The sequence below is a fragment of the Toxotes jaculatrix genome, chromosome 8 (genome assembly GCF_017976425.1).
Source record: "Toxotes jaculatrix isolate fToxJac2 chromosome 8, fToxJac2.pri, whole genome shotgun sequence".
NCBI lineage: Eukaryota > Metazoa > Chordata > Actinopteri > Toxotidae > Toxotes > Toxotes jaculatrix.
Genome location: NC_054401.1, coordinates 28428119 through 28572297, shown reverse-complemented (window position 1 = coordinate 28572297; position 144179 = coordinate 28428119). Strand labels below are relative to the sequence as shown.

Below are 144179 nucleotides of genomic sequence, written 5' to 3'. Positions count from 1 at the left end.
TAGTATTTACGCAGTTTTTACCTACAGTTTAATTTTGGCTGAAGTGGATGAAATTTGGCCGCAGCCCAAATTCTTTCCGTTTTCTTGTGCATCAGCAGATGTTTCTGAAATACCCAGCCATGGTTATCTTTGGGCTTACACTTCATTCACCAAATGCTCCAGCTCATGCAACACCTTCCTCTTAGGAGAATGGAATGTGCAGCGGGGGAACGGCTCTGACCATGTGTGCACTCCCATGGCAGCCACATGGAGCACGGATTTTTGTGCTCCGAAGTAATTACTTTCAGAGCAGTGATGTGGTGTACGGGCTTCATTCTGTTCACAGAGATCAGGAACGTAAAGCGCTGCCTTTTTTGTTCCTTTGCCAAAGGAAAAGAAAATATCAAGTCGGTTCACTCACAACAAAACTTCTTAACAAAGCTTTCTCATTTCAAGGTGAGATTGGTTCGGCACTCTGAGCAGAAAGAGAGATTGTGTGGCTGCCTGTGGTACATATTGTGTTATGAGGTAGCCTCTGGAAAATGGAAAACAGTCAAGGGCAATGGAAAATGATTCAGATGGGTTTTTATTTTGTTCAGGAAGACTTGTTTTGAAATAATTAAGAAATGTTCCCCCAAAGAAATAAAGCAGCAGGACATGACTTAAATGAGTCTACACATAAATCCACAGAAGACAGGGTTGGTTTGGGTGTGTCTGTGTTTTAGTAAAGGTCAGAAAGATTTAATAGCTGCCTGCACTGGTTATTACAGTGCAGCTGATTTGCCTTAATAGAACAGAACTGAATAGAATAGAATAGAATAGAAAAGAATAGAATATATGTTATTATATATCTCCTCATTGTATGGAAACATTATTCCCATTGTTTGTCCCATGGTGTGGAGTGTGACGGTGTTTTCTCTGGGGTAGAAGAGTCTTTAAAGCCTGTAGCACCTTCAATATGGCAGCAGGGAGGGGAGAACTCTGAAGGAGTCTTCAGTGAGGACAGGGGGACTCTCTGGAGAGCTTGTCTGGCCTCCTGTTGTTGTTGTACTGTAATGTAGAATGTCAGCACACTCTCTATCGAGCAGTGGTTGAAGGACACAAAGCAGCTTCACAGACAGCTTGGTTTTCCTAAGTGTCCTTAGAAAGCAGAGCCAGAAAAGAGGTGGTGCACCGGTGCTGAAGGCCAGGCTCGGCCGAGTCTGACAGTCTGTGAGGTGGTTGGATAGGAAATACCTGAGCCACACGCACAGGGAGTCACTGAGACCAGCCTTCAGGGGACAGTAGTGTTGAATGTCACCTTCTGTTCCAGGTGGGTCAGTGCAGTGTGGAGAGTGTGGCATTATCTATGGATCTACTTGTTCTTTAGGTGTACTGGTGCTGGTCCAGAGTTTAGGCAGGGTGCATTTGAGGTTTGCTGTGATGAGTGTGAGTGTCATTGGTTTTTAGTCATTCAGCTGGTGTTGGTCTGTCAGGGCACAGGTAGGATTATGGCTGATTTCAGACAGGTAGCTGCAGTAGCCTGGGAGAGGGACAGGCTGAAGATGTTACTAAACACCTCTGCAGGTTGATCAGTCACTTTGACAAACATGTTGCAAGCAACGTGTGGCGTGGATTCGCCCTGAAGAGGCCGATGTTGTGTCATGATAGTTAGATTAATGCCAGGATGTGAACTCTTGTGAAGACCTTTTGAGGGCTGTGATCCTCAAGGGAAGGAAGAGACAAGATAAAGTTCTCATGGAGGAGAGGCTGATGTTTTATTCAACAACCTGAAATATATTTTACAAAGGAAAGTCATCACTAATTAAACACATAATGATCTGCAAGTCTCTCTCTCTCCTTTGGTTTTACACTCATAAAAGACTGTAGTTTATTATATTGTTTATAACATTAATTCCGGTTCATCCATTTAGCAGAATGAAATAATGAAATTCATCCTGTCAGTAAATCAGGCCTGTATATCACTCTTGATGTGTTGCATTGTGATTAAACCTCAGTTGAATTAATCTTCTAGGCCCCTGTATACTATGTCATGACCAGCACCTAAGGGGGCTTAGTTCTGTTAGTAGTTCCTGTTTTGTTAAGTCGAGTTGTTCTTGTTTTTTCAGTTTTGGTTGTATATTTCCTGTTTTATTGTGATGTCCCTAGTGTATCTGGTCTTGTTCTACTTCCTTGTCTTTGTCTGGTTTCCCTCCTTTTGTGATTGTCTGCCCCCGCCCTAATTGGTGTCACCTGTTGCCCCATTGCCTTGTGTATATAAGTCTTGTTGCTTCCTTATGTCCACTCCCCCGTGTTTGTTCCTGTACCTGTGCTTTGTGTCTCACCCAGGATAACTTTATTCCACCCCTCTGTGTGTGAAGAACACCCTGCTTGTTACCATGAAAGCTGAACTAATAAAAGTTGGAGGAAAGGGAAAACATGAGCGATGGTACAGTCCTCTCCTGGTCTCAGTGTCCCAGCAGGACAGGTTTCACCTTAAGCTTTCTCATTATCAGGGTACAAACGAACCACAAGGTAATGGAGCTTCATTTCAGTAGCCTTGTTGTAAAGGGGCTACTGGCTGATTGTTCTAATGAGGCTCAGTGTTACTCAGCTCTGTCTACTATGAGAAAATAATCCCTGATGATGTCATTAGGGTTCATTTAGTCTGCAGACCATGATTTTATTTTATTTTTATTTTTTTTTTTACAAACCAGGGGCATTGAGTTTGAAAAACAGAGGTGTGTACCAGGTCTGGACGGTCTAATGAGAGACACCATGGAGCTGCATTAGGGGAAGTTGTAGGATCCAGCATTTTCAGAGCTTGAAACCATATTAGGGAATGAAAGGGAGAAAATATTGTGCTCTGCTGCTGTGAGTTTGGCCACTCTTTTTTTTCAGCCACTCCTTCTGGGGATGATAATGTCTGTGTGTAAGTCAGTTTGTTGTTGGTCCAGAAATCTCAACAACCATTAAATGCATTTCCATGAAATGTGGCACAGACTTTTCCTTCAGCCCCAGCAGCAGGTTAAACTTTTCACTTATCCAGTGAAAATGCCAACATCTATGAGATGAAGCACAAACATTAAATCTGATAAACATCTGCATGTTATCATTTTCATTGTGAGCATGTTAGCAATTAGCTCATAGCGCTGCATTGCCTAAGTACAGCCTCACAGATTTGCTAGCGTGGCTGTAAACCTGTATACTTCTGGCTCTTTCAAGTCCCCATGCAACACTGAATTTCTAGAGTACCCTATAAAATAATGTGGGCACCTGTGATTACAGTATGGTTATGGCTGTGATGAAACACCCCCAACGGACTACACCTGACCTAAAGAATGGTCTTAGGTTTGATGAGGTCTTGGAGCACAGTGGGGAAACTGGTGGGCAAAAAAAAAAAAGAGCTGAGTCAGCTGAGGTGAAGTGGTGTGTAACCAGTGATTAACAGCCCTGAAACGGGGAGTTCATTAATTGGCTGTTTGGATGTTCCTGCTGGGAATAAAGTCCACAGCTTCTGTGAAAGAAAGTTCAGTGGATTTAAAGTTGGGGGGTCCACTGATATGGATTTTTCTTTGGCCGATGCAGATATTTCGAGAGCAGGGTGGACGATACAAGTCCATGTAGTCATGTATGATTCCATTGTAAACTAATATACATAGTTATATTGCCTAGTAATATTTTGTTAAATACACTGTTTTTTTGCAGAACACTAGTCACTGAAGGTTTTAGATTAAATTAGCTGTCTTTTAGGTTGAGAGAAAGATTTTAACATTTAGAAAAGATGATGGTGACTGTGACATTTCCACACTAATAGACCAAAATCAATATGATTATACAGACACTGAACACTATGTATGTTATTAAAAATGGCCAATTAAATACATTTAGCTTTGAAAGTTAGGGATTTAAGTCTCACTGTTTTCTCTCAGGTAAAATTACATCCAGCATGGGTGAGTTTCCCTCTGTCCACAGCACCCACCGACTCAAAGTTCAAACTATCTTTATTGCCAAATGGCCAAATTGACACATGTGTGACAAGTGTTGTGCTAACATCGTTCCACAGCAGCCACACTGAGAAAGCTGCCTGCAGACATTTTTTGTTAGTCGGCCTTGTAAGTGCAGATGTCGGTCGATGCCGACTTTCTCAAAGTGCCAGAGGGTCTTCAACCCTCAAGTAAATACTGCAGTGAGTAATTATGCTGTTTCAAAATTTGACTTCTTGTAGAACATATATCCCTTTCTCCTCTTTCCATTAGAAACATCTCACTTTCCAAACAGATTTATTCTGTCTCAGATTTCAGCTGTGTCATTTGATCCAACGGATGCTCTCAGAGGAGAAAGTAGCTGTCAGGAGAGCAGGACAGAGGGCCACTCACATTTCACTTGCAGGAAGAGCAGGGTCAGTTTTCTTCTTTAGAAAAGATTTCTGAGGAAGTCATTAGACATATACGAATTCACAGGATCCACAGGCTGCTGAAATACATGAATCAGTGTGAACACACAGGCTGGAGTTCAAACTGTGTGTTGCTGCACACCTGCCAATGCATTTACCTGCCCGTATGTGTAAATTTCTACATGCATCATTCCCAGCTGTATGAACATTCAGTCCCTGTGTGTGTGTGTGTGTACCTGTATGTGTATTTTATTGGATCATATTATTGCAGCAGTTCAACAACTCACCGGTGTATTAATCTGCCTCATTCATGTTTGCCCTTGGGCTATTACACTACATAGAGCAACATCATTGCTTCCTTACTTTCCCCACATAGCCTTTCATTCATGTACTCTCTGTATTGTATACATTGTATATTGTGTGTATTGTGGCTGCAACAGAGTAGTTCTGAAGTGTCTTTGGGGTCAGACGGAGTGCAGTGTATCTTTTAGGACTGTGTGCGTCTATGTGTGATGCAAAACTGCATGAAAAGGTGCAACAAATGGCAACAAATGATCCAGCACAAGGCACGCTGATGGTATTTTGGTGAAAATTGGGTTTTTGATCTTGTGTTCATGAATAGATGTCCAAGGACTAAGTGAATTTTCAGTGTAAAGTGTCACTGTATACTTCTATGATTCCATTAGTAAAGTGAAACTAAATATGGCACCTGATGGAGATTCACAGTAACTGTAGAATAATACAGAAACATTTAATTCTGCTCTTGATAACTAGTAATTCTATTTAGACTCACATTAGAAATACAGACTTAATGCTGCTGCTCAGTGGAGCTAATGCTGAAACCTTTAAAGGGCTAGTTCAACATTTAGTGTGGTGAGAAGATTGATGACAATTTCATGTCTTTGCATTAAGTAAGGAGATGGAGTCAGGACTTGGTTAGCTTAGCTTCATGGGTGTAAATGCCATTGAAATGACTGTATTATTTATGTACTAATCCTACTTAATATGATAGACTGTACTGTATTAGCAATTTTAGCTTCTCTTTAGGAGAATATTATAATTATGACATGATGTAAATCAAATTATAGATTAAATAATTATCTCTCTGAAGAATGTGCAGAGAAGCGGCAGTTTTTTTAGCCCATTTTCCTCTCAGGCATTGTAGCCAACGACCAAAGCATTAGTGCAGCTTCTATGTTGCCTGACAGGCGAAACACGGGAAATAAGTCCACATAGGACTAGCTCCTGCTGGTAAAGCTTACTGCTGTGAGTGTATGGTGATCACAGAAGCTGACCTAGATGTGCATTAACCTGTTTATCAACTCTGAGCTTCTTTCATGTGCAAACGGTGTTGAAATTCATACTGCACACGATGCACGTATTTTTAGATCCAGTGTGACACTTCCAAGAATATCGTTATCTCTGATGCCGATTGCAAATAAACAGAAAAAATAAAACAGAAATCAGCTTAGAAAGAAGACGCTCAATGTAACTCCACAACTTAAATCATGTCATCTTTAAGTTTTCTTCAGTGTCACACTGATGAAAGTCTTCTGTACATGCACAGGTACACTGCAAACAGGAACCTGCCGATAGCTAATAGCTAAGACTTCCATAGCTTGGTAACTGACTCCATGGCAACACTATACTTCCTGTTTACATCCCTCAAAGCCTCTCAAGATTATAGGAACTGTAGTTTTAATTATTATTATATGATTATACCCCAACTGTAAGTAAGGCCAAGAATAATATTTATAACAGTTATAAACCCACTGTTGGGCTGGGGGGCGGAGGGGGAGGAGGAGGGGTGAAGCATCTGAAAACCCCTGATTTAAAAAGCTTTGGTTTTTCAGTATTTCTCACATTTTAATTGAATGATAAATCAACTGATCAAAGAAATAGATTTTTCCTGATCTTTTGTAGCAGTGCTGATATGTATGAATGGGTGATTATTACCTTTATGTGTCATCCACACTGTTTAAATCCTACACCCACTGGACTAATGCCTTTTCCCTCTATACTGCAAAACCTAAATAGAAAACACAGACATTTTACAAGAAAGAAAGAAAGACAGGATCTTTCTTCTTCACCTCCTCTTCCTTTGGCTGCTGTGCTTTTGTTATCGCCTGTGTAGAAACACTGAATGGCATCCGGCTGTGATCTTTGTGGATAGCTCAGCTCATTTACTTTTCATCTTTCATGTGTTGTCATCATCCTCAGACTCAAAAGACTTCAGAAAATGAATTGAGCTCTGGCTGAATGCATTCTGCGTCCTGCTACATCAGTTTGCTTTTGTTGCATTGCTTTTGCATTTCTTTTATCTTGCTTACATCCGTTCTCCTGGGCTGCTCTGTGTTCGTGTATGTGTGTGTGTGTGAGAGAGAGAGAGAGAGAGAGAGAGAGAGAGAGAGAGAGAGAGAGAGAGAGAGAGAGAGAGAGAGGATCTGACTGGTTTCATTAACGACTGCTCCCAACTGACAAGGCTACTGTTGACAGCTAAGGGACACACACACACACTCCATCTCTCCCACTGAACCTTTCTTCAGTCTCTTTGTCTTATCTTCCACAGTCATATTAGTTTTCTTCTTGATTGGCAGAGGGTATTCATATAATTCCCATCATATGCTGGACTCTAGTTCTCTCTCTCTCCTCAGAAATCAGTACTGTCAAGACATTTCACCGTTGGTCAATGCCGTGAACTGAACACCAAAGTTGAACTGAATACATTCACATCATCTCTCCAAACAAATCTACTGATTCCAGTGAAATGAAATGATTTCAGACCAAAATGTGTCTGTAATAGATTCTGGTGTATTGTGGCTCTAACTGTGAACTGTGTGGTTTGTCTCTTTCTCCGTCTCCATTACACACACACACACACACACACACACACACACACGCACACAAACACACACGCCTGTTAGTGAATGGATGATGCCCATTAACACATGCAATCTCGGGGGATTGAGTGTCTCTCAGACTGAATTAAGCCAAACTGTGTTAACTGATTATTCTCTGAGTCTGTGAATCCTCTTTGATCCAGTTGGAGAGATATTCTTTGCTTGAGCAGGGATTGTGCGCGTGTGTCTCCGTGTGTCTGTGTTTGTGAGTCGATGTTATATGTGTGTACTTGTGTGTGTTTGCTTGCTGTTAATTGAAACCAGTGCAGACAGAGACCTCCTGACCTCATATTTTTCAAACATAATTCCAGCTTTGATGGCTCTGTTAAATCAATTTTGACTGCGGGCTCATTCTCACTACAGTGTGTAACATCAGCTCACAGCTCACTGATACCCTGATATCAACGTCTTATCATTCATATGGTGTTAAAGCTTCTTTTCCCTCTAATATGTATTTACTCATTGGGAAATAACATTATATCTTTGCTTCTTTCTGTTTCTGCCTCTTAGATGGACGTTGCAGATTGAATTTTAAAACACTTGTAGTTTGAAGTTCTGTTCAAATTAATATATTACTTCTGTTCTTCGATACATTTAAATGAAAGTGTGGCACAATTTTACAATTTGAGTTTGACCTTGAACAGGTAGAGTTGGAACAGAACTTGGATGGCCTTAATGACAAATGATATCCAAACATCATTTAACTTAAACAGTTTATGATCCTAATGTGTTAAAAAGTCAGGGACAAGTATCATCTCATTCAAAGCAGAAGCATAAACTGAAAACTGCCTCTGTAAAATCCTGACCTGCTGCCTCATTGATCAGCACCGTCCTGCGCACTCAGAGATCTCATGTGACCATGACAGAAAATGAAGGACTATTGGACTTACTGTAGCAATCATGACTGAATGATTCAAATTTTGTCTCTACATGGACTATTTTTTGTCAGCTCACCACTTAAAGTATCATTAACACATCACATAGCACAGATAGAGATGAAATGTAATTTTGTACAAATGTTCATGGTGCCCAGAGGATGAATCCCAGTAGTGATGCATCAGGTAATCCCCTGAGTTTTCCTCTAGAACAGGGGTCTTCAATGTTTTTCAGGCCAAGGACCCCGAAACTGATGGAGAGATGGAGCAGGGTAAACCCCCCCCCCAAATATGTTCAATTCATGTCAACGTGTTTTTAAAGACATTTAAATTTAAATTTCACGACCCCGCCTGCAGTACCTCCGCGGACCCCCTAGGGTTCACAGACCCCCTGTTGAAGACCTCTGCTCTAGAACCATCATCAGACAAACAAACTGTTAATTCAGCACTTTGATTTGTGACCTGCAGAACGAATGTCGTTCCCACCAGCCTCAGCTGTACTTTGTGTGTGATGCCAATTAGCAGATGTTAGCATGCCGATGTTACATTGATGCAATGTCAGCAGAATGACAGTGAAATGAAAAACACGTTGCACTCATAGCCATTCCAACTTGGGAGTGTTCACACATTCTTCTGAAGTGTTAACCCAAGTGCTAACCCTGTAGTCACACCAGATAAATAGTCTAAATTAGCTTATGTTGTGTTATGTATGTGTAGTGGTTACGAAGCTAACCCAGATACAAATAAGCCTCACCTCATCTTTTTTTTCCAGCTTTGATAGAAATGCACTGAGTCTCTATCTTGTTAGTAGATTGTTAAGTATCTTTGTTCTAATTGAGTAACAGCACAGATGGTTTGCTAATGCACTCCAAACCTGATGGCCAGTTTCCAGTTCTTGATGTGCAGACCTCCATCTGCTTTGTTTTAGCGCCTTAAAGTTCTCTATTACAGCACTGTTGGAGTGATTTTCTGTCAGAGTTGAACACAGTTTGGAACCGAGCATGTTCACTTCATAATGGTATTCCTTCTACCATTGTTTGTCCTGCCTGTTTGAACACTCTGATAATAGGTCTCACAGATGAAATGGTGTAATGAGACAGGTTTCTGCCTCCAGAGGCTGGCTGGCTGCAGCACCTGTTGCGTGTCTCGACCTAATGCTGCATACCTCCCCTGCAGCCCTCAGCTTGGCGAGAGGAAAAGGAGGGATATTAAAAAGAAAGGAAAGAAAAAAAAGAAGAAGAGGTAGGGAGCTGTCAGATAGTCAGACACCTGGCCTGTGGGGGTGGGTGGAAGGTTATTAAGGAAAGATGTGTACATGTAGAAAATATCTTTTGCTTGCCAGTAGTACTTTTTGTTTCTGAAAGAAAAGAGAAAATGCTACAGAAACTTGTGTAAGCCCATGTACTTAAAGGAAATGTTCTTATCTAAAAAAAAAAAAAGCTGTGTGTGTTCACCCACAGATCCACTCCAGGTGTTTATGTGAAGTGGTTTCACACTGTTTTCTTTCAAAGTATTTATTCTAAAGGTCAGCGTGCATGGCAGCGTAGTCGAAACACATGAAACTTAAAGTACGCCCAACCGCATCACATGAAACATACAGTACACTGTGTTTCTCTGTGTGTCTCCAGCTGCGCTGATGTCTCCCTCTGTTGATCTTTTTCATGGCCTTGGTTGTGTGTGTTTGCTGTAGAGAGACATTGAAGGCAACAGAGTATCAACAACACACACTCATGTTGACACATTCACACTAAGCTACACTAAGCTCTACATGCCTGGAAGCTAATTAGCAGTGCTCAGCCAAACAAGCGCTAACACAGGGGAGGATGTAGGATGAAAGAAGAGATGGCACACCGCTGGGGAAACAAGAGTGAAGCGCTTACACATTAATATTTAGTGATTCATGTATTTGTTTTTGTGATAATAGCAGTGGTTCTAATGTCAGGACCAGAGGTGGAAGAAGCATTCAGATCCTTTACTTCAGTAAAAGTCCCAGGACAGCAAAGCATAAATACTCTGTTACACGTATAAGTCCTGCATGAAAAATCCTACTGAAGTAAAAGTACAGAGGTATGATCAGCAGATGTAGTTGAAGTATTACAGTACTACACATGAGAGGATTAACACTGAAGCATCAGTGTGTCAGCAGCATGTTACTGCTGTAGCTGCTGGAGGTGAAGCCACTTTGAACCACTTTATATACAGTTAAATATTAACAGAGACACCAGTGTTGCGGTTAGAGCTTGTTCTGCTGCCAAAGGCCAAAAAAATATTAAATAAATCAATAAATGTAGGTTTGAAATTTCGAGTCTTTCTCCTTTGGCAACATCTGTGGTGAATGTTGTCAAAGGGCAGAGTTTTTTCCTGATGACTGGTCCACCGACAGTATTTATTAACTCGTTTATTTCCTTTATTCTCTATTTTCTTTTCACTAGTTTCATTCCCCTCTTTAAAAGGTCTTCAGCAGTGCATACATACATTTCTGTACTTGGGCAGATGTGCTGGGAATGATATGTAATAATATGTAAGGTATTTAATTCCACTCTATATGCAGACACTGCAGGCCTGTGTTTATACAGCTGCTTTCTGTTGTGCACGCCCACATGTGAACAGGGTTGTTTCTTTTTGTCCAGAAAAAAAAAATATAAGAGATAATAGCAGTTAAAAATATGGCAGCTGATACAATGAAAACAAAGGGGGAAAAAAGTGATCAAAATGATTAATAGAACATTGTTGATTGGCTTATTGTTTCAACTCTCATGTGATTACAGTAAAGGTAAAAAAAAAAAAAAAAAAAAATGCAAGTAAGTATCTCATGGCTCATTCCACTGGAGTGAGGCAGAGGCAGGCAATCCTGCAGATCTGCTGTGAAATCCAACCCAGTGGTGTGAAATACAAAGAGCCACTAAGAGGTCAGCAGAGGCTGCCGCTCCTCTCAGCAATGATCACATTTATTTAGTGGGATTTACAAAAGACTCAGACTAAATGCAGTAATTCAGTGACATTAACTGGCTGTCGCACCTTTGATCGATGGCCGGTGGACTGATCAGTATTCATTGTGTAGCCTCTATAACGCACCGTAGATTCCATAGTAGAAGTCCAGCAGCATAAAAAATGAGCTCCTGCAATGGTTAAATATGTTTTTGAGTCTGACTGATAGGCTAAGTCTCATGTTTGGGCCCTGCTGTTTATGTTTAAGTGTGTATAATGTATCAGGCTCTCTCAGGACTTGAGCTGCCAGCACAGGGAACCAGGTTCAGGGCATTCCAGTACAGGGGAAGAATAATGGGATCCTTTCACAGGTGGAGGGATCTGGGAATGTTGTTAACGGCTCTAAGATGGGGAAGACGTCTCAAGGGTCTGAAACATTCCTTCGTTCCGCCTTCACCTCAATGAAGGAAAAGAGAGGCGGACAGGAAAGGAGGGAGAGAGAGAGAGAGAGAGAGAGAGAGAGAGAGAGAGAGAGAGAGAGAGTGTGTAGTCAGGGGCAGAGAGGAGAGGCTGCAGGTTTCTGGGTCATTCTGTCTAGAAATGAAAACTGCAGCCTTTCACCTATGGCTTTACTTATAGGTCAGGATTAAAAAGTGGGGCATTCAGACAGAGCTTAAACTGCGTGGCTCATGTTTCAGCTGCTCATGTCGACTGGGCATGATTCCAGTTTTTGGGAATGAAAGGAAGCCTCATTATTGGGAAATGCTTCCTCTATTACTGTTTATCTTTCCACTGGTGGGCCACCCTGTCTGTGGAGGACATGCAGAAATAAATGGACAATTTTTATTTGTAGATCCTGTTCAGATTGTTTCAGACACATAGATTGAGTGTCGGTACGGAGGCTTCTTCCAACACAAACCCTGAAATGCTCCGCAATAAATCTCTCGAAGGCTTTAATGTTGGTTTTATTATTTGAGTGTCACTTTCATCGAGCTCCAGTTTTGTTGCCTCTACTTCAAGGCATCAAATGGAAAGAAGGCACGGGACGTCAGGTAGTACACAGCCTGACTCCACAGTACATAAAGAGCCGGGACTTTGAATTCCTACAGCCGAATTACTTTTATAATAGTGTACAGTAAGAGGTATTGGGGCAGTGACAGGATATTGTGTGAAATATGGCTTTTCCCCTTGCTGTGCATTTTGTGCAGAGTGCAGCGCTGACTTATGGCCATGCCACAATTGTACTGGTCTCAGCTGGATAAACCTAATTCTGCTGTAAGCTACTGGAAACACACAAACCAGCTGACACCAGCTTTATATTCTGCTGCTTATGTATTCAGATCTGTGCAGCACAAACAGGGTGTTTCAGCTACTCTCCCTCTTTGTCACCAAATTCCTGCTTTTCTCTCTCATTTCCATTTTGGGTAATAAGTGCTCAAATGTCACACATCACTATTTGTGATATCACAGAACAGAGCAGAATAATGTGCCAAAGAAGCACTGTTTGTTTCTTTTACTCCCTTTCCCATTGCAGAGTGTGAATCATGAACACATTTGCTTTCCACATGCCTGGAGCCAAGAGATCTCAGCACAGCCTTTGGTTAACCCCGCAGGAATCTGAGCACTCCTTTCTTTAAAAACCAATTTTAACACTTCATTATCACTGTTCTGTTGGTCTCCCTCTAACTCGTCTGCCTTTCTTTTCCTTTTGGTTCTTTGCAGGCCTGGAGAGGGTGGTCAAAACTCTGCTGTGGTCAACAATGGCTGCTCCTGCTGTACTCCCTCTTCCTCCTCCTCTTCACAATCTCAGTGATGACTATCACTCTACCCCTCCCTTCGCCGCCCGCTGACGTTAACCGGCAGCCGTCTCGGGCCCTGCGCTTCGCTGGGGAGTTCAGATCCAGGCCCAGGGTCAGGGAGCCTCCTCTAGCTGATACCTTTCAGCAGCCACTCGCTCACATCCACAGTGAGGCCTGGAAAGCCAGCTCTGGAAAAGAGACACCTAAACTGTCAATGCTACCCATACCTTTTGGGGACACAGTGGACAATGACATGAATAGCATCAAGAGAGAGCGAGAGAAACATCTCGCAGACTTACTCAGAAATAAACACAAAGGCAAAGGCTTTGCTTCGAAAAGTAAAGAAGTGGCAGGCGCCATCCAGCACCCAACCACTCATAACCATCCCAGTCTCCCAGAGTTTATAGTCAACAACACAGGACCAAAGCATAGAATTAAGCCAAGCTACCACAGTGCTGTGGTAAAGCACACTGCACAGACATATACTCATCATGAAAGGAGTAAATCCACCACAGCTCACATCCCTGCCCCAGCAGATGCTCTAATAAGTGACAGACGAGCTGCAGACAGACAGGCAGGCAGATGGGGGGATAGACATACACATAGGAAGGCTGACACCCAAATACATGGCAGCCATACAAGTGCAAAGCTAGCTGAACATCACCAGGCTCTGGATAAACACAGACAAGCAACAAAGCACTCTGGGAAATCTGATGAAGTCAGTAAGGAGCAGCAGGTTGTGAAGAAGCCCTCCAGGAATCTCAAAAAACACCAGAAGCTCTCAGAGGATCCCTCTGAAAAGAATCCCGGGTCGTTGGACCGTGGAAAGGCTTGGTCCAGATCCGAGGCAGCGACAAAGAAAGATGACAGCAGCTGGTGTCAGACATTTACAGATCAGGACTTCCCAGACACTGACCACAGGAGGGTCAGGATTAGTCCAGATCTCTGGCCTCTTCCCTGGCTCAGCGAGGATGACATCCAGAAGATGGAGCTCCTCTCTGGGGGTGAGGTGGTCAGCAAGGCCCGGGTGCCTGGACATGGACAGGTGCTGCAAGTGGCACTGGAACCTCCAGCACACCAGCAGGTACACTATTTGACTATTTTTAATCATAGGTTGAGGAGATCATTTGAAATTTCACATTACGTAAATGAGTGTATCTTTTCATAAAGGACTGCTCCTTTAAGACAGAAAGGCAGGAAATAGATGTCCTGTATTTCCTGATGTATTTTATAAAATGTAAAAATGTCTTAAGCTTGTGTTAACCACAGACCTGTTCTCAACAAAACCCATTTCAAAAAAAAGAAAAAAAGAAAAGGACTCATTCCTGCAGCACTCAATTCCTCTGTGCCACAGAGCTCCATTAAAAATCCATCAGTGAGCCACACTGTTGTGTGTAGTTTATTTTGACTTTGTCCCACATACATCATCCAGCTGCTGCAAATATTCACTAAAGCACCTAAATGTGGATTAATCCACACCTGAATAATCCTCAGCAAATGCAGTGTTACCTTCAGTTTGAGCAGTGTTTGATAAAGACTGCTGAACTCAGCGGTTTGAGGAAATCACTTAGCCTTTGTCATTTATGTTACGACCCAGGCTGTTAGGGAAGAGGGAAGCAGAGGGAAGGAGCTTAAATAAGTGACACAAACAACCACGAGGCAAACTGCAAGAGGTCTGATTTTACTTAAAGAAATAAAAAAATAAAATCAGTCAGAACTGTAATGGCTCAGGGAAGGGTGGACCCAGATGCAGACTCCAAGAGAGGCTGGTACGGTGAAGGTATTTTAATAACAAGAGCAGGCTTACACGTCGCTGAGTAGACAAGTGATGACTGGCAGGAACAGTGATAGATGAACACACACACACACACGCACTGGAAGGAGGAACACCAGGAAAAACCCACTGAAGCAGACCAGGAGGAAAAACCAAAACATGAACAGGAACGAAGAAGCATGAGGAAACTGAACAGACGAACTGACGAGGAGTGAAGGGAGTGAGGTGGCGGGGTAACTAGGAACAGGTGAAACACATCAGGGCGGGGTAGACTATGACAGAAGCAAGAAACACGCAAGGGCAGGAAATGAAACAACAGACACAAGGTAATTTCAAAATGAAATAGGAAATAATAATCTCAAAGAAACCAAACAACAGAGAGTCCAAACAAAAACAGCTCCCCTGCTCCCAGTGTGAGCAGTCAGTAACTGAAACTATATCTGGTCCAGTACCCTGATAGTTGGCGAGCACCTCAGTACTAGTTTCACAGTGTTAACACAATAATTAACATCTTAATATCCCAGCTGCCCCAACTGTAAAGCTGGATCTGGATTAGGCTGTACTGGATTTACACTTGGATTAAAATAAGATATTATGACTGTGTGTGCTTTTCAAACTTGCTTACTCACAGTTAAGGGACGATATGTACAGCCTGAAGTCAGAGCTCAGAAAAACAGATAAGCTGATGACACCTTTGTCTCCTTAGCTGCTGCTCAGGCAAAGCATATTTTGTAAATGACTGACCCCGACACTGTTAGATGATCCAGGGGTTCACACCAAAAATATGCTCAAGGCCCTGAGGAACCCCATGGACCCAGCTAACCTGGACAGAGGTGGTACGCCGCGGCTGCAAGATGGATTCGCTTTGGCTTTCTGCACAACCTCTCTTAATTCTCTCTAGCTGCTGCAAGATGCTCCAGTCCATCCTGCTGATGATCCCTCAGATCCTCTGCAGCTGACCTCGTACTCATCCCAAGGATTTCAACAAAAACACACAGAGTCGAGCTTTAGCTACTGTGTCTCTGGAGCAGCCTGGACATTGTGGACATATCTTTTTAGCCTGGCTTTTAATAAACATACCTTACCGTATTATTGGCCTAGGTTTAAGTCCTATTCATTGGTTTCCATACTTTTTCATGTATACCTTGTTACTTTATTTATTTCACTTTTATTTATTTGTAACATTTTATTGTTTCAATTTTTAAGTCTTTCAAAATTCTGTTTCTTATTTCTGTCTGGTTTTGTTATGACCCTTTTGTCTATGTTGTTTCCTTTTCCACTTCCTCTGTGAAACACTTGAACTTGAAACTATATTTTGAATAATCAATATCTAATAAAAATGTTTTCCATGTCAGCAGCCATACCCAGTGAGAGATTCACCTCAGCATAGACAAAGACATCCAGAAACCCATAATGAACGCTGCCAGCGGGGGAGCTGCTCCCTGATCAAACGCACTGATGACTGGTTCGAGGTGTTCGCCTTCCACCTGGACAGAGTCCTGGGACTCAACAGAAGTCTCCCTGCAGTGCTGAGGACTTTCCACAGTGACATTCTACCGTATCGGTACATCAGCGGCACCCCCAGGCCTGTACTGTGGTGGGACCCAGATATTCAGCACCTCGCTGATAGAGACAATGACCAGAACTCAGTACCACTCAGCTGGGTTCAGTACCAGAAGCTGCTGCAGGTCCACTGTGGGAGTGATGCGGACCTGAGGTCAGTGCCCTGTGTGGGAGTCCACCACTCAGAGTGGGGGAGACTGGCTCTCTTTGACTTCTTATTACAGGTAAGAAAAGTTTATTTTTTTTCTCTGTTCTGTGCTCACATGTCTCACTCACCATGGTGACATAAGACTGAAATGGAGGTCGTCAAGAAAAAGCTCAAACCGACCTGGGTTTGGAGCCATGCTGCTTCATCATTCTTTCAAGTAGAAAACATGGTTGAAAAATGTAATGGGTCACAAGTCCTCAGACTACATTGGGTTAAATCAGTATTTTGACACCTGGCGTGGTTTTTGTGGAGTCGCGGTTTTCGTTTTAAGGCTTCAGAAGGTTTCAGATTTTATAACGGGTGTGCATTGCACTGAATGTGAAGCTAACTCAGAGTGAGTGACATCACCCACTCTCTGCCATTTCAGTTCCCACCATTACCAACCTTCAGATCAGAACATAGAGAAATGTGTCCTCTCTCACTCAGTCTTACTCTCATCGTAACGTGACTTACAGTTTTTAAATAAATCCCCTCCAAGCACAGAGAGAGAGCTGGTCTAAACTCCCACAGACCGCCATGTTAAACTGAGCTCTTAGCTTCTTGTGAAGAACAGAGATGATTGGAGTGTTAAATCTGTGACAGCTCCTATACTGTAAACAGCAGGGACGTGTATAATACATCAGTGTCATCACTGAAGCCATGTCCAGAATGTCTGCTGCTAGTCCATTCCTATGGATTGTACCTGAGTGTAGGAAACCTGTACACCTATGTTTAAACTGGGCTTGTGCCATTCAGTCATTTGTAGAGGATATTTGACTTAACTATTGGGTTAGTGTAGAAGGTGTGATTGATAAGACAGGTTAGCATGCTAACTCACTAACACCTTCATCATGACAGCATTGTCCTTGTGAGCATGTTAGCATGTAGCTCACATGTAGCTTTCTTGCTTGCCTTACTGAGCACGGCTGTAGACTCTTAACAGAAGCTACATGATTATTGCTTTTAAGGGATTGAGAACTGCCACTATGAAAAACTGTAAATTGGTGCTTGTTCCATGAAGTATATAACAATTTAAACCTTTGTCTGTGTCTCCTCACAGCCTCATGCCCTTTTTGGCGCACTTCTTTACTGTAACTGGTCCTGGACTTGTCCTGAGATTGACTTTGGTGCCTTTGACTAGAGCTGTGGTTTGATGGGGGTCTAAACATATATTATGTAATGTAAGGAGAGCAGCTGAGTGACAAACACACAGAGAGACAAACACACAGTCAGTCACATTCACACCTGCAGTAGTAGCTCATTAAAGTGTCACACTGTACCGCGAGAATGGCGTTGTTGTAACGCATCTGTGAACACGGCCTGGCCTGTGTTACAGTGTATCGTCAGTTGGGGGCGCTCAGCTTACATACAGCTTTGCACAGATAGACAGATGTGGTTTGGGATGTGATGTCACATCACGCTGATTGTACATTACATTGTTGGCAGCACCATGTGATCTTGGTTTAATGTGGTTATGTGCTTTTGCATCACCAGTCAAAAAAAACCATGCTGTACTGTTTGCAGTATGAGGGGAGGCAGAGACAGTCAGCAGTGGCAGACAGTGTTACTATATTTAACTATGCTGTTGCACACACTTTGCTTCAGACTTAGACTGACTTAGTTTTAAATGTTGGGGAGACTGTAAGTACCTGTCAGCACCATCAGAGAAGAAGAGACATGCATTCACACCTGTAGCCTGTCTGCTCAATTCAGTTCAATTCAATTTTATTTATATAGCTCCTTCCATAATCAAAATTGTCTCAAAGCGCTTTACAGAGGCCCAGAGCCTGACCCCAGAGCAAGCACTTAAGGCGACAGTGGCAAGGAAAAACTCCCTTTTAACAGGAAGAAACCTTGAGCAGAACCTGGCTTATATGGGGGGCCCTTCTGCTATACTGAAGTGTATAGTAATCCCTCAGCATGTTAACCTTTTTTATTGTTTTTGGATTCTCTGTGGGATCTCTACCCTTAATTATACTCTTTACTATACTGTATATGTAGGGCTGAAGAAGCTTAAAAGCAGACTTTATTCCACACTTCCTGTCTCTTTGCAAGTTTTTATACCGATTTTTGTTTCTTATAGTAATTAAGACATCCTGTGTAGTAAACACACACATTTGTATATGACCAAAGCTGTAAATGTCATGGTGATTGTTTAACTGCGGGAGAACAGATGAAGTGTTTGACTTCCAATCAGTGTTCAAATTAATTACATTAATTGCATTTTATTACAGTTAATGCATGTTAATGCGAGTTATTCCTGGTCAGATCAGTCTTTCAGAGGCCATGCACACAGCTCTTAGAAAAAGCTGTCAGCACCCTGGACAGCTTTGAGAGAGAGTGAGAGACTTTATTGAGCTCTCACTGCCTCAAATACCAAATTTTACAAGGCAAAATGAAATGCTTCTTCATCCATTCTATTCTGAGGTCTTGTTTTTGTGGCTGAGATAAAGAAGAAACCTGCTTCACAAAGGTGTGTGACTGGGAAGAGCAGCTAAGTCTTCACAGCATGCTGTTAGACAGAGGGGACACTCAGCTTTAATGCACAGCAGACATGATGGAAGAGATGAAAACACGGCGCACTACAGAACAAGCTATTCTGCAGCACCGACCGCCGAATCCACGCCCAGTAATTATACATATCAAAACAACACATGCAAGCAGCTCATGAGCCATGATACAAAAAACACCCTGCACGTCATTAATCACGTCACACACACATTACTGCCTGAATATAAAAGTCAGACGCACAGACCAGGGCAGTCTGAATTTTATTTAGTGTATTTTTTTTAAACCCTCCCAAACTCAAAATTCTGTTGCTTGTGTTGGCGGAGCTAAGCCCCTCCCATGCAGTCCTGGTTTCTTTTGCAGCGTCGGTATGATCTGAAATACTGTTCATATCATGCATACAACTCACACGCTGCTTTAGGCCGCCTCACTGCATCCACATACAGTAGTAAAGGGAGTTGTACTTCAGGAAGTAAGAACAACTTATTCCCTCAGTACAACAGTAAAGAGAGCTAACTGCACTCTTGATTGAAAGACTGCGGTGCAGACGAAAGCCTGACTTCTCTTCTTTCCTGAGTGTAATTAGATATCAGATAATTACTTTTTGACTGATGAAAAGGTACAGAGGTTACAGCAGGACAAAACTCCCAGGCTCATTTCTACATAATGGTTCAATTTAATGAGCAATACCTACATTCTAGATGTGTGTGTGTGTGTGTGTGTGTGTGTGTGTGTGTATTTCCATGTGTGCGTAGGAGTGTGTGTCTGGGGCATTGGTGTGTCAGAGTCTGTGGGTTTGGATGCGGTGCTGTCAGTTCAATTAAAAATCCAATACAGCTCTCGGTCTGGATATTGGTGTGTGTCTTTGTCTCTCGGAGTGTGCGTACGTGTAAAAGTGTGCACGCACGTCTTTGGATTTACATTTTGAGCGGAGCTCGTTTATAAGGTGTCAGCTGCTAATGATTCTTCTAGAGCTGTTGTTTCTGAGCTAAACAACAGGCGGGTGAGGATGCAGAGAATTATGCAGAGACTTTACACTATAGATGGATAGATATGGGGCGGTTGTCGTGGTGATAATGAAGTTATGGATAATCTGACATTGTAAAGTCTGAGAGGTGTAAAAAAAATGTCAGTGTGTTTAAAGCATTTCTTCATGTTTCCTCCATTACTGTGTATGTGGTGCATGGAGCAGGTGTGTGCCAAGGTACTATATTTACCCAAACGACAAGCCAGGAAGTGGGCACATCAACATTAGTCTTACTCCCATCAATCCTTTAAATGGGCTTTGCAGTAATAACATGCATTTGCAGTGTGTTTCTTCTCCAGTGATGCTTCAGAGCAAACCTTCTGAGTCTGCAGAGTCCAGCAGAGCCAGAGATTCACAACTTTTAAATGAAAATCAGGAGCTGTTTAATGTCATTAAGAAGCTCTGAGGACAGATTAAAGCGAGGCCCGTAAACGTGTCTTGGAAGAAGTTTGGGACTAATTGTTTGTGAGAGAAGATATCCTGCTGAGTGATTATATCCAAGTGATTTCAGCGAGGTTGCGTGGCTGACTTTGTAATTGTACATCATGGCAAACCCCCCCCCCACTTTCACTGTGATTTAGCACCTCTCTGCTGCACAGGCACAGCTCCATGGCAGCAATACAGGAAACCCTGCCCCTTCCCTGCGCCCCGTGACACACTCATGGCTGGAGAACAAATATGAATTCAGCTCTTTTCAGTGAACACAAACCAAATGAGAATTTTCACTGCTTTAGTCTCACTGTACTAAAAACAGTGCTATCTTCTGGCTATAAATACAGTACATTTTTAAATTATGTTTGTTTAATGATGGTGAAATTCTTAGTTGAATCATTTATTCCCTCTGTTACCACCATGTGCCTTTGATCACTCTGCTCCTGTACCTGTTCGGATTCACGTAGCTGAGGAATGTAGCGACGTCATGTAAGGTGTATTCAGGTGTTCTGTGTTTTTCATATCAAGACGGCCTCGCCCTGGATTTCCTGTGCCTGTTGTTCAGTGGATGTGTGGATATGCGTGAACAGCTCGTGGGTTGTGGAAGTGGGGCAGGAAGCTCAGGTGATAACAAATGGAAAGCAGGTGAGCAAGGGTACCAGGAACAAAAGTCTGGGGACATCTGGTGAGCAGAAGGAGAAAGACAGGTCTGGGACTGGAGACAGGGCTGAGGGGAACAGGGGAAGTAGACCGTGACACTGAGACCACAGAGCTGTACTTTCAGATCCAGATTAGTTTCCTCACACACTTTGCACATCACTGCATTATTGTGGTTGGTTAACCAACTGCTTAATTGATACTAACTGGTGGTTAGCTAAACAGGAAACTTCAGAGCAAAATGCTGCTGTATTTCTATGTACACTATGCCTGCTGACACATTACTGAAGAACTGTTACTGTCCCATCCATCCTTCCTGTGTTACTGACAGCATCATGTATGTTCAGCATGTCTGCTGCGATACGAGCTTGTGCTGATACACTGAAACCTACACAGCAGAAGCTGCACCCCGTCGCTGATTTTACAACCTCCAGCAGTAATTTTGTCCTGCTTTGTTCTGTCTGCACACTGATATAGAATGTGTATCTAACACCCATCTACAGCATGTGTGGGGCTGAATATGAATAACCCATGAGGCAGCTCTCTCTCCCCCTCGCTGCCAGAAGTCAATCCCTGTAACAGGGCCAAGCTCTAATAGCCTCCTATTGATCCGCTGAGAGCCGATGAGCGTGCCTCTGAACACTTGTTCCTACCTGCTCCCTTAACACCTCCCCGGGCTCTGATAGCAGGGAACCAAACACCAAAGGCACAGGGAGAGCAGTGTGAAGGACACACACACTCACTCATTCAGACAAACACACAGTGGCAGTGGAGGACACCCTGGGGAGGACAGAGGAACCGAGGATAAGGTGACCATGTGAGTGCAGGTTTTAAAAATGAAAGGTACACTGCTGCAGACTGCTACACAGCAGTTCCTGGTTGAACCTTGAAACATTGTGTGTGCAGACATGAGGATTTTAGCTGTGTATGCTGCTGAAGGAATTGTAAAAAACAGTGGTTGATGTGTGTGTTGTGGAGTAAAAGGAGGAAAAAGCAAAGCTGTTGTTACTAACACTGTGTCTCCAGCAGTGGAAAACAGCCTGACTGCTGCAGTGTCAGTGCTGTGGAATATCATGGTTATCCAGACTGCTGGAGGGGTGCATGTCTTTAGACATGAAACTGTGGATGGAGTTATTTTTCTTCACATCCAGAGCTGGTTGAAGTTTTATAAAGTGATGTTTTATATAGAGCAACAAAGACAGCACAGGGAGGAGGCCAGGGTAGACTGATGGGCCAACAAATGGGTCTTCAAAGGTGCATAATATCACCAGTTTTCATTCGTTTTTCGTTGTGGTTTCATTTAAACAAGCCAAATTTTAAAAAAAATGTGCAGTTTAAATGTGTCATTGTGATTTCACCATGGCTGTAAGGAGAATAAAAAAAGCAGCTTCTACAGAAAGTCTAAACTCATTTGCAGAAAACCTGTGAAAAAAGAACACACTGCCCACACTGAGGCACCGACTGGTGAACAGCTAAAGAGCAGTGGAGAAACACTGTGTGTGTGTGTGTGTGTGTGTGTGTGTGTGTGTGTGTGTGTGTGTGTGTGTGTGTGTGTGTGTGTGTGTGTGTGTGTGTGTGTGTGTGTGTGTGTGTGGAGACACTGGGAAATGAGGACTGAGCGAGCTGAGAGAACCGTGTTAACTGACCTCTGTAACATCAGATCACACAGTGTGTGCAGAGTATGGAGACACACACACACACACTTTGCAGTTTGTCCCACTTTAATTTGGTGTTGACTCTGACCACAGCAGAGCGCCACATCTCGTCTTTCCCCGAGGCTGGCTGGCGTTCGGTGGCAGTGTAAGTCAATATTGGCTCAGTCTCCACAAGACTGCTGGACCAAACCCAAAATCAGTGTGCTCCCAGTGTGGGAGTGAAAAGTGGCAGCAGGGTGAGAAGTCTCCTAAAAGCACCGCACAAGTGAGAAGAAACAATGGAGGTGGAGCTTTACTGCACAACAAAACACACGAACACGAACACACACACACACACACCACTGACCTGAGGGCACCGGGGGCTGTTTGAGTCACACAGTCATGCACGAGTGAACCGATATATACACAAAACTCACATCCAGCAGATACACACAGAGAGCAAACACACATGACCTCACAAACAGCCAAACCCTGCAGTCGACCTGAGGGCAGATCTCATCAAGGTTGCGTCTGTTTTCTTCTCGGTGTGTAAGTCTCTCACTTCGACCTCGGGGTGTAAATCACATGACTCTCGCATGGACGAGCTTCAGCTGTCGTATACTGTTCGTCGATTTCATCAGCTGCAGACTGGGAGGAACTCGCTGCAGCTTGGGATTCTCCTCACATCCAGCAGGACCTGCCACATTTCTACTCACCCTGCAACTGCTCTTTTTTTTTTTTAGGGTTAGCTACTGTATTGTATAAGGTTGCTGTCACCAAAAGATTTAAAGGAAAATTCCTTTAAATTTCAACTTGGGTCTTGTTTTCATACTTTTGGTCATCAGTCCTTAGTTTTTTCTTCTCCCGAAACTTTATTCTTATATTTCCGGCAGTGTTCATAGAGTGTGCTGCGTAGGCCTTCGCCTCTGATGAGTCCACTTTATCCCTCATCAGTAAAACTATTCTCATATGTTTCACTTGCCTCCACATGAATTCACTAGGTTTCAGTGTAGGGGGTTCATCTGTTTCCACACTGAGGACTGCATCATCTGTCAGACACAGAGCCAGAGGAAGATCACTGACTGGGACCATGAGCCAACACTGGCTGCTTGTTGAAAACATGATTTACAGTGGAAGTCAGCAGAGGTGTGGACTCGAGTCACATGACTTGGACTCGAGTCAGACTCGAGTCATTAATTTGATGACTTTAGACTCGACTTGACAAAATGTAAAGAGACTTGCAACTCGACTTGGACTTTAACATCAATGACTTGTGACTTCACTTGGACTTGAGCCTTTTGACTCGACAAGACTTGCTACTTTCCTCAAAAACCCAAAGATTAAAAAGGATGTTATTAAGGAACGCTCTGTATCTTTCTTTGTATGTGTGCGTCTGTGTGTGTATGTGCTGTTGGCACAACATCCAATCAAATTAGATCAACGTTGTTTTGATCCGACAGCATCCATCCAATCAAATTGCAGGACAACCAATGAAGACGGACTGTCAAACAGCGCGCTAGCTGGAAAAAATGATACCAAAGATAGTTTCGTTCGGGTATAAAAACTACGAGGTGGTCAATAAAAAACGAATTGCAGTATGCAAAACGTGGCTCGAAGATTACAGATGGAGACGCAACAACTTCGAACTTCGTTCGACATCTGAAGTTGCACAAAGAAAGGTAAGTTCTGAATGAAAGCTTACATTTATTGGCTAAGTAGCTAATTTTTCTTTGCTGTGTAGCTAAATCATTGCAAACACGGTAATTCGTTGCGTCTACTGCGAGTTCACTCCCTTATTCATACCTTTGTTAAGTATTTTTTTAACAGGGCTATGGTTGAGGTACTTATACATAACATTAGTCAAGGTATCACACAGTAGACGGCGGTTAGCAGCAACGCATATTTTAGCCACCTACAAAGAGGCAAACCTAATAAAATCAAGGTCACTTTAAATGTGCGCTATATTAAGAATATGTGTACCGTTTTAGCTTGCTGTCAGACGGATTTTTCTGACAGGAAAACAAAGTTATACTGCTCGTTGCTCTTACTCTCTAGCAGTCCATTGACGAAAAAACAAGTTAGCTTGCACACGTGAGTTGCTGGTCTACGTGCTGCAACGTAACACACTAAAATACAAAATATATTATCACACAATGTTAAGATTGATATTAATAATATGAGTAATTAAGAGTAGTTTCAATACAGTTCATGTGTTGCTATAAGGGATGTTCTGACATCTGTTTAATATGCTTACCTCTTACATAATATATTATTGCTGTGTGGTTAAAAGGACTCGAAAGGACTTGAAACTCAAAGTGTAGGACTTTGGACTTGACTTGAGACTTGTCAATCTTGACTTTGGACTTGACTCGGGACTTGCCTGTCTTGACTTGGGACTTGACTCGGGACTTGAGGGCCAAGACTTGAGACTTACTTGGGACTTGCAAAACAATGACTTGGTCCCACCTCTGGAAGTCAGTGCAGACTAATTGAAAACTGAAGGTTCATTGTGTGTTGGCAATAACAGGGAGTAGGTGTGGTTTGAGAAGTGGGATCGCTCACAGTGAAATCATGGGTTGTTAAAACAACCAAATAATGAGTCTGTTGTCTCTACTTAAAACCACTTTTTGTTGTCCTCAAATGAGTGTCCCTTGTCCTTCAGATGTAAGAGGACTGCTGAGTCCTGACTCGAGGAGCTGGCTCTCCTGCTCTGCTGATTATGTACGTTCACTCAATGCTCTGCTTAGAAGAGAGCCAGTTCCTCAGGTCCAGACTCAGAGGTCCACCTACACAGGATAAATCAAGAAGCTTTTAGGACGAGAGGTGAACCTCAAGCAAGTCCAGCTGCCTTCATATGACACCATGACCTGGAAGACTGGGAATCTTCACAAACCTTTTGTTTGACTGGTAGAAAATGTGTTTGCATCTTTACCATCAAGTCCTTAACTCCTTTATCTTTGAGTGATGTTAAATTCCAGTGTCTTTTCTGGAGAATGTTAAATATAAATAAAAATATAGATGAAATGATCCATGCAGGGAGTATACAACCCAAACAGCTTCCACCCAGAGGAGGTTACAGTGCAGCCTTTATGCAGCTAATTACTTTGTATGTGTTCTTTGTGTGTTGGTGCAGGTAAACGACCGTCTGGACAGGTACTGCTGTGGTTTCACACCTGATCCAACAGAAGTCTGTGTGGAGAACCTGCTGCACGCCAAGTGTGACAACACCAAGGACCTGCTGCTGGTTCACATCCTGGTACGTATCACAGACAGGACTAATGTCACTTCAACTCCACAGACAGTAAACACAGAGTTTTTCTCTCTGTGCCGGTATCTAAATGCTATAAGGCCCAAAGAATAATGTAAAATTAAAGGACAAATTTACTGATCTGTGCTCTGACTAATGTGTTGGTAAAAAGAAAAAAGAAAGTGCTTTTTTTTCCCCCTGCCAAGCCAAATTGTTGTTTAATTTCAAAGCTTTAAATGTCACTGTTTTCTGTGATTTTCAAATCATTATTCATTGTAACAGTGGGAATGAAGAAAATGAAATCCACCTCGGCTCCGCTGTTTGTTTTTCTCTGCAAAACATTTTGTTGCTGCCATTCTTCCATGGCAACACAGGAGAATAGATCTATATTTAAATGGTACAACAAGAAGCATCAGCAGTGCTGATGTATGTGTCTTTCAAAGCTCACAAATGAGCTCTCAGGCTGGCAAATGTTTCTGAGGAGGAGCTGATTATGTTACTGTGCATATGATTTGTGTTCTTAGCTACAGTATGTAAAACTAGATAAAAAAGGTATTTGTATGAGAATCATTCTGCTGTTGAGCTGAAGGTCATCCAGAATCACTTACCTGCTGAAACCTCAGTGAAAATATTGTTTACGGCTGATTTTTGTCACAGGGTGTGAGGATGATATTCTCATAATCCGAATCTGAATTAAATGTTCAAACTATGGCACAGCAGCATGTCACAACAGGTGTTTCAGTCTCAGGATTGTATTGCTCATAATAACTCACTGTCACACACAAAACCCTTGTTAATGTTATTAGGAACACCTGTGATCCTCCTGCTCTTGTAAGTCAAAATGTCAAGAAATATGCATAAAGAGCTTATGAGTTACATAACCAGCCTTTTTCATCCAACTGAATTTTTGTTGCAGCGTCTCTGTTTGTAATTAAGGACTCAGCCAGTGATTGTGGGAAAAAAAAAAAAAAAAAAACCCCCCAAACAAATAAATCTTGCTCTCAAATGAATTATTATTCCACACAAATGACTACATTTGTGCTTTTAGATTATACTTTGTGTACATGAATGAACAGAACATAGCATGAAACCTCATGTTGACATTTTTAAATGTTTTAGAATGTCAAAAAAGACATTTGTTTAATGTGGTGTTAATGTTTTTTTTTGGGGGGGGGGCAGTGGAACTAGCTGTAAATGTGTTAGCAAACAGTTGCTAGCATTGCAAACAGCTCCACATAGCATGTTAGCAGCAAGCTAGCAGCTAATGAGGTGACTCTAAATTCTTTCTTTCATATTAAAGCACCTAGTTTATAACATTCATCACATTTGTCCCCTCCACTCTCTTTTTTTTTCTTTTTGCTGTGATTAGATGTTGTTTCAGCAATGCTGCCATTTTGGCTGCTATCAGTCACTGTGACTGTACATGTGCCTCTGTGTGTCTGAGGCAGCACAAAACACACGGGAAAAGATGGAAAATGGAAAATCTCATGAGCCACTTGGACTGAATGCAGCACACAGTGTTCCTTTTGATTCCCCTTAAAACAGTGTGTGTTACAGTTTGATCTGTTGTATTACAAAATGCTCAAATTATTAATTCAGAAGCACAAATTACTCATTTGTGCATACATTACTTTGAAAGCACGATTTATTAATTCATGCACAGACTTTTTTTTTCTCCTTGACTAAAGAAAAGGATGATATTAAAATGTTTTAAATCATTTGCATGTATTCCTCTTAATTATATTTAAAACATATTCTATTCAGTTCATATCAGAATGGGAAAAAAGATTTAAAAAAAAGATTAAAATTGAATTAATTCAGTGAAAATAAACAGAACAAGACACATTTATAAAAGAAAAAAAAAACAAGAACAAAAGGATGACAAACAGCAAAAACTCATACTCAAACCAAATTTCTGAGCAGTGCTCATGTGTCACCTGTGTTTCCTCTGAACAATGTGTGTGTGTGTGTGTGTGTGTTTCAGGTGAGGAAGGCAGATCCCTCCACACTGGTGTTCATAGACAACGCTGGCAGACCACAGCAGTCCATTGACAACCTCAACTTCAGGCTGGTTGAAGGCATTGACGAGTGAGTACAAAGCACTGTTTTAAAGCAGGAGGAGGCAGGTTTGAGATATATCTAGGCCTCTGAGTCAGCAGCAGCCATGGCCAGAGGCTTTAGGTTTTCAGGTTGTCCACCTATCCCTCCATACACATATACACACAGTCCATTTCCTGGAGGGAATTTCATTACGTCCAGCACTAATGTCCACTTGGACTCAGGGATGAACTGATTAGACTTTGCTGGTCAAAGGTCAAGGTGGCCATAACTCAACACTTCATGTGCTAATTATGGTAAAACACACTTCAAAGTCTTCGCTGCATATTTGAAATGAGTCTGGACAGACATGAATGGACCCTGCAACTGCACTGGTTGGCAGAGACAGACAGTCGCGAGGCGGTGACTCTAGCTTGCTTTCGTTCTGGCGCCCAGTCTCAATAAATTTCAGCATGCAGTGTCAGAAACACCTTTTTGGCTCACAGCACACAGAAACACTAATGTAGGGAAATGTTTCAGGAGAAAATAAAAAAACATCTAACAACACATTTCCCTGGTGAACAGCTTTCAAATCAGCAGCACAGAAACGTCCACTGGAAACTTGTTAGGGTTTTGTTACAGCGTGTGTCTGATTAGATTAGTGTGCATTCAATCAGTGTGTTGTTCAATGTGCTGAATGAATCAAGTCTGATAGAAACTCCCCTTTGTCTGTCACTTAGGATTACGAAGTCACCCCTTCAGATGCTCTTCCATATCTTAAGCCTGGATGCGAAACTGAACTGAAAGAGCATGTTAAAGTATTTCTCATCACTGAATGAGCTGGAGCAAAATAAAAGGAAAACTGGTTATTTTTCAGAGAATAACTAATGTGCATGAACTTTGTTCAAGAGCTTTTAACAGCCTGAATATCAACAAACTGCTTGTTCCTTGAAGTTACTAGCTGCAAGAGTTCAGAGGTATCCGGGATTCTGCATGTGAACTAACATTTTCTGCACAGACAACGTCAGGTTACTGCAAATTGGAGCACTTCCAAGGGTTGGATGTAGTCTCAACAGACAGAAGAATAGGTCAAAGCCTAGTATTTTGCTGGACCAAATTGAGGACAACAACTACCTTCAATGGGCTGTAGCTAAAGCTCGAAAAGTTGCTAAATGTCACTAGATGTAACATAGTAATTCGAATTTTCAGGACATCATTGCATCATAGCTTCATTCTGTCTACTTTCTCCTCCTCTCTGTGCTCACAGTCATTTCATTCAATAAAGTTGTTCTCGTTGACAAGTATGAAACTGACAGAATTTTCACGGCAGAAATCTGTGGTATATAAATATCGGTGACCTCTCCTGACCTTTCTGCAAACAGGATTATTCAACATTAAACATTTCTGCTTGCCCTGCAACCTTGAGCCATAACAAGATATCTCAGACAGTTACAGCTGGATTGACATTTGCTCTGGATGTTAATGGTCGTCAGAGGATGAGTTCTCATGTTTCCTTGGAAAATTTACACTTGTACTCCAATTAAAAAAAAAATAAAAATCTGATATGACCATTTCCTTGAAATTAGCTAAATGCATTAATTACCTCCCAGAGGATGGAACCCATTGCCCTCTGTAGCGCCTCTCTCAGGGTAAACATTGCCTCTGTAATTATAAAGTTTTTTATGTGTTATTCATATAAACCAAATTAGTATTATTTTTAGCCCCACGTCTTGTAGTAAGGAGAACAAAACGGACAGTGGTCACTTCTCTTAGACTGTGTTTTGTAATGACTTACAGCCCCTGGAGTCTGTTAAAGAGGCTTTACTTTATAGTCATCTTTTTTTTTCCAGAATAAACCCAGATACTGAGACTAAAACACGTCAAACCTAATGCTGTTTGTCTTGTCAGGTTTCCACAGAAAGCAGTGTCAGTGCTCCAGTCCGGCTGTTTAGAGAGTCTTCTTCTACGCTCACTTTACACAGACCGGGAATTCTGGGACAGCCGAGGCGGGGTCAGCGGTCTCAGGCCTCTCATCCTCATGGTGGAGCAGAGAGGGAAGATTCTCCTCCAGCACATCAGGGACAGAAAGCTCCAGCTCAAGAGGGACCTGTGAGTCTGTGAGTGACCTGACCCAACCAGAGTGGAGTAGAACTGAAACACAGCCTTCAGGATGATAAGCTAAAGATGACATTTCTGCAGAGTGATCAGATAGAGATCACTCTGCAGCAAAAGACGCCCTCAAGAAATTCAGTGACTCAACTAAATACACTGAGCACTCAAAATACGGCCCAGAGCGAGCTGACATGCAGGGTTACCAGGGTTACAGTTAACACAGGATGCACAGGTGACTACATCTAGTTTTCAAAATAAGGTGTTAACACAAAGTATAGACCAAAATACATATATGGAACTAAGATTGATTGGATTATATCCACGGGAAGTATAAAACATTACCTCTGGCCTTTATAGCTTAAAGGAACTAAAGAAATCTAAAGTCAGAGTAAATGACTTTATTCTCTGATTTTCGGTTTTGGTTTGCTGGAACAACATTAAATAAATTATTCCTGACCATGACTGATATATTTGAGTTTGGAGCAATAAAGCTAAATATACACAGGCTCTAATGTCTAAAGCATCACACATTCATACTAATCCTTGGTCATCTGCACCAAATGAAACGCCCCTGTAGCTCTGTCTGTTGATATGGGATGCCTGTCACTCCAAACATATTCATGTTTTTAATTCAGCCTTCCATCTGGACTCAGTAACATCTCTCCAAATGTCCCCTCACAGAAGGGAAATGTGAGACAAATTGTTCCCCCACAGCCAGTGCTGATGCTTCCAAGCCATTTAGAGGGAAGAAACATCTTTTTTTTAATTATTATTATTATTTTTATTTTAAAAATTTTCTGAGAGCTAGCAGCGGACTGAGTGATTGATTTGGATGTCTGTTTTATGAGATAAGCTTTTCTGCTTTTAATCGGGGGATTAAAAATGGCTGTCGGCAAATAGCTTCTGGACTGGATCCTTGGAAGCCTTTCAATACAATTGGACACACACTTGTATGTGTTCATATTTATATATAAATTTTATATTTTATATATTTTTTCTTTTCTTTTTTTTTGGCAGTGTCTTCCTTCCTTGTACGTTGTTGAAATGATGCAAAATATGAAAGAAAAGCAGAGGAGAGCTGGACGAAAATCAAATGTCATTAGGGAGGAAACAGAGCCCAGGCTTTTCTGTTTGAGTGACACATTTCTAAAGCTGGACTGTCACTAAACAGTCTTTGGTATTTGGGTCTTGTGAGAAGCGCAGATGATATGACTTGAAGCTGTTTTAGGCCTCACCGGCTCGGAATTAACATTCCACTCATATTGGTGGTTCACGGATTAATGACATTTTGCATGGCTCCCTCTTTCATCACCGAATAAATGGCTCTAATGAGAAATAGTTCAAATGTGTGATCCTCTCTTTATCCCCACTTGATCTCTTTTACATTAAATATTTTTCTTTTTTTTCTTTTTTTTTTTCATGTGTCAAACCGCTGAATGTGCGCCGGCCACCACTGGTTTTTAGATTGCATACATTTCTCGGGCCTGTGTTTCAACCCATTTCCGGTTCTGCTCATTAAACTCCATCTGAAGAATTCATACATACATTATAAAGCCTTGCATACTGCAGCACCACGGGAGACTGGTTCAAAATAGCATGACTTTTTGTGTTGAAACACAACATCAAGATGGGCAGGGTGGGTGGGGGGCGGGGGAGGGGGGGGGGGTGCAGGGGGGTAGAATTCTGATACCAGTACAGTCAGCATCTGCATAGTCTTCCCCTGGTGTGTTTTGTGTGGTTGCCATGGCCACACAACAAACCAGAGTGGCAATTGAAGTTCAACCATTAACTCAGATTGCAGCAGCAAATGACTGTGAATTCATGACTGCAGCAGTGTCAGACAGCACACACACACACACACACACACACTACATTATGTCTGATGTATGGCACTGTGTGTACCTCTGCAAGAACACATAAGCCTTGTTCATGTTTGCAGCTATTTCCATTAAATGAATGTGTCTCCAATGCATGCTTAAAAAACTAATGTGTGAGGGCATTTTTTTTTTTTTTATGTGTGTGTGTGTGTCTCAGAGAGGGAAAGAGAACGTGGAGCAGACAGAGAGATAGAGAGAGATAGAGAGATAGATGGCAAACATAAACGGCTAGTCACCCATGACTCATCCATAACAGCTATCATCATGGAGCAGTATGGTGAAGGTCATTATCTGGTGCAGAGCAAAGAGAATAGATTATGAGAAGAGGCAGAGGACAGCCACAGGTCTGCGGCTGCTGCTACCTGGAGGCTGTGATGTGAACATGTGAATCGCAGGCCTGCTCTCTGAAAAAAAAAGGAGGCAGGATGATATCACATTTTATAGCAGCTTCATTTTCACTGTTATTACGGTGGGGGACATTTGTCCAAAGTCACTGCCGGGTTCATGAGTACACACACACACCTGTTTACATCATAGTCTGAACAAGTTCTTATTTGGATTTCATCGTTGCCATCTGATCCCAGCTAGTTTAATAAACCCAATGGAAACCAGCCCTGAATGAGGGCTGTCTCACAGTACAGTACTATGAGAAGCTGTCTGGTGGAACCAGGACATTTCAGTCTCTCAGGTATGGAAAGGGAAACAATATTAAAATGTTTGTTCATCAGATTTCAGGAAATCTTCGCAGATTTTAAGGTGAGGAATAAAAATCCTGATTAACTTAAGGCCACAGACATTTTTCTATTTGGTGGCATTGTGCCATACATACATTTATACTTTGGACATTCACATCAACACTATCAAACAGAGCGTGATTACAGACCATGCATGTATTAAAAGAGATGGATACTGGACTCCAAGACTGGTCCACATTCATGGAAATTCATATTGTGCATCCAGAGCATGAGTCCAGGTGAGGTGCCACACACATCACACACACACACACCACACACACACACACACACACACACACACACACACGTAGTAAGTAGATAGTTGTGTGGCACCTCTTTAATAAATGAAGTGAATCTGTGTCAAAGCCAGTCTGGTCCAGAGAATACAGCTCCACTCCGCCTCTTCATCTCTCTCCACGATCACTGCTCCATTCATACATCACACTTTACTGTGGTGATGACTGCTGCTGCCCGCCTGCGATTAGAAAAATATTTACACACTTTATGCTCGTGCCCATCAGCTAGTAATGATGTTTTCACAGCAGCAGACAGTGAGCCGTGAATAAAAAGGCTGCAGCACAGACCTTTTCGGTTTCAGTTTCTCTCCAGCTTCTAACCACGGAGCAGGAAAAGTGGATCAGAGACAGTCAAAGCCTCAAGTCTCGGCTCTTTTCCTTTTAAACACCGATTCTGGTTTCCTTTCTCCCCTCTTATCTCTTCTCCTCTCAGCCTGTCTGAGCTCTACGTTTTGAGCACTAAATCCTGGTTTTGAATTCGGCAGCTCTTCAGGCAGATTGGGAGTATTTGAGACTGTAATTGGCCACACGCTAACAAGTTTTTATTAACAGGATTTGAGCAGGAGACGTTCTTATCTTGCTGTTACAGTCCTATCTGTGATGGAGTAAATGCCTGTGAGACAAATAATACAGCTGATGGAGCACACTGGGACACTGACTGTTGATCAGATATTGGCTGTGGTCAAAAGTCTGTTTTTGCTTAGGAAGTTTCTAAGTAAGTGAAATGACCCAGAAGTATCTCAGAGGCAGCCTCGATGAGAGCTGGGTGAATTCTCTAAATGTGAAGGAAAGGTGCTTCAGTGCCTCCTTTCTTATCTCCTTTAGCACCATCCTTTACCAAAGGGAAGGAGATAATGCCATCCCACAGTTCCCAGCAGAATCAGACCCTCTGCCCTCAACTACAGGCAGACCATGCAGCGGCCTCCTGGGCAGAACAGAACCACATGGAAGACGAGAAGCAGCAGCAATTCATCTCCAGGATCTCCGCCTGCGACCCCCAGTTCCTGCAATCATAGTGAATTGCTCTGAAGAAAGGAGGTCATTTTTACTTGTAGGCTATACAAAGCCACAAATAGCAACATCTTCATTCAGTATTCATTTTCCTGATAACAGCAACGTATTAAAAACAGCATCAGTGCTTGGGAACCACTGAGCAGAATAAACAGGCAGGATGTGGATGCACAGCATGGCACAAAATGTTGTTTATGACTGCCCACACTCCTCTCACTACTCACTCATTATCCCTCAGTGTGGAAAGTATTAACTAACTGCGGTGAAGTTGCAGGCGGCAAGCCAGACAAATATGTTGGGCTGATAGAGACCAGTTGGATATATTGACTGTTTTCCTGTTGCAAAATTAGCTGCCACCAAAGAGCTTTGCCTGTATAAACTGAGTGCAACATGGTCACTAGACAAGAGCAGACAACCTGACAAAGACTGGGAACAAAAGGCTGGAATAAGACGAATGAGGAACAGGTGTGTGGATGGGCAGGGCAGACAGGTGAATGAGCCAGAGGAGGAAGGTCTGAGGATATGTGGTGGAGGAGCGGAAGCTGGAGTTTTGGGCGGGAAAAACATTATTGTGGTTTTTATTACGTATATATTTAAAGCAATACACACTCACGAACTTAAAATGTGGCTTCCATTCACTCAGTAAAAGCTTTTGCTCCTCACTCAAACACTGCAGTGTGGATTATGTGCTCCAACATTCATGTGAGCACGCCGTGTGGTCCTTTGATATAACACTGCTGCGGTGAAGCTTCGTGTGGAGGTGATGGCTGCTCCCTGTGCAGAGCTCTGTCAGTTCTTTACAGGTGAGCGATATGACAGGAGCCAACACCATTAGCCCCCTGCCTGCCACATATTAACCACATGCCAACCTGCAGGGTGGACAACAGGTGCAGACCTACAGCCTGGATATCAACACTACAGCAACTGTTTATGATAGTTTTCATTACACTGTATTCATGTGTGTCTCTACCTAAGTGATTCTTTCTAGAAACCAAGTAATATTATAATCAAGTATACATTTTTTTTTGTTTTTTTTTAAACATCTTTTTAATTCTTTGTTGTGTGCCCCAACAGCTCTTTGTGTGTCTGTTCCTAATTCACTTCCTGTCTTTGTCTCATTTCCCACCTTTGTTGATTGCCTGCCCACTGTAATGTGAATCACCTGTTGACAATTTACCCCAGTGTATATATGTCTTGTTGCTCCCCCTCTTTGTTAGTTTGTCTGTTCTCTTCCCTGAGTATGTCCCTGTCCCTGGTTGGACCTGTTACCCTAGCTGCCTTTGTACCTGTCATCCTGTGTTTGCCTCCTGGTTTTGTGTCCTGTGTGTGAACCTTGTGTTTCCCTATGGGCTTACCTCCGTAGCCTGGTTGACTCTCTTTGGTGGACGATTATTGGTTTTCTACTGAGTTTTTGTTTCCTGGCTATCTGGACTTTATGCCAGTGATTTTTTTATTTAGATTTTTTAATTAAAAAAACAGCATTAAATCCACTCCCTTAAAACAGAGGGCTGGCCAATTCACTGATTCAGTTTCATAAAATGCACTCACCATCAAATTGGAACTCTGATCAATAATTAACTTAACTCCAAAAATGATCATATCAACAGTAGTAAAGGTTAAAGGTTTGGATTCTGCAGAGCAGAGATTCTCGTGTAACATTTAATAGACCAGCAGACAAATGCCAAAGCATTTATTTCACAGACAAAAAACTAACAAAACTGAAAATACGCATTAGGCACTTGTGTGTTTGCGTGGATGTGTGTGTGTGAAAACAGACGAAACAAAATGGCAGCTGGGACTGCAAGGGGTGTGTTTCCTCATGCAGAAAGGATCAGTTAGTGCAGGGGTAAAGGTGGCAGGTTAAGAAAGAGGTTAGTTGGTTGCATGCAAAACCAAATCAAACAAAAAGATCAATCAACATACAGAGACTGGGGTCAAAAAGTCCATTCCCTTGAATGGCAAATGGTCTGTGTCACCTTATGGAGTAAGCTACTCAATGCTAACTCTGCTTCATGGCTACTGAAGAAAACTGGGCTTGACCTGGTGACATCATGGGTCACAGGCCACACAGCGACCAATGGAAGCTGGTTGGTGGGTCCATGGGTGGAGCTCAGGTAACAGGGGTGAGACCTGAGGGATTCAGTTCATCTGTGAAGTCCCATGAGGCTGTACAGCACACTGACTTCACGTGACCCCCCTCTGACATTACTCAGCCATTCGATCCTTTCTTAATATGAAAAATATTGATTAGTGCAGCTTTAAAGAGTCATGAAGCTCTGCCTTTGAGCCTGTCTCCACCTTTTACACGCATTTGTAAATCAGAGGCTCTGTACAAGGCTAGCTTTGCAGCTCCACCAGCCCATTCAAACTATATACACAGTCACATTAACCGTTTGCCACATGTGATGTCACAGTCTTCATGTGTGTTACTAATAAAGTGAGCAATCAATAAAAGACTGCAAACGGTGTATGAGACCAACGCTGCATAGTTCCATCATATAAAATTATACAAACCTCAGTGATGACGCACCACTGGAATAATGACTGCTCTATTTCTACACTGCACAAAGAGAAAACTTTGCCAAGACTGGTGCTAGTGGTGCAAAACTTATACTGTTGCTGGACTTCAGGCATATGTTAATGTGTTAACGGCTCAAAAACATACACTCCTCCAGAAATAGTTTCAGTATCAAATAACCAGCTGAAAAGTGTGTAACGTGTTCCTTTATGATGATAGAGATGATACCTGCAGTCTATCAATCAGCCTGTTTGGCTGCAGATTTCTTCTTCTCTGACAGCAGCTTCTTTCCTTCCCACAATAGTTCATAAGGTTCATCATGTGACTGAAGTCCACAGTGTTAGCAAAACCTACTCAAACAACCACATCTCTTTGGTGTCCTGATGAGGCAGACGTCCTGAGTCCTGAGTGGTATGAATAATGAAAATCAGCCATGTCTTCCTGTGGAAAGCAGACTGCTGAGTGACATGAAATCAGCCTGGCCTGTCAGCTTTGGTCTCAGAGTCCTGGCTATTGTTACTTGAAGAGCTGCCAGCAGCTGGCACAGCTTGACGCTCCTGACTCCTGCACTGATCCCCCCGTCTCTGCCGTGGCAACCTGTCAACCACTGACTTCACTCTTTCCTTCAAGCTGGTAAACAGCTTAAAGCTTATTATTTCAGTTCTACGTTCAGTACAACGAAATATTCCAAACACTGATCAGATAGTATTGTACACGTTTATTTCCATGGTAAGTTCAGTTAGGTTAACCTCTCATGGGATTTAGCAGGTTTAAAAGTATGGATTCATTAATATAATATTAAAATCAACCTTTACATATAAAACCAAGACCTGGCACTTGAGATTTCAAAGTCACACTCACAGGTATAATCCCATTTTAGGCTGAAGAAGTCACACCTTGAAGTGTGGCATCTGAAACTATTCTACCATCTGCTGCCACCTGAGTAACTCTGCCTTCATAATGTGTGCTTGCGTGTATGTGTATGTGTGTAAGAACAGAGAGAACGTGTGATATTAATTACTTGTACTTTTCTATTTCTATTAGTTTTTGTCACATGAGACAACAGGACCTTCTTCAAGAAAACTTATGATGTGTTTTTTTTTTTTTCTTAGGTTGCTTTAATACTGAACCTGTTTGTTTCGGTTAAATTAAATTCTGGATTTGCCGCTTCGAAAACTAATGGACGAACCACAGGATTTTGTGATAGCAGATATGATTTTAGCTTTATTCCTGCTCTTAGATTCATCTGTAGAAGAAACCTGTGAAGTTATCTACGACTTTGATTATACTCACAATACTAGTAATACTTCTTTATAATCATTTTATTCTCTGTGGGCTCTTTGTGACATGAAGGAACAGAAATATACACGAGAAGTGCAACATGACCTGCAGTCATCTCCCTGTGGGGATTCATGTAGCATTGATAATTATGGATCGTCATTACAACTGTCCAATAAAGGAGTCACCTGTCGGACCTGTCAGTCTGTATAGTTTCACACCCACAGCTCTTGGTTTGTCTGTAAAAAGACAGTGTGAACAGAACTAAAAGGTGACAGCCATTTTATCCCTTGGTGTGGACCAAAGGAACTGAATGACCTGTGACTAGCACAATGAGAGTTTCCTCATCTTTGCCACTAACATAAAGCTGCAGCTGGAGAGGAAACAGGCCACAGCTGTCTCACTCCCTCAGAGCTGTCAGGTGTCATGGTGGACTCCACCATCTCTTCATTTCTTGATTGATCTTACTCCTGATTCAGAGTCAACAAGCTAAATAAATTATCATTAAATATTTGAAATGAGCTATTTAGTTTTTACTTTTTAACAATTTTAATCTTACTTCAGATGAAGAAATTAGCCAACCATTTTGTATTTTCTTTCTTAATGGACATCGTCAGCTATATGCAATAGATACTAATTCAACACTGGTTTCTCCCCTAATCCCACCTCCATCTAATACAAGTAAATGGATGTAAAAAGCCAATAAAACCTATAAAACAAAGGGATTATTGAGTCATTGTTTGCCTGCCTAGACTTTTCCATCCTTTTTTGTTTTACACTGTTTTCTTGTTCATCTGCCTCCTGATGCTCCTTTTCTGAGAACCGTGGTGCTTGCAATTGATTCTGACCTGGGTCTAAACTTTGAGAAGAGCCCACTTATCAGATAATTTACCGGATAAGTGAAAATAGCAACACTGCCTAGAACCATGCCGTGAGCGTGGCTGAAGCTGGACAGACCTCCATGAAATTTACTGAGCACATTCATATTCCCCAGAGAACGAACCCTTTCCATTTTGAGCACTCTGTAACATTTTCACTTGTACCACCCTCAAGCCAAAGTGTCAGCTTTGCACACAGTGATCTAGTGTGCAGATTGCCATGAAATCCTTTAATCACATTCATGTTCCCAGTAGGATAAACCACGCTGATTTTAATAAACCCATGACTTAATAAACTCTCAAGACTGGCAAGAAATTTCAATACTAAAAGAATCATGAAAACTCCAAGGCAGGAACAGACGTGGATCATTTGTGTACATCTTTAACAGACCACAGTCCTCTAAGCTATAAGCCACAGGAACATCCTTCCCCTCACATGATCTCTGACATTTACTTTCCAGTCAACCAAGTGATTTTATGCATCGAATAAGCTGAGGTAATAACTCCAGCCACCCAGGGGTGTAATTAGCAGTGTGATTTCTCCCCTTTTAATTCCCTTCTGACAATCTACTGAGAAAAGTGAAATACTGACCATCTTTCAAAGCCCCATTGTGACGTTTGAGGAAGATCTTCAATCTTGTGAAAAATTCGGAGAAATTTAACAGAGCGAGGTTGTTTTCCATATGGTAAAATATTCAAGCAGAACAGGTCATACTCATCCAGAGATGCTTTTAATAAGGTGAAATATTCATGGCAGCCTGACAGCTGGCCTAACTGTAGGCTGTCGTACATCCTATATTTATTTTAATATTCATGAATCAGACCACTGTCTGTCCTATCAGTTTTTAATTTGGGACTAATTTCTGTGTTATTACAGAAATGATTCTGTTAATTCTCAGTCATCTCAACTGTTTTTCTTTTTTTTGGTTCCTTGCATCTTCCTCCTTCAAGAAGAACATGAACATCCTCCATGGGGAACAGTTTGCCCTCCACTCCCCTTCCTCTGATGGAAGAATATGGGAATGTCAAGGGTGGGTGTGTGTGTGTGTGTGTGTGTGTGTGTGTGTGTGTGTGTGTGTGTGTGTGTGTGTGTGTGTGTGTGTGTGTGTGTGCGGTAATGGTACACTACCTCATACCTTATTTATACTGATGTCTCTGTACTGGCTTTCCTGGCTCAGAGGGTAAAATCTAGAGATGGATGGAGACTGTTCAGAATGGATGGATGGATAGGAAAAAAGAGTAGAAACAAGAAGAGAAAAGAATGACATGACATAAAAATGGAGTGAGGACAAACCATAAGAATCCAGCAGACAAAGAAGCAGAACGACGGGAAAAACAGGGGAGGAAAAGGTGGAGAGCAGCTTCCTCTACAGCCATCCATCCCTGTGAAGAGGTGATGCCAGCGCTCTTTGGAAGCTGTCTCATTAACCACACTGAACACACAGATCGTCCCCCAGGTGAAATTGCTATAACAATGATGAGCAGTGTATCACCATAAAAACTCTCTCTCTTTCTCCCCCTCCCCCTTTCTCTCTCTCTCTCTCTCCCTCTCTTTCTCGATGCTCGCACTGGACTCAGCAGAAATTGTGTTGTGTCTGAAAGGGCCATTCTCTGGAAGGGGAGGGACTCAGCTGATGTTTTCAAAGACATGTCCACCTATCACATCTAAAGTTTCTGATTTGTGAAAATCTTGATTTGTTCACTTTTGCTACAAAATATCTGAAACCATTCAAATGTCGTTTTGACAGTAATAGTTCTAGTTCAACTGTTTAACTGACCTGAACTGAAGCTGTACTTGAACCTGAACTTAAAGCACCTGAATCCAGGGGGCCTGTATATGAGTGCACAAAGTGCTGGAGCTGAGTTGTGGATCTCAGACTGCAGTGCACCAGCAGCTCACTGTTTAGGTCCTTACTGCCATGGCCTGGGTTTGAATCTGTCCCGGGCCTTTGCTGCATGTCATCCCCTCCTTAATGAAAGGGTTCGTTCTCTATGCTAATCGAGTGAAAACATTTATTATCCAGCCTGTGGCACAGACAGCAACATGAACTTTACACACACCCTGCCCCGCACAATCCCCCAAAGTCACCTTAACCTCTTAACACAGATCATAGCGGGGCACAGAAAAAAATACAGAGACACCATCAAAGCACTGACATAATGTGTGTGTGTGTGTCTGTGTCTGTGTGTGTGCAAAAGAGAGGGAGAAAGTGATGAGAGAAGAGAGAGGGAGAGTCAATGAAGCACAGCCCTGACTTCAAACACTTACAGATTAACCTTACACCCTCCTCGCAGCAGCACGTTGTTTCTGTGAAAAGCCAGAAGCCCATTAGTGAATCCGAACTCCCGTGTGGAGGATTGTGACGAGGGGGGGGGGATACAGTAACACTGTCTGAATACAAAGCATACAGAAAAAAAAAATCCACCTGAAAACTCAGTTCACATACAGTAGGTCACTGTTGCCGGTTTAAAGGGTTCAGGCCTGATTTATGATGAAGTGCACATTTGCAGTGATGATATGAACAAAGAAAAAAAAAAAAAAAGAAGCAGAAGCAAGATCATTCGTGTCTTCGAGAGGTAAATGCACGAGCTGCTTGTTGTTAGTGAGAGGTTAACTGATCCACAGTCGGATCTTGATCTCAGGGATAAAAACCCCTTCTTTTAAGCTTGGATCTTTCATGGTAGTTACTAAGATAAAAACAACAGTGCATGAACGTTTGACCTTTGACATGTGGGTTGAACTCATGGCAGAAAGGAAAGTCTCCGAAACTCATCACAGTAGAAGTCTTCCATCAGAGGTCATAACTGAGGTACCACAGCCTCCTACATCGTCCGCTGATATTCCATCTGCCACCTCCCAGTATCCAGTTGCAGTGCAGCCACTAGATCCGTTTGACTGACCACCTGTCCTGTCTGCATCTGTCAGGGCAGGACAGGACAGGCAGAGGACCGTAGTAGATTGATCCAGCATTCACCTTTCCCAGAGCGTAGGGTGTTAGATGTCCTTTCAGTAACTGCAAAGGGCAGTCATACAATAATGGTGCCAACATGAAGGGCAAAAACCAAAGATTGCAGGCAAGGCTTTTGGCAAAGACTTCCCAACCTTAACCCCCAACAGTTTGACTGCGTTTGAACTGCTGGACTTTGTCCACAAAAAGGAACTGATAAGGTTGTAATCAAGTCTTTGTATATCCCTGAGGATTATCTGTCCCCTGCCCCTGAGGCAGACGTCTTAGAAATAAAATCATTGACAATTTTGCTTTAAGAAAATCAAGGAGGCCCAAGGAGGAGTGTCCTTGAGCAAGACACTAAACCCCTAACTACTGACACTGCACCATCAGTGTGTGGGTGTGCGTGTGAGAAAGGATGAATGTGACTTACATTGGAAAGCACTGTCGATATATAAATGCAAATGATTTACCATTGGTTTCTTAACTTCATGAACTAATATACTTTTAATATACATTGTATCTAATTAAAGTAAGAGATTTGTTGTTAATTCATTTGTCTATCTTGTGTGTCTGTGTTCATTCAGTTCTGAGCAGTGTGTGTGTGATTTGGTGGTTGCACAGGGAGTGTTTTGGGGCCACAAACAAAATCTTGTTTGGGGCCTCCAAAATCCAGCCTCTGCTCCTCTCTCTGGGATTACCTCTGCACTGGCCTCCTCTGTTGGGCCTTGGCCCGTTTCTCCTGGTTCTAACAACAACTCACCCTTATCCCCAAAAATCTCTCTCTCTCTCATATAGCTTATCTGTCTCTTTGATCTCCTCCTCCTCTTTTTTCTTTCCCTTCTGCTTTGATTCTCCTCACAGTTCCCAGATATGCACACACACACTTAATAAATTTACTCACTGTATCTTATACCTCTGTCACTGTCTTATTAGTCTTAGCATCATGCTGTAGTGACATATCATTTGTCTCATTAAGACACATTGTCAGTGTGTTCTGTCCAAAGTCTCTGTCCAAAGTTCGAAAATGCACTCAGCAGCACCTCTGCAGCTTCTTAATGAACACTGTATCTGTGTTCAATCTATGCAATCCAATCAGAAACGTAAACACAACACTTTAGGGAAAGTTTTGTGCTGCAACTGTTGCTGGGAGAACAGCAACCAGGACCACTGACTTCCTGTGCTAATGTAATCACAGTGAGGTTAGCAGGTTAGGTACCATTATGTCTGTACATAACATGAGCATATATCTCAGTTTATATGTTTACATATACAGATATATCTATGTGTAAGATATAAATACTGTATACATACAGTGCATACATACATATACACCATCTTATATCTTATTGTATAGTTAGCATTGCAGTTTTGTAAGTGGGTATTGCTGGGACTGTTCTGAAACGCACAGGGCAAGTTTCAGAATTCGGACCATTAGGACACTCATCATGCTACATCTTACAACGAGAAAGAGGGTCAGCTTCCCATTATCATTACTTTCAAATTAAAAGGAACATATTCCAAACACTGTGTCTGTGATGTTTTTCATTTTCCAGCGACGTGATTCTCTGTTTGTCTTTTTTCCTCCTTCTGTATCTGCTGGCAGCCCGCAGGAAGCCTGCAGGGTCAGGTGTCTGATGTAATCTGAGAGGAAAGCCGTTCATGCTCCATAAATGCCAGATAAAAAGTGGATTAGTTTTGAACGGCTGTGTGCGCAGCCAGGCTGCATTATCTTTAGACAAAAGTGAGAAGAATGTCTCCTTTGCCTTCTTCCACGTAAATGGGCAGAGGAGACTGACGGAAACCTTTTTAGAGGACTAATGATGTTCACAGATTTAAACAGTGGAAACAACTGACCCTTCTTATTTTATCTAAACATGTCTGTGTGAATTAGACACATACAGACAGAACTGTACATCCAGACTAAAGTAAAAATATGATCCTTTGATGTTTCCCACAGCGTGTGCTGTCTGAAGCTTCTGCACTGCATGTTCAGTATATATTATTTCTCCAATTGCCTCTGTGTTTTTTTTCGTGTAGTGTAATATATGAGAACTTAAAATACAAACAAGCCAAATAATTCACAGCTTGTCACAGTTCCTCCTATTTCTCTCCTCGGTGTTAAAGCTAATAAAACACTGATGGAGGGTGGAGGAGGAAAAACATACTTGGAAGGCCGACTTCATGTAATTTCATCCCTAATGATGATAAATCTACTCTGGGGAGTTATTCAAATATTCATTCTAGCAAAGGGAATGAAAAAAAATCTTCTTTCCCTTGGCTCGTGAAAACACAGCATTGTTCTTGTCAGGTGGAAAAACAGGTCTGCAGTTCCTCTAAGGTCCAGATCATGCTCATTCTTACACTGCTCACCACGGTTAATGTCAGTCAGATGACCTCAATTTACCTCCACACCCACCACGTGTAATTATGCTTTTTTATGTCCATCATCACACATACATACACACACACACATTCACACACAGTCCATTACACAACAGTCCCTCTCTCAGCACTGCTGTGGGCTCCCCCACCATCTCCCGCTCCAGGGAGGGCCACTGTCACTTAGCCCGGCGCTATCCATCTGCACCTGTCAGGCGGCATCTTGTCTCTGCGGTTAAGCTGGCAGAAAATAGCCCTGGGAACAGAGAGCACTATGAGAACAGAAGAGCTGAGCTGGGCTGAGTCTGAGTTCTGATTGGGAAAATCGGTCCATCGCAATGAAGACCCGATGTTTTACTGTGCTGCTGTGCGGCTTCCTCAGCTCCAGCTGCCTGTTAGCATGTTGCTTAGGGCAGTGTGACAAAACACTGCTCCATAAAATATCATGATAGGAGCACACAGTTAATTTAACACAATGAGAGAGAGGACAGGTGACACACATCTGCAAAATGTTAAGTAACACAAGTGTCAGCACCGTATATGCATATATAGATATGTATGTATATACGTGTGCGTGCATACATACAACAGCAGCAGCGTTTTTTGAAAATCTATTCAAACCATTCTACATGACTTTCTACAACCTGACTGTATATGAACACATCAACTAATGTTGTGTTAAACTGAAAACTGTATAAAATGCATCCTCACTCATATCCAATTTGTTGTGTGCACGCACACCCACACAACAGCAGAGTGGCCTGTTGTTCACTATCTCTCAGGTGATGAAAACATTGTTTGTCTCATCAACTGACTGCAGCCATTTCTGAATCCTCCACAGTGACGAATAACTCCTCTCAGAAACGACAGGCAGAGCCAGCTGTTGCATCTTCCACAGATTTGGAGACCTCTCCTTTAAAAACAGTCTTTTGAAGACTCTCCTGTGAAACAGGTGCAACAGCAGAGGTTTTTAACAAGCTCCATCTCTGCTCCAATGAGGAGAGGGTGAATGTTCAGCGGCCGTGCGTATTTTTGGATGACGGTTGCAATCCCATTTTTGTCACATCCGATCACTGCTGCACAGGGAGACACAGGTGCTGCTGAAATCCAGGTGTCTCACTCTGCAGCAGTTTCTCTATGACCCAGAGTAGTTGTGGTCTCGGATGGTGCGAGGGGGGCGTGGAGTCTGACCCTCCCGGGTACAAACACGTTGCAGAACAGTTTCACTGGATTTTGATAAATCGATGATGGTGAAAACAAATACTACTACGGTTAACAGTACAACGCTCATGCATCAGCTTTAGTGTGTGTACCATGCAGTGTATGTACGATGTGTATGGGCGGTTCTATTTGACCCACACATCGGGAACGTGACTGGGGGTTTGCATAAGTTTAATCCTGTATTCGTCCCTCAAGCTGGGAAAATGTATTCTCTGCATTTTACCCACACAAAATGAACGAAACATACACACGAGCATGCACATGCACTGGAGACGCTGTGGCAGGGGGCTTCCCTGGGAGGAGCCCGGGGAGCTGAGGTAGATCGGTGCCTTGCTCAGGGGCACCACGGCCATGGTCACACAAGCGGGGGGTCGCGTCTCCTTTACCACCACCCATATTCATTGTGCGTATCCATTGTGCTTGGTCGAGGAATCGAACCAGCGGTCCAAAGTCCAAAGCCGCACGGTTACCTTGCTGCGCCACGGCCGCCACCAAAAGGTGTTTACGTATGAGTGCTGTGTCCACAGGTTGAGAAGGTCGATGTTGGCCCGTACGGGGATCGAACCCGCGACCTTGGCGTTATTAGCACCACGCTCTAACCAACTGAGCTAACCGGCCACAGTTATATCTGTTGAGGTTACCTCTTTCCAGTCATGCATGCTGCTGGAGGTGGCCTGACAGTAGGAGACAGCATCATATCTGGGTACAGACTGGGATACTTACAAGTACAAGCTGAAAATGCTGCGGACTTTTTTAAAATTAATTAATTAATTAATTAATTATTGAATTCATTGATATTAGATGATGATAGTAATTAAAACTGTTTTCTTCACGTGGTAGAAGACTGGTACTCCTCTGCACTCTTATTAGAAATGTTCTATAACACATGAATAAGAGTTTTTAGAATAAGGTAGGCTAATGCATCTGCTTCACTCACAGTACGACACATAGTAACAGCTTCTCCACCTCATTCAGTGTGACAGAGCAGCTTGGCTATATCTAAAGCCTACTTCAACAAACATCTGCACTGCTGGAGTGTCCTTGAGCAAAAACACTGAATCTCCACAGGCTACATAACAGCATTTCTATAGCTGACTGTGTCCTCTGACCTGACCTATGTAGGCTACAGGAGGTGGTTATGGCTCACACCCCGTTGGCCATTAATCTACGGTTCAGAATCAGTGTTATGTTGGGACCAAAGGGTTAATGGTAATTTTCTTCAGTTTAATTACATAAGGTAAAGATGGCAAAGTTGTCCTCAGGCTCATAAGCTGTTACTACACCCTCGTATACTGAACGACACACTCAGGTCAGCACACTGCCCCACACCATCCAGCCATGTCAGTTATAGAATTTTCTTCATATGCAGTAAATGAAAATCCTCCTCCAAGCTCCCTTGACCTTTGTGGCCAGTGAATGCCTTCTTTTCATCTCTTTGGATGCAGGAAAGGCATTTGACAGGGCTTGAATGGCTCTATCTGTTTCTCATCATGGAGTCGTTTGATTTTAGCAGTACAACGATATAACTCCTGTATACCGATATCTAAAGCTGCAGTGTTAACTAATGGCCTGGTTTCATTCTGGTTCGAGCGCGGCAGGGGGGGCCAGGTAAGGGCACCAGGTTTCTTCATACTGGCCCTGGAACCTCTGACAACAGTCATCTGATTGGAACAGTCCAGTGGCCATTCACACAGGCTTATGTTGTATGCAGATAACATTCTTAGTTTTGTTTCTGAGCCCGAGCACTACCTTCCAGGGCAATTTTAAATAATCTACACATTCTCTAATATGTCAGGTTATAAAGTTTATTGGCTGAAATCAGAATCCTTCCCCTCACACTGCCCATAGGACCACGTTGCAAAGAGAAAACTTCTTGGCCTAACAATGGCATCAAATTGGCCTCAGGCGCCTTGTCCACTGGTGCCTGGCCCCCTCTCGAGTTCGCCCAGCACTGTTCCTGAGTTGGAAGTACACTCTGTGATGCTCTCCCTCTGCTTCATTTTCTCACAGCAGCACAATCTGAAGAGCATGGATCTGAAATAGCTGAATATAGCCAAATACCGGGTCCCTCTTCAACAAGGCCTAATTAGGTAAAAAAGCAGAGCCCCACCTTAAGGCCATTTTCATGTGAATTGATGTGTCAAATTCTCAATTAAATTAACCCTAAACAGCCAGCACCCATAAACCTGGAGCTTCTGGGAGTCTCTGGAATTTCACAATTTGAACAAAATTTACCGCATAAATCTTATGGCATAAAGACTGGGAGCCAGAAGAAACAAACAGCCTGGCTCAGTCTGCGGGTAAAAATAAAATACCTACAGTACCCGCACATCTAAAGGTTAATTATTAATGAATGTGATCTCTTGTTTGTTTTAGCAGCACACAAACTGAGGGCCAAAATGCTGTGGTTAAGCTGGACTACTCCTTGGCTGCGCCCAGAGACTTAAAAGCTCTGTCCAACAATTTCTGTAACGTTGTCTAGCGGATAACACAACATTCACACCACGATTGGCCGGCTGTGTGGAGACGAGACAGTAAATTGGGTATGGTCTTCTCTCTTAGGTTCTCTTTTTTTTGTAAGTGCATCATAGCATCGTGCCAGAAAAGGGGCAAAGATTAGTGTGTCCACCCCGGGGTCATGTTTCCATGATTGCCAATCAAAGCTGGAGCCAATAGATACCTGTGACTACTGCAGAGTCATTTGACCTGGGAATGAATGCTGAGTGTTCCCTTTCCCACTGAAGACAAAAGCCAGATGTTAGTGGGGTTTCCTTGTTGTGTGAAAGGGGCTTATGGCTGTTTGAAAGTGTGTGCTGTTTTCCTCATATTTACTACTGTGTACCAGGTTAGTTTGTGCCTACATCTGGTCTTCATGCCAAGTTTGGCTAGGCCACTGGTGTGCTAACTGGGAGCGGGGGTGTGGATAACCAGGGGAAAAATATCGAGCGAAACTAAGTTGAATGAATATGATTTATGTAAGGAACATAAACATGTTATCACACTAAGCCTTATTTTACCAATATTCAACTTGGATCCTCTTTTATTAGTCACTTCGATCATTGTTAATGACTGATTTAAACTGTGGGGTGGAGGACATGAATGTTGTTTTTTGTCGGATTCTGAAGGGGGACATGCCAGAAAAAGTTTGGAAACCGCTGGGCTAGGCCAACCAGCTACAGACTGTAATGGCATATTTTACAGACATGTGGATGATATCAGTCTTCTCATCTAATTTCCCCAAATGTCAAACTATTCTTTTAGGTTTAGTTGTGCAATTCTGAAACACAAAGTTGTAAAGATAGTGGGAGGTCTTTATTTGGGCTGCAATCTTAAGAAGGAACCGTATACTAACATTAATCTAAGCCCTTCTACAATACAATGATTTAAAAAAAAAAACATTTGGTAGCACCAAATGCAGTTTCTCAGATCCTTAACATGGGTTTGGGTTAAGCATTGTTATACTTTTATTTTTATTAAAACAACATTAACAACAAAAAACTGCTTAAACAAAAGAGATCAATAAGAAATAAGCTTCTTTATTCAATCAGAAAAAAAGAAACTCCAGCTATTTGCTAATGTAGAAAACAGGGACTTGTACACTCTTCTTTAACTCAGCACTTACAGTATGATGTCTCCGCTGATTCAGGAAAAGGGGGAAACACAGAAATCTAACCAACAATACAAACACATACATTTCTAAACATATCCATCACATCCTGCACACACAACTATGGCTCAAAATAATCTCTGAAACGTGCACCGACAAGCAAACTGCATCTGAGAACTTTGAAAAAAAAAAATTGGTGATGGAAAAAACAGAAAAAAAAGGGATATGTGGCAAATTCCAATACATTACAAAGAGGTTACTGTAATGTTCAGAGGACCAGGCATGGCAAAAAAAGTCCAATATAAATAACACTATCTTAACAACGGCTCAGTATAACACAGTATGTTGCTGTCGGTGTTCTGAGCGCTCGTGTGGTTCCATAAATCATCTCTTGCTACATTTCTACTATCACACACTAACACCTCTGATTCACGTGTCTAAAAGGTAAATGCATCACAGCAGCGTGGCTGCTAACCAACAGCACTTCATCTGAAAATGACAGAAACAACTTTAACATCCAGTCAGCGTTTGCTGTTTCAGTCTAAAATTCAGCAGCATGCTGAACACACACACACATACACACACACATACACACACACACACACACACACATAGCTGGGAGTTATATCCAACCTAACAGAGTTTGACACACAGCAGTAAAATCTGACTGTCTTATTGGGAGGAGAATCATAGCCTGGTAATAGATTCACTCTCCACAGAAAATTACAATTATTACACTTGTAATTAGTGACTGTTAGAGTAAAATAGCTATTTATGCAGTTATAACACGTAAGGAACTTAATGGAGGACACATAAAGAGCAATGTCCTCCATTAAGCATTCTGAAATTTAAAACCTCTTTGCTCTCAGGGATTAGAATGGCGTTCAGGAAAACTCCTGCTCCACACTTGCTTTACCCAAATCCTTCTTGTTTTGGAGACAGGGTTTCAAACTGTAGAGAGAGGAATATGGTGTGAATGATGACTGGCTGAACTAATGCGGGAAAAGTTGCTTTGGTATTGGCTCGGTTTTGCAAAAATAATGATGTACGTAACTAAACAATAGGTAGAAAAAAACTAAGCCACACACGTATCACACACACAGTAGACAACTGGACAAGTCAAAAAACATAAAAAATCTTGCTAATTCTAAAATCTCTCTTGCTCTCCACAGAAAAGCTACTTTGCATACTGTGAAAGGTAAAGAACCAGTGTTCTGACTAATACTAAAAAACATGTTATATATTATTTTGCACATAAATAAATCTGCTGATCTGAATTCTGTTATTGTCGGTACAGACGTGGTTTAGCACTTTCTTTCTTCCTTTCATAGGTACATGAGATATACTTTCCATTTATTAACAGCTGTTGCCATTGAGTTCTCACCCTGTGGTTCAAATCTTTTGCAGTTCATCCTGGGCAGGGAAACACCTCTGTTAAGAGTTCAACAGCCTCTTCAAGGTTTGTCAAAACAAACCATATGACATCTTCCAACCTCCACTGGACAAACAGTAATCAAGCAGTCCACTGATCTAATCTGATTGTGTGGAACAAGCATGACTCAACTTTTATGTGGGACTGCACAGCAACAAACTGGCAAGGTGTTTGCACTAGGTCCTACACATGAGAACGTCTGCAAATGGGCCCAGGAGGTTCTTGTTGAAGATACACCTGACCCACACCAGGTAGGTAGTGAAGGGCTTAATGTTCTCTGAAAAGGTGTAGTTCTGCTGGGGAAGGATGTAAGGCATGTAGGTGTTCTCTCCTTGCTCCTGGATCCACACCTCGTACTTCACCTCTCTTACCTTCAGGTATTTCAGATTCCATGGGATCTGCCAGGAGACTGTGAGTTTAGCCTCATTAGTGGTCTGTACTGAAGTCTGACACTGGGGTTCTCTAACTCGGCCAGGGTGGACCGTGCTGGCCGGCTTTGACTTTTTCAAGATGGGCTTGGTCTTCATGCCCTCTTTGAGGACTTCCAGGAAGGAAGGGATGTCCACTAAAGTGTCCTGGTAGATCCGGAAAAGCCACTCTGGGTTGCGGCAGCAGAGGTGCCTGGGGACCTCCTTACTGGTAAGTATTCGCTCCTGCTCCTCCTTCTCCAAGTGAGCAATGCCTCCTTGTTCCCAGGGTCTATCTGTGTGGGTGACGGTGTTTTCCTCCTTAGTGTTCCTCCAGGAGATATAGTGAAGGTCCATCCCTGGAAGGGAGGTAAGGGTTTTATATGGGGTGTACTGCTCTGGGTTCACAGCAAAGGGGAACAGTTCCACCACAACAGCTCCTCTGGGGAGGAAGAGTGAGGTGATAAGCTGAGCTCCATGCATACTGACTAACATGGAGGCACTGCTGATCACCTGGACAATACTAGAGAAAGACTGTTCCTCCAGGGATACAGTGACCACCCTCATCTGGAACTCCTGAGCCAGCACCATGATTAGCTCCGCCTCATTAAGTATCAGTCTTGTTGTTGACCGACTGAACACAACAATGTAATCGTCCTTCTTCCCTTTCTCTTTCTCATCTTCGGCACTCGCTCCGTCCTTCTCAGCGTCCTCCTCTCTGGTGATATTCATTTTCTCCATCATGGCCCTGGCAAACTGCCGAATCTCGTTCCCTGAGACTAAAATGTTGGCTTTTGGCCCCTGCGGCTGGACGAACCCATACTGGTACCAGGTGGTCATCTTGGACAAGCCAACGTAGGACTTGGTAAAGCACATTAGCTTGCCAAAGTTTCTGAGCTGTTCTTTGAGCAGTGGCTGCTTGCTGCTGAGAAGTCGGTAGAGATCAAAGTGCGGACCTTCACCCCAGCCCTCCATGAACACCAGACGAGCCTCATCATCCAAGTCAGAATATTGTTTCATGGTGTAGAAGACTGGAAGTAGGTCATCGTGGAATACATGCATTAAGTTATCAGGATTAAACCTGTTCAGGATCAGTGTCACATCTGGTACGAACACAGGCTTGGGCATGAACTTTAAAGCTGCGGCTGGGAGCTCTAAAAAGTTGAAGTATTGGGTGTTGTGATCCTCTACTGATGACAAGTCCAGCAGGGCGGGCTGGAAGCGCCTAGACCCCAGGTTCGGCAACATGACAGAGGAATTGGAGTGGAAGAATACAAACTCCTCTGCCTCAGAGCAGTAGCAGAGGTAGTCAAAGCGGCAGATGCGGTCGGTGTGCATCTTGCCAGTGCAGACCATACGGGTGCCGTGATCCTGAAGAGCCTGCAGGGCAACATGATAATCGATGCGGGCCTGCGAGATCTCCTGAGACTGCCGAGTCATGTGCAGCTCTTCCTCCAGCAGGGCAGCGTGCTCACTCAGCTTGGAATACTTCCAAAGCAGAGCTGCGACCACCGAGACCAGCAGCCCATTGAGGAGCGCACCCACGCTCATCCTACAGCCTGCCACTGAAGCCCGCATCACTGCCGCCGCTGAGGACCCGCCTCCTGACTCCAACTGGCCTCTGAGCTCTGAGGGAAGCAACGAGACATCCGCTGCCAGGCAACGACTTAGGAAGAGGACAGGAAGAGACAAAAGGGGGTGGAAAGGACAGGGTAGGTAGGGATAAAGCAGAGAAGGGAAAAGAAGAAAGAATAAATAAATGTTAAAGAGCAAACTAACCATAAAACACAACAAACAATCCTACTTACTGAAAGTAGTAACCAGACTACCAGAGCAGGAGACACAAAAGAGCACAGATATATTTAGATGTGTCATGATTTTTCAATAATCATTTTGTTACGCATTACTCTATAAAGAGGCCATGATGCACCTAGGTACAGCTGGTTACTACCTGGTGCCTGTGAGACTAGATGCCCGTCAAAAAGTTCCGTGTGGAAAACAAATACCAAAATGAGGTGCAGTGCAGCCTTGCAAATTTAGCAATGGATCTGTGTGTGTGTGTGTATTGGGAGGACTTCAAAGAATGGTTGAACACTTAACAAATCAATAGTCAGACCTACAGTACAATGCTGCAGTGCTCTATATGTAAGTAATACAATCCAGTGATTCATCAAAGCAGGTTCCAGCTCTCACCTTTGGGAATAGCAGTTGTTTACCTTGGCGAACAAATGAGACATTTTCCTAACCTTACATCCCTGCCACCCTCCCTGGATAGATCAAGACAAACTACACTGTGAGGAGGCACAGAGAAAAGAACAGGAGCATTGCTCTCAACTCTGCTCATCTGCATACTGACAGAACAAGTGAGTCATTGAGAGACTCTAAATCAAACCAACGGCTAATGGCCAGCAGCTGCCTGCAAACACGAGGCAACTAGCATGCTAAGTACCATCCTGGGGGCTAGCTTAACTAACTTAAAACAAAGGAATCCACATTTTAGTCCTCCCTTTTAGAAATATGTGCACCTATCAACATGAACCCACAGACAGCTGAGAGGGATGATCTCAAGTCAGTGCTTTGATATGACATCCTGTATGTGACAAAATTGGATTTAGAGAGCAACTCTCTCCCTCTCTGAAACTGGCCCCTCTGGCAGAAAGAAAAATAAATCAGGTCAAACTGAACCAAGACAGGAGTCTAGGTGAACACACACACTCACACTGCACAAATTCATAGAAGCAGACATGGACAACATGCTGACACAAGCCTGGACCAGAAATGGATAAAGCTTTTTCTTTTTTTTTTTTGTTTCTTTCTGTCTGGCTCTCTCTCAGGTCAGTAATATTCCACTTTATTTCTCTTGCTCCTCTAACTTTCTCATAATACTCCCCTGTATTTTATAGACTGTATCATTCTATTCCTAGTTGCTCTCTTACATGAGTTGGGCTTTTTACTTTGTCGTGCTCTTTCTTGTTCCACTCCTCCGTTTTCTTGCGTGCTGTGTCTGTTCTGCCGGAGCCGAGCAGAGTCCCTGGGCTATTTTCGACATCCCAGCAAGTACAATATGTCACAGGCAACAGGGTCACTCTTTGTGATCAAACTCAGTGAATACACACAGTCACAATATGGTCAACATGCAGCAGTGTACAGCTGCTTCAGAGAAGGAAGACGATGGAAACTGAATATACACAATCTTTTCACAGTTGAGCAGCAAAGGTCTTAGAAACATGCAACTATCTTTTTTGTGATTAAAACTGTAGCTAATATTTGTTACAGTTTATGAATCCAGCACCTCAGGTCTTTAATATGAGCTCCTCTGACTGTGGATGAATCTGGATCCTGGGCCTGTAGTCTCCCCGTCGATTGGTTGGTGGATGTATGTACTCTCGTTAAAAACCGAATTGTCATTGGTCATCCGTCGGTGGAACCGCTCAAACAACTGCCAGAGTGTTTGGTAGATTAGAGAGCATGTGTTAAGACACTGACACCATCAGCCCTGGTGTCACACTCATCTGATTCATTAGCCACTGATGCAAAACACCTGGCAACAAATGCCAGAAGAGCATCAGTAAAGATGCAGAGCTGCACTAAGGTAATCCTACGAGAGAGTGAACTGACTGATTTGCTGTTTTTGATTGTGTAACAGTTTACTTTAGACATTTTTATTAGTCATAAAATAAACCTTGAACTGCTTTCATTAAGAGCAGGGCAGACTAGAAAAAAGCCAGAAGAGGCCTATTGGTTGGAATAGCTACAGTCACCAGCAGCCTGGTAATATTGTGTGGGAGATGCAGAAGCCGGTCTTGTGGCTACGTGTCCCCCAGACCAGGAAAACAGAGCACACTGACAAGAGATCAATCAATTATTTATATGTAAAAAAACACTGGTTAAACCAAAAAAACAAAACAAAACAGTGCAGAAAAGATTCGCTTTCACTCCCTTCAAAAATCACTCGCTGCCTAGTAAGCCAAGAAAGAAACATAGCTTAATGCTGCAGTATGTTCCATGACAAAATGTCATGGTGAAGCACAGCGGATGTGAATCACAGACACCATATAGTGTAGCATCGCCTTGATGCTGAGGCAGCAGTCTAACAAAGTGAAGCGAAGTGTGAAGAGGAGGCTGCTAGGCGAACATTAGGCAGGCATCCTGCACGCTCCTTCAGTCCACAAGGACAAGGGCAACCCAACGCTCCCGGTGCCAGCAGTGCTGCTTAATCCCTCTCACTGCACACTGGTTCCCACGGGGGACACATGTGAATGCCCTCTGCAGTTTGCCCAAGCCGAGACACAGAAAGCTTCGAAATGTCAAAGCCACTGCAAGACACCATGGCACGCACAAAACCTCCTCTTTTGCATCAGCATGTTACAGACTGCAAACAGAGACCTGGACACTGTAAGATGTCTTCTGGTTCTTGGATAAAGGACGTCTAAGACAAGGGAGCACTTTCCTAAACCTGATGACTGTATGTGTCTCTCTGCGCATGTGTAGTAATTTAAACCGGACTTGAGGTTTTAAGTATTTAGAAAGGTGTTTCTTATGTCTGTGAGTGTGTGTGTGTGTGTGTGTGTGTGTGTCTGTTTTTCTGTCTATGGACATATTTTGTGCAAGATGCAGTCATGAAACCTGACAGGTGTGTAGCTGGGATTAAACTAAAGGCTCAATTGAAGACTCAGAGACATTCACTTTAAGTTGTGGATCACAGTGTCTCAGTCTTCAGTCCTTCCTGTCCACTCTAAGACATCAGGTAAAGCTACAAATCTTGAGATGGGATCACACAGCTGAGCATACTGAATAAACCTTACACAGTGCACCTGTTTCACCAAACTCACCTCTCTCATGTTGTGTGCCCCATTGTCCAGTACACACTGATTTGGTGTCGCGGCTGGTGTGATCCCATTGCAACACAGTCTCTAGTTTATGTTGTCAGCAGTGTGGAGGAGCGAGCCAGGACACTGCTCGAGAATAAAAATGAAGAAAGGGTCACAGCAGTTCCAAATATAATCAAAAGTGAGCAGAGATCTGTCTCTTGAGCTACGTTAACTCTGGGGAATGGCCTTATATCCATATTCTATTTCTGAGTGTGTGCACTGTGAAGTAACTCACTGATTCTGTGTCCAGGTCTCTCAACCTGGCACTTTCTCTCTCTGAATTTAGCAAAGTCTCCCTTAAGTTGTCTCCAGATGTCAGCCCATACAGCACTGTGCTGCCAACTAAACTACTAAACCTAAGTCTGGCCCCATTACTGTGAGCCTGCTGTCCATGTGCAATCTCCCTGATCATTGTCATTCATCACCAACTGGTAGCAGTGGCTGAGCAGTGGCTTGTGATTGGCTGAATGGTGAGAGGGTGGTCACACAGTCATGAAAAGCGTCAGTATTTCACATGTAGGTATGAAGCATACATACACTCTTCACAGGTAGCAAACAAAAACTTTAATAACTACTTTTAAGAACATCCAATTACATCTACACTTGGTCACACTCGTGCTCTTTCCACTTTTATATGTTCAGAGTAAATCAGGTTATTTGGAGAGATTAAGTTAAGGCAGGAAATCAGAGAATATATTTACCTGGTTACTGCAGAACTCATGTTTTACAGCAAATCAGATTTCTCCCCTAATCCCAGCAATAATTCATAGCCATGTAAGGCAGGCATATTTTATGTGCATCAGTGATCGAAGACACCGCAGCCTGGGGAGTTTTTTCCTGACTGAGGCCTGAACACAGGAGGCTCTCTCACTGTGTAACTGAGCAAGGATTTTACAGATATGGAAACACATAGCATGAATTAGTTAAGCTTAGGTTTTCGCTGGACTGGTGATTTAGACGTTTGAGATATAAATAAATAAATAAATAAAAATATGATTCCTTTAAATCTTCTATAGTTCTTTGTCATGCACATGTGCTCTTCAGAGGTTGTCAGCTGAGTGACCTTCAGTGTGGCCCAGGACACTTTTGTGTTCAAAGAATGTGGCCATATATGGCTCAGACCACCTCAGAATGTTGGTCTGAGTGATCGGATCTCAAATGCGTCCTCAGTGCGTTTCATTCACACCTGAAATTAGTTCTGTCCACCTGAGACGTACATTAATGTCAGATCTGAACAACCAACAGATGTGCTTTCTTCAGCGGAATTTTAGTTATAAACACCAATAAAGCAAACCAGGTTTCTAGTTTACATAACCTTTAGTTAAAAAAAAAATCAGGTTAAATATGGAAATTTGACAGTAACCCATTTACTTTAATGAATGTAAGCAGCCTTTTTTTTTAGACAAGCCAGTGAGGCGGTTTGTTGCTGTTTGAACATCATTAGCATTTCATTATATTCTCTTCTGTAATAGAGACTCCACATCAAAACAGGACAGTTTCCAAAGAGGGTTCAGCCTTTGTCAACACAGACTACAGCTGGAACACTTTGATTTCATCACTGCATTTCTCCTGTGAACTTCATGTCTAAACAGCTTATTTCTTCAACAGTGTTCAACAAATCCACAATATGCGCATGTATGAAAAAAACACATCCAAAGGTGCCACAAGCTCTTACTTTAAGGTTGTATTACTGGTAATCAATCAATTTGTGACCACTAGGGAGAAGAAAGACTCCAGTACAGACTAACTAACAGTTCTAATCTTAAACCGTAGTTCTTATGGCAAACAACTCTATGCACACATCCAGCAGGCAGATCAAAATTCCAATTTCAATGTTCACTCTCTTTAAGCTCTGGTTTGGTCTCCACCAGCTCGTTAGAAACAACATCTGGATCTATAGCTACAAGATGCTCCACTTTCTTCATCATTTACTTGCCATTTGGTGCTGGGCAGGTAGCGTCGATTTATGAGAAAATCCCCCCTAAATGCTAAGGTGCAAAATGTTGGCGATTGATTGATTGATTGGTTGTTTATTTGAGTTTTGAATTTGAATATAATTTCTAAGCTTTGACTTCTTACAAATGTCCTGTTTCCAGTCTTCTTTATAGTTCAGGTAACAATTTCATTTCATTCACCCATGACCCTAGCATTCTTCCAGCTGATTCTGAAATCAGCCAATCCTGGACTTATTTACCTGCAAACATGAAACTGAAGCTTTGATGGCCTCATAAAATGTACCATCAATATAAATATAAAGGTCTCTGTTAATCCAAACAGGTTTTCTTAAAGTCAACAAAACAAGCAAATGTGTCTTCCCTTCTTGTATCTGTCACCACAGAGGATGTAACATAAATATGGTATTTTAATTATTAATAATAATTAAGTCTGTTATTGAAGGTACCTGAATATAATTGATAATACTAATTATATGGTAAAAGATTTATTCAAGACTGATGGAATAATGAAAGCATGTTTGAAAGAGACAAACATATTCACCAAATCTGGACTCTGAAGCATCTCATCTGGGAGTTCTTCAACACCCACAGTTTTATTTGCTTTAGCTTAGTCTACCACTCTCTGCACCTCCTCAAGTGTGATCCCTTTATTCGACATATGCTCATAATTCTGTGTCTATCACTACAAACTACCCCCCTTTACATTATTTGTAGCCGTTTGATTTATTATAAATAACAAGAGTTTAAAGGCATCTTTGATTAAAGCACTAAATCCCTGCTCAGTGATGCTCTCTTCTGTACTGACATAAATTCTCACAGGTCAGGATCCAGAGCTGCTAAAGCCACTTCAGCCTCAGTTGTGAAGCAACAACAGCTGTGTGAGCCAGTGAAAACCCAGCTCTCAGTCCCCCCTGTTAGCCTGCTTACATCAACATCTGACTTTGTACTGACTATCATTTTCTATCAGCCAAATCATTCCACATGCGAGGGTCGGAGGGCTGATTTCATTCTGATGAAATCTGTGCACTAGTTTTGACAGTAATTTTCTTAACATTTAAATAAAAAAAAACACACATGGGCTGAGGAGACAACCACCACCTTGGTTACCAGACCAAGTTAAAAAAAAAACACACAACCTTTTGGTCTGTGAGCACATCTGCAGTTCGATTTCTCTGTAAACCTTGAGGCACCGCGCCTACATGTACTGCACGAGCTGCCTGAAAGTATGCATGAAACACCATACATACATGCTGTGATGTATAAAATATATCCTTTCTGAGTGATGTATTTGGATATAAGTTATTGTGTGTATGTGCATAAGAGTGTGTTCAGTTTCTTCTAGAGCCAAATGAAACTAAGCACAGTACAGGTCTTTTTTTGTCTGAATTGTAAACTACTTTAATATATTATTTATAAATATAAATTATACATATATCCACGGTCACAATTTCCTTACAAGCATGACAGCAGCCATGCTGGACAGGTAGACGGCAGCGGGAAGGAGGTGGAAGTGTGGCCCTGTTCATTTTCTGTGGGATCATCACGAGTAACTCGCCGCTCATGCATGGTGAGAGAGTACGCAACCTGGACTTGACCAGCGACACGAAAACAGAGAAGGGTTGAAAGATGAAAACACCTGTAAACCCAACAGGGATTTGCTGGAAAAATGGACAGAGAAAAAGTGATGCAGTGGTGGAAGTTAGTGAAGTTAGTGTGGATGAATGCCTGCGGAGGAGGAGATTATGACTGTGGTTTCTGTATTCCTCTTGTGTGTGCCCTTTGCCTCCAAGATCGCAGATAAAAAAAAACAAAAAGAAGTTCTACTTGGCACAAAGTCAAATAAACAAAAAGTTGTGCTGCTTATGTAAAAGCGTTTGTTATAGTATGTGATCCCATTTTGCCATAACTACGATAATTTGCAATAACTGTACTGATGCAGGTCTCCATGTAGATATACTAGCTCAAGGGAGCTCTCTCGTAGTGGGTGCGTGCAGGTGGTAATCGTAAAACGTTGCCAGTTCAGGAGAGATGTGCCCGAGGTGGGTTGCTTAGCTCAGCACTGTGTAAAAATATTGTGCATTAGTATTAGTATATGCTCTGTATGAATATATAAACAGTGTGACTTGTTGAAATGATACTGAGAGCTGTTACTCACTAAGTTAGCTGCTGTTCATGTCAGAGTCATCTACTCCTAAACCTGGTTGTTGAGGAACTGAGACTGAGGCGCTCAGAGGCGGGAGGTGAACTCTCATATGCATAATGTGAATGTGAATACACCACTCATTACCACTGCAGAGAGCCAACCTGGTGCTTTGCCCGCTATGCACCTGATCATACACTTTAGCCGCCAAGCCTGGTGACAATAATGACGCTGCGACAATGATGATTTGGAGTCTATCTACTACAGACTGTAGTGCCAGGAAAGAGAATTAGACCAAAGGCCCATCCTCCAAAGCATCCACTGAGTGAAAGTGGTGGAACTGTCAAAATAAAGTGAGCTTTCACTCTATAGCCTATGACTGAGCACTGGTGCTAGATCAAGATCAAGGTCAGCCGTAGTATGGTGGACGGGGGGGGCACTGCTGAGAAGTGATGGGTGTCTGTCATGTCTGATGAAACATCTGACAAGCCTGATACTCTGAGATGAAATGCTTCGCTGGTGGATGTGCATCCTTGTACAGCACTGGAGACCTTCAGCTGCCCCAGAGTGACCAGCGACCAGTGAGCAGCAGTTTAGCATGCAGCAAAATGCAGCATGTCAGACTGTCAGCGATCAGCCCCACAGATCGTCAGGGGGAGAGCAGCCTATCTACTGAGGTAGACAGCCTGCCTTACCACCCCTTGCTACAGGAACCACGTAGTCAGGCTGGTCCATTCTGTGTTGCATGATACGAGACTGTCTGATATAGAGTATCACCTACTTGCAAGGAGAGATTATTCAATCTCACAGCTGCGTTTCAGTCCATCTTTTCCGACCTGCACTGCCTCAAAGAGCCACTGGGTGCGAACTGTGTGGAGGGCTTGGACCCTGTTAATACCTGCCTTCAGGTCTAGTTATTATTAATATCATAACACGGCAGTGACATGGAAATGAGATGACAATGATTAGATGACTGAATAAAATATTGAATTATTAATCACATAACAAGCAAGTTTGACGCGAGCACTGCACTGGTCTTTGTAATGTGGGATTTATACACTGCAGCCCCAACAATGAACACTAAAGTACACCTCTCTGTACTGTACTGTACTGTACACAGTATGGTTACGTCTTGCACTGACATTCTCAGTCACCTGCTGCTCTTCTGTTTTTCCTTACATTTCACACGAAATAGGCTGTTGACACACAATTTTTCACACCGTTTACTGAAGTCCTTCCCACGGAAACAGCAGCCAGTTGTGCCGAGGCTCCTGGATGGCAGGATGAATGTGTGAACAGCTTAACAGTTGCTGATAAATTGCCTGTTTCCCTTTCATGTACTGACAATGAAGCCACAGCTGACACTGTTGTGAACAATGCCGTGGCAGCTGATAGCGTTGAAGAAATCATGAGCTGAGTTAGGTTCAGGCAGGTGGATCGCTCAAACCTATTCACAGGCTTACTGACATGATGATGCACAAGGGACACAGTGGTGGAAGGATTACATGGATGGTCTGACAATCTGTTTCTTTTACAATGCAGTTATGGATGTTTTTGTTTTCATTCTGGATATTAGTCGGTAAGACTCCATTTACACCTTTATTAAATGGCGTCGCATGCCCAGATTGTCTCTAGATTTTAACCAGATTACATTTACACCTGGTATTAATATGTGTCTCCAGTGTCCACACTTATTAATACCACCATGGATCTTGTGCCACACGCCATCTGCTAACCATTCTGTTTCTCTACAGTACAAATTCCCTATTAAGTCTAACACCTGACACCCATTCAAAATACAGAAACATCACTGAACAGTGGATGCAGCAGTATAGCCGCTTCCTTTAGGGTCATGATTTAGCTGTGAATGTTTATCAGAGAAAATGGCGTGCTTTCCTTTGGACTTCAGGAGAAAGTCCACTGATCTGTGACTGTCATGTCTTCTCGACCATTTTATTCCTCATCACTCTACATATAATTGGTTCAAGAGGGGCCACCCCACCTCACCTCATAAACTGTCTGTCAGTCACCGCTCTCACAGCGCTGGCTTCAAGGCTGACACCGAAAGCTCCGGCTTCCCCCGGTGTTACTGGTTAGCATATCTGTTTGCTCTGGAGATGATAAGCACCCCGATGATGTGCTGGAAGGCGGTGCGGGGTAGCCTGGAAAGGCTAATGCATTTTAATGAGAATCCTGGAAAGCCAAAGAGAAGGGGGCTGTGGGAGGGGAGTGGCAGCAGTAGTCCTATGCTGAAGCTGTTCATTTGTTCCCTGGTGTTCAACCATCCCCCCCCCCCCCCCCCCCCCCCCATATTAGAGTTAACCTTCTCTTCTTTCTCTATATTTCCTCTGCTTTTAAATCAACTCAGTGAGCCCTGACTCTTCAGAAGGGGAAAGAAGAACATCGACTTCATCACTTCTTAGTCCTTCTTCGTCCTCCCTCTACCTGCTTTTCTGTCCCTTTGCCACTTGATAGCTGAGCTCCTCTGGCTGTGATGATGCGTCCTTTTCGTTGTCATCCTTATTCCTGGACTGAACGAGGCCTGTCAGGTCGGATCAAGCTGCTTGGAGCTCAGTGCGGCACTATGGAGAATTAATGGCCCAGCAGCCATTATCTGGCTGCACAAAGACAAGTCTCATACCCTTTCTCTCACTTTGCATCTCTTTCTCAAACATGTTTGGACAGACAGGCGCGCACACACACACACACACACACACAAACACACACACACACACACACACACACATTGTCCTGTTACATAAATGCAGTGCAATGCCATTCAGTGTAGTGGTGAAAAATAGGCTGGCTGCTTTATGATGACTGGCAGAGAGTGTCAGAATCTGCTCCTGGTCTCTTGTTAGACACATCGCATATCTGACGACTCGCCTGTTCCAAACAGAGATTGATTACTGGCTTGATTGATAGCCTTCTACTTAATAACAAGTCCTCAAACTCCTTCTCTATATCATTTGCTAACAATGACCCATTATGCTTTCAGAAATACAACAGATATAAGACGAAGACTGCACACTACATTGTGCTGTCTCTTCTGAATATTGCAGGAGAAACTAAGGCTGATGTGGACAGAATGTGTGCGCTTGTGTGGAAGTGATAAGACAGACAAAGAGGAACAAAGTGAGAAGGACATCCTCTAAAAACACCACAGCACAGCACTTCAGCGCTGCCTCGGGACAGCAGGCAATTTTCCAGAAAGGGACAGAAATAGATGTACGGGATGTACACTTGAAGATATCTGCAAGTGTTAAAGCTGTAAAGATGCTGACACCATTGTTCTTAGAAACTTGGGTAACCTCCGAATTCAGAAGGATTTTCATCCCTCTTTCATCTCTGTAGGAAATGGTGGTAGGGGCAGAGACTGTTGTAGAGTGTCCTCTGGAGCGTAATTACCCTAAAGGCGAATATATTCCAGAATGGATGTTGACACAGGCAGAGAGCACATGCGCTGTTCTGTCTTTAAAACATTAAGTGTCCGCAGACAGTGATGTGTTTGCTTTTTCTTTTGGTCAGCGCATATGGTCCCACGTCCACGGGGGGGCTCACATGGACATGGGAGATAACGAACGTTACATCACTCGGACCCTCAAGGTCATCTCCTGACACCTGCTGCCACATCTACACTGCAGCTGCTGCTCAAGCTAACGTCAGCTTCATAGACTTGATAGGATGAGCTGCTTCATAGCTCTTCATTCAGAACCTTTAAGGTTATCAGCTAAAAAAAATGATATGACGTGCTTCAAAGTTTAACCTGCAGTTTCTGACAACTGTGTTCATCAGAGGAGAGATACATAAAACTCATTCATGACTTTTGCTCAGATTTAATGGGCACACATACATGAGCCCCATTTCCACTCACACAATTCACCATAAATGGATGTAGAAATGCCCTGAATCACTTGCTAGCATATTAATACTTGCTCCCACCCCACCACTGCCTGTGCTCATTAGACCTATAAATGGTAAGATCAGTACAGAGGAATACAATGTCACTGTTCTCCAACAGCACCAGAGCAGCAGTAATTACACACGATCATTAGGCACAGCTGTAGCTATTTATTGCACCTGTGCCGCTAGTTTATTACACACACCTATAAACCTCCATGAGAGGTCATATCTCAGTCATCATCACTGAACATCAGAAAGATGATCAATGATCGGTTTATATGCACTTTTATCTCCATACAGCTAGTACTGTACAGCTAGCTAATACGGCTAGCTAATACGGCTAGCTAATACGGCTAGTTCAACTGTTAGCTTCAAGACTAAGACCTGTATATCCAAAATTACATATTTCTTTCAATCTAATGACATCCCTGTTATGTCCTCTGCAGTGGCCCAAAGCTAAAAATGCTTGATAATCTAGATGGCATGTGAATCAATCTATATTCTTTTCCCCAAAATTCAGCCTAATATATTTGGTATCTTTGGAAGATTTGGGATCTCCACTGAAATTGGAAAATAAATTTATGTGGGTTTGAAGAAGGTTAGGCTGCACAGCAAGAGTTTATAATGACTGACACACCAGGGCATCCGGGAGGTTTGAGGGGGTTGAAATGGATGAAACTAATTATCACAAAATAAATATTAGCACTCTCACAGTTTTATTTGAATAGACAGTTTCTTATTTGGATGAAGCTTCTGGCTGTTGTATTGCCCATGTCCCTGACAACCTCAGTAACAAAACACTGAGTCAGGTAGAAATCTAAATCTTTAGACAGTGTAAATGCTCAGCCCTTTTCACCGGATCATTACAGTCAAATTATAACCTACATGATTCATAACAGCTTTAAGACAATCAGAGAATTTAGTTGACTTAGGTAGGTTTTGTATTTCTCTGAAAAACAAGAGAGTTTTTTGATTTAACGTAAACTACATTTAAAGGTATAGTTAGTGACTCTAACCCACGATGTGTGTGCGCTAAAACAATCCACAGTTCCTCCACAGCCCTGGCTCTGTAAATGGGCAACAAAGAAAAAGGCTCAGACCAAGTCACGCAGCACAATCTCAGCCAATCAACAACCGGAGGCGTTTGTGTTCGCGCACAGGACAAGGGAAAGAAGCCAAAGGGAGACGGAGGACACGTTGGAGAAAGAGACTGTAAGGAACAAGGAACAACAACCGAAAAGAAGCAACATGATCAGACGAGGACCAGGCACCAGTCACGTTTCAGTGTCTGCTAACATTAAATGACTTGCCCACACATTTAGCTTACTTTCTAGTTTGATCAGATCTGCTGTTGGTGAGATGTTAGCTATAGTAGCAGGAGAGTTGTGAGAATTTCTGTCTGGAGCTGATATGCTGGCTCTGGGAAACCATCTCATCCTCTCTGCATGTTGGCTTCACAGGAGCAACTGTAGGAACGGTTTGCTAACTCGCAACCTAGCTAACGAAAGTTACATTACTTGTTGTCTCGATGTTTGTTCTATATTTGTCTGTTCAAAGTGCAAAGGGTTTTATAGCAATGAAAACCTAAAAAAGGGCAAAGGGCAACAATGAGCACAGTACACCAACCAAATTACAGAGAAATACCCAAGATAACATGGGGATGGAAGTCAGTTTCAAAAAAGTTGCAAAGAACGGCTCTTGTAGCTAAATTATTCCCAGAGACAAGAGCAGAAATGCAGACCAACGTGACATAGAACACAGGGGTAGCCAGGTAGAAACCGATAAATAAAAATCAAAAACCACATGTGATGATGTGATCCCAGTGTGATGAGATTTTACAACAAGTTTCAGATAATCTACACCCTGAAGTGACAGCCGGAGCAGCCAATTTACATTTAAATACGGATGTAAATTGACCTTGTATGACAATGCAAAGCCTGTAAAATGTGGGGTTAAGACCCACATTTGGATAGCAGGAGGATTAAAACAAACCACATCAATATTAACTGAAACATTTCTCATTTCAGGAGATATTTGAGTTTTATTTCCACAGCTACTTATGTAATCTGAGTCAGACAACACGCACAAGACTATGACAAACTCAAGGGACATAAAATAACATCTTGTCTGGGAGCTGATGGACTATAAAAAACCAAACCGGCAGCATTACATTATTTTCATTTTTACAAAATTTGTGTCATTATTGTGGAACAGACGAGAAGATGCTAGTCACAACAGGTAAACCTACGAGCCTGTTTCCATTTGATCAAACTATTGAGTTGCTCTGAAGCACACTGGATCAAAAGTAATAAAATAAAAGGGATTAAACTTGGATTTGTGCTCTGAACCTTGCCATCAAAATTAAATGATCCACACTAAAGAGCTGGATACACATACCTGTATGCAATGTGTGCAGGTGTGTCCACTAAAACTCAACTTTATTTGTGGATCAGAGTTTAAATACTGTACTATACCCACAGACTGCATGGTGGTTACTATTATCAAACTGATGAAAATAACAGTACAGAGGATTACATGGTGTGATAAATGAGGAGCTCTTTCTCTTCTCAAAGAAAAACTGCCATCCATGATGTCAGTGATGTTTGACTTAGATGTTCACTGACTGGAGGTCAGATTTACATCCCTATTACTGAGCCACCTCATTGCTGTCTAAGGCAGCTGATTGACAAGTAAGCTACACCAAGATTTAGGAAAATAATCAGTTCATTCAGCATATAAATTTGGACACTGGAAATGCAGATTCTTCCTGAACATGAACTACTGACAAAAAAAATCATTCATTCATTTCACACGTAAGAAAATCAAGTATTTTTGAAGATTTAATAGTATTTAAGCAGGAATACAATGTTAGCACTACAAACAAAATCAGCAGTGCTTACATGTATAAATCTATTTTCCGGGCTAGGTTTGGTTATGTATACGCGCATCTATAAAAATATCTCAAACTAAATATCAGCTGATAGCTTCCCTCTGAAGTGAGAGCCGCCGGACACGCTCCTCTCTGTGATATACCTGTATCGGCACAGGAAAAGCCCTGTGACAGTCAGGCTCAAAGAATGTCATCGATACAAGAACAATACTCTGTGGCAAATAAACCAATTCAAATCTGCTCTGTACAACAATTCTTACCTTAGGTCTCAGGTAAAATGTTGCTTTTGTCTGTGAAGACAGTTGAGACGTTAGCTCAATTCGGCAGCATCAGTGCCTCAGTCTGTTGCAGAGACGATCCTGAACAGGAACACAAGACATGAGGCGGGAATGAAAAGAGGAAAAGCAGCGGACGCTGGGACTGTTCGTAAAATCACCGGCGTGTTCAGTCATTAGGTTCACCAAAAATACGACCGGGGCTTTTTTGGCGTTGTTTACAAGCTAGCCTGGCTCTCAGTAAGGTGCAGAGAGGGCTGCCTGGATACCGACTCCACTTCGCTGTGTACAGTCTCCACCTACCGCCGACAGAAAATCCCGCGCTCAGATCTCGCGATGATACACGACCTCTCCTTGCAATCTGATAATCCTTGCGTTTTGTGCTTATTTTATCTGACAGTCATGGAAGAAGTATTCAGACCGTTTACATTTGAAAAGGCAACACCACAATATAAAACCTCACTATTAAAATTTCAACTGTGAGTAAAAGTACGTAAATATTAACAGCAAAATGTGCCTGAAATATCAAATGCAGTGTTTTAACAACAACCCAGCAATGTCTAACATGCTTTGTTATTATAGATTAGGAGATTATCATTATTAAAAGTAAAACGTACTTTGCTCTGAAGGCAGTAGAGGAGTGGTACAATACTGAAATACTGAAGTGCAGTACTTTCTAGATCTCTCCTGACCATTAGCTTTGATGATTAAGTAGACTACAATTAAAAATAGATTACAAAATAAAAAATATGACATATGACAATAACATGTAAACAAACCCACATGAAATAAAAGTAAAAAGCTGACATAAAATAGCCAACATTATAACGAGGGGGTCCAAAGGAAAATTGATAAATTCATTCATCACTCTTTTTCAAGTATTACATAAGAACATAGTAACTCTATTTCCCAGCAAAAAAAAAAAAGATAAACAACATCAGATTTTATTATTCTGGAGTGTGTGAATAATGTGCAATGTTGCAGTGTCACCAGGGGCCAGACAGACCTGGAGATGCATAAAAGTTATCCGTTAGTTGTTAAGATCGCGAGAGTATTTCCACATAATGGGTGTAAGCTGGGGTTGGAAATCCCAGTGGTATACAAAAAAAAGGGAAACTGCTAGGTTTTCAGTCACTCTGTCAAAAAAAACTTCAGCTGAAACCGTCAGGACACATCAGAACAGAAGAACTGCTCACTGTGAAATACAGTAAGACATCGATAAACTGAAGTTCTGAGCTGAAGTTCTGAATTCAGTGTGACAGTGAGTCAGCATGAACAATGCCAGGACCCTGAAAGTGAAGCAAGTAAATGGAATTTAGCCATCATTCATTTTACACCTGTGCTTTTCTCACCGTGACATGCTCTGTGACAAAGTTAGATTATATTTGAGGTTCATTGTGGTGGCTTTAACTGAAGAATTGTGAGCCATCCGTGAGTCTTGAATTACTCTGAAGTTCAGCAGGGACTCAGTGAAAGGCAAAGGTGGCAAATAAATCTGTTAGTCCCAGAATGGAACTGGTCATTTGGCAGATGTGATTATGAGGAAATGTGAGCTGATCTCTTAGCTAAAGAACACCCATTGTAGATTTTTTTCCATCAAACCAACTGCTGTAAATCTCCTGAGAAGCAGTCCCTGTTCTGAGAACAGAGTAGGAGTGCACCGTGTGGTGACAAAGCAAATATAAAGCAACACTCCCACCTTGAGTTTGGAAAAAGAAAAGCAAGTGACACTATCAGTATTGTTTCTATGGCTGGGAGTGTGTCACAATATCCACAGAACCGATTAAAGGACTGTCCTCTGTTGAATTAAAGTACAGATCTTCTTTGTCTTTTAAACTCTGGTTGAAACCCAGAATACCTTCAGATGGCAAATGAAAGGACATACCAAACAGAAATAGACATGAAGGCTGCTGCATGCGATCATCATTTTCACCCTAATCAAACCAATCAGTGAACCTTTGTAACTTGTGGAAAGGAGGCATTGTCATCCAAGGGGATACCATTTCATGTCAGGATAGAGGTGATGACTCAAAATAACTTTGAATTGCCCATAATGAGACAAGTGGACCTGGGCCAGGAAAATGATCTGCGTGATATGAATGGATCTGCTGGATCTCCTCACTGTAAGGGTCCAGTATTCAGGCCTGTATTGTTCTGTGGGTGTACACCACACATGCACTCACTCTCTTGTCAAGATAATAGTGAAGGATGACTCATCTGGACCAATTCCTTTTTTGTTCTGTGCGACTGAAGCTCCTGACTACCACCTGTGCCCAGAAAATGAATTTCCTTCCAAAGTCACTCAGAATTTTCCTCTTTTCATCTTGATCCAAAATTAAGCCCAGCTGGCCTTGCTCAACAGTTTTGCATGGTTATAGAGCACAGTAGCATAGAGCACAGACATTTTAACAAGAAAAGCAGAAATGTAGCTAATGACATCAATTATGGCTGCATTCCAATTATGTGTGTAAGCTGACGGACGCTGGCGTTGTGGGTGATAGGGGACGTCTAAATGGAACTGTGCCATCATTAATGTTATTAATTAAACCTGCATTTTATAAATCAATATTAGGTGTTACCACATTTAGGTCAGCTGTCAGCTGCTTCTCTCTCTGGAGCTCAGGGGTCAAACCATCTGTAGCAGGACTCCTTGTTATTCATGTATCTGAAGATGGTTCTTTATTACCCTGGCTGAACGTTTAGGCTCGTTGTCCTGCTGCAGAATGAATTTTGGATCATGATGGTACTCCCTGATGGTACTGCATGATCGATAAGAATCTAAACGTCTAAAGTGGCTTAAAAGTTTACATGGCGTATACATGTATATGTATATTCTTTCTTTTAAACATTCACTGGATTCCGCACAAAAATGGAGGTTGTCTTCTACTTTTAGAATACACCTAGACTGCACTTACATTGTCTAATCAACCACTCTTTACACTGTATACCATTCACCCATTCACACACTGATGGTACAACTATCAGGGACAACTTGGGGTTCAGTATCTTGCCCAAGTACACTTCAGCATACGTGGGCTGCGGGAGCAGGGGATCAAACCACCAACCCTCTGTTTAGTGCACGACCTGCCCTGCCTCCTGAGCCACAGCGGCCCTGTTTCATTGTTGTTGTGCACAGCAAATAAAACGATGCCCTTTTGATTAAATGTTTAATGTTTTCGCTTTATAGTTGAGCAAAGGATGGAAAGAGCCCTACTTCTTGTTATTACTTACTAAAAAATCTTTCCTGTCTGGGTTTTTTTTTTTTTTATCTCTATGTGGAAAAAAACACACTCATGCCTTCAAACACACGCCACGTTTTTCTTACTGAGTCAGAGAAATTCAGAGAAGGAACATTCATACAGATGAGTCAAATAAAGGTCAAAACAAGTGTCTTTGTCTGTCGCTAGATGTCACTGCACGCTCTTTATAGGGAAGACCACTCGACACCGAGGCGGTGGATCCACTGCACAAAAACCTAAGGGCTGTGCAAATCTTGTAGTATGGAAGAGAAATATATGATGTGACTGATCATCATATCAGTTGTTGTCGGATGTTTACGTTATAATAAACTGTAGACTAACTGCAAGGCCTGGTATTCATTACTCAAATCACGTTAATTTAAAACGCATTAAGAACAAACTGTCAATCCTTAGATGATTAGATCTAAAGTTAAGATAGTTAATGTGTTTTTTTATTGTTCTGTAAATGGTTCCGCAGCCTTTCTCAATCAGACTTTGTTTGACGTCAGAGTTGAATGCGGTCGGTGATGCTCTTATGCTGCTTTCAAGTTGTGCTCGTAAGTAACCGACTCCTAGCTCCCACACTGTGAACATAATACAACTTTCCCAGCGGCAAAGCACGTTTTAGTCGCACAAGAATAACAATATTAATAAAATAGTTAAATTGTTATCATTGTTTTGTCGCGGTTGTTTTTCCTAAAAGAAATGATCGACATACGTTGTGATAGATTTACTGGGGGAAATGTTGGCTTTGTGTGCTTTGTTGTCACGCATAGTGTATGTTTTGAAGAGTGGAGGTGTTTTTGGAAAATGTGCAGGGTTTCCTATGTTAATCCTGACAAAAGTATGATCGTATTGGAAATGTCGACACTTCTTTCAGCACTTGAAGGTAGCATCACAGCCCCACCGCCTCGGCTGGGAGGATACAACCATTGCGATTAGGGCTGCCGTCGCCAACGATGCAATTCCTCGTTTTACGGATGAACCCTGGGCACAGGCACCTCTTGAGTGCCACGGTCACCTCGGAGAGGCAGTACCATCCTCGTCTTCTCTGATAATTTGCGATAAGCTTCAGTTGACAACACCAAAACGACCCAAGGTACCCGGTGAAGACCGGACTCAGGGCTTTATGTTTACCGAAGAGAGGCTGAAGAGGTGAGCTGAGCGAGTCGTAGTAACTTTAGCTTGCTACATGCTACATGCTAACTACGGCTCACTGTGTGATATTTAACACCTGTGTACCTGTATGGTTAGCCCCCTGTTACATGGCTAAAATGGGTTTGTGTAGAGATTATTGTCAGGTGGGTTTGTGAATTAGCGGGCAGCGTTTTAACGTTAAAAACAGAAAGAAGTTAACGCCAGTCAGTCAGATAGCTAACGCTGATCAATCAATGAACAACGAGCTAGCCTCTGGAAACGTTAGGCTAATGTTAGTTGGTTGTGCTGCCGCCGGGCCCGTTATGCGGCTGACTTCTGGGCTAGTTTGTCAGATTGCTGTGGTAGAAGACCAGTGGACCATACATGTGATTCTATGAAGCCTTTTTTAATCGTTTCAGAAAAGTTTTACGTGGTTCATTGTAGCTACACGGGATAGCACAGCAGGATAAATTAGCTAACGTTAGTGTTGTAGCCATCCTGTCAAAACAACCCCAACGCCTCCTCTGAATATTCAGCAAACCGGGGATTTATGAATGCACTTTTAAAACGCTAACCTACATATTATTTTGGAAAAGGCTTTGTATAATGTGCTCAATGGGGCCGTTTGCATTCTGTAATGTATCCAAACGTTATTCTGCACAATGTTTCGCGATCAGTAAGGGAGTGGGCAGGTGCATTAATGTTGCCAGACAAATATCAAATTGAGGTGATCATGGGTCATGTTTTGAGCTGTATTTGAACTCAGTTCAAATACAGCTATATAGTCAACTTTGCACATGTACTGAAATCAGTTTTTGTTTGTGACTATTGTAATTTTGTCTCATGTCATGTAGGAAGCGGGAGCCATGGGTTTCTCCTTCAGCCTTCGATGAACTGAACTAATCTGGACCCACACGACTCAGTCAACCAGTCCCTGTCTGCAGTGGGGGCTCCGCACTCTCCTGCTATGGCAGGCTTCAAGCGGGGCTATGATGGCAAGATTGCTGGCCTGTATGATCTTGACAAGACGCTTGGCCGTGGCCACTTTGCTGTGGTCAAGTTGGCACGCCATGTCTTCACTGGGGAGAAAGTGGCAGTGAAGGTGATTGACAAGACTAAGCTGGACACCGTGGCCACAGGTCACCTCTTCCAGGAAGTCCGCTGCATGAAGTTGGTCCAACATCCCAACATTGTGCGCCTGTATGAAGTTATAGACACTCAGACCAAACTTTACCTCATCTTAGAGCTAGGTGATGGAGGGGATATGTTCGACTACATCATGAAACATGAGGAGGGTCTGAATGAAGAGCTGGCTAAGAAATATTTTGCCCAGATTGTCCATGCCATCTCCTACTGCCATCGGCTGCACGTGGTGCACAGAGACCTCAAGCCGGAGAATGTGGTGTTCTTCGAGAAGCAAGGGCTGGTCAAGCTCACTGACTTTGGATTCAGTAACAAGTTTCAGCCGGGGAAAAAGCTGACAACCAGTTGTGGATCTCTGGCATACTCGGCTCCAGAAATACTTTTGGGTGATGAGTATGATGCCCCAGCCGTAGGTATGCAAAACATGTAGGCTGATGAATGATGCTAAAGTAATGAAATGTGTCACAGTGCTAATAAGAACATGGCAGAGAGTTGCAGTGCAGCACTGCCAGACAGATGTGAGCAACATCTTTGATTCCGACCGTAATGGAAATTGTCTCGCTTTCACCCAGGCACTGTAGTCATTTTATTTTGTGTGACCCATTGACTTTTTTTGAGTTGGGTGGACAAGGCTTGTTGCCTGTGGGGGCAACTCGGTGTCCGGTCCACTTGTTAACTTCTTTACCTCTCAAAACGCTAGTGTTTTTAGTCAGAAAACTGACTTTTGGCATCAAGCGCCACATCTCTATCCAAGTCATATTAAAAACCAGCCTCAGAACAGCAGTGTAATGTAGTTGGCAGTGTGGCAAGCACCTGTTTCACACATTTGTTCACACCTTGCTGTAACACCTTGGCTGTTAGTTTGCTTACGGAGCCTGATTTTGGGTTTAGATAGCTTCAATCCAGAGCAGCCATCAATCATATGCCAGGGCCTTGTGCCACACTGAGCATTCAGAGTTGGATTTATTTTAAATATCAAGCTGTGTGTTCTGGCAGTATGCTCAGGACGGTACTTGACACTGACCATTTTGGAGGCTGCCATAGGCCATGTGCTACAAGGTCAGCTTTACTAGCGCCGATGTCCATAGGTGTCCCATTGCACTAAATTAACTGGCTCATTGATTTTCTATGAGGGCTGACAGAGTGCAGACAGACAGATTGTGTGTCCTTCCATGACTGATATAATACCTTTCACATCAGGTAGCTTCATTGATGGCAAAAACATGGCACTAGGTCCAGGTCTTGACCAAGGTAATGACCTGTGTTCAGTTCAGCTTGTTTTTTCGGCCGGTGCGATTGTTTGTGTGATGCTAATCCTGAAGGAGTCTGAAATTGGTCTCATGATTGTTTATGCTTGGAGGCAGTGCTTTCAGAGGCAGTCAACCAGGCTGTATTAGCTTCCCCTTTTTTCGGTCACGGTTCTCACCGACTGAAGTGGTTCGGCAAAGGTAATGAGGAAACTGTGGTTATTTTCTCACTGAGTTTAACACCCATATTGTATGTTTGACCTGGAGCAGTGAAGGAAGTAGTATATTGCTCTGTGGTACTGTCCTGTGCTGTTTGAGCAGTTGCTCTCACTGAAGGAGGTCCACTACCTGAAGCTGGTGCAGCACCCTAATGAAGGCTTTGGAAGCCTTACCTTATCTTGGAGCTAGGTGTATGCGGGTGGGCGGGGGGGTTGGGGGCATGAAACATGAAGAGAGTGGCTGTATGTGGTGCACAGGGACACGTGGGGTTCTCACAGAAGCCGTGGCTGTTCGAGCTTAGTGACCTGTAATATGAGCTCTGTCATGATCAGCATTTTGAAGTTGATGGTGTTTTTCTTTAATGTGAAGTATTTCCATTAACAAGATTACAGATAGCAAATCATAATACCAGGTGCAAGGAGACACCACACTATTGTCCCAGCATTAAAGTATCATTAGTTCACTGAAATTCCAGCGTATGTTAAAATCCTGTAAGTGCTCTTCGCCTGTCATCGTCAACATAGTGAAGTTACAGATTCATATTTGGATTAAGGAGGGGTGGATAGCAAATCTCAATTCTTTCTTGTTACCAACTGAAATATGTCCATAGCATCACGTATTCAAAACTGTGATGTACCAAAAGCTGGCATTAGATGTGTGGTCACACACGGTTAATTTTCTTTACTTTACTTTATTTGATCAGTTAGTTGCTGGATCAGATCAATATTGTGACAGGTTTGACCTAGTAACGACCAAATGCTCATCAAAACATGTTAAAGTTCTCATACTGATACTGATAGCAGTGCTGTCCTCAGCAGCATTGTATCCTCGTGGACATACTGTAAGCACTGGCCACATCGCTCAGCCCGGGGTGTGGTATCACATAGTAATGTTGTAAATAAAGGCAGGAGTGGCTAAACAAAACAAAGAAAGAACAATTCATTCTCTTTATTCTCGATAAATACACCTTCAGTGATGCACGGTTTTCTCAACGCTTACATGTTTGTTGAATTAGTTCTTAGTAGTTTATCCTTATTCCAGACCTATCATACTGTTGAGCATCTTCATCTGAAGACCCAGAATCATCATTTATTTTGTGCCCTGTCTTAAATTGTGTTCTAGTGTAGCTACAGATGCTGCAGGGGATGTTTATGAACAGAGGTTTGAGTATCCAGAGCATCAGGTCAGAAGTGGACCCTGTTGTGTGTTAAGCAGTTTTGTAGCTGTATAATATGCCTTTTACATTCTGTGAATTTATAGTGCATTTCCATCTGCACTGGTTGTGCAGAGAGGCCGTTTGCCACCCTGCACTCAGAATTATTGATAGTCACTGTCCATATGCAGCTCACTATACTTTATTGTGCTGAGCAGAGCTTCTTAGTGGGCCTAACTGTCTGCACTTTCTTCCAGGTGGCTGTTGTGTGTGATGTACTTATAGGCACTGCTAGTAATTGCATAGGTAGTACTTCTGGTTGTGTTACACAGCCACAGCCATCTGCAGCTGTTGTGTTGAGTGTGTACTTAGAGCCATTGATGGCCACTCTCTGGTGCTGTGTTTTTTTTTTTTGCTGGTACTCTTCTGTGCATGGCAGTGCAGTGTAGACAAGTGTCGCAGGGGCTGTTGTGTGTTATGCACTTCTGTGGTCAGAGCAATTAGCCTTGTGTGTTTGTTGGTCTAAAAACGAGGTGAAAGCGCTTATTAGAAAGATGTTCTCTGTGCATTTCCAACAATGTGTAACTTCTCATGTCAGGGACATCAAACCTTAGAGAGGAAACACTGAAGCACACTAAGAGCCATTATAGATTCACCTAATGCCTTTGCCCTCTCTGTGTGCTCCAGTCTTTTCTCTCTGAAGTGAAAGTGCTTACGTGCAGCCCAGGCCATAGAAAGGTTTACTTTTGGTTTTCTTGTGGCTGTCCCTGGGGAGCGGAGTCCTTCTTATCTGCTGGACCTACTTGGAGACATCAGGATAGGAGTGTATTTGTTGGTATGTTTGGGAGATAAGAATGCTCATCATCATCTGAGAACCACAATCTTTGTCTTTGTGTTTCTTCTTCACATAAATGCGAGAGTTGGCAGGGTAAAGTGTTAATTAATTGTAATTAGTTGTTTCATTACAGTCGGTGATGCCTTACCTTCATGGACCAACTGATAGTGGAGACAGGCTAAAGCTTGTATTAAGAAGTTTGTATGTTGTGCTCTAGGCACTCTTTAACCCATGGATAGCCCTCACAATGTCTACAAGTAGCCATTGATGAGCCATATCAACCTATTTACTGCTCTGTGTGCGTGTCCCCTGCAGAGCTGTTGAGCAGGCCTTGGCGTCTGTACCACGAGGGCATCAGAACTTTGTCTCTAGAGAGCAGCTAGAGGGGCTCTTAATTGCAGTCATGGTTACTGTTTCCTGCTGCCAGTAGATGTGGAAGAACAGTTAATCCATGCTGTTATTTGGACTGGGCCAGGAGAGGATGAGAGGGAGGCAGGATGCTGCGATTACACCGTCCTGTAGTTGACACAGACTGGTTGGCTTTGATTAGAACTCATTCATCTGGTTCACACCACTGGGCCAGAGACCAGCTTTCTCATTATCTGTGCCATTTTCCACCCAAAAGAAAATGTTGGTAGGGGTGGCTAAAAGTAGTTTACGTTGAAATAGCTGATGTGATTACTTCTCGGGTAGATGTGTTTTGTCAGCTCAGAGTGTAAGACTTAATATCATATCATACCATATTATAAGAACAATAAGGACAAAATGAATTCAGATATATGTGAATGCAACAAAATTATTCTCTATGTGAGTAATCAGTGTGCTCTGAAGTCTATTATTATTATTGCTAGTGGTTGATCTGTGAAAAAAAAAAGTACATCGCAGTCCCTTCTATCTCTGTTTGTTCTGGTTTCCCTTTTACATAAAACACCGGTGTTAAATGGTCAGGGTCACAGGCATCCTTCAGTGGCCCTGCTGGCTTTTGTTTCTTTACCATCAGAGTAGTTACCGTGGAAAGAAAAGAGCTTGTGTAAATGTTAAGTGGTTTAGCTTCAGGATTTACATTGTTCCTGTCCAGGGTCGGTTCTGTCCCAGTGAATCTGGCTTATCTCCGCTGCGGATTTTGTTTCATCCGTTCTAACTCTGTCATGCCTGGTTTGTAACAGTAACCCAGAGCTAGCAGTTCATTGATACAACCACTGTGTAAATCAGAGACTTTAATGTTTGTCCTTCTAGTTAGAATGACAGGTGCTGCTGATGTTACAAAACCAGTCGTGTTGTAGTTGATTATGGACTGTACTCAAAATGATATTCAAATTCACATTTTAGGTTAGATTGTGAATGCAGAACGCCGAGCCTCCTGCTGACTGCCTTTATTTGTCTTTGAGCTGCATTTGCTCTCAGCCTGAGGCATTTTCTGATGGCAGACCGAGATAGAAAGATGCATGTGTGAAGACAAGTACAACAGTTTTACAACAGTGCTAACATTATACTCTGCATATACACTTTTCTGACCTTGCTTGCTTCTGCCGCTGGTAGGCCGAGGCATGTAACTGCAAGGTGGTAATTCTGTAATTGTGTTGTAGATTTAATTCTAAATGAGAGAGTTTTCACTGTGTTATTATGGTTTAGGGAGTGATTGATGGACAAAATGATAAGTTTATTAATTTAGGATTAAATCTACAACAAAATAAAATGTGCAAAAAGTACTATGTCAGTGTTTTAGGATTGTCTGGAGATCTCTGAATGACATCGTCTTGTTGTGCGCTCTTCGTCTAATAATGGCCTAATGACACTGAACAGGAGAATTAGTGCCACCAACTCTTTATCTCAGTGCTCTCATCTCTTAATATTTGCAATTTCCTCAGCCCATTTTCTGGCAATTTGATTAGTTGCACTACATTTGGATGAAAATCTGTCTAGTGAGCCAGCATGCACAACACCAGGATACTGAAAGTGATGCAGCTAAATGGGATTCAGCCATCATTAAACTGATTATTTATACCTGTACTAATTCTTTTGTGGCATGCCAAAATGTCTTCTGTGCTTCTGATTTTCAAGTCAATTTTTTTCTTTGGCTTATACTGGTAACTAATAGAGTACATCACAGTTTATTTATTTAATTTTTTTTTAAATTTTTTATCAGCCCTTATCAGTTTTCACCTCCATAGAGTCAAAGTAGGTCTACAGCTAAGTTGTGTGATTGTTTTACAAAGAGCCGAACTCCTCCAATACCTGCCATACCAAAGATATTTAAAAGTCAAAGTATATAGGGAATAGAGAATCAAGCTGAGAAGTGTTTTGTGTTTGCTGACGTCATGGTATTGCTATTCTTAAAGCTTGACATCCTGGGTCACAGGATTGTGATTCCTGGTCTGGTATAAAGTCGCTGCGTTGCTGCAGCTGCTGTAGTTGATCAGAACAGAGGGTGTATGAGAACGTGTCTAGAGTTACCATTGAATAGAAGGTCCAGTCTTAATTAAGTTGCTCAGAAGTTATGGGCCTATATAGCCTGCTGTACTGTCAAGGGAAATATATGCATCTGTATGTGTGTCCCACTTACATCCTGTGAAGTGACACTCAGAAGGAGACACCTTGCAGGGAAGCTGAATCTCAAGGGAGAGAGGGCTTTTGAGGAGCGCTGCATGTGAATGAAGGATGGGAATATCGGAATATATGCATCTTGCTCTGTTTCAGTTAATACCAGCGATACTAATGACCCCCAAGAGTTGGCAGGGCTGGTCTAATTCTTCAAATCAGGGGCAACACAAAATTCCCAAGAGCATCCGGAGCACACTACATGTGAGAATTGCTGCTTCTACTTGCTATATAACTTGTGAATCATTATCTATATGTGTGGCTATAATACTTAGATGTCTATATTAGTGGTGCCTTAGTCTTTCTGCTGCCTCTTTTGCATTCATTTCAAAGCATAAGAATACAGTAAGTGGGTAGACTAATACGTGTCCGTGTGAATGTGTGTGTGAGAAAGAGGAACGATAGAGACTGACTTAAGTACACTGGCTGAGGGAGCAAATGCTCAGCTGTCAGTCAGTTATAGTGGGGATTAGTCAAAGCTAGCTGGGCACCTTAGTCAAAGGTTCCACTGGTAGACTTTACTTTTAGGATGAGAGCCCACAGTGCTAACAGCAGAAGGACTCATGACATTTCATGACTTGGAGGAAAAAGCATGTCTTTTGCTGAGTGAAAAATCCTGAATTGTTCTGTTTTTTTTTGTTAACAGTTCTGTCCTATACTGTGATTTGATTCATGATTTTTACATGATTATATCTATTTGAAAATGAATAACAAAAACCTAGACTTTAGCAATGCCAGCATTTTTACCCACACTAGTGGTGTGGTTCTGAAGATGCCAGTATCGGTCGGTCTGCGATGTTGGTCTAGATTGAAATATCTTAACTATTGGAGGGATTACCGTTCAATTTTGTCCATAACATTTATGATTCCAAATGGATGAATCCTAAGGACCTCTGGTTCTCTGACTTTCCCTCTAGTGCCGTCATGTGATTCGAAATTGTGGCTTTGAGTGAACTATCTTAATAATATTGGATGAATTGCCATGAAATCTGGTACAGACGTTCATTTTCACCTCATGATGAAGTGCGATAATGTTGGTCATCCCCTGACATTTCATCTAGCATCAGGTCAAAATTGTAATTTGCTCAATACTTTGGGTTATGACTGATTAACTTGACATTCCATCAGGTTCTGCTTTGCTGTGTGTTTAGTCCTCATATGCAAAATTTGGATGCTAATACACTCATCACAGCATCACTGTCAGTGGCTTTCACTCATTATCCGTCAGCAATTGAATAAAATTATTACACCTTAAGCATGTATGATACAGCATGGCAGTGTGTGTGTACCAACGCAGGGACAGGTAGTTGGCAGTTTGACGCACCCTCTGTGATTCAGCCCTCAGGTACAGGCAAGTGCACTATATTTCTAAGCTGACCGTTGGGGGACTACCCCACCAGTCATTAGCTCTCTTTCTTCTAGGTCTTTGTGGTTCCCAGGTGCAGGGTTTACAGTGGGGACTCATCACTCTGAGGGCAGTAGAGTGCCAATTAGTTTTTTTTGGACTTGAGCTGAAAATTGGGATATGACCGTGGAGGTGGGATTGACACCGTTTGGATTTCTACTTGACAGAAATGTAACCACTGTGCAGTTTCTATTGTGTTGCCATCTTTTATTCTAGAGCCTACCATGATTTTCAAAGACATGAAAGGAGCAGAGCAATTCATGGTAGATTTGTTGACGGCAGCTATACTTATGTAGCTGCTGCACTCTTACCTGCTGATGCCTAGGCAACACAATTTGACTCCTCTGACCCCTTACTCAGACTGGGTCTTAGCAAGCTTAGAGTGCACTTCAGAATCATTAACACAGTGGTATGACTAAGGCCTTTGTGTTGTGAAGGAGGTATGTGAAATCACAAGTAGATGATAGTGATTTTGATAAGCTGACTCATCAAACAGAGCGTTTGTACTAGCCAGCATTACTGGCAGGTAAATGTCAGTGTTAGTGTTAGTTTGACTTAAAGAATTCAGATTTTGTTGAGTATTATTTTCATTATCCATGAACCTGGCAATTACTCTTTGATGAAATGATTGTACAGCTTCAGAAAAGAGTACAAAGTAACCATCTAATTAAGTGAGAAAATTTGCTCTTAATATGCAGCATTTTCAGGCTTATGTTTACCAGCCAGTGCTGCCTGTTGACATCCCAGAGATATGACAGTATCATGATGTGCCACTGTTACAACTGAAAATACAGTGATACACTGTAAATTGAAGCTGCATCATCCCTCGCTGCCAAGATGTGTAGCCAAAGTTTACGGCATGGTCTGTGTGTTATCAGCTGGAGGCAGAGGAGGTGTGTGATCTGTCACAGTGTGTGTGCTGCCAGGCTCTACACCGGTATCTGTTTTCAACATCAATGTGAGATGTTTCCATTTTGACTCGGCCTTCTGACTGTGGCTTGTCCTCTCCTGTACCCCTCTGTCATCTTTTCCATTCCCTTCACTTCCTGAACAGAAGTCGAGGTTGAGCTGGCAGATGTCTAGACTGCTCTGGATCCGACACATCTGCTATTAATACACACACACTGAGCTGCTGAGTGGGACAGGCACTCTCTGGTTGACTTATCCGCAAGTTCACATCCTCGATAAAGCAGCCAGCACTGTATTGCATCTGGTCAGCACTTGGTGAGCCAGCCAAGCAGTGAATCAGTCAGCTGTGTTCTCATTTGCTGTCAGTCTTTCTTTCCAGTGCTAGTTGAAATGGATATAGAGGCCACACCCTATTGATACTTTTCTTAATCACATATTAAATAAAGACACTTACAGACATATCCACTGTAAAACTATATATATATATATATATATATATATATATATATATATATATATATATATATATATATATATATATATATATATATATATATATATGAAGGAGAGGAGATGAAGAAAGGAAATGATATTGGCCTTAGTTCTAACCAAAGAAAGAGCTGCTTGATTAACTCACTATGATTCCACTGTAGAGAAAGGACAGCAAACAAGCAGGCAAACAGAGGTGATTAAGTATAATTATTCCTTTCAGTGATCCATGACAAATTAGAGGTGGTGCTGCTGTGTGCAATGAGGCCCATCACTCTGTATCATCACAGGCCACTGGATAGGTGTAGTTGGATGCTTGGCACGCTAATTGAATGACTGGTTGATATGCAGACGAACATGTTTGTGGAACAACTTACAGGCTGGCTTGTTAGGCTGGCATCTGCCAGTGGTGAAATATGGGTATGAAATGTATGCACTCTAAAGTACCCTACATATTCCAACACTGGAATGGAAAAGTAGTGTCCATGACATATACACTACCTTTCTTTTTGTTTTTTGCTATTCCACAATACAATGTGTTACATGTTATAGATGTAAAATCTACTGTTGTCTTATGTGTCAAAATAATATCATCCATGAGTTTCCAAAAATTCAAACAAATTTCACTGTTCCCTATATTAAACACTGAGAGCCAGTTTTATAGGGAATAGTGAATGAGTGAATGAGTGAATGAGTGAAAGAGGCACGGCCCAGGCCCAGAGGTGCTCAGAATCATGGAAACTTTGAATAGCTATGGTTCCATGGCTGTTGAGCAAAATCAATCTGATAACGAGGACCATGTGATTGTGGTTGAAAGCTTTTAAGAACAGCTACTAAACTGACCTTGATGTGGGATTGTTTTGTCAACATTGTCATCACATTTTAAATGCAGGGCCTTGACAATTTTAGTTCTAGTAGAAAGAAAAGCTAGAGTAAAATCCTTGAAGCTGTTGATAATAATATTTCTCAGTGCTCATCTGGTCCAGTTCTTTCAGCGTCGTCCCCTCTTATTGGTACTCTGGCTGCTGTCAGTTCAAGCTGCTTGGTGGTTTGTCAGAGCAAAATGCCTGAATGCAGAGTAAGAGAGGACAAGATGCCAAGACACAAATCCCACTGTCGCTAATTAAAGTATCATGGTGCTGTCGTCACACAGAGATGAGGAGGAGGAGATGTTCAGTAGGTTGTAGATGTATGTGTGTGTTTGGGGGAATGGGGACTGGGAAGGACAAGTAGATAAGTAGAACAAGGTGGTTATGACAGACAATTTTAGGAAGAGGAGTGAGGGAAAAGGAAGTATTGGGCAAAGGCTTAGTACAGTTGCATCAGTGAGGAGAGACTGGCAATGACTTTGGAGGTTTTAGAAGGGTTGAAGAATAGCTGGATTGCTGGTGTAAAGGGCAAGGAGGATAATGGCGCAGGATCGCTGGTAAAAAAAAGAACTGATCAAGGCAAGTGGATTGAGGTGTATGATTGTAGAGAAAGGCAAAGCCAATATAAAAACATAGGAATCAAATGGGAGCATAAGCAAGGTTGTCTGGAGGAGGGCGAAGGGAAGCACAGGGGGATAGAGGAAAGTGGAGCTGGGTTCTTCCTGCTTCCTCTAAGAGCATTGTTTGTTTGTTTGTTCAGGCCAAGATGGGAATACATTTTTATTATGTGGTTATATATTATTTCCAGAGTTGTCAATTTTATACCAGCTGTTTTGCCTTCCTGACTGTGTGCATTGCCGGTGTGAGTCTGAATTCAAGCTTCCTCTGTTTGTAAATCACTTGGGAACACAGCGCTTCAAATGTAAATGTGAAATATAATTGTAGGATTACATACCTGCCTTTCCCAGACTGTGTGAGACAGAAACACTGTCAACAAATATTGATGTGTAAGGCTGCTATGTTATTGTGTGCCAGTGTTCATGTGTTGACAGATTTGCCAGGGGGCCCTGACAGAGGCACTTTTCATTCTCTAGTTTGAGATGGGGGAGCTAGAGTTGCTATGGTAACAGATGCTGTGAATGTGAGTTAGCCAGGTGTGAGGTAGTACTCCTGTGGTCCCTTGGGGGTCTCTGCCTCTGCTCCCCACCCCTCTCCACCACTGGCATTGGTCAAACTTGGACACATATTTACAAATGCACACTAATGTAAGAGACGATGTGGATGACACACAGATATATTGATAACACAAATTAACAGATAAATGTCACCTTACTGGTATTAAAGTTGTAATGCTAAAGCCTTGAGGTTATAGCTTAAAGACAAAATAGTTATGTGGAGTGTATATGCTGCAGGCCATTTCTGGGATAAGCTCTTTGACCTGGTTGTGGCACCTGTATAGTTTTCTTTCATAGTGCAGCGGGTCCCAGGAGGTCCTGGGGTTGTTTATAGTTACATAACACACTTTTCACTTCCAAGCATGACTAAATGAAACATGTTTATAAGACCAGATCAAAAGCTCTGGTGGTTTATAGTTTAAACTACAGCAGGAGCACAAAGTGTACATCAGCTCCTTTGTAACTAAAAGCTCAAAGAATGACATTTCTTGAGGCGAGCTTTGTTGTCAAGGGATTTAATATTAGTAGATATCAGTATGCATGGAACATGCACAGCTGTACATACACAAAATTGTTCCGGATCAGTCTAGTGTTGGCTTTCTTATGTTAGATGCATGAGTAATTACATGCTGTGTTGTTAATTAGATTTTAGAACAGAGGAGAAATGGTGAATGATCTGCACTCTGCTAGGATTTGCTTCTCTCTCAGGTTTTCCCTCGGTTAGTGTTATTATGGTTATTATGGTTATTAGCTGTGCAGTAGGCCAACAGAAGCACTGAGTTTGTTTCACAACATTCGGATATAGTTGTCTTTTGCATATGTAGCCATTCTAGCAGTGCCAGAAATAGAAATGGAAATGTTGATCAGTCATGCCGTCCACCACTTTGCTCTAGACTAAAATAACTCACCTTCTGTGTGGATTACTATGAAATTCAGTACACACATTCATGTTCCCCTCTAGATCACTTCAGTAAACCTTAACTCTTCAGCAACTGCTGTGGTCAGCACCATGTTTGTTGTTGCATTAAAACTTGGCTCTGAAATGCAGCAAAGTACAAGTGGCTCCTCAAAACTGTACTTGAGTTACTTTCCATTGCTAGTTTTTAGTGATAATTGGCAAATATTAGCATGCTAACACGCTAAACTAAGGTGGTGAACATGGTAAACATCAGGCCTAAACTTTCTAGTTGCCATCCATAATTCTAAATAAAAGTCATATGCAGCAAATGCCATGTTAGTAGTTTAAGAATTAGGGATTTTAGTCTCTTTGATATTCAGATCAGGGGAGAAGCCCCCAGCCATCATGCTAATATAAGACAACATGAGGCAGGAGATGCCTGAGAGAGAGCTGCACTTTATTCTGGGGCTCTGGCTCTCATCCATATTCAGCAACAGCAGCTCTGCTCATCACTGAGAGCCAGCATATTTCTGTTCTCCTTCCTCTCCCTGTCTTACTCACCCTCTTCCTCTTTGGCTCAGTTGCTTGCACACACTAACCCCTCATATGCACAGATATCCTACCCCCACATACATTTACTATTTTATATTCTTTAATTTATAGCAAAATAAATCCTCCTCCTAATCAGCGAGCCACTGATTTGCTGTCTGCATCAATTCATCCTGGCTGCTCCTGTGCGCCGTGGTTCTTTCAACATCTGTTGCTCTTTCTCTCACTGGCAGGACGAGGAGGAGGAATATGCCCCAGTGATACAATTAACATTTGGAATGGCACATGAAAAAAAAAATCCCTCATAACCCTCAAAGAGAAAAAAAGTGCTGGCACCATTATTTTTCACCCGCTTGAAACCTTTTGAGCCTCGGTTGGTTTAGGGAGATTTGTGCTTGTTAATAGAGCAGAGTGGGAGAGCTGTGGCATGTCTCTCTGTCTCTGTCTGTCTGTTTATTCCTGCCTTCCTGTATGTTTGGGGTTAGGTCTGGTTGGTCTTAGCCAGCATTCTTTCTGAGACGTCACTCGCTCGCCGTCTTCCAGCGTCTGCGGCCTTCTTTAGGTGTCAAAATGATTAATTGATGTATTTATTACAAGCCATGCTAGATGCTACATTATGATAACATGACAAAAAGCAGGAAAGGCTCCTGGGAATTGTTTAATGAGAGTGAAGAGTGAATAAAACATTTCAGAATGGAAACTCTGAACAGGATGTGAAGAATTAACATGCTTTTTTTACTGAAATCCAGGTGTACAGCCAGTCTACAGTGCTCCCAGGTTTCAAGGCTACTCTCACACTCTGACAAGCCCAGGTGATGTCTAAACTGTAATTGGGCGTGTGTGCATCTTTATGATTTGCCACAGGTTATAGCAGAATCATTAGCACGTTGAGACGTGTCAGGAGGATGTGTGTGTGTGTGTGTGTGTGTGAGGAGAGAAGGTGGATGCATCATGAAACTAGCATCATGACAGCGTTTCATCTTTTTTATCTCTTCCAAGGACCCTGTCATCTAAATGTACCTTTTTTCTTCCTGAACACACACACACACACACAGTGCATTACTCCCAGGTTGCTGTAGTTGAGAGTGAACTGGTGCTATTAGTCGGTGCTGTCGTTACAAATTGAGGATGGGCGGATTTGGAATTTACAGTACAGATAGAGATCCTGGGCACTTGGACTGGTACGATTCTTCTAAAACATTTATTTTGATCTTACATTAAACAAAAGTCTTTTTTGTCCTGGAGAATGAATTTCCTATGTGATATTTTTAATCACTGATTACTCTAACTGAAAGTCAGACTATGTTGATCTCTGTGGCAACATCAGTGCAACTTACACTTAGAGAATCTGTAATTTGGCAGGAGGTTTCAAATGCTTAAAGGTGTCAAACGTCCCTGATAGTTTGAGGTACAGACCCAGTGCTCCCCACTGGGTCTCTGAAAGCAGAGACATGCTCGATGACATTTCAGACAAGCCAGCAGACGAAAGCAAAGTTCTCTCTTTCTGTCTCTTGCAGCCTCTCTTGTCTTGTAGTAGCTCACATAAGAATTGTTTTAGAATACACTTACTGTGCACTTTATTAGGAACACCTGTACACTTGCTCATTCGTGCAGTTATCCAATCAGTCAGTGATGTGTCAGCAGTTCAGTGCATAACATCCTGCACATACAGGTCAGGAGCTTCAGTTAGTGTTTACATCAAACATCAGAATTGGAGAAAAATGTGATCTCAGTGACTCTGACTGTGACGTGATTGTTGGTTTGAGTGTTTGTGAAACGGCTGGTCTCCTGGGATTTCCACATACAACAGTCTCTAGAGTTTAACTCAGAAAGCATCCAGTGAAGCAGCAGCTCTGAGGATGGAAACGCTTTGTTGATGAGAGAGGTCAGAGGTCAGACTGGTTGGAGCTGACAGAAAGGTTACGCTAACTCAGATAACCACTCTTTACAACTGTGCTGAGCAGAGAAGCATCTCAGAATGAATAACACGTCCAACCTTGAGGAGGATGGACTACAACAGCAGAGACCATGTCAGGTTCCAGTCCTGTCAGCCAACAACAGAGATCTGAGGCTGCAGTGGACACAGGTTCACCAACACTGGACAGATAGAAAACTGAGCCTGGTCTGATGGATCTGGATTTCTGCTGAGGCTGCAGATGGTAGGGTCAGAATCTGGAGTCAGCAGCATGAATCCATGAGTCAGCATGAGGTGACTGTTGACACCTGCTTTGTGTCAACAGTCCAGGCTGCTGGTGGTGTGGGGGATGTTATCTTGTTTCACTTTGGGCCTTAATGACCAATCAGTCATGGTCTGAATGTCACGGTCTGTCTGAGTATTGTTGCTGACCATGTTCATCCCTTCATGGCCACAGTTCACCATCTTCTAATGGCTACTTCCAGCAGGATAATGCTCCATGTCACAAAGTTACAGACTCCAGACCTGGATCCAGTAGAACACCTTTGGGATGTGGTAGAACAGGAGGTTGACAGCATGAATGTAGTGATGAATCATGTCAACATGGAGCAGAAGCTAAGGGGAAGGTTTCCAACACCTGGTAAATCCATGAGAGCAAAAAGAGGAACTATCCAGTGTTTGTGCAGTGTTCCTGATGTTATCAAACACCTATCAACAATAGATAAGAGTTCATTATGAGAGATGTTAAGGTGTTTTTTTTTGTCATTACGGGCCGTGAAGAATTAAGACCGCAGCTAGTAAGCTAGTAAGTAAGCTAGTAGTTTAAAATTTTGTTATAGTTTGTGGCAAATTAAAACGCTCCCTACCCCTCATTCATATCCTCTATTCGAAGCTACCAGTTCAGACAATCCTCAACTACCGGTGTCCACACTGTGTGGAGATATGTAACCTCCGTTCTTTGTATTTTGGATGACCAGATGTTATATTTAGACATTTAAAAAACATTAAAATGACTGAAACACATTGGTTAGGGTTTGGGTTTGGGTCAGGGTTTGAGTGCATTTTTGGTAATTAAAATAAGTAATAGATTTTGGTACAAACACTCAACACAAAACAAATAAAGGGTTTAGTCGTGGCAGTTCTTAAAGCACTTCTCAGGAGGGCAAACAAGGCCAAACATTTGGGGTGGGCTACTAAATACCAGCATTTCATAGTGGATGACTGGAAAAAAAAAGCTGTGTTTACTGATGAATCCAAGTTTGAGATTTATGGCCGTACCATATGGGGGAATGTGAGGAGATGAACAGGAGAGAGAACGAGACCACAGAGTATCAAACCAACATGAAACATGGTGCTAGGGATATTCAAAGCTTGGTACGGAGTTGGACACCTGCATTGAATTGACTACGCCCTGACCCAGGAGAAGTTCCCCTCCATTCTTCAGAGACATTCTGTTCCCTGTTCACAAACTACGCTCGAGTGCTCGCTGGCATCTGACGATAAATGAAGGAATCTCTCTGTCTTTCTCTGTCCCCACCCAAGCATGATATATTAGGATTATTAACAGGCAGAACAAGTAATTTATGCACCGCTGCTGTTATGGTAATGAAACTTTACTCCATTACTCCATATTCTCTCTTTCCTTTAAGCCATGAATGAGTGAGAAAATGGCTTAAACTAACATCACTGACTGTTTTTTACAGTCTGTTAATTGTTTCAGGTATTTTCTTTGCTGATGCCAAAATACATTTGCCAGTGGTTTTCTTAACTGCGTAATACTGCAGTGATGAAATAAATCCATATCACGCCCATTTTATGTTAAGTTCTTCAGTATAATAGAGATTCTCCAGCTCAGGGAAACTCCGACACACAGGGATGATGTGGTTTTATTTAATGTTTTTCACAGGATGTTGGTTAATTTTTATGGTCAGTGTAGAGGCTGTAATTTGAGCTGTACTTGGTTATACTGATTCCTAATATTGTATTTAATATCATGTACATATATATGTGTGTGTGTGTGTGTGTGTGGATGGATGGAAAGATGTAGGGTGGAGACAGAGCTGCAGCAGGTTTGCATGACAGTGAGTGAGATCTTAAGCAGATCTACATCTGTCAGCCAAAGTGCCCTCTCCACTCTGTCTGCCTGCCAGTGACAGTGCCATTTATGTTAATGTGATGAGAGCGACTGGAAGGCCAGGAGAACGTTTGAGTGTCCCTCAGGTTTGACAGCTCTGTACATGTTAGTGACAGCCTCTTGAACTGCTGTCCATTAATGGGACTGCTGTATTCGTGTAGGTGTCTTTTTTTCGTGCTTCGTAATCTTAGGGCAGTAAATTTCATATAAAGACTGTGTGACAACATTTGTCTAATGTGAAGCTGAGTAATGAGCAAAGTGAAGCCAGTGGGCTCCTTCTGCTGACTTGCACCTGATAGATTTGGCTCTCCTCTCTCTTTGCTGTTTGCATTATCAGACGTCTGTGCTGCACTGCGCTGTACTTTTGTTCTGGCGTTTAGTTGTGTATCTGTTTGAACCACTGCACAGCATTGAGAGCTGTGTGGCATTCTTCTGATTCTTCTCCTTCATTTTCCTGTTTACACTTAGTTTCTATTTTTTTCCAGCGCTGCTTGCATCTGCGTGGGAACACACTGTTTTGAGTTTGTAGGTGTTTCTATCCTCAAAAAAGAAAATCAATAATTATATCACTGTATCCATTTTGCTAAACTGTTTCCAACTTAGTATAAAATCAGTATAGTACATTGTCAATACACAAAGTCTATATTAATGTTGTTGGACTTTCCTTGTGAGACTTTCAACCTGCACTTAGCCTTTATAGTTTCCTTAGTTTTGCCTAGTTTATATTTCTGCATGCATTAAACGTGTGTGTGATGAGCCCAGGTTTGAATGCCACCTCTGTTGCTCCACTGAAATCCAAACAAAATTTTTTTAGTCTAGCTATTTGATGCTGATCTAACAATCTCTGGAGGGTTAATTACTGCAGCGATAAGTTTTCTCCTCTCGACCCTGACTAAAGAAGCAAGAAATTAGCACAACACTCCGAGGTACAGTACATGCTACAGGGTATCCTATCTAGTGTGTCCTTGCATGTATTGGATGGTCTAGTCTTGCTTCATAGAACTGGTAGAAGCAAGAACCAGCTTCTTTGCTGCACTATCCTGTGCACTATCTCCTGCCTTGTGTTTCTTTTTTCTTCTTTTTTTGATACGGAGCTGTTACTCGTGTGAAATAGTTGCCTTTCCTTGTTACACTTACACACACACACACACAGTGTAAAGTGCAAACAGACCTTTATTTGCTGCTGTGCTGGTTATCAGTAATTTTGACAGTTGGATGTCTGAGCACTGAGAGGAGACAGTAGACCACCCACAGAGGAGGTTTGTAATAAAGTCCAAAGCATACAGGAGCATGCTAAATTGCTCTGCTATGACCTAGATCCTTTTTAGGTATTGATTTCTTTGCTTTTTTTTTTTTTGCTCTTGCTACAGTTCAGACATCATGTGCCCACTGATATAAAAATAAAATGCTGAGAGCTGGGGATGATGTATTCATAACTCCTGAGTGGAGTGACTTTCAAAAACTCAATTTTAACAATTCATAACATTTATATTCATACTATCCGTCAGTGTTTAGAGGTAGGAAAAATAAAGCTGTTACTGAAAACCCTACATATCTTTAGGGTACAGCTTTATCTGCAAGAAGACGCACAAGATAAATTTGTTTTGTCACATTGCCAGCTGTAGTTTCACGTGGTGGCAGAATTAACCGTCACATCTGGAAGGCAGATGAGTTGCGGGCGTGTTTAAGACTATAGCTTGATTAACTTCTCTGGAAAACAGCTACTGTGTGCATTTGTTTCAGTGTAGCTTTGGAAGTTCCTGTTACCTCCTCTTAAGCTTTTCTCAAGGGATCCACTGATCCATGTCCATGACTGACCGACTGACTGATGAAATGGTATGAACAGTTTCTGATACATCATCGGAGGGCTGTTTACAGACAGTGCTGCCAACTTAGACCCATCAGATCCATCAAGCGACCACCCAGCGACAAATCTGTTGACTTTTGGACAAACCGTAGCAAGGGTTAGTACTTAGCCATAGAAGAGGGTTGCCAGTATTACCCTGAGCATGAGGTCGGACTTTCCCTCCACAGACACACCTCTCGATGCACCTCATTCAATTGACAGTTTTAAAGCAGTTCTTTGAGAGCAAGTATGTACCGAGTTGTCTATCCAGAACATCAAGTCCATGATTTCAAGGCCACATCAAACCATTGTAGGTGCTTTGTAAATGGGGGGTTAGACACAGTGACTGTACTGATGCGTTTTTTCATTTTAGATAAAACCATCAGTTGCTTCTGTTGTCCCTGTAACACCCCTTTCTCTAAGCTTTATCAGAGGCTCCGTGTTACTAATGACTTTCACTTTTGCCTACTCTCAGAACAAATGCCATCTGTAGCAGTTTATCCTCTAAACTGCCTGCATAGCCTGTGTTTTGCTTGTGGGTAATCTGCTCTCATAAAGCAGACTGTAACTGTGGACCACTGGCAACTGCAGCTGCTTCCCTATTCATGCTGTTTTCAGTGTTTATATTGTCTTCCTACTTTACTACCTCTGAGTGAACATGGGTAAATGGAAATGTATAAAACATGCCTCAGGGACGCTTCCCTTTTATACTGGATCTGTGCCTGATGTAGCAGTGACCATGGCCATGACGGCTGTGACGGACAGGAGGAGAGAGCCACTCAGAGCTAGGACAGAACCAAGGATGGCTCCATAGATAAGCAGCAGTTGTGTGGTCAGACATATACATGTGTGCCCTGAGACTGAGTTTTATACAGGGTATTAAAATCCAAAGCAGCCAAATTAAATTTACCTCAGTCAGCGGAGCTTTTCCCTCAGATGAGTGCTCCTAAAAGCACCACGAGCTTCAAGTCCAGCTTTATTTTGTTCATTTTCTGTATGAACACTCAGTTAGTGTAATTAGACACAGCACTGCTTAGCCTAAGGCTAAGTCCTCCAATGCTGATGCTAACCCAGCAAAGTTAGGACTAAAGATAGGGCTTGTCCAATTTAGAATGGATCACTGTAAAGAGATAACTAACTCAAGGCTGAGCCAGGAGCTTAAAAGCATTTGATAATCAGTATGAAAACTTCTCATGCGGCTCTGGAAAAAGTTGGATTTTTTTTTTTAGTATCTGGCATTTTGTCTCTGTGCTTCATCAGGGCTCCATTCTGCCAACCCATTAAGTATTGAGGGCATCTGAGCATTTGAGATTAATTAGAAAGTTACTTAAAAATCCTCATCATGGTAATTACTTCAGAGCTGCCAATATTTGACTGGAGTGGTATGATGTCTTTTTTTTTTTTCTTTCTTCTTTTCCTCCAGCCTGAGTGAGCGGGCTCTTGCTGGCTCAGAGAGTTAAGGACAGAATATAGTATAAGCAGTTGACAGGAAGGTGTTTACTGTCCCAGCTCCATGCTCCAGGCTGTTTCTCACCCTCCTGCTGTTAGTTGTGTTACCACTGTTCACACGCTGCTGGAGCGAGGTGTGTGCGTGTGAGTGCACATGTTTTAAGGCGCAAAAAAAGTCGGCATGGCCCAGTGCTTCTGCATGCCGACAGTTTGCTTTCTCACGGTGCAACTCGCAGATACACACACTTGAATAAGACATGCATACACACATATGAATTGACTTGACACACACACACACTTGCGTGATAGCGCTGTATATGAGAGTTTATGCACACAGGCATTGGTACGGTCCACCTGTGAAGAGACAGCTGTGAGAGCGGAGGAGTGGTTAAAATCACATGTGGATAAAGGAGGTGGGGACAGGAAAGAGCTGACATTCACTGCAGAACATTCCTCTCCCGCTTCCCTTCCCTCCATCCACCTTGTTTACCAGTCCCTCTGAGTTCATCCCGCTTCCCTTAATTGTCTCCTTGTTTCAATCCTGTGGCGTCTTTTCCACCGCTGCAGTCATCCTTCCTGATGACAGAAGGAAGACATAAGAGGAAAGAGGTACCAAGGAAGAAGGTACTTGCAAAATGAGACGTCCTTCTCACTCAGACATCATCCGTCAAGTGACGTCAATTAGTGATGAACTGGATGAACTGTCGGTGGGCTTTAGCTTTTTTATATCTCTGAGTTTGTATTTGATCATATGATGTATGCCAAAATGAGACGGCTGTTCAGTGAATCCCTTTTTATAGAAGTGTATTTCAAAAGGTGCTTCAAAAGTATTTCTGAAATAATATTATTTCATATATCAACTTTTCTGTCACTGTGTTACATTGAAGTTGGAGCACATTCAAATGTTAGAGGCCTTTTTTGGTTGATGCCACAGAGGGTGTGGGTCAGAGTGGGATTAAATTACTGTAGAAAGTCACCAAATACAATATAAAAAGAAAAAAGTAGAAAAACTAGAAAACTGTAGTATGTATGTGATTGGCCCATTCTGACTGAATAGAGTTGTTTTGTGATATTTACATGTGATTTGATCATTTAACATGGTTGTGCTTCTTTGTGTCTCCCTCCTCCTCAGATATCTGGAGTCTGGGCGTGATACTGTTCATGTTGGTATGTGGCCAGCCGCCCTTCCAAGAAGCTAACGACAGCGAGACCCTCACCATGATCATGGACTGTAAATACACTGTACCGGCCCACGTCTCTAACGCCTGCAAAGAGTGAGTGCTACATTCACAGTATTCACACAGGAGAATCACTGAACTCCTCTGTTTACACTCTTTTCATAGATTTTATAATGAATAAAACTGATAAAGCTCAGAGCCTGCGGTCACAGTCACAGTCATGGTACCTGCTCTTGTGCTTTTTTTTTGATTTCCTACCTAATATCACCCATGTTGGTTGCCAGGACTGTATTCACTCCCATTCCGCCCCACTTACCACTATATCCCTGCGTGTATTACTCAGATGTATCCCAGTTTCCTCCCTCTGTCTGTGTCTGGCTTGCACTCGACATACTGTGTATGTGGTTTGGAGAACAGCCAATCCCATTAAGCTGACATGGCCTGTAGCCGGGGGGCATTGACCTGTAACCATTCTGCAGTTCGGCTGCACTAGAGAGCAGATCCCAGACTATGTAAGCCATATTGTACTGCGGGTGACATAGTGTCACTCTGTCTGTAAAACATGTTTTTAACTTATTAAAACAGTGGTGTGGTAGGAATGTAGTAAAAGTCTAACTAGCATATCATCCTCTCAAAGTTTGTCTCTAGGTACAAATGAGTCAGAGCTTGTTATTCTCACCATTTGTCACAAAAAAATATGTAAATGCAGCTTCCCATGCATTGTGGATGGATGGAAATCCTGACTCACCATGTGCCAGTCAGTGCTTGGTGTCTCAAAAAATCCGCCTGTCATTCCACTTCATTCACTATATAATTATAGTTCTATACGATAAATATTTAGCACGTATGTTACCATTAGTAATCTTCTATCTGTCATTGTTTAACTACATTAGTATCTCAGTTCACACAAAATAACAACGAACTGAGTTCATCTCCAGCACAGTAAAAAGTATGCTCACCCACACATGAGCAGCTTATATTCCTATCTCTAAATATATGTTGTGGCCTGTTGTGCTGTAACAGAATCTGCAACAGAATCAAGTCCCCTGGCTAAAGGAGAAGAAGAAAATACATCATGAAACTAAATCCCTGATTTTGTTTTGCAGTTGTTTTACATTTTAGCCTTGAGGAAAAAGAAAGAAAAAAATCAATACGTACTCAAATACCTCTGAAATTCATCACATAGTTGATAAATACAAATACATCTGGCCTTCAGTTCTAATATATTTCTTCACCCGAGATTCTCAGATTTGTATATCACATGGCTGATTCTCAGCTGAACAACATGAAAGCATATCCTCAGGATTTCAAAAGCTGCGAGCTTTAGTCGGGTAGAAAGTAAAGTCCAGATAACTCTCTGACCTTCTCATCACCGTTGATATGCCCTGCTCTCGAGCTTGACAGGCTCTATCTTTGTGATGGTCAATGCTGTGATTATACAGTGTCAGAATGCGCTTTTTTCAAATACTGACAGATTATTATCAACCGCTGCAAAACTCCCTTCTCCCGATGGTTGTGGATTACAGTGATCTGCGTTGTAAGCTGGAACACACTGGAACACAGCGGTATCCACTCTGATTTATTCCACGCCCTGCAGACCAATTTGCTCCAGTAGCTGGCAGAGACTAAAAACCCTTCAAGCAGTTTGAGCGGCACAGCTGCAGAAACAGTACAGTCCAACTGCACACAACACGTTCCACGCTCAACATGAGTTTGGCAGTTAGGCAAATAAATTAGCAGTTGCATAATTAACCATGTGTATTAGTAGATCACAATCTGAATTTTGTACTAATTAATTTTCTCAATATACACAGAGAAACTTTTGAAGTGGTATAGATGCATATTGTAGCCGTGATGCTTTTTTTTTGTTTGTTTGTTTTAAGGTCAGTGAGGCACTGTTAGCCACACTGAAATCATGTCAGTGTTCTCTAAATATTTTTCTTCATATTACATTGTTTAATTTGTCATTTTGACAACATTCCTACGAAAACCCTACTGCAGAATTAAACACCTTTTTTGTTTAAAGTACATTAGATTAGACACAACATAAGAGCTGAAGACTAAAGCTTTTTTTGAAAAAAAAAAAAAAAAAAAAAAAAAAGCCTCTGTCACTTCACCCATATGTGTTTTGACACAATGCTAATGAGTGGGTTTCATGGGCAGGAGCAATGGCATTGGATTATTTTTAGACACAGGAAATAAACGCTTATCTCCTCTGAGTCGAAGAAGAAATCTGACTAGATTGAAGCAGCTAAGCTGAAGCAGCTGTGAGCAATCTGATGGGCTTTGAGTTCGGAACAGAAAGAGCTGTTTCGTCACATGCTGAGCTGCAGCCTTATATTTTTTTTATCATGTCAGTCACTGGTGAATTATCCAGCCATTTCACAGTTTTCGATTTCCAACCAGCCACTGTTGATACTGCACTCTTCCATCTCTCTTAGCACAGTATAGGATTTGTGAGGCTTCACACGTTTCTATTAACGTTTGCCAGTTAAAGAACAGTTGAACAAGAGCCAGGCACAATCAGCCGTTTCAGTGTCAGGTGTGGATATGGTCCTAACTGACAAAGAGAATGGGAGTCATCAACACTGAGATACTGTGTGTATTTCAGAGGAAAACAGGGGGCATGACTGGGATTTTGAGGCTCAGAGAATGAAAGAAAAGAGCAAAAGCGAAAATTAGATTGAATATTGAACCTCTTCAGGTTCAGACCTCTCACGTTTTTCCGGTGCCGTCACCTTCTCTCTCTCTCCTCTCTGTCTGATCAGTTATTGGTGACAGCAGGAAAAACCAGCAACTCCAAAGCTGCTGATGCAGTAAACCAATAATGTTGGGGCTTTAGGGGATGTAAACAGGAAGTACAGGTGGAGTCAATGTGTTAGATAGCTGAGGCGAACTATTGTACTGACTGGCCAAGTCGCTTGTGTTTGAACTTTGTTTATCTTATACAGGCCGGAAGAAAAGCGAGACAAAGGGGTCAGAGGACTTGTAAGTGATAAGGTGCGAGGGGACAGGTTTCCGGAGTCTAGTTCGCCTTTGACTATGTGCAAATGATTATGAACTGGTTGCTTTGTGGGCTCAGTGTAAAACATTGTTGTAGTTAAGGTCAAGGTTTGCTGTGAGTGTCCACCTGGGTTAGTTTTTTTTTGGATGCTATTCCAGGTCCATTGTAGGCTGTTATGTGTATGATGTTAGTGGACCAACACAGTCGTCCATGTTTTTCCTCTCTGTGTTTTCTCTCTGCGTCTGGCTCATCTCTCCGTGTGTGTGTGTGTGCGCGAACGTTTCTCTCTTTCTGCTCTCTAATCCCTGTTGACTCATTGAAATGCATTTGTGCGTCTGTATTAATAAATTATTCACCAGCTCCTCTTTGCAATCCTACACCCTCCTTCTGAGCTTTGTTTGTTTTTGTCATTTTAGAAATTAAAATCAAGGATTACTTGGAGTAATATGTTTGTTTTACACCTTCACCACCCTCCGCCCGTCCCTGCCACAGCTACTGTCACCCCCCCCCTCCCATAAACACAGAGACAGACAAACGTACCAGAGCTCTTGTCTTTCTCTCAGCATGACGTGTGGATGGTGATTGTGTGGACTGTGTTTACCAGCCAATCACAACTAAACAGAACACTATGTTCCTTCGTTTCCTGTCATTACTGTACAAACCACATGGACTGCACACACACACACACACACACACACACACACAACACTTACACTGAGATGTGTCAGAACTCTGATTTAGTCAGTTCATCGCCTGTTTGATTTCCATTGTCTGAACCAGGAGGAGCAGTGGAAATATCCAAGCCTATCTGATGCTAATGTTTCTCTCGCTGTCCCTTTCACACACCAACACTTTGGCCAGCTCGTGGGATGGTGGGATCTCTCACACATGAGGATGCAAACCTTTCTCTGAGAATGTGTGGACTGGCTCTCATATGTGTGTGACCTATAGTGGGAGAAAATAAGAGCAGACAGCCTTATGTGACTTCAAGTTTTATACAGGCTCCCTCTGTACAGGTCCCAAGGGAAAGAGAGGAATGAGACAAGACATCCGTTTGTAGGGAAGTCATGCTATCTGTTGCTTATAAGATGTCGTGTGTTACTATGTGTGCAGACACATCCTTCTTTGGGATTGTCAGTCATGCAGTTGTGAGAGGGGAAAATGTGCAATGATCCTACTAACAGTATTGTTGGTGTACCTGGAGCCCTGATAAAACTGATTGCTCAATGCCATAAACACTTAAAACAACAAAGATTCATACAGTTAACCATAATATATAGAAAAGTTAAATGTAGTGTTTGCCATCAGTGTGCTGTGAGTGTGCAGATAGTCAGGCCTTCCCTGCTGCTGCTGCTGGTTGTAGTCCTCAGGGAGCCTGGATAGCTCTGACTAATCCCCAGTGTGACTGACAGATAGCAGAGCACCACTCTGCCCAGCCTGTTAGCCTGTAGCCTCCGTCCCGTAGTCTGCTCACACTTTACCGCAAACACACTTGGGGATTTGATAAGAGTTGGAAAAAAAATGAATTCAGTGGAGCCAAAATTAGATGATGGTTGCACAGTTTTCTCAGCTTTGGTCTAGATGTGTGAATGTGTGGGTGGGTCTGTGTGTGTGTGTGTGTGTGTGTGTGTGCAGATGTCATAATAAGTCCTCTGCCAGTAAAGGTGCTTGTTTAGCTTTTTGTGTTTGTTTCATCATCCATTCTCACTAATATCCCAATCTTTGTGGTCCAACTGAACCTGCAGTACTGTGAGATCACTGGAAACAGTTTGCCTACAGAATGAGGTCCTGGATCATGTTAGTCAGCATAGTTTTGTAGTTGCATCTTCATGGTTTTCTCGTCACACGTTGTTTTGTTTTCCCCCCTTTGTAAATCTGTTATCTGCAAAATTTTCAACCTCAGATTTGTGCCTTATTTGTCACTTTTATTATACAGATGACAAAGATGGCTTACTTCTGGATGCATAATCCTTTTTTCTTGTAGTAGTTTTAGTGCTCACTAGATTCAATACCCGGCCTAATCCTGTTAAAACTGCAATCTCAGCCTTCAACAGTGTCATTTGTGTGACTTTTTTTTTTTTTTTTAAGCTGCCACCTGACCAGCTGTAGTTTCATATCCGGAGCTCTGTCAAAGCAAATGTCTCACGCGTTCTGTCACTGTTCATTATACACCAGATATTAAATGCCTCCGTCTGCTCCTAGTCAGCATACCGTGTAACATACCAACAAAACAGGTTAAACTGTTACTGTACTGAACAACAGGCCGTGGTTCAGCAGACATCTGAAACACTGGCGTCCTCCTGGGGAGGCTGGTGGCACATTTACAAAGCCTCCTGCAAATGACTGTCAGGGCTTTAGACAGGCTTTTTTTTTTGTGACTCTGGTAAAAGTGATGTCTCTATAAACAAAGCCACCATACATTCACTCTGCGTGGCAACGTTCAGCAGGTCCCATTATGAATTCACAGAAAAGAAAATGTCAGAGACTAACGTATCTAATCTGTCCTCGCTTTGGACATAACTTTTGGGTGCAGACCCCTCGTGCTGCTCAAACATCATTACTCGCTGCCAAAAAATAAACCAGCAACAGCCAGAACCCAAATATCCAGCTGATCAGGTCAATCAATAAAGCTGATATTGGCTGATATCTTTACAGGATTTCTGTGATTCCTGTTAGGTCCTGTGACTTTCAAATGAATTCAGCTTAAGTTTAAGTATGTGCTTTCTCTCCCTCTTCCTCTTTTCCTGTCCTTTCTTCTCTTCTCCTCACGGCTCCAGTCTGATAGATCGTATGCTTCAGAGGGACCCCAAGAGGCGAGCATCCCTGGAGGAAATTGAGACCCACACCTGGCTGCAGGGTGTTGACCCATCCCCAGCTACCAAATACAACACTCCCCTGGTGTCCCACAAGAACCTGTCTGAGGAGGAACACAACAGCATCATCCAGCGCATGGTACTGGGAGACATCGCTGATCGAGAAGCCATAGTTGAGTAAGTTGCTATAGGTCTGCCTTAAAATGCAAAGTATAGTAAAAATATCAAACAGAACTTCAGCTGTTTTATTTGTCGGTCAAACCGGAGACTCTCTCAGAGACTTTATACAGGATGAGTGGACAGTGATCTATATTTGGGGAAGTTTTTTCTTTTTATCTGTGTCTGAATTCAAGGGGCTTCACATTTTGTTATGTTGCAGTCTCATGATGAAATCTTTTAAATTCCTATTTGCCCTCATCCGTCTGCACTCCATACTGCACAATGACAAAACGAAAGCAGACATTTAGAAATGAGTTGTTCTGTATATTTCTTCAGACAGTGTAAGTACAGGTACAGAAACCAGCCTCGCGGCATTACTTCATTTCCTTAAAACGAAAAAGAGAAAAATTGACAAGCCTTTCGTTTCTGCCTCCTACAAACCTGTGAAAGGAAAAAGAAAGCCAAATATAGGTATTTTAACTATTTTATTACCAATGCCAGTGTTGTGTAGTTCAGATCTAACCAGTAAACAGCAGGTGCATCGTTTTCTTGCTCATCAGTAAAGCGCTGACAGCTGCTGGCAGTTTATCGGTTTCTAAATTTGTTAGCCTTGAAGCTAGCTAATGAGCTGTTATACATATACTGTTATACTCATTTGACCTGAATGGTAAATAAACACGACTCGCGTGTCAGTATAGTTCCAGTCGGTGCATTTGAAACCCATGTCCAATTTTCATCTTGAGATATACCTTTAGTTTGTTTCAGGAGTTTAAAGCTGAGACGCGGAGGCTTCCCAGAATTAGTGTTAGCGTGTGTACACTAGTGTGTGTGTGTGTGTGTGTGTGTGTACTGACTGCTGCGCCACATCCGTAGCTGCTGTAATCCATGTGTGTAAGCTCATAAGCGAACAGTAGAGGGATAAACTATACATCTGCTGCTCAGTTGGTACAAGCCATTCTTTCCCTCTGAGCATCAGTCTCTGATGGATCTCTTGTGTCACAGTGTGTGTGTGTGTGACGTTGTGTTACTACAGTTGTGCATTACTCCTACATCCCCTACTCTCCTGTGTGATACAGTGTCTCTTTTCCCTAGGCTATCACAGACTGTGTGGCACAAAGAGCTGGATCTCCCAAGTCTGGGGCGTTTTTCATTCACTACTCACTCACTTACAGAGAAAGACTTCTGATTGGCTCTCATACCTCAGTACTCAGGCTCCGTTAGCCAGTGAGCTCCACTTGACTGAATGAAGCTCTGCCACATTTATTAACAGTCAGTGATCGTATAAGAATACAACATATTGTAACTCATCTAAATATACATATGCTCTCACTCTTTGTGTACAGCTGCTGTCCTGAGGATGTGACTAGTTCCATTAATTCACTCATTAGTTCCACAATTGTATTGAAAACGAATGAGTGATGTATTGGGACTGGATACAACCAAATCACATAAGATAATCAGATAATCAGATAATATTATTACTTACATCATATCAAGAGTATTGGTTTTACTCTATCACAGTGTATCATCCATAGTAAAGCCATTAGTGAGATATTTATGTGCCGTGAATATTTAGAGTTCTCCTGGCTGGGCCTTCTCAGGGGACTGTCATAGTATCTCCACAGGTTCGTCATGTTTTAGCCCCTTTCACACATGCACCCCTTTAATCTGACATGAGGCCAACATGTCCTGCAAGACAGACCTGACTTTTACCTTGATGACACAGTGACAACAGTGCTGTGGTATTTTCTTATCCACCACCTCAGCCTCTGCTCTCAGCCTGTCGGTGCTGCTGCTGCTGCTGCTGCTGGGACATGTCTGTCCTACTACTTGTTAGTTATGCTGTCACTGCTGTAACCATCCAGCACTCATGTGTTGCCACAGAGTAACATGTTTACTGTTCTTGTGTTCCTAATGTGATTGTATTTTTTTTTCAGAGCCCTGGAGACCAATAAATACAACCACATCACAGCCACATACTACCTGCTAGCAGAGAGGATCCTGAGGGAGAAGCAGGAGAAGGAGGTCCAGACCCGCTCGTCCAGCCCCAGCAACATCAAGGCACACTTCAGGTAAAGAAGCAAGCATCACGACATGACTTACACTTTCTTTATAGATATAAGTATATGTATATATTCATAGTGTGTATACAGCTTATATTCGAACTGAAAAAGAGCAACCTTTCTCATGCCGTGGCCTGTGCAGAAAAGATTTTTTTTTTTTTTTTAACAAACTAGTGAAGAGTGTGAGTAAGAAATATCACTGCTCATCATCATAATGACTGTCTGAGTCATAGTATGAGCCGAGAAGAGGGTAATTGACCTATCTCGCTCCACTGCTTCAAACTCCAGCCTGCCGGAGTTACTCAGATTGGGTTAGATCTCCAAAGGTTTCATTTCCATTTTTGGGTTCACTGAGCCTCCACCTGCTGGGCTCAGGGGAGACAGGGCAGAGGAAATGGGGAGAGCAAATAGTTTGAACCATTAACAGATTCTTCACAGTGTTTTAAATCTTAGCCTCCGTCTCTTAGATTTTTCCATCATTATTCTAACTGAGCGTAATGTTTACATTCTTCCAATTCCACTGGCGAGCTAAGTGGAAGCTAAGTTTCACTCCAGTCAGTCATCAAAATGCTAAAAGCTAAGACGATAGATCCAGTTTATCCACTTTAGCTGTCTAAGTATTTCTTCTTTGCTGCTTTGCCAACATTGTCCTTCTTAAAAGGAAGAGGAGATCTGGAGGATGTACAGTTATAAAAGGAAGAGCGACAGAGTACAGGAACAAATAAGGAAGAAAGGAGTGAGGAGGCTTCAACAGGACAGCTATGGCTGTGAAACACTGGCACAACTCCCTCCACACTCCTCCTTCTCCTCTGCAGAGGGATAGAGAGCATCTATAGAATATGTCTGAGGAATCCTGATGGAAGTAAGTGTAGCTGCCATCAGCCATTTCCTGTCAGCGTTACACACTGGTCACCTTTCAGCAGCCTGAGTAAGCAGTAAGCAGAGTTTCAGCACTGCTGTGATCTGAATTCTGTCAGGTTAACGTAAATACGAGGTTAAATACAGAAAGAATGACCTATTAAGGACGTCAAGCAACTTCCAGGTGCCTTCAAGCAGATAGGACCTGAGCATCACAACCTCCTCTACACCACAAAGAGGGGGGAGGGACTGAGGGAGAGAGGTAAACACAACATGATCACAAGGGAGGGAGAGAGAGACAAAGAGGAGCCTTGGACTCCTGGAGGACGAAGATCCACATCCAAAACATCTGGAATGAGGCACAGAGAGAGCGAGAGAGAGACAGGGACACTCACGTGCTTAAGGGAATAAACAAACAGAGGGTTAGAGAGATGCAGTGGTTTTCAGTAAGTTTACAGTAATCTCATCAGCTGGACAGCATGGACTCTACTATACTTACAAGGTTTAACCGGTTCACTGAGACTGAGACCGACCCTGAGTTAAGGCACAAAGATGAGCTTTAAGTTTGAATGTAAAGGTCTCAGCAGACGGACATGATGGGAAAAGGCTCTGCAGTCTGCTGACTTCTTTTGAGCTCTGGGGGGGGAGACAGCAGCCCTTCATTCTGAGAATGAAGAGCGGGGGATGGAATATAAGGTTTAAGCAGATCAGGCGGGTATGAAGGAGCCTGCCCAGCCTACAGTTCAGTATGGAAACACCTTAAAGTCTGATCTGACTCAGAGAGGGATCCAGTGGAAAAAAAAAAAATCTAGCTGCAGCATTCTGAACCATTTGAATATAACACCAAGATTCTTGGCTGACATACTCTGAGAAATCACACAGCTGTTGAGAGCCGCTGTTACTTGATCAATCTGGTGTCTATGTCAGGCTGGGTCAGTGACCAGCCTCATTTTGATCTGAATTTAGGATCAGGAAGTTTTCACGTCCAGCTTTTGAATTTGAAAAGGGTTATCTGCCTTTACAGGCCCATAAAGCTCAATATCATTAGTGAAGCAAATTGGAAATTAATTCCATGACTGTGTAGAATTTAGCCAAGAGGTGAAATATAAAGAGAGAAAAGCAGTTGGCCAAACACAGAGCCCTGAGGTACTCCACGAGTAAGAGGTTAAATTGTGGCAGGTCCAGGCCAGAGTTGTTAGTTTGGTGTATGTAGTGATCCATGGGACTAAAAACAACACTGAGACCGAGGAAGAGAAGCACAGAGGTGGAATCTGAATCCATAACATTGTGTTTAATTGGCTGCGAATGACCCACATGTTAGGAGCTGTTCCACTGCCAGGCTTACTTCACATGGACACACACACACACACACACTCTTAAAACCTAAACATCAACCAGGAATTGACACTGTATATTTAGAAGTAGTGTCTTGTCTCACCAGCTGTGACCCAGCTATAACAGTGGACTGTCTGAGTGCTTTATGTTCCCACCAGATCTGAAAACACCCCTCAGTAGAGCTGAACTGGACTGTCCATTAATAGATTAGTGGACTGACAGAAAAATCAATCAAAATCTAAATATGATTTGCTGCTTTTCTGTTTTCTGTCCGAATGTTTTTGGGGGTTTTTGACTGTTGCTCAGACAAAGTAAGAAAGTACCGGCTTGTCCTGTGAGACTTTGTGATGGACATATTTCCACATATTTCCACATTTTGAGTTGGTCTGTATTAACACTCAGAATAAGTGATGACGGAGGTTTCTCCTGCTGTAAATGACCTGTGTCCGTGGCGGTGAACTTCAGGAATGACCTCGAAATACAGCCGCTTTTTACAAAATGGGAAGTGTCTTTAAATGTGGGTTTAGTCTCAGGTCTGCCTGTGCTTCCATGCAAATGTGAGGTGCAATCAGTGTGAGCTCAGTAATGCGTGTGTGTGTGTGTGTGTGTGTGTGTGTCGAGCGAAGAGCGCTGCCTCTCGGGGGATTAATTGTTTTCTGACTCTTCAGTGTGCTGTCAGGGGGATCGCTCCGCCTCGCTGTTTGTTTCAGCTCTTTCCTGTCAACACACGGACCTCCAGGAAAGTTTGCCAGGATGGACAATTGTTTGTTTGTCACGGGTTCATTCAAGGAACCTGGGTTTCCGTGCCAGATAAAGATCCGTGATTTTCCAGCCCTCGTTGTAGTTTGGAAGTCCTTTGAATTACATCAGTAAATAAAAGGGTCAGTAACTAAAAAAAACTCACCTGTTAGAGACGCTAACAGACTCGTATAAACCCTCATAGCCAGAACAGAATCATCGGCTGATATCAGATAAATTAAGATGCTGATGCAGTGGTAACCGTGGTAACTGTCTCACCACGTGTCACCAAGTGTCGCATCACACCTGTATGAAAGGTGGCGTGGATGTGATGACAGGTAACGTGAGGTTCAGTTTAATGATGTTTGATATTAAAGGGTCGTTTCAGCGATTTTACACAGGGGTTAAGTGAACTTGTCTCAGCCTGTGGAAACAGTTGTGTAATGTCCTCTGTGTCTCAGGAGCTTTGTCAGGTCTGAGAAAAAAAACCCTCATGATTTGATGTCACCAGGGTTGTCTCAGCTTGAAGAGACAGAGAGTTTGAAAGCAGTGGACCTTTAAAAGGCAGGAAGCATCTTTGAAGTCTCCTCTGTCCTTTCTGTCTCTACAGGCAGTCCTGGCCCACCAGAGTAGACATGCACCAGGACATCGAGGACAGCTTGGCAGCGTCCTCCATCTCCCACGCCGGAGGCCCCCAGTCGCCGGCCCGCAGCGCTGAGAACTTGCTCAATGGACATCGCTCCAAGGGCATGATGGAGCTGGGCCGGCGAGAGGAGACGGTGACGGATTCTTCAGGACTGGGAGCACAGGTACACCAGGGACATCTTTATCACACCTGGACTTTGAACTTTACTTGAACTTTATTTCTGGATTTTTACTGTTTCATTGTTTATTTGACTGTTTTTTTTTTTTTTTTTTTTGCAGTATTTTTTTTAAGGACATCTGCATGGTTAAAGCTGTCCTCACAGAGGACAATTCAAACAGTCTGTTTGAACTGATTTAATGCATTTGGCTGCTGTTTTTATAATCTCATTCCAGGGAGCCTGTGCTGCCGCCTCAGGCCCTGCTCTTGGCTCTGGATCTGGGACTATCAGGGCCCCCAGTCCCTCCACCTCAGCAGCAGCCAAGCAGCGAACCTGCCTGTTCAGGTCTGATCAGTTTGGATTCGTTTTTTTTTTTTTTTTTTTTTATCTTTTAGAAGTTTGATGTGTTACATTTTTTTTCCTCAGTTCAAGGCTTGAAATTGCCTGCGTCTGTGTTGCTGTAATGTCTGATTGTTTTTCAGGGTGGAGGAAGATGAGGAGGAGGAGGAAGAGCAGGACCCGTCTCCCCTCCCGACCCAGGTCATCCTGCGCCGCAAGCCCCCCTCGGTCACCAACCGCCTCACCTCCAGGAAGAGCGCCCCGGTTCTCAACCAGATCTTTGAGGAGGAAGGGGAATCCGACGACGACTTCGACATGGACGAGGGTCTGCCGCCCAAACTCAGCCGTCTAAAGATGAACATGGCCGGGAACGCCACCAGCCTGAGCTCCGGGGCCAGCTCCTCCTCGTCCCCGGGGTCCACGCAGAAGCGTTACCACCGACGCAAGAGCCAGGGGAGGGGGTCGTCGTGTTCCAGCTCTGAGACGAGCGACGACGACTCAGAGAGCCACCGGAGACGCCTGGACAAAGACTCAGGCTTCGGTTACGGCTGGAACAGAAGGGACAGCAGCGAGGGCCCTCCTGGCAGCTCGGGGGGGAACGGGGGAGGCAGCAGCTCAGGGCAAGGGAAGCCTCCCGGAGAGGGAGGGGGCACCTCTGGTCCAGACCGGGGCAGTCCTCCCGGAGGGGGTGGGAATGGAGGTGGAGGGGGAGGCGATGGTGGAGGAGGGAGCGGGGGAGGAGGAGGGGGTAATAAAGGACAAGACAGCCCCTCCAGTTGTTGCAACAACAGTAGCACTACTAACCCCTCCCTCAGCTCCCTGTCCCGGTCCTCCCGCACCGCGAGCCGCAGCGCTGAGCTGGTGGAGAGTCTGAAGCTGATGAGCCTGTGCCTCAGCTCCCAGCTGCAGCACCACCGCGGAGGGCGGGGGGGTCGAGGTGGCGGAGGTGGTGGAGGAGGCGGTGGCGGGGGGAAGTTGATCATAGACCCTCGCAGTCTCTCAGGAGGGAACGTGAAAATCCAGGAGAAGTCAGCCTGGAGGATGTGCATCGGCTCCACGGGGAGCCTGGACACCATCACCCTGCCCACCACCGCCGCCCTGCCTCGCACCCACTCCGCCCAGCAGCAGCAGCAGCACCACCACCACCACCATCATCACCACCACCGCAAAACAGCGCCGCACGACCCCCACGGCCTGCAGGCGGGGCCGGGCGACAGGAACACTCACAGCAACCTGAGCGCTTTGAAAAACGGCGTGCTTCAACTACCTCTGTGTGAGAAGACCATCTCCGTTAACATCCAGCGCGGCGGAGGCTCCAGGGATGGTCTGCTCTGTACCTCAGCTCCAGCCAGCTGCTGCCAGGTCATCTGAGGCCCCCCCCCCCCCCCCCCCCCAGCTGAGAACCAAGCTCCACCCTGCTCTGTCACCTCCTCTTTTCTGACCTCGTCACCTCCTCCAGATCCTTAATTGAACACACACGACTCCACCTTTTGAACGTCCTGTCTTGTGTTTAGCTGTAGCAGATAGCTGACCTCACATCAGATCCCCTGACCTTCAGCTCACCTGCCTTCTGCTGTCGTCTCTAAGCCTCGTGTCGCCTCCTCACTGTCAGTGTGTGTGTTCTGTGCTCTGCTTGTGTTGTTCTGTCTGAGGTTCATGTTGTTTAGAGTTGCTTTTAACATTTCCAAGTGTGTTTTCAGGTTTTGGTTCGATCCTTGTTGAACAGTTTTAATGAATGTGCTGCTTTTAGAATAACGACAGTGTGGGAGGTTGGATTGGACGGTGTCTACATTCACGATGTTAAACTCCAGCATCCAAGAATCAGAATGGGAATTTAGTTGTAGTTTTACCCCAAAAACATAATTATCACAAGGAAAGTTTTAACTGATTTGAGAAAAAGTCCAAATATTATGAAAACACAGACATTTTGGACATTTTGAGATGAAGTGATGACTTAATGACAAACAAGTCACAACTTATTCATGATAATAATCTGTTACACTGGCCTGAAGTTGTGGTGTGGGGGGTGGGGGGGGGTTAGAACACAAGTGTGTTCATGTGTTGATGGACATCTGCGAGGTCCCGCCCCCTCACCCAGGTCTCCTCTGATTGGCTAGAAGGCTGAGTCAGGCTCACTGAAGCTTCTGACAGCTCGTCCACACGCTGGCACACGATTTCAAACATATTTCATTAAAAAAAAAACAAAACAAACTACAGACTGTGGCTTTAGTTAAATCACTCTGAAGATTACATCCTCAGACATATTTACAAAAGTGCAACTTTTCTCCTCAACTTCTGACATAAAATCAGATGAGTAAATGAAGAAGACACCAGTCGTTATCTTAAAGAATGACTCCTCACTTTCCTCAGACTTTTTCTCTTTCACAGTTTTGACTTTTATTCACTGACTCATTATTCACTTCATTCATTTAGAGCTTCCTCCTCTGAGTGTCTGACCCGTGTAGTGAAGCAGGCAGCTGAGAGGAGGGTCTCCATGCTCACAGAGCACACTAACACTCCTCTGAACAACACGCCTCCCTCCCCTCCCCTCCCCTCCCCCCTTTCCCTCACCTCTAACCTCAGTGTTTGGCAGAGTGAGATCGGTGACCAGACCACAGCTGGATTCAGGTTTCTCTGATGAAGGGGAAGGGGAGAGGTTTTCATGTGAGTGACCCATGACCCCAGTCTGGACTCCACATTATTGCACTCAGACAATCTGTTTTATGTTTATGTGTTTGTTTGTTTTTTTTTAAATTCCTTTTACATGGATGATTTTAGCTCCATTCATCGGTCACAGCCCTTTAAATCTGGTCGAGCTGTTTTCATTTGGACACAGTTTAGCTTTTTACATTGGGAAGAAAAAAAAAAAGCTGTGACTGTGCAGACTGTGTTCGCTCCTGTGTGGCAGCAAACAGCTGATTCCTCTGCTACTGTAGCATCAATGCTCACCTCCTCCGCCATGTTTGGAAATGTTACTGCTGTCTTTCTATTTAAAGCTGAGGTATTATTATTATTATTTTTTTTTAACTCTTTGCGTTGCTGTAGTTGCTGATGCAGAATATTTGTCGTGTCTGACTGTGGAAACACAAACACACTACAAATAAATCCCAGTAGTTTGTCCCGGTTTGACCAGTTTGGTCCCACCTGCGCTCACATGCCACACAGGAGTGCGGGTTGCAGCGTGCGGGACTCGTTGTTGAGTATGTATATATATATACGCTATGTTTAAAAGTAAAGTTTATTTTTAAAACGTGTACATTTTTTTTTTTTTTTTTTGGAGCAATCTGCTGTTTTCAAAAATGTTATAACGTTGGCTCGTGTGGAGTCTCAGTGGGCTGAAATGAGCGCGTGCAGCAGGTCGATGAGCGGGAGCTCACCTGTGCAGGAGGAGGAAAAAAAAAAAGCTCATGACTCACAGCTTTAAAGGAGTTGACCAAGGAGATGAACAAATGAAAGAGAGATAAAGGGGGGAAACGGGGAGATTCTTTAAGGGCATTGGCAATAAGCTATACTGTGTGTTGCAGCTATCTGTACAGAAACGTTTTTCACTAGTTCCGTTTTCTTTTTTAAAATCCAAACATTGGACTGAAAAGGAAAAAAAAAAAGGAAAAGCTGTGTTTAAAATATTTTTTTCCCCCTCTTTGGTTCTTGTTTTTTTTTTTTTTTTTTTTTTTGGAAAACTGTATGTACATAGAGTTGTAAATACGGTGCTCTTTCTCTTTATCTAGAACAGCGGAGTGAACCTCATGGTGCATAGCTGTACAGTCATCTAGCCTTATGATAATTAGTAAAACTGTATGAGTGTCTCAGCTAAAAAAAAAAAAAAAAAAAAAAAAGAAAGAAAGAAAGAAATAAAACTAAAAATAAAGCCGCGTGAGGAAAAACAACCCGATTCTATTCATACTGTCAGGTCTTTGACTGTCGTCTTACTCAGCTGTATCCAGGTGAATGACGTGCATGTGTTTCAATGTTTGACATTCAGTGACCCTGAGAGGAGGAAGAATCAGCTGCAGGAATGTTACTGGACCAAAAAAAAAAAAAAAAGCAACAGAAGAAGAAGAAGAGGAAAAAAAAAAGAAAAGAAAAAAAGAGTCAATGAGTTGGAGCGGACAGGAATATTCAGTGTATTATTCTGTTGTTGATACCTGTTGTCAGACGTTACATATAGCTATGGTAATAATCCAAAAATAAAACTGTGGAATACTGTCTCATACCTGTGCTCCTCTGGGTCTTTCTTGTTAGGTTTGGATCTGACGGGTCATCACCTGAGGACACACCTGGCACACACACACATAAACAAGGACAGTGACGCTGAATAATAATTCAACTGTAACTTCAGCATTAAAGCACAGGACTCCTCTGAGACGCAGAGTCGGCCTCCCGAGGTCATGGTCTGGAGGCTGTGTGATCCAGGTCACTGAAGGTGTTGAAAAGCCGTCAGTGGTGATTAACATGCTACATGACACTGAGCTCGCTCAGCTCTCAGCCTCGCCTCTCAAGTAACTCAGGAGCTGACGAGGGACCATCCAAGTTTATTCAGAGCTGATATTTCTATGAACGGGCGTCTTCATTTCCTGGTCGCACTGATGGTGTGTGAAGCATGTTTCCAGCAGTAAAGTCCAATAAAAGAACACTTTGTTTATAGGTTTTTATTTAAGCCACAGACGACAGAGAGCTGCTTCGGTTTCGATCTACTTTATTCTCCTCAACCTGTTTCAATAGATTTTTTTATAACGGAAATACCAGAGAGAGCGTGAAGTACGTTTGGAGCATATAAAAACAAAATACTGTGACAGGCATTGGATTTCAAGGCACCAGGGTGGTTGCATGAATGCATGGCTTAAAGCTTCAAGTCATATTCATCTACACTGGAAGAACAAGCCGAGATTTTTTTTAACCAGCTGATATAAGTTAGAGGATTAAAACCCTGGTCACATCACATGCTGAGTCAAGACAGCTGAAGAAAAAAAAAAAAAATCAACAGCATGTTATAATGATCTCCTTCATGTGGAAACAAAGAAAAGTCAGGGGAAAAAAAAAAAGATTTGAATTGAAGATTCAAACCTTTTTGGCCATTCTTTGTTTCCATACTTTAGAGCACTGAAAGCTGTAATATGAAAGAATCAGCATCAGTTATTATAACATCAGGTTATTGCGTTGGAGGCTTTGCTGAGTATTATCCACCATCATCCTGTACAGTTCCAGCTCAGTCATTATAACTGTAAACTTTAACATTTCATTCATAATTCCAAACCTCAGTTCTGATTGAACCCAACAACCCACAGTGACTGAACACAGACACACAGACACACACACACACACACAACAGAAAACTACTTCCATCAACTGACAACCACCGCCAGTATTTGTATTGTATATAAAGTCATAATACAGCATTCCTGTGCTTTGATCTGCTGGCCTTTTCCCATCATTACTGCCCGCTAAAATAAAACCTCATTACAGTACATTTCATTCAGACACCGGTATAATACATCTGGAACAGCTGTGCACATACAACATCATCTGCCTTCCAACTCCTGGAGTAGTAAACTGCTTTTTTTTTTCCCCATAAACCTCAGTGATGCTGTGAAGATACTGAAGATAAACAACGAACCAAAGCTTGAAAAAATCAGCCACACAAACACAAAAATACACACAGGTGAATGGTTGTCAGCACGCCAGTGTAAACAGCAGCCTGTTGTGTTAAAGCTGAGTGAAGCAGGGTGGAGGTTCCATCAGTGTCTGCAGGCTCTCCTCTCCTCCTCACTGCACCATCTTACTGAGCTCCGAGGCTTCAAGCATTTTCTGAAACACAGGTGACAAACAGCAACGCACCCATGTTAACTCCTCTACACGAACCTGCAGTGTGTGTGTGTGTGTGTGTGTGTGTGTGTGTGTCCACTGTGGACAGTCTTCTTTGGGACTGATTTCAGACATGAACCTGAGAGGTTCTGGTGAGACACTGCAGGTGAAACACACTGTGAAAAACCTAAACAGTGTTACCGGCTTCACACGTTGCCCAGAGACAGAGTGTTTATTTTCCTCCGTGTCCCAGAGTGACACTCAGTCCTGAGCAGTGAGGGACGCAGACGTTTAAAAACAGTGTTAAGCGTGAGCAGGACAGCAGCTCACAGCAGACTCTGGGCTGGACTGCAGAGGCCTGGACTGTCTCCTGCAGATGGAGTCTGTCAGGGACCCGAGGACTGGTTCTCTGGATCAGACACAGACGTACAGGAGCGGCAGGCAGGTACTGTTTGTACCGCTGTGCTGACAGCACAGATATATCAGAGAGGATTATGGGTCGTCAGTAAAAAGAGGGACAGCAGAGCAAAAAACACACACTGGAACACACACCTGTGGACACACACCGGTGTGCTGGACTCTGGGCCGTGACCAGATCAGTGGTGTTTTTTTTTTTTTTAAATGCACACAGCTTGTTGTGTGTTGATGTTACATAACACACTGTCCCCCGCTCACCCTGCTGACCTCACAGGCCTGTCTCTGACTCTCTGCTCTACTCGTCCTGCTAATTGTCCTGATATGTCAGAGTAGATCAGAGAGAGAGGAAGCAGAGATTTCAACTATTGCTCACACACACGCATGCACGCACACAGATTAACCTTTACATGAACATGTTCATCCCTCACATCAGAGTCTAATTTTTATAATGTGAACACAGACACACAAACTCCTACAGCCTCTGTAGGTCTGGTCTTATTTCACCCTCTCAGGTGTGTCAGCCCTGTGACAGGTGAGAGTTCAGGATGTACCCCGCCCCCTGACCAGGGTCAGCTGGGATTGACTCCAGTCCTCCATGACCCTCAGAAGGATAAGCTGTAGGGATAATGGATGGATGGATAGATGGATGGATGGACGATCATGAAGCTGTATGAGCAGAGGGGACACTGTCCTCCTCTGTGTGCGTTTATGTGTGAAACCTATCACTCTGCTGATCTGTAACGTATGAACTGTGCAGCATGAACAGTATGAGTGTGTGTCTTCCGCGAGTGGAAGCCTGCTCTGCTGAGTCTTCGTCCCTGTAGGACAGCTGAGCCTGTCTGCCAGAGGACAGAATGGTGGACTGTCCCTTTAACACGGCTTCAGCACAGCCTCTCACTGATGGACAGAGCTCCCTGTGGAGCTGCTGCAGCTGACCATCGTTTTCATTATCGCTTCATTCATGATGAATTGATTTATCAAATTATTTGCCATTTACATCTCTCCATCCACTCACTGCACCAGCTCCGTACTGAAGGCAGCTCTCTCACTGTGTCTGGCTGTGTCTGGACCCGCAGAGCTGCTGGAGTCACAGTCAGCGTGTAAGAAACTCACACACACAGCTGAGATCCCCCGGTCACAGCTTCCTGTACCACAAAATAAACCGCTCTGGAACGATGTCTACCATATCCGTTCCCTCTCAGCAGCATCTACTGGCTTCCTGTCTAATGAAGTCAGGGCTTCAGGTATAACAGGATCCTGCTGTGCTGTGATTGATCTGCTCAGGTGGCGGGGGGCAGAGGACGGCGACTTGTAAGCTGGTGAAGTGCAGCCAAGAAAGTCACTGCTCCGTCTGATCAAGTGTCTCTCCTGTGGGAATGTGAGATCCCCCCCTCACCACTCTATCCTACATACGCTGAGCCACTGACTGCATCCGCATGTTGAGCACATTTTACTTAGCTGGACTTAGGACGACTTGTGTGGAAAGGACAGCAAATGCTCCTGTCTGCGTTTCAGATGTAATTAAGAGATGATCCTGGCTCAGAGCGTCGTTAAATCCTTCGACACTCCCGTAGTTTCAGGTCCAAAAGGTTGGAGGAGGAAGTGACAGGCAAGCTAATAAACCTGTCTTATAATAAACCTGGATAGACGCAGTGTGTCTGTGGAAACATCTAGAGGATAGATGTCGGCAAGACGTTGATCAGATTAGTTCACAGGGCGTCTCGGCCTCAGCTGGTTCAGCCTCAGGTCAGAGCACATACTTGAACTATACTGATGTTTTTAAATCTCCTGATTATGTCCTGCATTATGTGTGCACCCGTGCTTTTAATGGCCAAACTATTATGGACGCCACAAAAGTTAATTAGCTAATAAAAAAAAAAAAACGGCCAAAATAAGTTGGCTGTCCTTTCACATTCTCCTGACCAGACCGTGTCTGTCTCCTTCAGTCAAAGTGCTCCTATTGCTGCTCTAACTGCTTTCATTTAGCTCTGACGTCCGTGTCTGGATGCTTTTCTGTCCGCCTGCCTGTTTTCTTGAGGCTGAGGTCAAACAGACTGTCGTCCACTGCAGAAAGACGCACGCCACATTTTAAGCATCAGGAGATGAAGGGTTAGTCCCAAAGTAACCACAGCTGGCTTCATGTGATGGAGGATTATTTATTCTGACTGTTAAATAACCAATATGTATACTAAACATATACTATATATGTATATAATACAATAAATGACCACAATCCAGTGTTAGGTCACAGGGTCCAGCATGTTAGATCACAGATTCACAACCAAAACCTTCTGAGTTAGAATATTAGAGCCAAGGTTACAAACCAGTGTCGAACACAAACTTACACACAAACTGAGCTACTCACCCTCCATGGAGCTGTCTCTGCAGAACCAAGACACCACAGAACAACACCAATCAAAGCGAGCTTCACAAGAAGCAAGACAAATAGACTAATCCCTGACTGCCGCCTGTGAAGGACTGTAAGAAACACAGTGAGTTGCTTCTATCCTCCCAAAGACAATAATGAAGGAAAGGATGTGACCTTCAGTGATTCAGACTAACGTCTGCGTGTAATTGACTTGGTGAGGCCACATTAAGCTTTACTGTGGAGCCATTTCAATACTATTAACACAGGACGCACTGTTTGTCTTCAGCTAAGTGGTCTGGTGGACAGGCGGGCATCAAGAGCCCATTCTTAATGCTAAATGTGAAGCTCTGGACCAGCATGCTGTGTAGTGGACACACGCATGAGATGTCCACTGTGTCTGCACTGTGTGGGACTCCTCCTGGAGTCTCCAAAAGTATAACAGGAGGCAGATCCTTCAGCTGTCAGGCTCCTCTACTGTGGAACCATCTACCAGTTTTGGGTTCGAGAGGAAGACCCGCTCTCTGCATTTAAGATTAGACTTAGAACTTGTCTCAGGTGAACCCTGGACCACCTTTTAGTTATGGTGCTGGAGGCCGAGGCTGCTGGGAGAAGCCCCCCCTGACCCACTGAGCACTTCTTCCCTCTCCATCCATGCATTTATATCACACTACTGCAGGTCATTCACTTTGTGTCCTCTGTCTCTGTCCTAATTCTGCAGGCCTGCAGCTACCTACTGCTCAACACTCAGCAACCTCTTTCATTACTATTTCATTATTACTGAAAACTGCAAGTCACTTCTGTCTGAGAACATGGACACATGGGCCTTTGTGCCGTCATCAGCTACCTCTGTCTCAAGGGCCCGCCACCCAAGAAGGTCCTTGTCCTGATCTGACCTTCTTCGGGCCCTCAGACTACGACCTCCTTCCCCAACATGAAGGAGGAGCTCATCAGTTCATACTGATGAGCTTTTTCATGCTCTGTATCAACACCATCAGCAGCGCAGTTCACACCCTCTCTGAGCTGTGATGCTGGTCGCTGCCTTGCTAAACGGACACTCCAGCTGTCCGTCAGAGGCTGAACGCTGTCAGCTCTGTGCTGCTGTGTGCTACACGAGTTCATGAAGCACACGGGGAAAGTTTTTCCATTTAGTGCAGGGAAAGCTGGTCATTGTTAATGATGTCTCATCATGTCTGAGCCTCATCATCTTTATTTTTTTTGGGGGAGTTTCAATGAAAAATGAAGGTTTCAACTAAAACTAAAAGTGTAAACTAACTTGTCTCTGTGTTTCTAGCTGACACTGTTCAACAGTTTGCAGTAAACAGGGTTCTCAGCAGTTCTGAGGACTGCTTCCACTAACACAAAGTGAAAAGCTACCGAATATGCTAATTACAAACCTGAAAGTAAACCGAACAACATCTGTATTTGTCAGCAGAGCAGCTAATGCTTTAAGCACGCAGGTCTACCTTTTTCTTGAGGGCCTCCAGTGATTCGAACTCCAGGCGGGCCAGTTTGATCTGGATGTGTTTGGGGACATCTGGGATGAGGAAGGTCAGAATGAACTTGAAGGCCAGCAGTCCATGCTGAAATCACAAAATCAGACACACATCACAGGGATTAAAATGCTATAGCCTCATTTTCATTCAACTTTTATTTGCATCCTTTTTTCATAAAACGTAGAGGAAGAACATTCTTTGACAGAGACATAAATATATCTTGGTTATGTTTTAAATGGAACAGTGTCTTTAAATGGACAGCATGCTGAAAAATCAGAGAGGACAGAAGAAGACAGACAGAAATAACTATATTAATGTCCTCAAAGCTTTTGACAGTTTGGATCAACAGAACAGTCGATGTTGGTTCTGTACTTAACAGGAAAACTGAATTGACTTTGATGGTGACTGCAGTGGTCTGTTTGCAGTGAGATTTCTGCAGGAACAGAAAGGTCAGAGGTCAGACCCAATGTGAAATGGTTAGGATGCGTCTGAATTCACACCTTGATGCAAGACATGACCAGGACAAGTACTTCAGCAAGGAATGAAGGGTGTAACTATTCATTTTGCTATCGCCAACAACATTATAAGCTACTCTCGGTGTGAGAGTAGATAAGTGGGCAGAAATGGTTTCTCTCTTTCTCTCTCTTTTTTTTTTTTTTTTTTCCTGGACGTTACATATGAGTTACGTGCAGGGAACATTCGATGGGGGATTCTGGGAAATGTGTGGAACAAATGTTGGTGCCTCAGTTTGGTTCCAAGAAGAGCTGTTAAAAAAGAAATGGTAATTTTTGAGCCCTGGTAATGAACTGCATTCTGCTGCTGTGCTTTTTCACTTTATACCAAGGCTTTGTGGAAGCACAAGAACATTTCTGGATTTTAAAAAAAAAAAAAAAGGCACAGAGTAAGACACTTTGTCATTCCAGTCAGCACAGCGGCTCCACTAATTAAAGAAGAAGCTAAGAAAACCCTGATCTTAGTGACTTGTCATATTGATTGAAAATGCACAATAAACACTCTAGCTCTTAGCTGATTGCTAATGCTATTCGAAGGCTAATTTATATTTCTGGGTGTTCAGCAGCACAAGGTTAGGCTGCCTGTGAAAGGATGCCCAGTGAAGACTGGAGGGAGAATGGTGACTTGTGAAATGTTGTTTTACTTTTCAAGGTCTGACCATAAATTCTGTTGTGTCCGACCCGGTGCCTGTGATCAAACTTTCAGATGCTAAGTTTGAAAGGTACTTTCACTGTCATTGCTACGCAGAGTACATTAACCTTTATGATTGATCATGTCTCCTGTGCTTTCACAGTGGCTGAGACAAAAGACAAAGCTTCTAACGGGGGGCAAACGTGAGTCCTAATTCCAAATGTTAGCCATTTCGGTGATGAGAATAATAATCCCTACACCAGACCAGCCAGCGTCCTAACCTGAGGACTCTAATCCTGAGACATGAGAGCAGACAGGTCTTTGAAAGCAAGCAAGCTACAGTGCTGACAAGACTGGCACAAATCAAGGCGACCATAGTGCAACTGCTATTTCCACTTACTCAGTATTCAACACTTAATGCTGTTACCATGGCACCCCTCCACTGTTAATTGGAAAATTAGCATTTCAATCCAAGTGATGAGGAACAACCATTTCTGCCATTTCATGTGTGATCTGACATGAACAGTTTAACTCATGACTTAACTGAGGAGGAGGAGGAGTTATCATTACAGTCTTCACGGACTGGATTAAATGCATTTTCAAATTCATTTACAATTCATACTGCAAGTATTTGGACAGTTAGACGTCTTTTGTTCTTCAAGCTCTGTGCTTCAGGACATTCAATGTGAAATAAAACAATGGATACCGCATTAAAGTGCCAGGTCTTGAGTCTTGAGTTAGAGCGTCAGTATAGAAAAGACTGTGTGTGAGATGTAAACCCAAATTGCAAGGCTTCAAAAGTAAGGTGACACTTGGCTATGAAATGTTTCTTAGCCTAGCCACATGTTCACAAAGAGTTCACATTTGGCACAGAGTTGATGGAGAATTGAGACCTGCCCGCTTAGATTGTCCATCAATATGAGGAGTATGATGACGTGTTGACCATACAAGTGAGGAGGACAATAATGAGACTCAAGAAAAAAAAAAGCAGAGATCTGTCGGACAGATATTGGACAGATATCTTGAAAGGATATATAGAAAGGTAGTCGTAAGGTAGCAGGTAGAAACTAGAAAACCGCCAATGACCTGTTCGTCCACGAGTCTTGTGGGTGACCAGAAAATCATTTGTATGGTTGCTATGCAATTCATAGCAATTCAAAAACACAGGATGTAGGTGAACATGTTGCCTTGTCAACAGTCAAGAGAAGACTTCCTGACCATAACCTCAGAGGATTCGTCATGAAATGAAAACTGCCTTGGTAAGTCTCAAAACAGGAAGACTGGGTTGTAGTTTGCAGAAAGATACAAAAATAAAAACGGCAGAGTCCTAAAACAAAGTTCAATGGGCTAAAGATGAAACAAGAATCAACCTCTGTCAAAATGATGGAAAGACAGAAACCGGAACAGCTCGTTGGATGACGTATATGTCATAAGTTGCGTAGTACAAAGAGTTCCAAGCCCGCTCAGTACATGCAAATCCCATGTACACAAGTAAGATGCTAAGCTAGTGAGACCAGGTTTCATGCTTTTGCAGTCGACAGTGGGTGACACCTAATCTGATTATCTAAAAAAACAGTGTAATGACATTACTGTGTGGTGGGCTGCTGAAAATAACCTTGGAGAAACAGACTATTTGACAGACACACAAGAAAAGTGGGACATATGGACACCTTCATTAGTGTGTGGAGCCACAGTAATGACAAGCTGTTTGTCTTTGTGGAAATGATATTGTAGGACATTATTCTGGACTCGGTCCAAGCAGAACAATAACTTAATCTTTGACACTGATGCTAGGGAGTAAATTAAGCCTTGCTGTTCATTATATTATATAATAAAAATGTCAAACCCGTCTCTCTGCTGTGCCATTAGGCCGTGTACGGGTGCTCTGTGAGCAGACTCAGTCCCTATTCTGTTGGCTCGGCTGCTCTGAAACGAGTAGCTTATAACAGACAGACCCGTGACTCTGAAGGAAAGTCTCTGTCTGTTTCTGTAGCAGGCTGGCCGGTTGCCTGGTTACTGCTCACTGATGTGTGTAAGCCCCATACAATTACCCAGGTATCATAGCACTGCTGCTGGAAAGTGACGAGGCCGCCTGCTCCCAGCCTAACCCCACAACCAAGATAAGAAAGGGCTGAGTGACTTGATTTGAACCCTTAGCGGTTTGAATCTTCTTTCAGTCTTTAAAGAATGGAGATGAAAATAACGGCAAATACGATGACTGGTGACCTAACGGGAGAAATTTGAAACGGTTAGATGAAAAACACAGGTGTGAGTGAAGCCCAGCAGGTTTTATTTCCACTGGAGGTGACCATACTTCAAAATGCGCACAACCCACGAGCCTGTTAACGGCTTTAGATAATGCTTTTCCAATATTTTGGAGGTTGTGTCAATAAGCAACATCTGTGTGTATTCATGTGTAGCTCCTCTTAGTACACTTAACATTATAACACCCTGGCTCTCCCTGTTCTTGTTGTCCCATCTCTTTAATAGCCTGATTGCTTTTTTTTTTTCTAGGAAATGTACTGAATGGTAACAGGGAGGGAACGTGCTCAGATGTACAATCAGCCCGTGACTCATGTTCATCATACACATGCGTGTGCACTGCTTTCCTCTCTTCTCTCAATCCATTTTCCACTCCTTCTCTCTCTCTCTCTGCTCCCTGACCGTTTTGCCATCTCCTCTCTTTCTGTCGGTTTCCGCCATCGTTTCATTTGCTGACTCTTCTTCTGTCCTATCCCTACCTTTATCTGAGCCTTTATCTCAGGCAGGTGGTATGCACTACATGTTCATCGCGTACAGGACGCCACGGCACGATGGATCGCTGACACACACTACTACATGACAAGGGAGAGAGTGATATTCGAACACATGCTGGGAGCTGGCCTTGTTTATGTCTGAGTTCGGCAGAGCACCGCCTCGCCTCCTCTACTTTATTCAGTTGGAGGGGGCAGAGGCATAGTATAAGTCAAATAGAGAGCATCGCCCCCCCCCGGGCCAGTGTGCAGTCTATTGCTATAAAAAGTCATGTTGACTTCTCTTCAGCCCAGTGGATTTTGAAAGAAGCAGGGATGGCATGGGCCCTGTTAGCACAAGTGTGTGACGCTCCTGCCATCTCCTTGTCTAAGGTTTTAATCAAAAGGATTATACTAAACTAAACTAAAGCTCTGCCAGCAACTCCTCGAGTGTGGACATTAAATCCAGAATAAATACATAAATGATAGATGGAGCAATCAACATCCTAAAGATTGTGTTGCTCTTACAACATAAGCAGCTGAAATGTAAAGTTTGCCCTGAGGACGGGACTTAAGGACATGGTGTCATTAAAGCGATAAAATAAAAGAAGATTTTCCAAAGTGTATGTCAGATGTTTGGATAGCATCAGAAACACCCTCTCCCTTTTCCAACCTCGGACGGGAGGTATCTGCGTCGACTGTTTTCTGTAACTTCCTGAAACCGACGATACAACATTCACACACCCACCGTCACTGGCCATCTGTGCAGAGGTGAGAAAACAGCCATACTTCTCTCTTTAGCTCTCTTTTTTTTTTCATCTGTTACACAACTATTTGCATCACTTCTTCTGTGAAGAACTGTGCGCAACACTACGAATATCTTTGTGGACAGACTGTGTGAAACTGTGTGGTTATTGTTGTTCTGAGCAGCCGCACTCAGAGGAGTGCAAAGCCCTGATAGAGAGAGAGAGAGAGAGAGAAATCATGATATTGTTTGAAAGTGTGGATAACTGCACACATTTTCACACTGAAGTGCCACAAACAGCGAATGAGAGAAGCACTACGCCTGGCTCCTCTCTCACAGACCAACAGCTGGCCAATCACGGCACCAAGCGGATGTGAACGTCACCGTCGGTTTCAGAAAGTGACGTCAGATAGGGGACGCCTGTGTCCGAGTTTCATTTAGCTACCTTGGAAAAAAAAAACACAGTCACCTTGCCACTAAAATTGCAGCTGCACAACATATGTTCGGTCTATTTTGTCTGTATTTTTGAGTTGGAGCACTGAGAATCTATCATAGCTGAAAAAGATTGTGGCTCTGTGGATGGAAATGACAGTCAGTTGGTTGCCTTTGAAATTTGGTAGAAACATTTGCATGTGTATAAACCTACAACACCTGGAGCTGTCACCTGTGGTGGGTCCTTGTGTGCAGTCAGCTAAGCTGCAGGTCGATGTTTCTTACAGTGGAGCCTGTTGACTTTTCTTAGTAAGGCCTCCAGGGAGTCTGCAGCAAAATGAGGGTCAGCTTAATTCTCCTGGTTGTTCCTAATTAGCAATATACTTAAGAAATCGGTTTCACTCCTCTAACGATTCATCTCTGTGACTTACAGTGTAAACTGTCGATACGACCACAGTAATCATCACAAAAGTCGGGGGGCAGTTCTGGGACAAGGTACACATCAGAGTCAGCGCTCTAAACCAGCAGAGAGGCCTGTGAGGCAGAGCGAGGCTAAAACAGCTCAATCCATCTCTCCGCGAAACTCCCGCCAAAAGAAGGTTTAATTAAACCCGGGGTGTTATCCTGACAGCTGCTGAGGAAGAAAAAAAAAAAATCACACACGCTGAGCAACTTTTATCATTCACCTCAATGTGTGTGCAGACCACACATTCAATCAAAACATGCAGACAATCGATGTGACCCAGTTTCCGCCTCAGCGTCAGCAGAGACCTGCCGTACAGTGAGGTACAGTAGACAGAAAATATATCATCCCTCTGGAGCTCGTTAAAGCAGCCCAAACATACAAATACTGTCTCTATGAATATCCTAAAGAAACCTCTCCACACTGCAACGTCCACACCATTCACTACAGCCTCACTATTTCTCTGTTAGTGCTGTTATTTCCAGCTTTTTCTCCAGAGACATGAGCTATATATATGTGTGTGTGTGTGTGTGTGAGTGTGTGTGAGCGTGTTAGGCAGTGTCGTCATGCTGTCTGAATAGAACACAGAGAAAAGGGGAGCAGGCTGATGCCAAAATTAGTAGAGGTGGACTCTAAGAAGAATCTGAATCACACACACACACACATGCTTAAACAATGATAGGCTAACAGGAAAGCATAGTGCAAAAAACATTTATGAAGATACACTTATGCACACAAAATCTCTCTCTCTCTCTCTCTCTCTCTCATTCACAGATCTGTGTGGACTGAATTTGGACTCTGGCTCCATCTAGTGAGCAAACATCTTCAACAACCCCTCAACTGGAGCATTGTGCTTGACAATATACACAGGCACAGAACACGGTGCCTCCCCATGTTTCAATTCAAGTCTCTCATCCTTTCATACATCCACACGGGTGTTTTCAATTATTTTGTCCAATCAGACGGCTCTCAAGGCACAGTCAGATGAGGTTTCTCTCCCCACTGATTTTAGCAAAATGTATCTGACTCTTCGACAACTTTTTCTTGTCACTGGCTAAGCTGGCTAGATTCTGATAGCTGCCAAGCAGCACTCTGCAGGGTTTGGTAGGCAGTGTACTCAGTGGGTTCAGTGGGTAATAATTAACAAAAAATGAGAAGTAGATAAAGAATTTATTGACTGAATCTGATTAAATTAAATTAACAAAAAAAAAGCCCAGCTATAAACTCACACTGACTTGTGCCCTGTTTCTTAGCGGCTGGTTGTGTTTTTGTTGTTCTGCTATGGGACAAGCCTTGTTTTAGAGAAAGTCATACTAAAACAATTAGAATACCACGGATGCACTGTAAAATACAGCACTGATGTCGTGTCACCACAACACAAAAGTTTTACTGTTCTATATGGATCACTACTATATGCGTGCATGTGCGAGGGTGAGTGTCTTTGTGTATATAGGATTACCTCAATAGCCACCGTCCACAGTATGAGCTGTGTCTCTGACTCGGGGAAGTAAGCCTTGACTTGTGGAGACATGCCGATCAGTGCAAAGTTGGTCACAACAGCGATCACACTCATGGCTTCAAAGGCGAGCTGGACACAGAAACACAGAGACAGCCACTGTCAGTGATTTCTTTCCACAAACTGGAAGCATTTTTTCCAGCTGTGTAGAGTAAGTGGCACCTTGTTCTTAATCAGCTGGAATGGTTCAGATTAGGAAAGCATGTTAAAAGTGAGACTAACAATGTGTTGTCCCTGGATATGTGGATATGTGTGTCATTTATTGTCCTCAGTCTGTACAATAATAGTTCAACCTTTGGTTTGAGCATCAGCTCCTGTGTTTAGCTTGTTATTCTCCTAAAAATAACATCAACTGCCTCCTTTGTAAAAAAAAAAAAAGAAACTCCACATGGATATGGATGAATCCATAAAAGCTGCTGAAGCAATCTGAGTTGTATTGGGTTCCAAAATCGTCAGACCACATTGAAAATGTCTAATATCCGAGGAAGTCTGAGGATTCAGAACCATTTCAAAGCACAAGAAGTTATGACGTGAAATGAAGAAGACATAGTTAAAATTCTGCTCTATTTCAGTCAGTGAAATATCAAATCTAAGCACATTTGGGGAACTGACCAACTTAACTCCTTTGTACAAACGCTCAAATTGTATCCCTTCCACTGAAAGCATGTGTTCAGATAACACGATTAAACCTGATCAAATGTGGATTTAATCTACTCATCAGAGTCTTGTTCAGGTAACTCAACTTGCAGACGGTCAAACCGGAATTCTAAGCTGAGAGGAGTTTTCTCAGCTTCGAATCATGGCGAGAATAAAGGGGTTTCTGAGGGGGACAGTGCATGGAAGTCCAAAAAGTCACCACCCGATCAGAGGATCAACACATCAAGCTCAGTTCCCTGAGAGATAGAAACGCAACTTCATCACAGATACAGAATTTACTAAATAAAGAGCACAAGACTCCAATCAGCTAAAGTAGTGTCAAAGAAGGCTGTGTTGTAGTGGTCTCAGAGGACGAGGAGCAGCCTCTAAGCCACTTCTCAGGAGGGGAAACGATGACAAACACTTGGGGTGTGCTGAGAAATACCAGCATTTGACAGTGGACGACTGGAAGAAAGTGTCCTGTTCGCTGAGATTCAAGGTCTCACCTGCCAGACTCCTATGTTCGTTGCTGGGTCGGAGAAGGGTCGTTTGAACACGCGACACATCTTGAAGGCATCCGAGTAAACCTCAGTGATGTTGTTCAGCACCACCAGGACAGCCGCCAGAGGGTAGACGCACGAGAACAGACTGACGTAACCAAAGAGAAGGAACAGCTCAAGGTAGTCATCAAATGTACCCTGAGAGAGGGAGAGAAGGCCAGCCAGACATATGGATCTACACACACAGAAATGTAGAAGAGAATCATGGAAATCAGGAAACTGAATTAGAGAAAAAAAAACAAAACAGTGCACCTACCAAGTATGTGCTCATGTCGGCCTCCAGACGGACCTGCTCAGCCAGAGGAAGCTCTTTGTCCTCCAGAGTTCTTCTCTTCTGGACTTTGCGGATCATCTTCTTGTTGCGTCTCCTCTGGAGCCAGTAGGGCAGGAAGGCCTCCATGAATTGATTTAAGATCTGACTGGTGATGAGCAGGGTGGCCAGACTCTGGACACAAAACAAGAGCAAAGGGGAAAATGAGAGGACACAATGAATGGAAAAGGGAGAAAGCAAAAGGGAAATGGGAACAAGGGTCCAAGGAGAAAAGGTGGTATGGTGTGAAGAGGGAAGTAATAAAGGAATCGAGTAAGGAAGAAAGGAATAAAAGAATAAGGATAGGAGGAAGGAAACAGAAGTGAGAAGAAAACAAAACAAGGAAACAAAGGATATGAATAAAACAAGAAACACTGAAAATTAGTAGAAGAAGGAAAGGAAGAAATTTAGGAAAGGAAAAAGGAAGGATGAACGGAAGGTAGTCCTACCTGTCTGAGCAGCGCCATGTCGTGCATGACGAAGGCGATGTAGAACAGCGAGGCAAAACAGTTGAAGAAGTTGAACTGAAAAGAAGAGAGTGGAGTCGGCCGTGATTAAGTGGAGCGTTGACTCTGATCACTGAGGGATGAAATTGGCAATAAACATAAATAAGTCATTTATACTCACCACTAATACTTTGAGGACCAAGTGATTCTGATACGACGACTCCAGCCTGTGATTCTCTAAACAAACAGAGTACCACAAATGAACGGCAGAGATTATTAAGTATTAAGAGTAAAAGTGATTTAGTATTTTCCTGGGACTTGCAGATGAAAACCCAGGATGGTCAAAGAAATGTACACAGCAGACTTCCCATAATGCAACATGCTATTTTCCAAGATAAGCCAAGTGGTGGAGCGCTACATCAACACTGAATCAAACAGGGACAAACTATGCCACTGTATTGCTCTTTCTGGGTTGAGTCAATCAATCAATCGATCACGTAGCACTTGTGGGCCGTGCCCCCAATCAGTGATTTCACAGCAGGTGCTTTGCTTTTTTTCGAGGCTGATGGAAAACAGCTGGTGTAGCATCATTCTGTACCAGATCAGACAATGGCTTGTACAAACTGGGTTTGATTAACATTTCTTCTGCGCTCTGTTAGCTTTGTTGCGCTTGAACAGATTAGAAAGAACAGATTAGAAACGAACTCACCCCACTCTGTGAGGAACTCAGCAGCGTATCTGTAGATGAGGTTCATAACTTCTATGACCACAGCATAGATAATGCTGGGGATGAACAACAGTATTCCTGTCCAGAATGTGGGCTCCTCATCGTGGACTGCCAGCGCCCATCCCTCCATCTGAAAGTAGATCATCATGACGTAGCAGGACAGGTAGAGGCAGAGCAGGACAAAGGGTAGGGACACAAGGTAGATGCGCAGCTGCCTCTTGGAATTGGGGTAGAGAGGTTCCTCACGGCCCGTCACAGGGTTGAACCCGAGGACACCGTGGAAACCAGGCCGAGGTTCCTCGAAGGCTTTCTTCCTGCTCAGTGTGCCCCAGCGGTAGGCTAACGTGGCGCTGAACCGCTTCCATAACTAGTGGAGGAAAAGTTCAGCTAATCACCGAGCTTATACTAAACTGTGAAAGCTACAGGATATGCTCATGTTATTTGTCTGGTTGCATTATAGTCAAGTCGTAAAAATCACTCTCCGTACCTCCAGAATAACAGTACACCAGATCAAGTTAAAAACAGCAAAGACCACATATTTGTCGTAGTCCTCCCAGTCAAACAAATAGTAAGGTATCCCAACGAGAGCCATAGGCACCAGGGCAAAGGTAAAGTATTCCAGGAAGCCAAAGTAGAAAGCCTGGCCCTCACCAAAGTAGTGTCTGATATCATCTGTAAACAGAGAGAGCGAAGAAGAGAGAAGTGAGCTGGAGCACTAACAGGATTACTCCGAGCACTTCAGTCAAAAACATGACAAAGAGGAAAAAATAATTATAAACTGACGAGATATAAAAAAAAAAAAATAGAGGAATAAAAACATCCATCAAGGCGAAAAGCAGCCCTGAGCTGGAAGGCAAACGGAGCATGGTGATAACCATTTAAGGCTTTTCAAGGATGTGGAAGGAGTAACAATGTAAGGTGTGACAACAATCTTTGCACACATTTTCCTCTGTACATCAAAACAATTCATTCTGGACAATGAGGATTTTGTGTGCTTTCCACACAAGGTTTTCACAGACAGTGGCAATGACAGATAAGTGGTACTTCTTCCACTTACCCAGCGGCTGAAGGGACAACTTCACCTTTTGGTACCAAGAAAAAGACAGTCTCTTCAGTTCCTCCTTTTCATGCAGAGGAAACATTTGGATCAGGATGCCTTTGGACTGCAATCTGCGAACTAAGACGCCAAGAAAATAGAAAATGTTACTACATTTTTCTACCATCAGTTTAACTCAGAGCCAGTATTACATCATACTTATTTAACAGTCTAAATCATGATTAGCTAAAATGTAGTAAATGAAATATTTTGATAAGGACTTATTTGTTGAGAATTTTATGGTGTCAGTCGAATTATAAGGTGTTTCACTGATTTTTCAGCACCATGAAAACAGCTTTGCTGCATTTTTAACCCTCGTCTTTGTTTTTCTCACTTTCCCAACTAAACAAATGTGCAGATTTACTTAATTGAGAAAATTAAGCTTTAAGGGCAGGCCACAATTGTGCACAATGCGCCGTCTATAGCAATAATTCCTATTGTCTAATAGTAATTGTCTAATATAAGTACATGAAAGCGGTATCATTTCATCTGCCATTTCTTGAGTGCATCATTTTCGAAAATGATTACATTCTGCTTTAACGCGATTTGTCAAACGCAGGCACTGAATTGAGGCACCCTATCTCCCCTGGAAGTTCATTGCTTCCTTATCTCACGTTGAGAATATTCCACCGCATTTGCATATTTATTGTTTCCATACTGCAGCCACAGAGAGAGCGAGAGAGACAAAGACAGAGAGGGAGGCACAGAGGCAGTGGTGGGGGGGAGACGAAGAAGAGGTGAAGGCAGAGCTGTGCGGCCTTCTTTAATCACAACTTAAAACCATTCCTACAACTATAAACCTCCACATTATGCTGGGTGAAATATGTACATGTGCCACAATAGCTGCTGAAATATTCAAATCCTGTCACAAGCTGAAACTGCAGAAAAAATTCATTTGCTACGGAAACAAAGAAAAAAAAAAAAAGCACTGATTATGTTAACTTAACCTCACCTAAGTACAATTCTGTATTCAGTGGTTATTGTTCATTAATTATTTTCCATTTGTACAATAGAACATATAATAATAGATTTTATATACATATGTTTGTACATATAACTAAAACCCCAAAAATTTTAATTCATAAAAATATTTTTTAAATTAAAAAATAAATAAGTAAATAAATAAGCAAACACTCACATTTGAGAAATTACTTTATAAATGACTTAACTTTCTGTCACTCAACTAACTGATTTGCTGGTTGTATGTAGGGGTGGGTGTTAACGATGAAATGCCCCATCACCGTAGAGTAGATGTAGTTTTATGCTAAGATATCTACATATAATGCCATATAGTAAATTTTCTGGAAAATAAATTAAGAAATTGTCTATGGATAAAATAACCACATGGAAATGCCTGCTTGTGCTGAGTCCAGTGAGTTAAATACCTAATAACTGATTGTAAAAAAAAAAAAAAAAATTGAATTTCAAACTGACAGAGTGAGAGATGGACAGACACTCACTGACAGATTTCCCGGGGTAGAGCTTGACCTGGGTGTATCCTGGTACATGAGTTTCATCTTTGGCTCTTAACGTGTCCAGCTCATGTTTAATGATGTACTGACACTCAGCCATGCTGAGGAAGTTGTCTCCATCCCCTGTCCACACAAAGCACACCAAAAACACATCAAAAATGGAACTATGTGGAGCTATGTGAGGGATTTGTCTTTGAGTCACATGCATGTGGTTGCTTTTTTGCTATTACACCGTCACTGCGCAGCTTTAACTAAAGTTTCAGACTTTATTCTAAGGCTAAATAATACTAAATAAACCAAACAACAGCCTTCATGCAGACCTCCTCCTGGACTTTACCTTCAAAGTCTTTGAAGTTGTGTTTGTTGGCACAGGTGAAGCCCCTCATGGACCCATCACTGAACTCTTTGAAGAGGCCCACATCCTCAGCACCAGAGAGGAGCCTCTGCCGGGAGGCCCCGACCAAGAATATGTTGGGGTTTTCCTTCTCCTGAACCCCGATTCCAGGGCCTAGCTGTGCCACAAGCAGCTCAGCACCTGGGGGGGGAAAGGGAGGAATAATGAAACTGAATGTAATGGTAAACAATGGAAACAAATATCAGAAGAGAGAAGGAGAAATACTGTAAGTGCAAGACCTCCATTCTGTTGCTGGTCTCTTATCCTGCTCAGTAGCCATCCAATGGCTTCCTCCTTAGTGTCTGAGGCCAGCTCTATCACCACCAGAGGAGTGAAACTGGATCCACCGCTGTCTATGGACGCCATCTGCAGCACCATCCTCCCTCTCAGAGCACCTGCACGAGAAATGAGAGAGGAATGACCAAAGAAAATGTCCTGTGATGCTACAACAGACATTTTATATGTATCAATATAAATACAAATATTTATATCATAAAACTGATTACATTGTAATTGAATAAACATGTACAACATTTATTAAACATTGAAAACAAATCAGAGGAAGGTTCCCAACATCTTGTGTTGAAAAGGGGAGCAAAGGGAGGAACTACCTAGTATTAGTGTGGTGTTCCCAATAAAGTGATCACTTCATGTAAATTATTATAGTATAGTCAGTATAAAACTTACATAAATAAAATCCAACAGTTCCCAACTTTAAAACTCTTAAAAACAACAACAACTAAAAACTTTGAGGGGGACTATTGTGTGCTAAAAAAAATCTAAATGTGTTTCCATAACAAAAATGTATGTGAGGTAAAAAGCTCGGATAATGTGAATAAAAAAGATACTGTTGTTCAGAAAAGAGAAAAATAACCTGTGCCACATGTGTCAAGTCAAAGTAAATACTGTGGAAAGCTCAGAGACAGGTTTACACAAGGTGTGTCACTGAGTACTCCACCCAATTATGTACAGTGGGTACCATGGGGATCCATGGTGTACCATGGATGGATATTACTACCAATACATCCATATATCCATACAGTGTAAGGGCCGTGGCGCGGGACAGATGACAGTTTATGGACAGGAACAGCTGACAGACTCCCACTCAGAGGAGGGCGGTGCTGGCTGCGTAAGATCGACGCGGGTTAGTGAGACGCATTAGCGGAAAACTAGTCCTGGAGAGAGCAGGACTAACTTTCTATGTCAAACCCACACGGTTAACATCGTACTGACGACCTGACCTGTCTGTGTGTGTGTGTGTGTATCCGGTACTCGGTACTCACCCGGAACTTTGGGCTGTGTGGGAAAACGGCTTTGTTCCAGCCTCGGGGTGAGGAGCTGAGGGCCAGCTGATCTGTGAACAGTCAGATTACTGAATCAACGACATGTGTAGTGTAGTTTGGTGTCTGAAGGCTCGTGCACCCAGTGGACTTCAGTTATGTTCCACGTCACGAAGAAGCGCAGCGGTCACACCCCTCCAACTGTACTGCTCCCGTGCACCCGCAGCCGTGAACCAATCACTGCCGCCTCGTGCGAGATATGGTTTTATCAACGCGTCTGAGATTGTAAAAAATAAAATCTTTGTTTCTGTCTATGCTAAGAAACATAGAGATAAACAGATATAAACAAACTGGGTTATGGGTCATCTCACATTTTACCAATACCACTGATTTAAAAAATAAAAATAAAAACATGTTTTTTTTTTTGTTTTTTCCAATTATTAGCGTATTTTGACAACAGCGGCAGGTCCACTTGAGGCACCCATGGACCATAATACTATCACCCCTGCTGAAATCCACCGTGTGTTTCTATTATCTTTAATATCATCTAAGTAGTTGACATGTTGGCAAAAGCACGGAGTTCTTGAGAACATTAAACAGCACTGCATTTTATTACAGTGAGTCAGTTCCAGTGTTGTGTATACTGGGCCACTGTCAGGGCTCACTGTGACATTTGATGGAACTAAGCCATTGTTAATGAAAGTCAAGTCAAAATGTGGGCCATGAAAAATGTTTCTTACACTCGTGGCTCTGTGGCAATAGCTCTAAATATTTTTTGGACCGCTCCTTGATCAGCTTTGCAGAGCTTTACCAAAGTAAATGCTCATGAAATGTTATTCTTTTTTTGTCATGCACTGTACTGTCCTGCTCCTACTGCCATCTGTATATTGCAGTTGCTTTTTCTTTCTTCTTTAATCATTAGGTTTCCGAGCCTATTTTTGACTTCTAAGTTGAATGATGAATGCTGAATGTACAATAACGCAAACCAAACACTTTACACAGTGTTGCTAACATTTTTAATGATCTGCAGGATGACTCAACGCAAGACTACGGTTCTATACAAACTAACTATTTAGTGTGTGTCAAAAGCTGTCAGGGCAAACGAGATAACCTTATGTTACCTTATATACTATTTACAATTCAAACTTATAAATGTCATTTAGCTACTTACCAAAGCCCTCTCCTCTGCCAGGCAGCAATGTTTAGGTGTTTGACAGAAAAGCTGCTTCCGCACGTCGCTGTGGCTGGGTGCGCTTGTTTTTATTTTTGTCACGAGAGAAGAAAAGAAACGCTGGCATGGGCGGGAACACAAAGGTCTTGGAAGTGTCTGCGGTGCACAGTCGCCGCTCGGTGGAGTTATCCCAAACTTTAAATCAAACGTCTTCAATCGTGTTGACTCTACGTCAGAGTCTCTCAAGACACGTGACCGCGAGAAGCGTCAAGGAGGTGTTGATGCAGTATGGCCGAGCAAACGGATACAGCGAACGGAGGGTGAGTGTGTTCTCTAACCCTGCTCACGGAGAGTTTGTTACCAATGCAAGCGATATTCAATAAGTCATATCATTTGGCATCACAACGATTCGTTGTAATTCCGTTGTAACTCTGAAAAATACCCGCATGCTGTTGTCATAAACTAGAAAAGTTGAACAAGTTGTCAACAGTCAGTCACAACCATGAAGTTCAGGTAAACACACATAGCCTATTAACATCGTGTCCAGAGGCCTTGACATGACACTGACAGGAGAAACACATATGGCACAGTTCACATGTAAGTTACATGTATAAGTTACATGTGTTACAAACTTTGTCTGCCATAGATTATGGTTTGGAGGAGGTGACATTGTCTGAATAACATGTATCTGCTAACTTAGGGAATGTGCTACTGTCAGATACGTTAGGCTAACTACTATGTTTACCATAACACACCACTGGAACTACTGTCTCTATAGTCACTACTCTAAAGCCACTTTTTGTTTCATTTTGCTCTGGCTTCAGGGTTGTACAGAGAATGCTGTCTGTTGTTGGTGTTCACAGTCTGGTCAGCGGTGTGTGGACCTATGTGGACAGCACAATAAAGTAAGTCTGGTTTCTGACCATCCACACACTGAGGTAGACCACACGGAGCCCTGATGTAGCCTATTAAATCACAAGACCGTTTAAGACCCAGCGTTGTTTCAGATAAACTTTAATGTCTTTGTGCACTTAGAAAAGAGTTTTGCTTAAAGTTACTTCTCTTGGAAGTTTGATCTTCACTGTGCAGAACGATGCAGGTAACTACAGAAGTGTGATGAGGAAACCTGAAGCCTCCAGTAGGAGGGAAGTAGGAGCAGGAACTGTTAAACTTTAAAAAATAAAATGTATTGCACATTCATAGATACAGGTTTTTTTTTAAATAGGGGAGAAGTAGATGTAATTTAAAACTTTTTAATAAGGTTTTTGAACATTTTTGTCAAAAAAACAATGTCAGACACAAATGTATTTACATCTTTAATATGTCTGGTCCTGTATTTTGCAGTCGTCTGTCAATCACCTGAGCTACACTGAGGTTTATCAGGTGGTAGAGAACAGGAAGCTCCAACATGTAATTTTACTTCACTGCCTGGTTTATCATGCAACTGGATGCTGGAGCAGTCACATAATGTACTCTTCAGCAGTTGGCAAACATTATATTTTAAGTCCTCAGTTACCAGTTTATTAGGTATACCTAGTGTGGCTAAAATGAATGCAGTCTAATACAAAAGCACTGCAACTAATCCTGCATTTATAGAAGTTGTAATGTTTTTTTTTTATTATTGTTTTTCTTTCATTTTGAAAGGCATAGGTTGGGATGCTGGGAAATTCTGTTGCATTACAGTAAGAGGTGGTTCTGATGTTTTGTCCAGTCCATTTATGTCACTGATGGTAAACAAAATATTAGAAACACTTGTTCACTGACAAGTGTAGTGGCTGTGGTGTTGTGGCAAATCTAAAACACAGATGTAATTACAAGCATAAACAATAAGTATCATTATAGAAGCAGTCATTATAGAAGACAACACACAATACACTACTACAATAAATATGTGTTTGTCATATTAAAGGGCAATTTGCCCTAACGCATGCATTTATGATGGATTTTTGAAGATGAGATGATTCCAGATGGAGATACAGTCATAGTCCCAATGCTGATGGTGGTGAAGTTAAAAGGCAGTGACATGATGAGGAGGAAGATGTATTATATGTAAGAAGGTGAGAATTGAATTTAGAGTTACTTAAACATGGTCACACTGAAGTTTCACAATTCTGCAGTGTGATGAACTAGTATTTGATTTACTTCCTGTAATAGTGGTCAAACGGCATAACAGATGATGATTTTCACCATCAGTGTTTTTGTCACAGTCTTGCTCACTGTAATGCTCTGTTCCCTAAACCACATTGCGTCAACAGAGCATGTCTGTGAAATTAGGGAAGTACACTCTCCTTTGTCCAGAGTAACTAACGCTGAGCAGCTGTTATAGAGGACATCAGATCTGAGGGTTTTTAATCATAACAAACGGTCCTGATGCTGTCATATGTTGTTTTTAACATACTTCTTAATTTGCCCCCCCCCCCCCCCCCCCACACACAGTACACTGCTTTCTTTCTCTGTTTCTCTCTATATCCTTTAAGCATTGTCCCATACTGCAGTGACACTGTGTCCCATGTGTAGTTCATAAAAGGGCGATGCTGAGACCTTTTGTGTGTGTAGGTGGTGCTGGATCCCCAACTGGCTGCCATCATGGTGTCCCACTTCTCAGAGCCAGCTACACACTGCAGAGGACATGATGCTGAGATGTAAGGATCAGTCCTGTCTCATTCTGTACTTCTGTACCATATCTGAGTGCTGTAAAGGAGTTTTGTTAATGAAAAGTTATCCAGTGCTGATTTTATCTTTCAGTTAAAATAAACAATCACAAAAATGATTTCCCTCATTTGTCTCTTCGCTGTTTTGACAGGTGTAGACAGTGCTTTCTCCAGACAGTACATCCCCATCTCCAACGGCAACCAGCTGTGGACCCTGATCTTTAGCAGAGACAGTGTCAAAGACAAAACCCCTGTGGTTCTGCTCCATGGATTTGGAGGTGGCGTGGGCCTTTGGGCTCAGAACCTGGATGCTCTCTGTCAGCGCCGGCCCGTCTTCGCTCTGGACCTGCTGGGCTTCGGTCGGAGCAGCAGACCCCTGTTCCCTTCAGACGCCCAGGAAGCAGAGGACCAGTTTGTGGAGTCTATAGAGCAGTGGAGGGTTAAAATGGGTCTGGAGTCCATGATACTGCTGGGACACAACTTGGGAGGATACCTGGCTGTGTCATACTCCATCAAATACCCGGGCAGGTGGGTGCAGATTATGGGATTTCTCTTATCTTACTGTAGGTTTGTGATGTTTTTAAGTGGTAAAGGGATCTTTTATCCTTTGGCGCTGATCTTGTTGATGCATTTAGTGTGAGAAAAGTTATACCAGGGGTTCAATCTGAAACATTCAGCAAATTAGACTTTCTGACTGACTTAATGGATATAGTGGGTGGAAGGTTTGTGTTATATTTTAAGATCAGAATCTAGATGTAAGCTGGAGTCAGGTTTTACCAGCCTGAGGATGAATCTTCTGAGTGTATTATGTTTGTGTTCTATTTATAGGAGCTCTTTTTTTTCATTTTCAATTAGGTGCAGGGGTTGGTGATGAGACAAAGGTGTGATAGTTATCACACAAAAATAAAAAAATGTAAGAAAATTGTTTAAAATGTCCGTTTGCCATCAAGTTCACCCTGCTTTCTCTGGTTGATAGATTCAAGTATCAATTTCAGTTTCTGCTTTCAAAAAATTAAGTTTAAGCAGATTTAATTTGCTAATGAAGGCCATAAAATATGGTTGAAAGCTCCTGAATTGGCCATGAAGTGGATCTCAAGGGGAGACCCAAGTTGTAAGAACGCAGGATTATGACTTAAACTCTACTGTTGGTAGAAAAAAAGAACAGAAGAGGCAGAAGCTGCCCAGGAGGAGAAAAATGACTCTGCACTGAGCAGTGTTTTGAATAATGATTCTGCCCTTTTAGTGTTAACATGATTGTTGCCAAAAACAAAAAACAAAAAAAAAAACATGCCAGCATCTGTACAGGATTTAGCCGTAGCAGTGTGTGCTTGTAGGTGCTGGCAGCCAATGATAACAGCAGTGTCCTCCAAGCCTCTCTCCTCCCACTAGACTCTATCTCTCCTGAATCATCATCTCTCGCTGCGTCTCCAGCTCCGAGCTTCCAGCGGGCGCCCGGCTCTACCCGAGGGACGTCTGATAAAATGTCCTCAATCCCTTATCACCCTTCTTCATCACTAACTCAAAAAAAAAAAGTTCCCTCTTTCTGCCCTCTTATTGTTATCTCAGTGTTCCAAGTGGCCTTTAAGTTACAGCACAAGATGCTCTTGATCAGGGACATGTGTCCTTATTTAAGCTAAACTGTACTCATTTTTCACGCTAAGGCCTAAACAGAAAGCTTGTTATTTCCTTACAGCAGGACATAATGGATTACTAATTGAGGTATGAGAAGCAGTGTGTATTGTGGGTAATGTTGGACAGTGTGTTGCATTTATCTCTGGGCTAACGTGTGATTTGTTTAAAACCTGTCTGATCATAAATGAATGATCAGACAGATGAGCATAGTTAGCACACATATGGAGTTGTGTTTGCAGTGGTGGAAAGTATATTTATTCAGGTACTATACAAATGTTACTATACAAATTTGAGATACTTTACCTGAAGTAAAAGTACTTTTCTTTGAGTATTTCCAAATTTGACTTCTTTACACCACTTTATTTCAGAGGAAAATTCAATACTGTTGCCATTTTTCTGCACAATTAGTGCTTTTACGTTTGATGCTTTAAGTATTGTTAAGCTAATACTGATGTACTTTTACTTTGAAACCTGGACCTCTGTTTCTACAATGTGATGTTGCTGCTGAAACTAAAACTATGAGCTAATGTTCTGCAGAGTCAGGTGATAATTCTGCGTGTAAGCCCTTTCACATTACACATAGTCATTTGACCCATTGTTAATATAAAAATATTGATTAGAGCAGCTGTAAAATATAAATGTGTCCTTGACTTAAAAAAAATATTTTCATGGTTCATTATTTCAATTGCTTACAATGACCTTTTTCCTCACCAGATCAGCTGTAAAGATCCAGTTATATGGCTTCTTCACTCTCTGTAGTTGAGTCCATAAGGGCAGCAACACCAGATCACACACAAAATCAAACAACCTCTTTCTAATATGAAAAGGAATAGTTCAACATTTTTTGGGGGGGGGACTTTTTTAATCAGAAGATAGATGATGAACAACAAACTCAGGGAGACAACAAGATGCAGTGTCATTTTTTAAACTTTGGTGAAGCAAACAAGATGTAACTTAGCCATTTATTAGTTAGCTTGGTGCTACTGTTTGGCAGGTTGTGCTTTGGTTAACTGTCTCCACGTTTTTCCAGTCTTTATGCTAAGCTAGTCAAAATAAGTGTAGTTCCCCTTTAAATCTTTTTAAGATATATGTCTGGGTCTGTATAAAACATTTGACATAACAAAATGTTAAATAACCCAAAAAATCGGGAGGACTTGATTTTCTTTGTCTTTGTCTCTGACCTGCAGAGTAAAGCACATACTCCTGGTGGAGCCCTGGGGGTTTCCAGAGCGCCCGGACACAGCAGAAGCCGACCGCCCCATCCCGGTGTGGATCAAAGCCCTTGGGGCCATGTTCAGTCCCTTCAACCCCCTGGCTGGCTTACGACTGGTTGGACCACTGGGTAAGACTGGAATAATAAAAAAAAAAATATGGAGCCACAAATAAAAGTAGAAAAACATCGAGAAAATGAGAGAAATTGTTTTGGTCTTATATATAACTGGTTCCGTTGTGCGCTCTAACCCTCCCCATTGTTCATTGGTGTAACATAATAAAACAGCCTTGTCTCTGAATGACTACATTGACTTGGTTTCACCATGTCAGCGTCACCTCTGTGGCCCATGCAGGTCCCACTCTGGTCCAAACTCTGAGACCGGACTTCAAGAGGAAGTTCTCGTCCATGTTCAGTGACAACACTGTGTCAGAGTACATCTACCACCTGAACGTGCAAACCCCCAGGTCTGTCTCTCTCTGCCTCTGTCTCTGATTCACTGCACATGTTAATAGCTGCAATGAAAGTAAATTATTCTTTACCTTTGTTGCAGCGGAGCTGATTTGAGTTTTACCACCCAGTCTTACGTCTTATGTTCTTGTATTGTCACAGTGGAGAAACAGCTTTTAAGAAAATGACCATTCCCTACGGCTGGGCTAAGAGACCAATGCTGCACAGGATGGACCAGCTGCAGCCAGAGATCCCCATCACCATCATCTACGGCTCCCGCTCCAGCATAGACAGCAACTCAGGCAGCACCATCAAAGAGATGAGACCACACTCTCATGTGGAAATCAGAGTACGTGCAAGGTTTACTGCATGAAACTGAAAGGAAGTGAATTCATTTGCTTTATTCTGCACCCTATTAGGAGGTTTACCTAGCACATTTCTCCTGTATGAACTTTAACCCCCTCTGCTTTTACCTGTTAATTAGAGGAAAAATATAGGGGTGTATTATTTTTTATTATAATTTATAAAATAGTGTTTTCAAGTATTTCTTTTTATTTTACTGCTCAGAAAAAGCCAGCTTTATTGGTATCGTTGTGCTTATTATTTCTGCTGGTGCTTAGTCATGAGACTAAGAGTTAGTTCATCTAATTAGCCAATCAGAGTCAGAATTGACTAATACACAGAATACACTGGCAAACCACTCTGTATCCCCCAGCAGACAAGAGTGTGTAAGCCACAGCTTTTCATCAAAAATGCCCTCAAAGCTTAAAAGGTACAAGTCCTATCAACACATTTTTTTCACCATGAGCATCACAAGGCTTCAGTGAAGACACTGATGTATTATGTCCCTGCTGTTTACATTATTGGAGCTGCCACAGTTTGCTCAGTTTAACATGGCAGTCAATGGTAGGTTTGGTCAGCGCACTCTGTGCTTGGAGGGGAGTTATTTAAAAACCATAAGTCATGCCTCGATGAGAGTGACACTGAGTGAGAGAGGACACATTTCTCTATGTGATGATTTATAAATTGTCTCTGAAGGCTGGTAATGGTGGGAACTTCCCATTGTTTTTCTTTGGGACATTTTTTGCAGTCTTTCAAGGATTTACGTCGCCATGGTTACTCAAGTCGCTACCAAATGTCATAGCCTACCCATAGGCCCTTCATTACTGCCAATAATACTGATTATTGATCATTCACACAGCTAAACGTACACTTCTTATTGTACTCTGTCAATATGAATACACTTAAAGAAGTAAAAGTAAATGTGAGAACTTTTTCTTGTAGTTAGATTGTAATCTCACTAATTAGATTGTAAATTAATGTGATTAATGCCATGGAAGCAGACACCAGATTTGCAAACTTGCAGAAAAATCTTTCTATCAATATTTGACAAAGTCAGCAACTCCCCCTACTGGTCACGCAGAGAATCAATACATAAAACGTCAAAGAGCAGCCCGACATGTTTTACCCGTCTATGGTTTTTAATCTGAAACGGTAGCAAATTCAGCTACAAGAGCAGCCTGGGGTTGATTTACACTTAATATTCAAAGAGATATAGTGCTAAGTGGGATGCCAAATATGATCTAGGCCAACTAAAAGCCACAAAATAAACCAATCATTTACTGTAAACACAATCTGCTTTATTATTTTTTTGTTTTAAATAAACTGCAACAGCAAATGTGCAAAAACAGACAGTACTAAATAAAACAAATTGAAAAAAATATCAAACAAATGCTTAAATAATGATGTAAATGAACAGAGGCACCTGAAACAAGATAACACAAATGGTTTATAAATAAAATATAACGTTGAATCAGGTCTGAAAACTATGCAAAAATGTGCAAAAGCTTAAGTAAAAATAGGCAGAAAAAAAAACTACAAATAAATAAACTAAAATAAACTACAGCAATCCAAACATTTGGCTTTTTTATGTACAAAAACACAGTTTTAAATTAAATAAAATAAATGAATAAATATCAAAGAAATACTTAAATAATGATGTAAATGAACAGCGGCACCTGGAACAAAGTAACAAAAATGCATGTGGATTTATTTTTTTAAATCCTAGCCTGCACACCTTTATTTGCACCTTCATGTTTGCATTGTTGTCATATGATTGTCTCCTACAGTCCTCAAAGGGGATGTTCAATGCGTTGACCTGTAGATTCAGGAGCTACAGGAAACCCCAAGAAGTGTTTCTTTATCTCTGGTGTTTTATCAAGACTTACAGTGCAGACAACAACAGACATCTGTTCTTGATGATTCACATCTGGGGTGCAATCCAATATTATCACCTAACATTTAGAATCCTTGATTTCTGACACCATTGTGTCCAGTATTTTATCACTTACACAGATTATCAACTCACTTTGAATTGTTTTCCCCAAGTATGTGATATGCTCAGCTCCTCTGTCGGTTGGTCTCACGTGATCTTTCAATACAGGATAAAATTTAGCCATGAGTTCCACTTCTTTTAGAAAGTTCCCATTGTTGGCCTGATGTAATGTGTCGACAGATCCCCTGAGTGCCAGGTCCCTTTCTGCCAATGACTGGATAATGCTGATTAAGCGTGTGAGAACATCTCTCCAGTGATTCTTTTCTGCCTCCAAGAGGCCCATTTCTGTTTCACCCATAGTTTTCATCTTGGAAAGACGCAAGGCAAATTCCTTCCATTTCACCATGTTGCTATCAGTGATCTCCACTGTTTTCATGCTGTTTCAGCAGTGCACCTATGTTGACCCAGACCCAGGACTTTTTAGTCTTAACTTAGACTTAACTTACCAGGTACAGCTGAGGTTGCAGAGGACACAAAGAGGACAGTGGGCACAGTGGATGGAGCGGAGGATAGAGATGGGCCTAAGATGGAAAACATGTCCCTTGTCATATGATTATATCTTATATTAGTATATCTTAATGAGACAATTTGACTAGAAATGAAATATATATGGTCATAGTTTTCCATCACCTGATTCATCAGCCTTGGCAGATCCTAAGGAGGTGGACTGCCCCTGGGCTGAGTCAATGCCTCCTCCAAAATACTTTAACAGTGCTCCTGCGGAAGTTTCCTATAACTTATGAGCATAATAGGAATTGAACATTAAAAATGGTTCTTCTGTACGTCAGGTACGACTTGATCAACTTTAGCTTTGAAAAGCTTCTCTATACAGTGGATTTTTTTTTTCACGTGGTTGTGCCAAAAACCACCACTGGTCAAGCGGTATAGAAGATGAGCTGGAGCCTATCCCAGCTGGCGAGGCCCGCTACACCCTGGACAACCTCGCATGTGTTTGGGCTGTGGGAGAAAACCGGAATACCCGGGGGAAAACCCACATAGAGAACATTCAAACTCTGCACAGAGTGGATCCAAGCGGTAACCCTCTTGATTTGTGGGGACAGTGGAAGTGTCAGTGAAAGCAAACGCACGCAAACGTGGGGCCCTGCACACAGTGCGTGGTCTTGCGTATAGGGAGGGGCGGGGCTGCACATAACTAGAACATTTCTGGAGAAGTTTTGAATGTGCCTGCTGCTGAGCACTCATCCAGGAGTACCTGACGGACTCCTAAATCAATATTCAATGATAAATCAATAATTATCCCAAATCCAATTCTTTATTTTTTTTATATTACCCCCTTCTCCGTCTTCTAGTAATTAGAGCTAATTAGAACCTTAATAAAAGGTGATTATGTAATTATAAAGGCTTATGAAAATGAACACAATTGTTTGTTCTTGATATGTTTTAAACTGAACATTTCTTTCCATCATTGATTTATGGAAGCAATAAACTAACAACTGTGCCTCTCTTTGGATATTACCTCCTGTTTTTAATCACCTGCTTCTCTTCCTGTTCTCCACCGTCTCTGCAGACGATCCGTGGAGCCGGACACTACGTGTACGCTGACCAGCCAGAGGACTTCAACCACCAAGTTTTGCAAGTGTGTGATAAAGTGGACTGAGGAGAAGACGAGCAGGTTTACTGAACTCTGGAGAAAAAGGGGAGCACCACTGATGTGCATCAGTTTAGCAGCGGGTGTAGAAGCACAGGATGCCACTGTACCGTGGCAGGAATAAGTGTTTGAACTTGAAAATATTCTAAAAAGAGCAGTAATCTGAATTTGACTCATTCACACATGACACGCTGATGTTCTCGGTACATCAACTGACCAGTGCCTCAGTCCCATTCTTAGAAACTTGGTGAATACAGGCTTTGAGATGATATCATTGATCAAGTCCCCTATTTAATGCTATTTACAGCATCCCCACACTGATGAAATGGGCCTGCATCACATTATATATATATTTTTAAATGACATTCTGTCGCACAAACACACATGCTCACAAATGGCCTCTTTTAAATGCAGTGGAGAAATGGACCAAAAAAAAAAAAAAAGAAAGGAGGCAATTTTGAAATTCAGATATTCTGCTGAACACACAACCAACCACAAAGCCTCAGTGTTCATACGTGGCCTTCAATAGCTCCTGTCTTTGCCTGATCCAAACATGTAGAAATATTTTCTTAAGTTTATTTTTTAATAATGTAAAAATCTTTCAAAGGTAAACTGATAATATATTCATATTGTTTGTATATACTGGGTAAATATAAATGTAACATTTTGTGAGATTCATTTATAATATATACAATAATATGATAAATATAATATCAGAATTAGTTCACCTTAAATGATATCAGACTGAAACAGAAACAGCGGAGTGTGTTGTTGTTTCCTGTATACTGCTTTAACCTGTGGTTTGTGTGTTTTTCCTCGTACAGACAGGATGTGCACTCTTCAGTATATAGTGCCACTGCTTCAGCCCCAGGAAGCAGCTAATTAGTAAAATTCATCTGCTGCCAGTCTATTGTGTAGCGTCTGCCCTCTGTGATTGTTCTTGGCTTTGCCTTCTAACTGAAATTTTCATTTCAACTGCATTAATTGTGAATGTGAATAAACCCAGATTAGCTGTAGTCTAAGGCAGAAACAGTAAATTGAAATCTACAAGACACGAGCCTTTTGTTTGGCTGTTTTTTTTGTATAGAGTATAGAGTGTGCTTGTGTGACAGTGTGTCATCATAGAGGTGCCATAGCCTGCTGCACAACAGCGATCCATACAGTATTATTGTAACAATGGCTGCCTGATGATATGATACATGATATTTAGCTTTGTTTATTTATGTAATGATTTTTTTTCTTTTTTTTTTTTTTCAAAGCCTCAATATTACATTAAGTTTCCAAATGGAGTTTGACCCATACTAGGAACTAAAGAGTCAGGATGTGTCTGACTCTGCTGCTTTGAGTTTAACCGTTTTTTCTTTGTTTTTTACCCTTAATCTGTTTCTCACAAGTCCCCTAATTTAATAGAAGTGCAATACAAAATCACAAGTTTCAATGTAAATTGAAATAATGAACATATTAAAGCAAACAGCGGAAAGTCTGCTAAGCCTCCTATTGTAATCAATGGACTCGAATGCCTCTCTACCTCTTCTGGTGCTAGTTTTGAAAGAATACATCTAGACCTATCTATCTTTTTTTTCTTTTTTTTTTACATAGGTGATTTCCTGAAATGCTCTAATGTAATCTGTGTCAATAATATAAAAGGCAGAGACGAGACGTAGGATGTCACCTTGATGTCACCTTAAGTCTTTCACAGATGTTCTTGGACAATGTGTCTGTACAGCAGCGTTAATATCAGAGCTAATTTGTGACAGGGAAACAGGACTTTGTATTTTTTCTTGAGCCAGTTGCTTATTGGTGATTGTAGACATGTAAAAAATCTTGTATTGCACAAATGATTTTGCTTCCAAAAAAAAAAAGCTCCCTCTTCTAACAGCTCTCTTGTTTCTACCTATTTCAAGTGTAAACACAAATAAAATGTTTGCCATAGTATCATCATGGTCCACTTTCTTCCCTGTCTTCTGTCACACATGAATAATGCAGCTCTAACTTGTGTCTGCATCATATGTTTAATCTGCGATGCAACACTTTCAGTCTGCTTCTCCCCCCTCTTTTGCTTTTCAGTTTAATGGAGAAAAAGTGACAGATGAATCAATATTTTTCCTCCAGCTCCCCTTATCATTTCAGAGCTGTCAGCCCTCTGCCAGTGAGAGAAATGATTCTTCCGCGCTTGTGTTCAACGTAGGACCTCTGTAGTTTCCCAGCACGACCACTAGAGAGCACTCATGTGTAGATGAGGAGCTATGGACCTTGTGGACATGTCCACAGAGTCTCTTCTTTTTTTTTTGCAACTAGTATCTACGCTCATTCCCACCTGTTTTATTTCATTTAAAAGACAGCAAACTGGCATGTGACATGAGATATGTTTCCACACTGGCAGTTACCAAAGGGTCTCTGAGGACTGTAAGGACAGTGAACACTGCTCTGACAGAGAGTATCTGCTGGACTAAGAATATCAGGTGGATATTCATTGTTTTTTTTTGTTTTTTTTGTCCCCTCTCTGTTTCCATCCTTAGATCCGGGCTCAACATTAACGCACGTATCGATTGCAAAAGACATCCTATCTGTTTTTATTCTCCCTCTTTGATTGATACAGGTGGAAATATGCATGCTCATGTGAAAGTATTTCCGAGTCATATGGAGCCGGTGGAGGCCGTTTTTGTTCCACTCAGCTATTTGATGAGATGATTGAGTTGAGTTTCCTCTCAGTGCTACAGTGGCTGTTGATTAGCCTTGGAAACAGAAGGAATCTCATGCATGTCATTAAGGAGCTTCATCAGCACTATACATTTATATAAGGATATTATATCATACAAGGTATCTGCTTCATACTGAGAATTTATTTGGAGGCTCAGCTGACAGCTTATATGTGGAATTTCATCCCCACCCACTAAGACTGAGAAACCAGAGCCTTCCTTGGTGGTTTATCAGCAGCATTAGTTGGATATCAAGCAATTAACTTGGAACACACCTCAGGGTACATGCTATAAAGCTCCAGTAATGCCATCCTTCCTCTGACATGAGACCATTAAACAGAACATGGCAGGGTGGGGCCTCTACAGACCTGTGAGTCACTCCACTGACTGAGAATTTCCCTCTGATGAATCACAGGCCTGATTACTGAAGCTGGAGTTTTTACTCATCCATTCACAGTCAAATTAGATGGAAGGTGCATTATCATCTGAAAATCAGGTCCAAATGAAGGCTACCAGCCCTCTGAGGTGATAAGGGTACATGCATGGAAACACAGTAATGAGCGGAGAATATATTTGAATACCGGTGCCACTGCAGAGAGCAGAGCAATGCACCCAAGATTCAGTCATTTAGAAACTGTCCATTTCACTGTATCATGTGTTAGTACTCCAGCAGATAGCTATCAAACAGCTTTTGTAAAATGCAGATCTGAGCCACAGTCTGCCCGGCTGTGCTGTGCTGTGACTCACTGCAACTGTGCAGGTCCACTGCTCAAATGAGCCCCCACAGGAGAAGACAGCACTGATAGCAACATGCATGTAGCTTGATCTTTTTCCCTCTCAGCTAGGTGCACACTATGCAAAACTCTACCACAATACATGAGTCTGATTAAAACTAAAAGTTTCTGAACTGCAAAAAAAAAAAAAAAAATGTCCATCAGGTTGTTTTTGTCTGTTATTGAGTCATGTTTCCATATACAGTGGATTAAAATTATTCCAGTCTTTTTTTAACACAGAATAAGGCAGACTAACAGAATAAATAGGTACCTGATTCCATAAAATTCTTGAAACATACTATTGCCATTACAGGATTACTTTGATCAGATGAACTGAACTTGCAATATTCCATCCATCCATTGGCCATACCTCTGAGTGTCGTGGGAGCTAGAGCCAATCTTAGTTGACATTGTGCGAGAAGCAGGGACAGGTCGCCAATCTATTACAGGGCTGACACACA

At 42.5% G+C, this 144179-nt stretch overlaps 5 protein-coding genes and 1 non-coding gene across 13 annotated transcripts in view; 3 read left to right on the top strand and 3 right to left on the bottom strand.

Moving 5' to 3' along the window:
- Positions 1 to 31343, top strand: part of gask1a (golgi associated kinase 1A) — a 37225-nt gene extending 5882 nt beyond the window's left edge. The window contains exons 2-6 of one of the 2 annotated variants that reach the window (XM_041044839.1): positions 12780 to 13940; positions 15989 to 16417; positions 25772 to 25894; positions 27870 to 27973; positions 29831 to 31343. In XM_041044839.1, the coding sequence (XP_040900773.1) occupies positions 12780 to 13940; positions 15989 to 16417; positions 25772 to 25894; positions 27870 to 27973; positions 29831 to 30035 (2022 nt within the window). In that variant the 3' untranslated portion in view covers positions 30036 to 31343. Of the gene's footprint in view, positions 1 to 12779; positions 13941 to 15985; positions 16418 to 25771; positions 25895 to 27869; positions 27974 to 29830 lie in introns of both variants that reach the window. The other variant, XM_041044838.1, reaches the window with a different exon arrangement.
- Positions 31344 to 45721: 14378 nt separating this feature from the next.
- Positions 45722 to 45795, bottom strand: trnai-aau. The gene has a single exon. It is a non-coding gene; the product is annotated as a tRNA-Ile (tRNA).
- A 2904-nt stretch (positions 45796 to 48699) lies between these two features.
- On the bottom strand, positions 48700 to 66925 carry pomgnt2 (protein O-linked mannose N-acetylglucosaminyltransferase 2 (beta 1,4-)). 2 transcript variants are annotated; one of them, XM_041045435.1, is made up of 3 exons: positions 66643 to 66925; positions 55456 to 55578; positions 48700 to 52289 (listed from the first exon to the last, which is right to left on the bottom strand). In XM_041045435.1, exon 3 carries the CDS (start codon positions 52199 to 52201, stop codon positions 50393 to 50395), a length of 1809 nt encoding a protein of 602 aa, XP_040901369.1. In that variant the 5' UTR covers positions 52202 to 52289; positions 55456 to 55578; positions 66643 to 66925; the 3' UTR covers positions 48700 to 50392. The 2 variants fall into 2 exon arrangements, with proteins under 2 accessions (XP_040901369.1, XP_040901368.1); XM_041045434.1 differs by lacking the exon at positions 55456 to 55578.
- A 3923-nt stretch (positions 66926 to 70848) lies between these two features.
- snrka (SNF related kinase a) lies at positions 70849 to 109338 on the top strand. Of its 3 annotated transcripts, XM_041044032.1 has the most exons (9): positions 70849 to 71051; positions 71888 to 72589; positions 92999 to 93140; positions 98826 to 99038; positions 100958 to 101092; positions 104625 to 104823; positions 105053 to 105162; positions 105300 to 106278; positions 106309 to 109338. In XM_041044032.1, the coding sequence occupies exons 2-9, from the start codon at positions 72001 to 72003 to the stop codon at positions 106525 to 106527; spliced, it is 2586 nt and encodes an 861-aa protein (XP_040899966.1). In that variant the 5' UTR covers positions 70849 to 71051; positions 71888 to 72000; the 3' UTR covers positions 106528 to 109338. The 3 variants fall into 3 exon arrangements, with proteins under 3 accessions (XP_040899966.1, XP_040899965.1, XP_040899967.1); XM_041044031.1 differs by having other exon boundaries at positions 105300 to 109338; XM_041044033.1 differs by lacking the exon at positions 70849 to 71051 and having other exon boundaries at positions 72504 to 72585; positions 105300 to 109338.
- Positions 109339 to 110647: 1309 nt separating this feature from the next.
- On the bottom strand, positions 110648 to 130415 carry ano10a (anoctamin 10a). Of its 3 annotated transcripts, XM_041044035.1 has the most exons (16): positions 130360 to 130415; positions 129192 to 129262; positions 128148 to 128303; positions 127852 to 128049; positions 127503 to 127637; positions 126004 to 126123; positions 125434 to 125618; positions 124929 to 125313; positions 124401 to 124456; positions 124223 to 124297; positions 123720 to 123908; positions 123410 to 123601; positions 122211 to 122339; positions 115207 to 115323; positions 113741 to 113757; positions 110648 to 110961 (listed from the first exon to the last, which is right to left on the bottom strand). In XM_041044035.1, exons 3-16 carry the CDS (start codon positions 128284 to 128286, stop codon positions 110892 to 110894), a joined length of 2007 nt encoding a protein of 668 aa, XP_040899969.1. In that variant the 5' UTR covers positions 128287 to 128303; positions 129192 to 129262; positions 130360 to 130415; the 3' UTR covers positions 110648 to 110891. The 3 variants fall into 3 exon arrangements, with proteins under 3 accessions (XP_040899969.1, XP_040899968.1, XP_040899970.1); XM_041044034.1 differs by lacking the exon at positions 130360 to 130415 and having other exon boundaries at positions 129192 to 129465; XM_041044036.1 differs by lacking the exons at positions 113741 to 113757; positions 130360 to 130415 and having other exon boundaries at positions 129192 to 129465.
- Positions 130416 to 130600: 185 nt separating this feature from the next.
- On the top strand, positions 130601 to 142149 carry abhd5a (abhydrolase domain containing 5a). 2 transcript variants are annotated; one of them, XM_041044933.1, is made up of 8 exons: positions 130601 to 130679; positions 131184 to 131264; positions 132916 to 133001; positions 133163 to 133538; positions 135830 to 135984; positions 136208 to 136319; positions 136465 to 136651; positions 140166 to 142149. In XM_041044933.1, the coding sequence occupies exons 1-8, from the start codon at positions 130648 to 130650 to the stop codon at positions 140253 to 140255; spliced, it is 1119 nt and encodes a 372-aa protein (XP_040900867.1). In that variant the 5' UTR covers positions 130601 to 130647; the 3' UTR covers positions 140256 to 142149. The 2 variants fall into 2 exon arrangements, with proteins under 2 accessions (XP_040900867.1, XP_040900868.1); XM_041044934.1 differs by lacking the exons at positions 130601 to 130679; positions 131184 to 131264 and adding an exon at positions 131998 to 132416.
- The last annotated feature ends 2030 nt before the right edge of the window (positions 142150 to 144179 follow it).

Excerpts from the sequence above, each read along its gene's own strand:
- pomgnt2 (XM_041045435.1), bottom strand. The coding sequence starts at position 52,201 with ATGCGGGCTTCAGTGGCAGGCTGTAGGATGAGCGTGGGTGCGCTCCTC.
- snrka (XM_041044031.1), top strand. The coding sequence starts at position 72,001 with ATGGCAGGCTTCAAGCGGGGCTATGATGGCAAGATTGCTGGCCTGTAT. Across the intron at positions 72,590-92,998 it reads GTATGATGCCCCAGCCGTAG|ATATCTGGAGTCTGGGCGTG; the intron begins GTATGCAAAACA and ends CCTCCTCCTCAG. Across the intron at positions 93,141-98,825 it reads GTCTCTAACGCCTGCAAAGA|TCTGATAGATCGTATGCTTC; the intron begins GTGAGTGCTACA and ends TCACGGCTCCAG.
- ano10a (XM_041044035.1), bottom strand. The coding sequence starts at position 128,286 with ATGGTGCTGCAGATGGCGTCCATAGACAGCGGTGGATCCAGTTTCACT. Across the intron at positions 125,619-126,003 it reads GTTGTCCCTTCAGCCGCTGG|ATGATATCAGACACTACTTT; the intron begins GTAAGTGGAAGA and ends CTCTGTTTACAG. Across the intron at positions 123,602-123,719 it reads CCGACATGAGCACATACTTG|GGTACATTTGATGACTACCT; the intron begins GTAGGTGCACTG and ends TCCCTCTCTCAG.
- abhd5a (XM_041044933.1), top strand. The coding sequence starts at position 130,648 with ATGGCCGAGCAAACGGATACAGCGAACGGAGG. Across the intron at positions 133,002-133,162 it reads AGAGGACATGATGCTGAGAT|GTGTAGACAGTGCTTTCTCC; the intron begins GTAAGGATCAGT and ends CTGTTTTGACAG. Across the intron at positions 135,985-136,207 it reads ACGACTGGTTGGACCACTGG|GTCCCACTCTGGTCCAAACT; the intron begins GTAAGACTGGAA and ends TGGCCCATGCAG.